Source organism: Dermochelys coriacea, chromosome 9 (genome assembly GCF_009764565.3).
Source record: "Dermochelys coriacea isolate rDerCor1 chromosome 9, rDerCor1.pri.v4, whole genome shotgun sequence".
Lineage (NCBI taxonomy): Eukaryota > Metazoa > Chordata > Testudines > Dermochelyidae > Dermochelys > Dermochelys coriacea.
The window spans coordinates 59,183,149-59,326,368 of NC_050076.1; the positions used below are offsets into that span (position 1 = coordinate 59,183,149).

The following is a 143,220-nucleotide window of genomic DNA, read 5'->3' on the forward strand; positions in this document are numbered from 1 at the left end:
GCAGCCTCTATCCTCTGCCAGACTCTCAAAATGTTTCACGCTCTGACCTGCCGGAATGCGGCAGATCCTGGGCCTCAAGCTGGATGGTATTTAAAAGGGGAGAAAAGTCTTTTTAGGCTTCTCGGTGAAACAGATATTTTCACCAAAAATGAAAGTCCCTTTTGTAAAAAATTGTTGGACTTTTGCAGGGGAGGGATAGCTCAGTGGCTTGAGCATTAGCTTGCTAAACCCAGGGTTGTGAGTTCAATCCTTGAGGGTGCCATTTAGGGATCCAGGCCAAAAATTGGGGATTGGTCCTGCTTTGAGCAGGGGGTTGGACTAGATGACCTCCTGAGGTCCCTTCCAACCCTGATATTCTATGAACTTGTTTCTGGTTTTGTGATTTCTCTCCTGCCTCTTCCCCCCCCCCCCCCCCACAGTTTTTAGTTTTTCAACAAAAATCTAAAAAATTGCAAAGAAAATTTTCAAACAAAACCCTACATTTTTGACATTTTTTGCAGCGGGGAAAAAATGATTTTCTGACTAGTTCTAGTGCAGCGCGCTCTGAATGCCCATTGGAGCTGAGGAGAAATGTACACTGTCTAACCCCTGAATCAACCGTGGTATGAGAAGAAATGGGGTCATCTGGGATCAGTCAATCAAGGACCCATGAAGCAAATTCGGAATCAGCATCCTCACCAGAGGAGCTCTCTGCTTCAATATTTCCACTCCAAGTAGATTGGTGACTAAAAATATTTTGCTGCTAAACTTTACTCGGGGGTGAGAGCTTTTATGTGGTCTGCATTGCTGGCATTGGCTTCCAGTAGCGAGTGCTTGGATTGGTCGCAAACCCTGAAAACAAGCACAGAGCCATCTGTCTGGAGTCTGGACTTTATTAGGATTACCTCAGTAAGATCGATTTTATTTTTGTTCAGTTCAATTTAAACAATGTCTGCACAGATTGGGGATTTGGTAGTTGTAACACCCAGAAAAAATGTGCCAGGGGAAGAAGTGAAAAGGTCATTGTAGGTGGGCACCCATCTGAAAACACCAGAACCTAACTATAACCACACCAGGACCATAATACTGAGGGGTCCATGCCTGCTCTTTGACTGGCTGTGCTCCCGAGGTGGGGTCAGTCCATCTCTGTGCCTGTCACAGGCTCGCAGTGTTTGCCTGAAATACTCCATCCACCCTGGTGAACCTGCTGGGAAATCGTTAATTGTGTTCTGCTGAGTCTCCAAGGCAGGTAACTCATTACCCCACTTGGATATAAGGGAGGTAGGACAGGCCCTCTGGGGACTGAGGATCTGGGGTGTAGGCTGAGTAGTCAAGAAAGAGGAGCCTTAGGCGCACCCAAGCCACGGGAGAAAGTTTGAGTTGAACATTATCTTATTGTGGCCTTGTTAATAAAGCCAACCCTCAGGAGGCAGCGAGTTTGGATTCTACACAGTGTGTGGCCAGTGTCTATAGTGCAGCCTGGGAAAGGGACTGGATCACAGCCTGGCAGTCTAGTCTAATCATAGCGCTCCAAGCACTGTTGTTTCTAATATGCTAGCAGCAGACACTAGCATAAGCCGAGATGGTCGCAAGTCACGCGGTTTGGATCCAGGCCCAGTCTACCTAAAGTTAATGGGAAAGCAGCCATTGGGTTCAGCCAAAGCAGAGAAAGAGCATAACAGCCAAATCCAGCTCCTACTCCAGATTCCCCTAACGTACGAGGCTCAGTGTGAAGATGCTATCTGGGCTAGATTGCCTTACTGTAAAATGTTCCCAACCTCCAATGGTCCCTGGCCTGACAGAGCATCTGGTGGGGGTGGGTACGTGTGTGTGACAGAAAGTATCCTTGTTTGTGACAATCTGAGAGCCTGCCTGGGCTGCACTCTACGTGCTATCAGCATGTCGGGCCAAAGTCCCATAGCAGGCTACCGAGAGCACAGAAAGGGAGAAAAGCCCCAGGAGAAGGAGTGTTTGCTCCAGGAGATGACTGCCAACAAGAGAGCAATTTGCTGAAGACAGAATGGTGGCACTGGGCCATGACAGTGCAGGAGCACTATTGACTCAGCAAAGGAAGGGAAACAAAAGGGCATGTGGGGCAAATCCCACAGCCTTGAGTCAGGCTGCATGGCTGCTGGCTTCAGGCATTGCACCTAGCTAGCACAGCTCCAGCCTGGACTCTGGCAGGGGCCACTGGGTGCGCTGAACCCCAACTGATTGCAAAACACGGCCCTTGGGCGATGTTCTTATCTCTCCCTCCAGACCACACCCTCCATCGCTTGTGCTGGGGCGAGGGCCAGGTCACTGAGAGTTTATGGAAAATAACGAAGCAGATCTCAGCTGCTAAATAATTATTAGCTGCTATGAATGCTGACTCTAAGCCCCATGGGGATTTCAAGGCTGGCTGAGCTGGGGAAGACAGGTGAGAGGGTGTGGGGGGGTGGCGGCAGATGTTTGCTGGAAAATTACTGTTTAATTATTTAGTGCTATGTTCCGACTATATGGCACACAGTATATGAGAAAAAGAAAGACAGGGGAAGGGCAGGCGACACATAAACCTTTGCAGGCCCCTTTCTTCCAACCACTTGGAGTGCTCTGTGCCACATTCCCAACCCAGCTAGTGTAAATACATGAAACTCCACGGAAGTGAATGATGCTGCTTCTGCTTAGACCTGCAGTGAATGTGGCCCTTCATAGGGGCTTTGGAAGATCTTCCTCTTTGGATCGCTCCAGGCTTGGTGATGGTTCTGTGTCCAGCCAAAGCTAGGTCCTTTAATCCAAAGCTATCAGCCCATCAGTATGTTTGCTGGGCGTCGCAGCCTAAGAACTCCATCCTCAGGGCAATGTGGTTTTGCCACCGGCGGGGGTGTATCCTTAGATACCGGGCAAAGAGTGGAGGATCCAGGGAGTTCACCACTGTGCTGAAGTGATTTTGGTTGCCCTTGAAGATCTGAAAGGAGGAAGAAATCGTTGGCACTTTCTCTGCTCTGCCATGTCAGGGCTGCTCACTCCCCCAGTGGGGAAAGATTCAGAGATTCATCCCAGGAACCAGCCCCTGGATGTCAGTGGAGTTACTCTAGGCAGGAATCTCATTCAGCTGGGGGTAGGACAATGCTAAGGAAGGCGATCCCTGTATCTGAAGGGCACAGGAGGGGAATTATTTCAGGTGGTGCAAGCAGACGATATACCTGGGAGGAGTGGGAAGAAAGGAAGCAAAGGAGGGGGAGGGTTCTAAACAACAGGGTCTATCAGATTGCAGCAGAGATTCCCAGGGAAAGGGGTAGAAGCTTCATCACTTGGGAAATTTAAAAATAAACAGGACAAAGATCTGGAGAATAAACTAGAGGAAGCAGTTCTGCACTGGCTTGGGTGTAGACAGCTAATTGCTCTAATAGGCTTTCTCTATCATTCTGTTACAGCCCGGGTCTACTATATGGGGGGGGAGCAGTGTATGGGGTGGTGTTTAACATCTTTATTAATGACCTGGATGTCGGTATGGAGAGCATACTGATGAAATGTGCAGATGACTCAAAGCTGGGGGACGGGTGCCAACACTTTTGAGGATAGAGCTAAAATTCAGAAGGATCTTGATAAATTGGAGAAATGGGCTATAGACAACAAAATGAAATTCAACAAAGACAAATGGAAGGTGCTGCACTTAGAGAAGAAAAGCCAAATGTACAGATACAGAATGGTGGATAACTGGCGTGGCAGCCACACTGCTGAAAAAGATCTGGGAGCTGTTGTGTATCACAACCTCAACATAAGTCAGCAATGCGATGCTGTTGCAAAAAAAGCAAATACAATTTTAGGTTGCATTAACAGAGGCATAGCATGCAAGTCACGGGAAGTGATAGTACTGCTCTAGTCGGCGCTGGTTAGGCCTCAGCTGGAGTACTGTGTCCAGTTTTGGTCACCAATGTATAGAAAGGATTTAGTGAAACTGGAAGGGATCCAGAGGTGAGCGACAAAGATAATCAAAGGGATGGAATGTAAGCTGTATGAGCACAGGCTGCAGGAACTGCATATGTTTAATTTGGAAGAGAAGAGATTGCGGGGGGGATGTGATAGCGGTCTTCAAATATTTGAAAACTGCCATTAAAAAGATGGAGAAAATTTGTTTTCTCTTGCCACAGAGGGCAGGACAAGAGGCAACGGGTTCAAACTACAGCACAGCAGATTTAGATTAAGTCTCAGGAGAAACTTCCTAGCCTTAAGAACAGTAAGACAATGGAACAGACTCCTCGGGAGATTGTGGAAGCTCTTTCACTGGAGGTTTTCAAAAGAAGGCTGGATAGCCACCTGTCTTGAATGGGTCAGACCCAATAAATCCTGCATCTTGGTAGGGTTAGTTCAGATGGCCCCTGCAGTCCCTTCTAACCCTCTGGGTCTATGATTCTTATACACAGAGGGAATACACATACTAATAGACTGTTGCTGTGTCATGAGTTCTTCCCATTACCCAAGTGCTGCAGTACACATGGTAATCAGTTCTCCTCCATTATCCCCATCCCCTTGGGCCATTGCACAGTCAGGATTTTACCAAGTCTCTTATTCTGGCCTGCAAGTTTCTAATTTGTGGGTGATGCGTGTTTTCAACAAGTCCCTGTACTTTGCTTTCTGACGGGCCAGGTGGCACAAGGGCTGATGCAGTTCCAAGCAGGGCTGATGGAATTCTGCACCATTGCAAGGCTTCATATCGGCACAAGCACCAATGGGCACAATGGCAGGAAACCATACCTTAGAGCTGGGTGAAATTTTTTGGACAAAACTCTTTCTCACCTCAAAACTCATGCATTTGTGTCAAATTCTCTGAATTGTTTTGGTCAAGAAAAAAATGCAAAAAAATGGAAAATAGATATTTCGATTCAAAATGACTTTTTGTTTCAAATTTTGCTTCAATTTTATTTTTAAAGGGTTAGAAAATCTTTGGAACAAACGGAAAAGTTTTGGTTTGGGCGAGGTATTTTCAAATGGGGAAAAATATGCACAGCCCTGCAACAAGGCTATCCTCCCTCTGCCTCCAGCTGCACTGTGCTATGCTATCCACATGCAGCAACCACCCCAGGCACTCCTAGCAAGTGCAACTCAGGAAATGTTTGTTTGCCAAGTGGGGTTGCTGCATCTCTCCTTGGCTAGTGCCCTGAAAAGACAGTTTTGTTTCAATGGTAGAACAGATGAATTACCTTAGTCCCATAGCACCCTGCAACACACTTAGGCTATGTTTACCCTTTAAAGCACCATAGTGCATCAGTGTAGACAGCACCTTCACTGACGGGAGGGGCTCTCCAATCACTGCAGTAAATCCACCTCCCCGAGAGGCTGTAGCTAGGTCGACAGAAGAATTCATCCATTGACTTAGGCCTGGTCTACGCTACAGAGTTAGGTCGACACACACAAGGCAGCCTGACCTAACTCAAAGCATCTACACTAAAATTTCGCTCCCATTGATGTAACTGCCCCATTACACTGACTCCGTGAGAGGCGTAGAGTCAATGTTGATGTAGTTAGGTTGACACAGGTCAGTGTGTCATTGACTGTTACTGGTTTTCAGAAGCCATCCTACAATGCCCCACACTGACAGTACAATTGGTACAACCGCTCCTGGGGAGGACATGCACCACTAACACAAGGAGCAAAAGTGATTTAATTACTGTGCAATTACTTGGTACATAACTAAGGCTTGGTCTACACTACATCAGAGATAAAAGTATGCCGGTACTTTCCAGTACGGCCTACCGGCAAGAGCTGGTGCACCGTACCAGGGTGGATCGGCTTCCCCAGGCGCAATTTAAAGGGCCTGCAGCTCCCAGCAGCAGCTGGAGCCCCCGGGCCTTTAAATTGCTGCCAGATCCCTGGGGTAGCGGCGGCGGGGCTGGGGCGGCAATTTAAAGGGCCCGGGGCAGTAGCGGCGGCCAAGCCCAGGGCCCTTTAAATCATCCCCGGAGCCATGCCGTCACTTCCCCAGAGCTCCGGCAGGCTCTGGGGACGATTTAAAGGGCCCGGGGCGGTAGTGGCGGCTGGAGCCCCGTCCCCGGAGCCCTGCTGCCGGAGCCCTGGAGAAGCGGTGGTGAGGCTCCAGGGATGATTTAAATGGCCTAGGGCTTGGTCGTCACTACCGCCCTGGGCCCTTTAAACCGCTGCCAGAGCCCCCGGCTGCCGCTGTTATCCCGGCGGGAGGAGGGGAGGGGGAAGGAGGCACTTACTGATACAGGGTGGTCCGGGGCTGGCTCTGACCCCCCAGCCCGCTCCTTCCGCCCAAGGCCCCATCCTTTCCAGGGGCCTGTGCTGGCCCGAGCCCTGTACTGGTAAGTCCCTAGACTTCTTTCACCCCTGCACTACATACTTACTTCAGTATAACTATGTGAAAAATACACCCACCCTGAGCAACGGAGTTCTACCAACCTGTGTAGATAGCGCTATGTCAAGGGGAGAGCTTCTCCCGCCAACACAGTGACCGCCTTTCACGGAGGTGGAGTTATTAAGCTGACAGGAGAGCTCTCTCCCATCGGCTTAGAGCATCTTCACCAGACAGGCTGCAGCTGTGCCAATGTAAATTTGTAATGTAGACCTGCTCTTAGGTCGACATAATTTTGTAGTGTAGACAAGCCTTAGCGCTGTCTACAAAGGGACTTTTAGGTTGGCTTAACTGGTCACTCAAGGATTTTTCACACCCCTGAGCAACGTTTGACTAATTTTCTAGTGTAGATCAGCCCTTTCCCTGGAATAGGGGTTTACAGCTGGCTGAGGGGGACTGAAAGCTACTAATGGCTCTGACTAATGAGTCTGATCCAAAGCAAATATAGACTCTGGTAAAGCCAATGGTTGTGCCAAGCACTGTTTTTTAGGCTCAATGGAAGGAGCAAACAACACCCTTTATGTAGCAGAGACAATGGAGGGCTTGCCCAAAGTACTTGGCAGTTCAATGGGCTGAGTACAAACTCAGGGGCTAGGAGACTGGTTTGGAAGCCTGTGTGTGTTAGCAGAAGAAAGCCAGCAGGATGACTGGAGAAGCTGTAAGTGTGATCCTGAGAGGAAGCTGAGCTCACTGGAGGATAAGAACCCAGTTGTCCAGTATTAAACCAGACAGTCCTGCTTTTCTAGGGTATGTCCCACTTCTGCACAGAAAAAAATGGACGTGGTTTTGTTCGGGTGGGGGATGCCCTTCTGAAGAGCAGTGTGCTCTTAACAATGACGTGTCCCCCGCTGCCCCATGCAGCATGACCTTGTATGCACTGTGCGTCCAAGTTCCGACCAGTGGGGGTAGGGTCACGCTGGCAGGGTCAGGGTCATGCCATTCTCAGAAGTACTGGAATGTCCAGTATTCAGGAATGAGTGACTGGCCCCCTACTGGAGGGGCAGACATGGGAATTTTATAGCCAAGAAACTGCCTGTGTTGTTTCTTCCTACCTTTTGAGAGAACCAGGACTTTGTGTGCATTCTTGTAGATAAACAGGATTGTTCCAAGAACAGACCTGACTCCTAGCACCAACTTCTCATCCTAGCAGAAAAAACCCTGCAAGGCTGCAAACACTGACTAATTGCTCCATCCAAAGAGACAACATCACAACCCTGGCAGCACATCACTGCCAAGTGGCCCTTGAATTGCCCATGACAAAAGCCCCAGGAGTTGCTGTTGGTTAAATAAAGGATACAGATGGGTTGCAAGCCCCTCTCCAAGTGTGAGCCAGCAGGGCCATCCTTAGGATTTATGGGGCTCTATGCAGTATTACTAAACTGGTGCCCCTATGCCCAATGGCAGCTCGGGCTTGCATGTATATTTTAGAAAAGGGTGGTCTTTTGAAGGTTTTATTAAAAAAATATATGCCTGAAGATCCAAGCATTTGAGGCTAAAGATGAATACCAGATTGTACATCTAAAAATCTATGCAAGGATTTTTTAGAGATGTGATTTTATAATCTTCAGCAACACACTAATGAAATATTTTTAAAGCAAATTTTAAACTAAGGTCCTGTAGACTAACATGTTCTGAGTAAATATTACAGTAATGCACAACTGTTTTTGTCAGTAAAATTCAGAAACTGACAGTATATACCTGGGGTTTGGCAAATGCCTGTTAAATTTGCTTCATTACCACTTGAATGGCTCTTTAAAAGTTTCAGTGTTATCCTAATAGGTCTGGCAGACTGGAAGGCTTTTCACAGAATCATAGATTTCAGAGTAACAGCCATGTTAGTCTGTATTCGCAAAAAGAAAAGGAGTACTTGTGGCACCTTAGAGACTAATTTCAGAGTAGCAGCCGTGTTAGTCTGTATTCGCAAAAAGAAAAGGAGTACTTGTGGCACCTTAGAGACTAACAATTTTATTTGAGCATAAGCTTTCGTGAACTACAGCTCACTTCATCGGATACCCGATGAAGTGAGCTGTAGCTCACGAAAGCTTATGCTCAAACAAATTTGTTAGTCTCTAAGGTGCCACAAGTACTCCTTTTCTTAGAGACTAACAAATTTATTTGAACATAAGCTTTCGTGAGCTACAGCTCACTTCATTGGATGCATTCGGTGGAAAATACAGTGGGGAGATTTATTTACACACACAGAGAACATGAAACAATGGGTGTTATCATACACACTGTAAGGACAGTGATCTCTTAAGATGAGCCATCATCGGCAGAAGTTGGAGGAAGGAGGAAAACCTTTCATGGTGACAAGCAAGGTGGGCCATTTCCAGCAGTTAACAAGAACATCTGAGGAACAGTGGGGGGTGGGGTGGGGGGGAGAAATAACATGGGGAAATAGTTTTACTTTGTGTAATGACTCATCCACTCCCAGTCTCTATTCAAGCCTAAGTTAATTGTATCCAGTTTGCAAATTAATTCCAATTCAGGAGTCTCTCGTTGGAGTCTGTTTTTGAAGTTTTTTTGTTGAAGGATAGCCAATCTTAGGTCTGTAATCGAGTGACCGGAGAGATTGAAGTGTTCTCTGACTGGTTTTTGAATGTTATAATTCTTGATGTCTGATTTGTGTCCATTTATTCTTTTACGTAGAGACTGTCCAATGTACATGGCAGAGGGGCATTGCTGGCACATGATGGCATATATCACATTGGTAGATGCGCAGGTGAACGAGCCTCTGATAGTGTGGCTGGTGTGATTAGGCCCTATGATGGTGTCCCCTGAATAGATATGTGGACAGAGTTGGCAACGGGCTTTGTTGCAAGAATAGGTTCCTGGGTTAGTGGTTCTGTTGTGTGGTGTGTGGTTGCTGGTGAGTATTTGCTTCAGGTTGGGGGGCTGTCTGTAAGCAAGGACTGGACTGTCTCCCAAGATGTGTGAGAGTGATGGGTCGTCCTTCAGGATAGGTTGTAGATCCTTGATGATGTGTTGGAGAGGTTTAAGTTGGGGGCTGAAGGTGATGGCTAGTGGCGTTCTGCTATTTTCTTTGTTGGGCCTGTCCAGTAGTAGGTGACTTCTGGGTACTCTTCTGGCTCTGTCAATCTGTTTCTTCACTTCATCAGGTGGGTATTGTAGTTGTAAGAATGCATGATAGAATGCATCCGATGAAGTGAGCTGTAGCTCACGAAAGTTTATGCTCAAATAAATTTGTTAGTCTCTAAGGTGCCACAAGTACTCCTTTTCTTCATAGAATCATAGAATGATAGAATATCAGGGTTGGAAGGAACCTCAGAAGGTCATCTAATCCAACCCCTGGCTCAAAGTAGGACCAATCCCCAACTAAATTATCTCAGCCAGGGCTTTGTCAAGCCAGATCTTTTTCACTTTTAAGTACTGGATCCCCTCCAGAGGAAGACTCAGCAGGCTGCAGCAGCCAGCTGTGGTCGGAGCCTGCAGGAAAGGTCAGAACAGGGATAGGAAGAGGTGGCGGGTGGAGACTAAGACCCAGCGGTGCCCCATATTTTTGGATGTCCTACACAGCATAGCTGGGTATGCCTAAGGACAGCCCTGAGTACCAGTATTTGTGATCCCTTGGGCTTTCCCTGGTATCCCAGGCACCAGCCTGGATCTGTTTACCTTCTCCTCGCCATCCTGGAGAACTGGAGTCCAACGCGAGCCGTCCTGACTGCTGGAGACAGCAAACTCCTTCACAAACATTTTACTGAAGATGGCTTTGGCGCCCTGGGTTACAATTCCAGTGACTCTCATGATCTTCTCAAAGTCCACCTGCAACCACTCATTGGGGCTGTTCACCTGGGGAATGACACACCAGCCTTCATGTCCCCTTCAGAAATACCCATCAGACATGGTGCAAACGGTCCCCTCAGCTCTCAACATGTCAGAACTTTTACTTAGCCATGTCCAGTCCCTCCCACTACTCTCAGAATGTCTTCAGCTCCAGGGAGCAGACAGGCCAAAGCCCTTTCTATGCCGTAACCTTGAACCAAGTTGGTAACCATCTCTGGACATGATTGGTGCTAAAACTTCAGAACAATTTCAGCTAACCAGGTGTTGCCCTGCTAGACTGGCACATAGCATGCTTCTGGAACCAAATGAGGACACTTATTTCCTTGTGTGAGTAGAATCTCCTGACAGAATCTGTGTCACCAGGTTGGCCAGCCCTCCTTCCCAGCCTCTTTGCAGTAGGGCATCCCAAAATGCATTGCTTCATGTACTCCGCTGAGGCATTGTGGGATAGCTACCCTGATTTTCCCACAGTGCCCTGATACAAACATGGCAGGGAGCATGATCGGTGCAGATGCACAAACCCATTGGAGACATGTGTGTTGCGAAAAAGGCTGCTGTGGGGACACAACTCAGCCTGGTGTGTTGTAAGCATGGCAGACAAGAGTGTCGCAGTCACAGTTTATTTGTATTGTGGATGGGGCCTAAATGTTCTACAAGGTGCTGCTGGATCCAAAGAGACTTTGAACTGAACTGGCCTCACTCTCAGAGGGGCTGAGCCACTGCAGGTCCCACTAATGTCAGTGGGAAGGAATGGTGAGTGCTCAACATTTCTGAACATCAGGCCAGGGATCACAGCTCATGCTAAGTGCACTCACTGTTCCTATTCTCATCTCTGTAACGCATCCTGCTGAGAGAGACCAGAACTGGTGTAGTTATGATCTGACCCACAGCCAGATCTCCTGCACCCTGCCATACAAAACCTCCTGCTCAGACTGGAGCAGCTATGATTGACCCACAGCTACTGCTCCTCTACCATTCTCCACAGGGTCTCCTGTCAGGAGAGGTGGGGAGTGTGGCGAGCCAGTGCTCTGTCACTAGCTCAGTGCTCCTGCGGGCTGGGAAACCCCCATTTAAAAGTGGGGCATGCCCCCTGGTTACCTTTGGCTTCCAGGCATTAGTCCTCTCCTGCAGGTTAAGTCGGGCTTGGGAGGGAGCCCAGCTGGAGAACATGTTCTCACTGTAGGAGGAGGCGGAGATCTGCTGGTTGGAAATACTTTTGTTCTCCATTCCTAAAGGCATGGAACAGCCTGGAAGAGAGTTGAAGCAATAGAAACCAAGATGCCTTCTGGTTGCCTATTACTCCCATTTGGTGGCCTACAGGCCAACATATAGGAGGCAGCATCTGTTATCACATCAAGAGCACCTGTCACAGTCCTGCTGTGCACGTACCTTACCTGGCTATATTTCAGCTTCTGCAATCCCCTGCCAGCCCAGCTCCCATGTCTCCAGAACAGTCCTGTGCATGGGACACACACCCAACACCCAAAGCAGCTCCTGCTCCCTCCAGCCTGCTCTCGCTGGGGGGAGAAGGGGGGATTGTTTTCCTTGAGTCACTCAGGAGGAAATAGAACAAGGAGTACTTGTGGCACCTTAGAGGGTACTCCTTGTTCTTTTTGCTGATACAGACTAACATGGCTACCACTCTGAAACCTGTCAGGAGGAAATGTCCTTCACTCCCCAACATGCCTCCACATATCCAGCCCCAGTGTGTGTGGGAGGAGGGGACTCCATCTACTCACCTGCTCCCCATCACTCCCCTAGACAGAAATAGCAGCTGACTAAAAACCAAAAGCAAACAGGGTTCTAAACACAGCCTTAAAACAGGTGAGGATCAGAAACTCTTTCTAGGAGGGCGCTCTCAGCGTGGCTAATACACCCACCCACAGCTTCAGCGTCAGCACCGAGAGCTAGCTCTGCGCTCTTCCCAGGATAGCCATAGCCATCAGCCAATAAGGAGATTTTCAAGCATCACTTACCTACCAGATGTCACTCCCTCTTCCTGTCCCCTGCAGCTAATCTTGGTGTGTCTGGTGTCAGCCCCACCACCAACCTGGTCTAACCTTGCCAGGCCCTGAGCACCCTCGTCTGTCACTGAAATCAGCGGGAGTTGAGAGTTTAGCGCCTCACAGGTGCAGGCCCCTGTCCCCCTCTGCTCCAGTGTTAGATTTTAGAGGGCATGAGGAGGAGCCAGGAGCAGAGGGCCTCATGGTGGGACTTACTGTTCAGATCACAGCCAATGAGTTCCATGCGCAGCGTGGTCCGAATGCTGTAGTGTGTGGGGTGGAGGCGGATATATCGGGCTATGATTGGGGGATTGAAACGATTATCTTTCACCCCTGTTGCATCCACATTCCCAAAGAACACCTGCAGGAAGGGAACAGATGGGGCCCTGTTTCTCCAGCGCATGCAGAAGGAAGAGGACAGAGGTCTACAAAATAATCATAGCATCATAGAATATCAGGGTTGGAAGGGACCTCAGGAGGTCATGTAGTCCAACCCCCTGCTCAAAGGAGGACCAATCCCCAACTAAATCATCCCAGACAGGGCTTTATCAAGCCTGACCTTAAAAACCTCAAAGGAAGGAGATTCCACCACCTCGCTAGGTAACGCATTCCAGTGCTTCACCACCCTCCTAGTGAAAAAGTTTTTCCTAATATCCAACCTAAACCTCCCCCACTGCTACTTGAGACCATTACCGATAATGAGTGTCAAGGGGATGGTCACTCCAGTCAGGCACTTATTAACCTTACCAGCTTCATAACCCAAGGATAAGGGCTCAGTGAAATAAATATGAAACACCATTCAAATGGATACTAATAAATACTATTATACACAACCCAAAATTAACCTCTGGAACTCACTGCCACATGATGTCACTGAAGAGTAGGTTTACAAATGGTCAGACACTTATATGGACAAAAAGATCTGCCCTGACATGAACTAGGATGCAATTACTGGAGCAATGAATCCTCATGCTTCAGGATAGAAATTTATCACCTGCTGGGATTAGGAAGATATTTACCCCCTGAGACAGCGTTGTATAATTATATGAATTGGAGGGGGTTCCGGCAGCTGCAGAAGACAGGATGCCTGCCTTCATCACATCCTGGCCTATCAGTCAGTTCTAGAAAGATGCAGCATCCTTTTCAGATCCTATCCTCTCTCCTTTACTCACCATCTGGGAGCTGGTGGCATTCCCTTTGTATCTCTTCCACCTCTCCCCATCAAGACCATAGAAGATGATGAACTGGGAGATGTAGAGGCTGGAGAGCTTTTGCCGGGCTCCCTGGGTCTTTATGCCATGAAGGATCATGGGACGCAGCAGATCCACCTACCGAGGGAATATAGAGATTCATTTCCCATAGGAAGATTGCCATTTGGTATCCATTGCCAACGATAGCGTGACTTGCGCACCGGGTTTGACTCTTCCCAGGTTTGGGGTTGGGGAGGAGCTTCCCTCCATGATATATTTTGGGAGGGTGTTGGAGAACCCTGGCTCATTGAGCAAGGATAATTTGTTAGGACCAGGCTGGGGTATCCCACACCATCAGTGTTTGCAGGGGCCACTGGGAGACCTCAGTCCACCCTCTCATCATCTTCCCCTCTGCTACTCAAACCCAAACAACCTTCTGCAATGGCACTGACAGCCCCTAAGAAATGTGCCAATCTACTTCTCTCCATTCACCCTGCAGCCCCAGTGGCCCCAGTCTCTCACAGCCAGCACGGATACTAACTGGCCTTAGGAAAATCACACCTACCAGTATGGGTTGAATGGACCAAAGATTACTACTGCCTTTGGGGAAAGAGGAGCCTCAAAAGGAGGGGACATGGTCTTCCGGTTTAAAAAAATGGGGTAGCGACTCAGGACTTATGCTCTACCAAACCTGCGAGTAACCATAGGCAAGTCACTTCAAGCTTCGGTTTCCCCATCCATACAATAGGGATAATATACAGGGTTGCTAAAAGGTTGAATGACTATTTGTGAAGCATTTTGAGATCCTTGGATGGAGCATGCTATAAGAGTATTATTATTGTGTGTGCATTGTCAGGAGATTATCACAGACACTGTGCTGGCACATTACAGTTTTATTTGCTTTGTTATAATTATCTTAACATGACAGTGACTTTTCTGGGTTTACATTTCCCTTCACATTTTCACAGCATAGTTTTGGGCATTCAATGCAACTGAAAAGGGATGAATTTAAAACTGGTAAAAGGAAACAGTCGATCATTAACCTTTGGAACTCATTGCCACAAGATATGATGGAGTCCAAGTGTGTAGCAGGATTGATAAAAGGTTCAGACATTTATATTAATAATAAGAATACCCAAAGTTATATTAGATGGGATAAAATAGTATAAGGAATATTAACTTTGAGACTTCAGGGCACAAGTCAACCCCTAACTGATAAGGGTCAGGAAGATTCTTCCCTTATGGCTAGGTTATTACAAAACTGTCTGGTAGGGGATTTTGCACCTTCCTCTGAAGCAGCTGGTACTGGTCACTGTTGGAGTCAGGATAGCGGGATGAGAGATAGCTCAGTGGTTTGAGCATTAACCTGCTAAAGCCATGGTTGTAAATTCAATTCCTGAGGGGACCATTTAGGGACCTGGGCAAAAAATTGGGGATTAGTCCTGCTTTAAGCAGGGGGTTGGACTAGATGACCTTCTGACCCCAATATTCTATGATTCCTGTTTACATGTGTGGGTTGACCTGGTGTTTATGTGAATCGGGGATGACTAGTGCTGGCTACAATACTTGTCAAGATTTTAACTATTAAAGCTGGGGGATTGCTCCCATTCTTAGGGCTAGCATCCTCACACACAGCAGTTTGAGCTAAGAATTCACTTTGAGGGTTGCAATGTTACAGTGCAGTGTTACTTAACCAATGTTATGCGTGTTACATCAATGCAGGAAAATCCACATTAAAAATAAACATGGAGGGCAGCTCATCTGTTCTGTTCATTAATAGGAAACTTCTCACCAAAAGGGAATCTGCTATTTTTCTCTCTATGCAACATGAAATATTCTTGTTTTCTCCATCAGAGGGAGGCAGATACTACTGACTTCACCAGCCTGTGGGTGAGATGCTAGGCACAAGGTGCAGGGAGGGGGTAGGCAGGCGGAGGGGACCCTTTCTGCGGCACTGGGAGTCGCGTGCTATTTCTCACTCCAGCAGCAGATCCATCTGGGGGCACTGAGGTTAGCTCCAGAGGATGCAGAACATGCGGCACCAGATGTTGAGGTCAGGATGGGAGCACAGAGTCTGGCAGGAGGGGACAAGTGGGGAAAAGGGTAACTTAAACCTGCAGGAAAAAGTGTGTATGTGTGTGTGTGTAGGGGGTTTGGAGGGGTGTGTGTGTGTGTGTGTGTAGGGGATTTGGAGGGGTGTGTGCATGTATGTGTGGAGGGGGCGTGTGTGTGTGTGTGTGTGTGTGTGTGTGTAGGGGGTTTGGATGGATGGATGTATATGCGTGTGTGTACGGGGTTTGGACGGGGGTGTGTGTATGTTTGGGGGCTAGAGGGGTGCATGTGTGTGTGTGTGTGTATGAGGGGGTTTGGAGGGGTGCGTGCATGTGTGTGTATGTGTGGAGGGGGCATGTGTGTGTGTGTGTAGGGGGTTTGGAGGGATGGGTGTATATGCTTGTGTATAGGAGGTTTGGAGGGGTGCGTGTGTGTGTATGTGTAGGATGTTCGGAGGGCTGCGTGCATGTGTATGTATGTGTGGAGGGGGCTTGGAAGGGGCATTTGTGTGTATGTGTGTAGGGGTTTGGAGGGGTGTGTGTGTCTGTGCATGTAGGGGGTTTGGAGGAGCGTGCTTATGTGTGTGTGTGTGTGTGTGTGTGTGTGTGTGTGTGTGTGTGTAAGGAGTTTGGAAGGGGGGGTGAAACATCCCAGTCTGGCAATGGCCTGAATAGCATGAGGGCACTGTAGATGTGGTGGTGGAGAAACTGAGGGGCTTTCCCAGACTGAATTGCTCACTGCCTCTTTCTGTAGCTCATCCACAGCACAAATGGCTGGTGCCTGCAGGCATCAGAGGCTACTATTAATTTCACTTAACAATGTCTCCTTCTTCCATAAGTGAAACCTACCTGAATCCAGGAGTTGCCGCTGTCAGTGCTCCAAGCATTGACAGACCCCGAATGATCTAACCGGGCCAGCCTAGGCGCCCATTGACCTGTGGAAGAACACAAGAGAGATGGGGAAGCCATTGCATGAGTTCAGTCACTGACATGGACAGACAGATGTGATGACTACAGAACCAGCAGCAGAGTCAGAGCACATCCCTCAGTGGGCCTGTCTGCTTGCCCCTCACTGTTCAGACACTGGTTCACTGTCAGATGGGAAGTGCAGGTATCAGAGAGCTCTTCACTGGTAAAATCTGGGCTCAGATTAAAAAGACAGAGAAACACAAAGTCTGGGTAACCCCACTCAGGCATCCTTGTGAAACAGAGACCTACTTCTCCCGTTTACCCTCTCTTTAACAGTAGAGGCTTAACAGGGTCTCCCCATGCATCATGTGCTGTCTGGATTGTACAGGGCCATATCTTCTTGTGAGGAGAAACAAGCATCTTGGCCACACTTCTGCTATAACAATGGCTAAAAAATGGATTCTCACTGGACTCCTTTGGGGGCTGGAGGAGGTTGCTCTCAGCTGACAGAAGAGTGCTCGCTGGCCACTGCAGGCAGGCAGAGCTGAACTTGAGATGAAGTAGTGAACTAAACAGCAAAGATGTTTTAAGGCACCTGTCTATTGCAGACGCCTCATCTAACTGTGGTTGCAATGGAATCATTCCAGGCATAGAAGGTAAGGGATAAAATCTCCAAGGCAAAGCAATGCAGCATGTTGAGGCCTCTAGGAATCAAGGAAGGGTTTGAAACCCAGTTGAATGGGCCCAGGGAAGAAGGCATTCTAGATGGTATGTATGGTATGGCTTTTGCCAGCCCCTGTCTGCTCCCTCCACAACTCCTTCAATACCGGGATGGTATCTGGTAGGAAGCAGGAACCACTCCATAAAAAAGGCTTTGTCTCGACTAGGAAAGTTGATTGAGTAGGTCAGGCCTTGCCAGCATGTGTTGGCTAAGCCTGATGAAAACTTGACGTTCCTCCTGGTCACAAGGCCAAAAAATCCAGCACTCACCGTACTGCCCTGAAGCTGTGATCTGAGCATCCGCAATATTACCGGAAGCCAGGCCAAGGGGGTTCTGGCACTCTGCAACAAAGGGGAAGAGAGAGGAAAGAAGATTTATGGGCTATTTCATTTGGCCTTTGAAGCTAAGGCCTAGGTGAGCCTTCAGTCTTGGACACTGAGTTAGGTTCCCAAGTCTGGTTTGGCACAGCAGCCAGGGAGCCCACACAGTACTGCTTTGGATCCTTCCCTGGGGCTGGTGGCCATTGTACTCAGGTGACATCACCTGCCATAAGGGCGCTCAGTTAGTGCTGGGCCAGTCTTTCAGAACAAATCCACAACCTAGGACAAGTGTGGCTTGTTACCAACCCAGAGGTCAGGCCAGGCTTGCTGAAAGGTGCACCAAGTTTTGTGGGGCTTCGTGTGAACCTGGGCCAAGTTTCCAGCCACAGCTAGGGTTCAGGGGTGGGCCGTTCAAGATTTGGAGAGTAAATCACATGATACCCAGTAGTTTCAACTAGGAACCAGGCCAACTTGGCAGATTCAGTTGAGCATCATTGAACTTCTTTCAGAGTAGCAGCTGTGTTAGTCTGTATTCGCAAAAAGAAAAGGAGTACTTGTGGCACCTTAGAGACTAACAAATTTATTAGAGCATAAGCTTTCGTGAGCTACAGCTCACTTCATCGGATGCATTTGGTGGAAAAAAACTTCTTGATTCACTGAAACCTGGATTCCAAATTGAAACTCAGGATGTGGGGACCCACATGAACCAAGACAGACAACGGCTTGTGCCAACACTAGAGAATTCAAATGGCCAAGTTCCCTGCCATCTCAGTTCTGACCAGGTCCTGCTATCTGTGACCTACCACCCTGTGCAGCCAGGGTATTGAAAGCATCCCAGGATGGCAATATGCTTAGAGCCAATGCCACTTCATTGTGCTACAATGTTGCCATGTGACGAAGCGATGCTACAGAGCAATAGTGTTAACAGTCACTGTGCAGTGCAGATGTCAAGAGGCATCACAGTGCAGTGACCTGACAAGTCTCTCCTTTAAGTTTTGACAGGTGTTGAATTTAAACATAGTGTCAGAGATCTTAAACTCGCTTTAAAGAGGAGATAGAACCATGAACCCTGTTTTTTTTGCTAGCACCATAGGGACATTCCCAAATACAGCAAGAGCTGCAAAATGAGAGAACACCTCAATCCAGCCTTAGGTGTTAGTGACCCTAACTGCTACAGCTATCACAGGAGGACCCCAAAAGCCTGAACTCAGGTCCTGGCATGTAAGTAAGGCAGGAGTTGATTTTCTAGCATTTTAAAAAATTCTTTGCAGATTTTTAAATCTGTCCTTACAGACCCTTGTTCCTAATTTTGACCCTTGCGGGTGATATCAGCTTTTATTATTGGTTTATAAGCCAATCTGGGATGGTATATATTACAATTCACAGCCGCCTCTCAGAGAGTCCTCTGATACATCTCCTCTCTTTGGGTCATTGGTGTGACAGCTGTGTTGACAAATTTCTCTTCTGTGTACTGATGTCTGGCTCCCAGACCTATTTGTTGCTAGGCAGTGTCTTTTAAACACAGATCTTCATATTTCTAAGAACATCTTGGCTGACAACTCCTATCTTTTAAAGTCCCTTTGCTGATCTGCGGAGCACTGGGCTGTTTATTTCCATTATAACTTAGACTCTTAAAAAATCATAGTACTTGACACAGTCTTTTCACATCAAGCCCTTTCTAGTAAAAAGTGGATTTTGAATTTTAAGTGGCTTTTAATTTATCTTTAAACAAAGTTTTTCTGGCTCACATTTAATGCTCCTTAAGAAGAGGAAAGAGACCTTTACTATGTAAAGCCAACTATTCTACATCTTGGCAGAGGGTTAGACTAGATGACCCTTGTGGTCCCTTCTAAGCCTATGATTCTATGATTCTCTTATGTATAACAAATCAATCCTTTCCTTCTGTTGTGAAATTAGTATTTAAAATGAGGTGGAAACTGATTTACACTCTTGAGCTGGCAAAGACTTTACTGCAATTCCCAACAGATTTTGCACCACTTTACATGGTAAAGAGTGTTGCTGAACATGACCATCTGTGGCCAGCCTCTGTGACCCTTGGCGAGTCACATTGCCTCTTTGTGCCTCAGTTTACCTATCTACAAATGGGTATTTCCCTATTCAGTTAGTCAGCTGGATTAGCGCATACAGTCGTGGTGATAAGTGTATGCACATTTTTATACGTGGCCCATAGCATCTTAGGGTTTGAAAATCAGGCTGCTGGGGGCAAATTTTTAACGGTGGTTCAAGCTGGCCTCCAGTTTTGCACCCATAGTCACATGCCCCTTATTAGATGGGGGTATAATTCACTGCAGGTGTGAATGATGGCATTTAGCTATCCTGCTGTCTCTTCTATAGGCTTGGTCAGGTGGTTAGATTATTCAGTGCTGTAACTCTCATTTGCCCAGAGCAGACTGAGGGTGAAAACTGGTGTGTCCAAGTTTGAGGGCCATGAGGGTAAAATTTTCAAAAGCACCTAAGTGACCGGAGGAGCCTGAGCCCTGTTCTCCAGAGTGCCTTAGGCGAGTACTTCTGCACCTGTGAAAATACTCTCCCCTGCTGTCTAACATGAAATTCTCGGGAGGTGAATGAAGAGTCAGTGAAGGCAAATGTAGAACAAGGAGAAGAGTCACTCACTCGGGTCATACACAAGGAACAGGGCGCTCATTCCAGCCTGCTGGTGCTCTCCAACCTCACATTCCACCCGCCAGATCCCTGCGTGGGAGGGGCGCATTTCCACCGTTCCAAAGACACCTGGGTGAGAAGAATGGGAGGGAGGGCAGAACAAAGGATTATTTATTTCTAGCGGCTAAAAGAGCAGCCAATGGTGGCTATGCCCACTCCTGCTTCACTCATGCTGAGGGCAGATTGTGCTGCCATGATGCCAATTGCACTGGACTACTCATAGAGTAAAGTACTGCCCAAGGTGGGTATGGGTGCCAGGCTGCTTCCTGAGCCTTAACAGCACATTAACTGGGTCAAATTGTTCCCTGGTGTAACCTCATCAAAGACAGTACAATTAGACAGGAATGAGTTTGGCCCAATAAATGCACTTGAATTTGATACTTAATAATAATTAACAAATATATTAATTGTTTGTATTACATTGCACTTAGGAGCAGGGGCACTGGAATGGGAGAGCCAGGGGGCCATGGCCCCATCACTTTTTACCAGCCATAAAGCTGAGCGACAGGGGCAAGGTGGTGGAGAGGAGTGAGTGGGGGCTAGGGTCTTGGGGGAAGAGGCAGTGCAGGGGCGGGAGCAGTGTGAGGGCGGGGGCTCATGGAGAAGGGACTGTGTGAGGATAGGCTTTGGGGGGAATGGATGGTGCGAGGGCAGAGCTTTGGGTGGGAAGGGCCAGTGCAGGGGCTGGGCCTGGGGGTATTGCAGCACTGGGATGGGGCCATGGTTTGGGCATCTGTAGCCCGCCCCACCTCTAGGGCGCTTCCACCACTCATTCCTAGGAGCCCTAGTCACGGACAAGGAGCTCATCGTGCGAAGTGCTGGACAAACAAAACAAGACTCTTCAAAGCCCGTAAGGCATCACTAGCTAACGACCATTTGGATCCACATATTTGAGGCAGTGTTGGTTCCAGGGCCTATTTCTCAGGCTGAGAGGCACTCGTCTATTTAGCTACCCCTTGATGTCAGGTTGGTGCCATGTCCACCCTAATCAGAGTGCATCAGTTGCACTAAGCTAGGTGGGCACTCTTTGGAGCTTAGCTGCTGGCATGCCTGCTTCTCCTGCATCAGTCCTCTCCAGAAGACAGGTTAGCTCCCAGCACCTGGGTCAACTCTTACCAGGATAGAGGTTGTAGACTCCCATTCGATATTCATGGTTCGTCCTAATGGCAAACAGTTGCCCGTGAAAATAGACCGAGTGGATGTCCTCAGTGCCGCCCACATTCAGCAGGTACCATCGCACCCTTTGGTGCTGAGCCATCACCAGCCCAGGCAGTGCGTCCATCACGTAGCCGTTGATAGCTGGAGGAGAAGAACACACTTGGGACGAGCTGTGGCAGGGGAGAGGTTCAAAGTCTGCAGACAGCAGCAGCCACACTGAAGTGGGCTGAGGTCACTCTTGCTGTTACCCAGGGGATGGGCAAGGAAGGGGATTCTGAAGCCCTTGATCTGACGTTCTGCTCTAACAGCAGACCCTGCAGAGTTTCCCTTCTATGTGGGATGGCTGGGTAGGGAGGGGAGAGGAGCCGGAGATCTTACCATGGAAGTAGCTGCTTCTTCTAAAGTCAGGATCGTCTGGCTGGATCTGGCAAAGGGGTGGGCAGTTCCTCTCCATGTTCTCAGCGAGGTACCAGCTTTTGGTCTCATCAAAGATAGTGAAGAGCAGAGAGAACTCCTGCACCGCCAGCTGCCTCCCGAAGGCAGGGCTCAAGATGCCGGGGCGGCAGATAAGCAGCGGCCCAACCAGGCCAGAGTGCAGATCCTTCTCCTAGGAGGGGAAAATAACCAGAATGTAATGGGAATGTAGAGTCCACTCCTAACTTCCACCCCATCCACAATGTGGCTACTCAGAACAACATTAACCATGTCAGGCAGGACTTTGGAAGTGTGTTCTTCATCCCAGGGCAGCTCTCTCTGTGCCTGCCAGACTCCAGCACCGACCTGTGAGTGCCAACCACAACTCCAGCAGCATATGTGGCCTCAGACTAGACAGACAGGGGAAGAGACCTTGGCTATGAATGCTCCCAGCTCACAGCTGAAAAGCCAAAAATGAGAGGAGCAAGACGTGTGCAGAGCCTGGCACTGGTGCTGGGAGTGGGAGAGGCATGCTGGGTTTCAGCAGCGGGCAGAAGCCCCCTTCCTCTCTGATCCCAATCTGACATGGGGGAGGAATGCACACTTAGAATTGCTCTGATTTGATTTGTAGTTCTGACTTGCTGGGTTCCCTTCCCAGCTCTGCTGCTGACGCAGTGCCTGACCTCGGGCAAGTCGCTTAATCCTGCTGTGCCTCAGTTGCCCCACCTGAAACACTTTGGACAACGGTACAGGATGTTGTGAGCATTAGTCAGTCTGTGGCTGAGAAGGACCAGATTTTTAAGTCTGATGGCTGCTCTATCCATAGCCTGCATGGGGCCAGTCACATCAGAGACTGCCAGGGCATAAGGATGCCCCAGACATCCCCCCCTGCGTGGCTCTGCACTGCCTAAGGAGTGGGAGGAGCCCCTAAGGCAGGGGGAGTTTTGTACCTCTGGGTCCACAAGCAGTCAGAGAGGGGCTGAGGATCTGGCCTATGAAATGTGACTTATCCAGGTGGTAGGAAAAGCTTTCTAACTCTCAGGGTGATTAAGCTCTGGAACAGGCCCCCATGGGAGGTTGTGGGATCCCCATCACTGGAGGTCTTTAAGACCAGGTTGAACTAACACCTGGTCTAGAGTTCCTTGGTCCTACAGGGGCCTGGACTTGATGACCTATCGAGGTCCCTTCCATCCCTACGTTTCTATTTCTATACACTCTCGGACCCATTCACGAATGGCCTGATGAAAGCCCCCATCAATGTGTCACAGAAATATCCTATGCAGTAGTGTCCCAGGCACCAATCCCATTGGATCTGCATGGAACAGGGGAGCTGGAATTCTGGTTGAGAGGCAGCTGAGGGCAGAGATGGCTAGCAGAGAGACCAACAGGTTTCTCATAAATGGTTCCCACCTACCAGGTTAACGCTGGAGAAGTAAGTCCAAGCCTTGCAGTCAAACTCATTGACAGTGGGTGCCATCTGGGGCAGCACCTTCCAGGAGTACTCGCGGAGCTCGCCAGGCTGCACCGCTTCCTGGCTGGGTGTGCTGTTTTCCCCCAGGCCACCTTGGTAGGGCAGGAGGTTGGAATGGAAGGAGTAAGGCCGGGAAGCTAGGTTCTTGAAGCTAACCTGCACCGTGGAGGGAAAGAAGCAAAGAGAAGGGTTACATTCCTTGCTGGGGGAAAACTTGGAGCTGGGGCCCTGCCTACACTCCTTCCCTGGGTGGGGCACTGGCTATGCCCCATACCCTTCCTGCTGTTGTTTTTTAGTGAAGCTCAGTGAGACAGATCCTAGCGTCAGTTCTGCTTGTGCTTCTCTCACTGGAGTTGCTGGGAAAGGTACATTTGTTTTTATGGGCAAGATGTGTGTTTTCTCCACAGTGTCAGTCAAACACAGGCCAGTCCTTGCCATTGCCTTTTCTGCCAGCTCCAGCCTTCTGGGTCCATATTATCTGGTCTTTTCTTCCTCCCCAGTTCAGGGTTGTGCCACCCCCTATTGTATGTGTAAGCAGAGTCTGAATGAACTCTCCCCTGACAATTAGTGGTGAGCTGTGGAAAAGGACTTCAGGAGCTGATCTCATTTGCATAGACACACCCACCCTGCCTAGATGCTCAGCATGATGTGATCATGGACTAGATGACCTCCTGAGGTCTCTTCCAACCCTAATCTTCTATGATTGCTTGTCCAAATGATCACTTGTGGCTGGTGTTGGATCCCCAGTCTCCTTGTTATTGGGGCAGGAGTAATAAAGGACTCACTCGCAACTCAACGGCACTTGCTAGGCAGGGAACATGGGTTCCAAAGCCCAAGGAGTTGAGAAAGGGTGGTGTGGGTTTTGTTTAAAGGTCCTAAGCACCCTTTGATCCTTTTTTCTCCTTGGTATAATAAGAGAGCTGATTTAGACTCAGTTGAGAGTTTTATTATGTGCTACAGAGCTGAAATCACTGATACCTAGGTCTAAGTATTAGACCTACTTTGGGACAGCATCTCTATTGCAAGAGACTGCCCAGTGTGCACCAGCAGTGATGCCTTCCTGCAGCTGAAATCACTGAGAGCTGTGTTAAGTGGTGGGCCCTGAAGATATCTTGGTGAGTGGCCAGCTGGGTGGCTGGTGGAGAGGCATGGAAAGCAGCCAGCAGGGCGGCTGGCAGAGAGGACCAGAGCAAAGCCCTGCAAAGAGGTGTGGCAATCGGCTGGCAGGGTGACAAGTGGAGCGTGTAAGGTGCCTACTTATCCCCCACCCCCTTCCACCCAGGGTGGGATGTGAACTCTGCAGATGAACCTCTGAACTCTGAGGCTGCACTGGCCAAAAGACAGCAACTGTGACTGGGGTGCAGAGAAGGGATGGGCATGTTAAAGGGACTTTTGGGTTGCTGGACTTGAGAACCTGAGGGGAAAAGGACACTGCCCAACTTACTTGGAGGTGGGCCTTTTGCTCATGGTTTATGTTTATGAACCCTAGTTGTGGGGTTTTCCCAAATTAAGGCTGAGTTACTTCCCTCCTTTTATTAAAAGTTTTTACTACACAGAGTCTGTGCTTATGAGACAGAAAGAATTTCCTCTTAAAGGTGTCCAGGGGGTGTTGTGTAATTGTCCCATGTCACTGGGTGGGGGCTCAAGATGGTTCTGTGTTGTATTGTTGAAAAGGAACCCCTAGATACTGAACCTGGCACTTGTTGCTGCTGGCTACACCTGGCAGAAGGGTTACATATGCTAAGAATTTCCCTCTTCCTTGATACATATGATGAGTACAGGAACAATCCACACTGGACTGAGGTGTGTCTTTGGACTCAGTTTCAGCCGGTCAGCAAGAATGGACTCCAGCCAGGGTCCCAGCTGTGCACACTGCCTAGCCAAACTCACACGATCACCCAGCTCAGCTGGAGCTGTGTGGGAAAAGATGCCTTGTCTGCATGAGCAAATTGCACCTGTTTAGCCTAAGGTGTGAACTGAAGCTGATCCAGTTTCAGACTCTTTTGTGGATGCTGTTATTTGGTTTTAGCTTGAGTCCAATTGGGACAAGGTGATACTAAACTGAAACAAGCCCCTCTCAAACCAAAATAAGAGAGTGTCCACACAGGAGTCTGCACTAAATAGAAAGGGTTAGCAATCTATTAAACCGATGCAGTTTGCCAGGAGGGGAGGGATAGCTTAGTGGTTTGAGCATTGGCCTGCTAAACCCAGAGTTGTGAGCTCAATCCTTGAGGGAGCCATTTAGGGATCTGGGGCAAAAATTGTGGATTGACCCTGCTTTGAGCAGGGAGTTGGACTAGATGACCTCCTGAGGTCCTTTCCAACCCTGATAATCTATGATTCTATAAGGCCTGAGTTTATACACAGTTCCTCAGTTTGGTCCCCTGTTCTTTAGGGAGGATGAAACAGAGCCTGATTGAACTTGGGGACTCGTGTGTCTCCCTTGGGAGCCATTCTGAATCCCAGTTAGCTTTCTTCCCTTCCCAGCTCCTTCTGCCTTTTCAGAGGCTCTTTCCCAGAAGTGCCATGTGGTATTTCTACAGAGACTGCTCTTGTGATCAGGAGACCCTCATCTGTGACTTGGACCTGCTATATGATCTTGGCTGAGCCACTTCCCTGCTATGTGCCTCAGTTTCCCCTCTCAGCCTTTGTCTGTCTATGTGCATTGTGAGCTCTTTGGAGCAGGGACCATCTCTCGCTCTCAGTCTCAGCAGCACAAAGGGGCCCTGATCTCAGTGGGGGCCTCTAGGTACCACAGCCCAGCTCCTCACAGCTATCTAGTGCTGATCAATGGGAGTTAGGTGCCTGAACACCTTAGGGAGCTGGGATGGTTTTAGCATAAATAATAATTCCCCACAGAATATCCTTGCATTGTCAGTGCAACGAGAGCCAACATACCCAAGGAACCACAAGGGAGTAAAGTGAATGTGACAGATCTCAGCCATGGCCCTTGGTTGGCAGTTTTCTAACTGCAGCCTATAATGCAAGACAGGCCTTTAGTGCTAATGGGTCCCAGTACAAGAGGTAGCAGGAAGACCCACCTAGAACTAAAGAGGGGCAGCTTTGCACTGGGAACGTCCTAACTGCTTTTAAGGAAATGGGAATTTTCCTTTTCAGTCTGACTTACCATTATGACATCATCAACTTCCGCCCTGATGTATGGCCCTAGGATTCCCAAGTGTTCATCCAGCTCCCCACGCACCAGCGGCTGGGTAAAAGAGTTGTCCAGGTACCCTCGGAAAACCACTTTCTTGTATGGCTGGAAGGGCTTCCTCCAGCCCCTACTTGGGCCTCTGCAAGAACAAGAAAGGACCACATCCTGTGGGAAAGCACCAGCCATGCTCACTCAGTGAAGGCTTGAGGCATGGACATTAGAGTCTGGGCTCTAATGCCTCTCTTCACCCCAACTCATATCACAGCTCTAGTCCCTCTGCTAACGTCCAAAATGAGCACCTCGGTTGGCATCGTGATCTCAAGCTACGTAGCTGCTCAGGCAGAGAGTCTGAATGTAGAGCCAAGCCAGGAGCCACCAAAGGGCTTTGACTGGCATTCAAGAGGCAAAGCATGAGCTGACTATGACAGAATGATCTATGTAGCTGCCAAGATATATTGGTAGAGTCCTGCAAATCTGTGGATATCCGCTTTATATCCATGGACTGTTTTGCGAATACAAATTGTATTAGCACGGGGCTCTACATATCAGCATAGTCTCTCAGGTGCAGCTCTTCTTTGACTGGACCCCATTCAGAAGCCCAGGGGCTGAGGTACAGCCAGGTACTTACAGAAGCTCCAGTCTTTGCTGTCTTGGACCCTCTCTAGATTCTTAGTGTTTAGTGCTCGTAGCCATGCTGGAGAGCAATCCAAGTGGGGTAGCACTCAGACTGAGAGCAGAGGAGGTAGCTGAGAGTGCCCCTATCTTCATGTCGCTGGCTCCTCCTCTGAGTTGATTGTTTTGGACATGGCTGTGGCCAGCTCAGCAGCCACACAGCGCTTCACAGAGGATGCTCCCTTTGGAGTCCCCCCAGCAGTGTGAACAAACTGTCAAGTAGGGGACTAACCATAGACCGATATGATGGTCATTCCTCTCCTACATCTCCTTAGCACTGCCAGGTCTATAGGAAGCCAATGACTAAGTCTGTGGCTCCATCTCCTGCCCCTCACCTGGTAAGGCAAACTGATACTGCAAACCACTGGGAGGACACATTAGAGCCAGAATCTTTGGGATTAAGCTAGGGAGGACCTGAACTCCTCAACAAAGTGGAGTAGCAGGTAGCAAGGCAGAGCTCAGTTGACTGCTGCCAGCTGGGATGCTACACTTAGAAGGAAGATCAAGGACTTGAGGAAGACAAGACTCTACTGGGATGGAGCGCTGTAAGTAGGACAGGCTGGGCTGGAACTCAATGTCTGTCTCGTGGTGGGGCCTGTACCCTGGATGGATCTAAGCCAGTGGTTCTCAAACTGGGGTAGGGACCCCTCAGGAGGTCTCAAGCTTATTACATGGGGGGGTCACAAGCTATCGGCTTCCCTCCCAAACCCGCTTTGCCTCCAGCATTTATAATGGTGTTAAATATACTAAAAAGTGTTTTTAATTTATAAGGGTGGTCACACTCAGAGGCTTGCTATGTGAAAGGGGTCACCAGTACAAAAGTGTTGAGAACCACTGATCTAAGCCTTGTCTGTTCATCCATGCTGCTCTGTAGAAGGGAAAGCAATCAGGGGGGTGGGAAAGATGCCTCATGCAAGGGGAAGGATGTGTCTGGTAAAACTTACTTCAATTTTAGAAAGTGTTGGGGTCTCTGACTCTCATATTCCCACAGCACCTCGACAGCTGCAATGAAATACTGCTGGACCCTCCCAGTGAAGGTGCGCAGATCTTGGTTCTCCTCCCCATAGATGTCAAACTCCTCAATGTCTCTCTCAGGTTTGCTGTAGTCGTCATAGTCTGATTTTTCCTTCTGGGGCACTGAGATGTTGGACTTGACCATATTATTTAGGGCATTGGGTTCTCCAGAGGTGTCAAAATATTCCTCGGATCCAGGAGAGGAGCTCCTGTTCTTTGCTTTGCTGGTGCTTTCCCCGCTGTTCTGTGTCCCATCTACCCCCTGCACCACCTCCTTCCATTCTGGTGTCTGTATTTTACTACCTGAGAGGGGAATGGCGTCTTCCCCTTTAAACACTTGATTTTCTTGCTGTCTGTAATTCAGCTTCCATTGGTCCCCTTTAAGAGTCTGGTTGAGAGCCATGCCATCTTGGGGAAGTGGATAGTTTTCTTTGGAGGCCCGTTTTGTCAGGATCTCTGAGACGTCTTTGCTTGCTGGAAAATCCTTAGATTCAGTTCCTAATACTTGGTCCTTAACAGCACTAGATTCGATATCCTGCTGCAGTTTACTGAAGATCCACATTTCCTTCAGCTCCAGCTGGTCCAAGGTGCTCACTTCCCCATCTGTCACATTTCCCTTGGGCTGCAAGCTCAAATGTGCCTCCCAATCAACACCCCTTTTACGCTGCATTGCAGTTACTGCAGGAGTCTTAATTCCACTCACTTGCCCCACAACCTGTGTTGAGATGGGGACCATACTTGTCGTTCGCTCTCCTGCTGATGCAGTGGGCTTTGTGTCTGCCTCAGTTCCTACCTCCTGTTCATCTTTGTTAGTTTTCTCACTTGAATAGGCAGAAGTAGCACTAGTTTTCTCCTCCTCTGACTCTTCCACCTTCAGAGAGGAGTTACCTCCTTTCTGAGCTGTATCACTTTCACCTTGGTTGTCATAGTGTCCTTCTACTGCTGGTGGCTCATGACTGCTGGCATGGTATGATAGTGCATCTGCCTGGCTAGGGCTTGATGGAAGAGAAGCTGACACATCCCTGAGGTATCCTGTGGGGTTATCAGTGCCAGTTGCTCCATGATCTCTTGCTGTTGTGTCAACCAAGAGTGGCCTAGCAGCAAGGTGGTTTGCTCTATCATTGTAGATTATCTTGATAGTGCCTCTAAGCATAGCTCCGATTCCTCCTGTATGTTTACCAGAGCTCTGCTTTCCCTTCAATGCTCTGGCTTTATCCTCCAGTCCTTGCTGCACCTCTGTTTCTTCCAGTGAAGTTCCATGTGATTCCAGGGACCTCTTTTTTACATGAGTGCTGCATCCCTGAGAGTTTTGATCACAGGGCTTGAAAGCTGTCCTTTGCACTAGCTTTCCAGGAGTCTGGCTGTCAGAGTCCAGCTCCATTCTCTTACTTTTATGGAGTGTTTCTTCTTTGTCTGATGAATTGGCCTCCAGGAGACCTGTTCCATTTATCAAGTCCACTAACTCTGCTGGAGTCACTTTCTCATTTAGATAAATTTCCTCATTATCTAATAAGCTGTTGTTTTCATTTGTTGGCCCATCTAAACTTAGCACAGTAACCTTGTGTTTCAGAAATGTGTCCTTGCTGCTTTGTAAAGGGGCCTTTTCGAGCTTCCTCTCGTTGGCCATAACATTTAATTTGAGTAAGTCAACGTTCTCCATTTCAGACATTTCCTCGTTTTCTGTAGCTTTTTGCAACTTTGTCCCCAATATTAATTCATCGCTTTCTTGTGTAGTAACATAGCTGGTGGCAAAAATGTCATTGCGGCCCAGAAATGTTGTTTCTAGAAAGCTTGTAACATTGATAAGTTTATCTGGGGCTAGCCTGATGCTACTTTCTGCAGACAAGGAATGTTCTACATTTGAAAGACCCAGGCCATCACCAGATTTATCCTGTCCTAGTGGTGTAACACTCCTTGTCTCATGGTCGAAGGGATGGTTTTCTGCAAGCCTCAGATCTGCTGTATCATAGATATCTAACAGCGATATGTTAGTCCTACCATGGAGAAGATCTTCCTGATGTGGTGCAGGGGTCCTTTGAATTCCTGTATCATTTGAAGACTTCTCTACAGTCTTTTCAAAGAATACGTCTCCATTTGTAGTGGATGTGTTCTCTTGAAGCATGGTATCATGTGCTGGGCTTTTTAACTTTCCTTCTTGAGAAGTTTCATAAAAGCCCAGCGAAGCCTCTTCTTGAAGCCTGGTGTCATTTTCTAACCTAGTGTCTAGTTGTATCGGTGCACCATTGCTTTTAAGAAATGCTTTCCCACTGTTCACATAGGTGATGACACGTATACTTGTGTTATCTGCTGACTTGTCTAATGATGCTGAAGTACTATTCCCTTTAAGGAAAGTGTTATCTGTAGTTATTGTATCATTCAGTGGTATGTGTGGCTTTAAAGATGTAATATTCAATTCTAGAGGCATTTCTTCATCTAATGGAATCCTTTCTTGAAACCTAGAATCATGTTTTGAGTCATTCAGTTGCAGTGAACTATCATTCCCTTGAAGACCAGTTTCTTCAACATTAAAGGAAGGTTCCTGATGGCCCATCACACGTGCTGACTCTTTTAATTGTGCCAAAGTAACATTCCCTTTAAGAAATTTTTTTAAGTTGGCTAATGGAGCAGTTGGTTGGAACATCACATTGTCTACTGACTTGTGCAGCTCTAAATTCTCTTTAACCATCTCTACAGCTTGAATTGGTCTACGCTTTCCAAAGAAGAGAGCATCTCCTTCTGGATATGAGCCAGCTGCTGCAGCGCTGGCTGAGTGTGTGTTATGATGGACCATGTCACTTAAGCGTGTTGAGTTTCCTTCAGGAGACGGGTATCCAAATCCTTGTTCAGGGCTGATCATTTCTGACAAACCTGCCTCTTCTGAGAAGGAATCATAAGATACTGGCTCAAAGTCTGCTTGAGAAGATAGTGAAAGGCCATGTAGATCAGACAGCACTGATGTGCTGTTGGAAGAGGGGTCCATGGAGTTATTCCTGCTGTTTTGAAGTCTGTTATTGAATTTGAGGGGCTGGCTGGGTTTTCTCAAGCAGAGTGTTAGCTGTGGGTTAAGCGTCTCCGTTTCCTTTTTGGGAGAGGTGACATTATGATGCTTTCTCAGACAAAGCCTGCGCCATCTCTTATTCTTGGGGAAGCCCCTAGGTTGAAGGCCATTGCCCTCATTTGTCAAGTAATCCGGTATCAAATCATAATATTCCCCATAGGAATACAGTTCTGGATCAGTGTTACATTCAGAGACTGTGAACTTTGCCCACATTCCTCTGTCTCTGAAGTCAGGATTCAGGCATGCCACCATCCATATGCCTATCCCAGGAAAGGACAAAAGAACAGCATTAGTTCAACATACCAGGAAATTTCAAGAGTTATCATCCAGCTGGTGCTTCCTCATTAGCAAGTTCTGTATTTTAAGAATGCTTCTGACATAAGCCAATGACATTCTTGTTTCCACTCTCACTGAAATCTATCACACTCTGGGTTCACCTGTCATGCATGTCTTCACGTGCTGCAACATTTCTGGCAGTGTTTAGAATTATCCCTGGCAAGGATTTTTAACTGCTTTAATGCTCCCTAACACACCTAATGAATTGAATGGTACCATCACCTTTACCTGGTATGTCCCCACAATGGCTTCAGTGGAGAGTAGCTATGAAGTGGTTAATAAAATGGTTGCAACTTTACATGTAAGTGCCAGTGGGATTCCAGAATCAACCCATCAAAGGTTTGGTTGATGCTGTCAGATACACTATACTGGTTCTATGGTATAATGGTCACCATTCTGGACTTTGAATCAAGTCATCTGAGTTCACAAATCTCAGAAGAGCTAATACTTGGTTTGTTGTCCATGGGTGGCAGTGGATTCTCCATCACTGGCAATTTTTAAATCAAGACGGTCAGTTTTTCTAAAAGATCTGCTCTAGTTCAAACAGGAATATTATGAGGCAGTTTTCTGGCCTATGTTCTGCAGGAGGGCCTTTGAATCTATGAACCTATGGTGCAGAATGTCTTCTGCACATGTTGATCTCTTGAGTCCCAGTCACCATTTCTCTCCTGCTCAAGGTAAAAGAAATCAAAGCGCCTCTATCATAACAGCCCTTTTTCCACCCCTGTGCTCTGACCAGCTCATTCCTGCCTGGTCAACTCTGAACAGTCAAGACTGGGTATAATAACAATAATCTAGGTTTAGATAATTCTCCCCATGAACTGTTAATTTCTGAGTTCCCCCTCCCCCCTTCACTAGAGAGGACAGGGCCTTCTCTTGCTTTAGGGGCCTGTGTTTGTCCTGGTCACCAAATAAGCTGGTGCCATTCACTCGTTCTAAATTCACTTACATAAATACAGTTATGCCACTTTCTTATTCTCCCCAGGGTGGATGAAGGGCCAAGGGTTAAAGCCAAAAGCACAACTCTGAGTTGCCAGTGCCCATGTGGCTGTTTCAAATCAGAAACAGGAAAAAGCTCAAGGGCAGCTGTCATTGATTGCACAGCACACTGGCATCATAAGAGGCCTAACTCAACTCCCATAAAACTCTGTGACTAGACTCCCTGTGCCGCTGGGAGTGTCTGAGCCAGTGAGTGTGACAGGCAGGTTAGGGATGAGGAAGAAGAAAGGCCAGCAGGTAAACTCTGAGATTAAACGATTGAGTTAAATATGTGGGCTGAGATCTGGCTAGTTGCCTACAGGATGCGGACACTGGATTGGCATTCATTCCAATGGAACCTTGGTGTGGTTTTGGCAATCTCAGCCATGATCCATGATGGGGATTATAGTTACTACATTCAAGCTGTTCAGTGACTTATTTTAACAGCTCAGCAGACATACTGACAGATGAAATGTATATGGAGGAAACTGGACTGCTGCGCTGAGATGCACCAGACAGAATTAGGCTCATTCCACAGAACTGTCTCCAGCAATGTTTCCATCCCTTGCTTCGAGTGATTTTCCTGACATCAGCAGAAAGCCACAGGCCCAGCACGTTGGGATTCACTATCATTTGGGAACTGGGTTGGGAGGCTGGAACAAACTTGACAGAGCGTATATGGAAGGATGTGCATGCATTATAACAGAACAAAAACACTTAAAATAATCTCATTAGGCACTAAAATATAGTCTGTTCTCCAGCCATACATATTGTCAGTAAGATTTGTTCTGAGTTTTTAAAAGGCTGCATGAATGTTGGGTGCTATTTAAAATTTAAATCTGTGGACATGTGCTATGCTGGGCTGATCTCACTGCAGTGTCATGCAATGGCATGACTCATATTGGTAAAAATGTGGTGGTAATCTACCCAGGCTCTGCTCACAACTACAGAAAAGATGAAATTATGCTAAAACTATCAGCTGTGAAACAGCTAATGATGCTGGCCTTGCAAAACCAGCAGAAACCATAGCTGACTTTAAAAAATTCAAGGCCTTATCTATAAATGATAAGAGGGAAAAAAAAAAAGCACAAGCCTAATTTTAAAAAGAATAATGTGCAGATCACTTTGACAAGAAACAAACAACAAATTATTGAATAGAAACAGCACCCTCTGATGGTGAAACCTTGTCTACCTTGACTCAGTCCAGATGTATTTTTTAAACCATTTTTAATACAGTTTTAAGTACATTTGATGGGGGTGAAAGGTGCCAGATTGACAGCCCTGGGGATTGAAGTTATGTATTTATTATAGACAAGATACAGTATAGGCAGAGGCAGCATATGCTTCTTCCACACTGTCCTTCTCGATGTAACCCAGAGAGGCACCCCTAGAAGAGAAAGGTGTGTTCATTCTTTCTGGCTCATTTAGGCCCTGATCTTGCCAGATCCATGCGGGCAGATTCTTACACCCTTGCATAGTCCCAGGGAAGTCAATGAGGCTGTGCACAGACAGAGCTCCTCCCTCGCGGATCAAGGCCTGAGTCATTTGTCTCTGTGCTCAGATGGCCACCAAGGAGGCCAGTGCTGAGAGTAGCTTTGTATTGCCACTAGAAATGGGACTCAAGCCATCTGGGCACTTCACATAGGACATCAGATCACCATTAGATGGTGTCATAAACATACAGCTAAGGGTAGCATAAAATCCCTTCTCCACCTGTAAGAAGAGGGATAGCTGAGTGGTTTGAGCATTGGCCTGCTAAACCCAGGGTTGTGAGCTCAATCCTTGAGGTGGCCATTTAGGGATCTGGGGCAAAAAATGGGGCTTGGTCCTGCTTTGAGCAGGGGGTTGACTAGGTGACCTGCGGAGGGTCCCTTCCAACCTGATATTCTATGATTAAGCTCAATCTTGGCACCTGACCAAAAGGACCAATAAAGGAAGAAGAGCCTTTCAAATCTGTGGGGGGAGGTTTTGTTGGGCTCTCTTTGTTGATCTCTCCAGGACAGAGAGGGATCAGGGCATGAAAAAAACATCTCCTAAAACCCTACCTGAAATAAGCATCTAAGATTACAAAATTGTAAGTAATAGCAAGGAAATGCGTTAGATTATCTTTTGGTTTAGCTTGTGAATTTTCCCTATGCTAAGAGGGAGGTATATTTCTGTTTTTTGTAACTTTAAAGTTTTGCCTAGAGGGGAATCCTCTGTGTTTTAAATCTAATTACCCTGTAAAATTACTTTCCATCCTGATTTTACAGAGGTGCTTCTTTTATTTTATTATAAAGAAAAAAGTTCTGTTTTTAAGAACCTGATTGGTTTTTAGTGTCCTAAAAACCCAACGGTCTGCTCTGTGCTCACCTTGTTTACCTATTTGGTTGGTATATTATTCTCAAGCCTCCCCAGAAAAGGGGGTGAAGGGGCTTACGGGGGATATTTTGGGGAAGCAGGAACTCCAAGTGGTCCTTTTCCTGAATCTTTGTCTAATTCACTTGGTGGTAGCAGCAATACCGTCTAAGGACAGGCAACAAATTGTGCCTTGGGGAAGTTTTTAACCTAAGCTGGTAGAAATAAGCTTCGGGGGTCTTTCATGCACGTCCCCCCACATCTGTACACTAGAGTTCAGAGTGGGGAGGGAAGCCTGACAGATAGTAACAGCATTTACCTTGTCAAACCAGTCCTCTTGAGGCAGAAGGCTCTGCGTCCCATCACCCATCCCACATGGGATTCTGTAGGAGTGGAACAGTCTAGTTTTGCAGTTCAAGGAGTAGTGATGCAAGTTAAGGGTTGTAATGATGCTGGTTCTGGTGGGACCCAACTGAGAGTGCCAATTCAGGACAAATTGCTTAAAATAGGGCAGTTACAGCCCAAGGATGGGTTTCTATGCACACCAAGGCAAACCAAACCAGCCAAACAGAGAAGACTTTGGTTTTACCCCACTGGCTAACCACAAGTCACACAAGCAATTCCCTTATACGCTCCAGTTTCCCAGTATCACCACCAGTGCTACTTGTTATAGGGACAAATGGTTATGAAAACCAATACCCCAGTAAAAGAAAAAAGGTTCTCTCGATCCCAAAGGACCAAGCCCCTGACCCAGGTCAATATGCAAATCAGATCTTACTCACAAATCGCACTGTTGCCAATCCTTTAGAATCTAAAATATAAAGGTTTTTTTATATAAGGAAAAAGATATAGATGAGAGCAAGAATTGGTTAAATAGAATCAACTACATACAGTAATGGCAAAGTTTTTGGTTCAGGCTTGCAGCAGTGATGGAATAACCTGCAGGTTCAAATCAAGTCTCTGGAAAACATCCACAGCTGGGATGGGTCTTTCAGTCCTTGGTTCAAAGCTTCAGTGTAGCAAAGTTCCTCCAGAGGTATGAAGCAGGATTGAAGAAAGATGGAGGAGCTGCAGCAGCTTTTTATATTCTCTTGCCATGTGGTCTTTCTTTCTTTGTTCCAAAGACAAGCTGTCCATCACATGGCCTGGAAAAACCTCAGAGTTCTCTCCACAGGCATGTCCCTGCATACCTTGCTGAGTCGCAAGGCGTGTCTGCCTTCTCTCAATGGGTCAATTGTATAGTTAATGGTCCTTAATGGGCCATCAAGCAGGCTAGGGAGAGCTGACACCAACTTATCTGGGGTGTCACCCAGAAGCATAGCACAAGTTTGAAATACAGACAGTATAGAGCCAATATTCATAACTTTAACTACAAAAATGATACACACATATAGACAGCATAATCATAACCAGCAAACCATAATCTTGTCTTAGACACCTCATTTGACCCCCTTTATATACGATTTGGTGCCACTACAGGACCTGGGTTGCAACCATGTTCTATATGGTCCCAGTTCAAGTCAATAACGTGACAAGGGTGCTTGTTGTATTCCATAAGGGGGGAATCAGAGTGGCCAAAAGAGAGGTTGTGGCTTTTCTAAAGTCTTTTGGGAATGACTAATCAGCTTCTGCCTATGGCACCTGAATAAAGTACTCTGGGAATTACTCTCAAAGTTCCTTGGTAAAAAAAAAAAAGTTTAAAAGTTTAACTATTTTTTAAATTTAGAGGTTTTTATAGGGGTAACTTCACAATAACATTACATATCTCAGCATTCTTCACATCATTCATTAGTGTCCAAAATAGGCACAAAATGTGAATGTGTCTTTTATTTCTCAGCTCTGCTCTGTTGTTTCTCTGGAACACGTCACACACAAGAAAGGTTTCAGAGACTGGAGATGAGGTCCTTCTCTGAATCTATAATGTGTAGGATTTGACTGTGGGTAGCACACACAATACCGAATATGATTTTTCTTCATCTATACACTGGGCACCAGGTCATGGTCAGCAGCAGGCCAGCAAGGCTGATTCTTCACAACCATGTTCAAACATGGCAAACTTCTGTAAGGTTGCCACACCTTAAGAGTTTGTTCTGATGATGTAACTTGATAGCTAGCTGGGGAGCTCTGTTGCAGGGGGAGTGTGAGTGGGGGTGAGGAACCAGATGCACCTGGAATTGCCATTTACTTACTCAAGCAGTTTCAGTTAAGTTTTGATTCACTTATCTCTTTTTCTCTTAATAAAGCTAGTTATTTTTCTAGCTGATCCCTACAGTTATGCACGTAAAATGCTCCTGATGGAACATGCTGACCTGTCTTTGTCAACATATTCTAAACAGCAGCTAGGCAAACTAATTTACAAAACAACTAAAGTTACTAACCTGGCTTTTCCATGCTCATGAAGACGGTTTCTCCAGAAAGTGGAAAGAGGGTGAGCGTGTCCTTAAAGACCATGTTGTGTTTGAAGGTGTTTCCAGAGAAGAAAACAGACAGGAAGTCTGTCTGGGCACCGACACTTAAGACATACCAGTACACCACTTGATGCAGGCAAAGTTTCAGGTGCAGGTTGTCAAAGATGTACCCATTAATACCTGGAAGAGGCATGGGGTGTGAGAAGTTTTATCAGTGCTTTGGTCTCACATGATGGCTAACCTTTTATATTTTAGTTGGGTGTGACAATACAGTTAAGACTTCTGTTCATTCCCTGACAACAAGCAGGTGTTGATCACATTTCTGCTCCAGAAGGAGCCCAGATCAGGACAGTCATGACCAGCTTACAATCAAGAAAGAACCCAAGATCATTCATTGCTAGCTAGTACCCTATAACACTGATCTACCATAACTGTGCTGAGCCAATAAGTAAGATAGGTCCTTATGTATGGATAATCCTGTTTTTTCCTTCAGTCCTCCACTTACAGCTCCCACCATGGGATACTCACTGTGCATAACATTTGAAGCATAGAATTCAGGATCCTGGGGGTTCACGGTAGCTGCATCTGTGCAGAACCGCTGTATATTTTCTGCCAGGTACCAGCTGTGGTTTTCATCAAAGACCGAAAACAGCATAAACCTCGTCTCATCCGACATCATCTGGGAATCACAGAGGAAGGGGGTTATTCATAATCTGGGATGGCTCTGGCCACAATGTAATATTACACTCAGAGGTCATAGTGTGCCTGCCAAATACCACCCAAGACTGGGCAGGATGTTGGTACTGCACCCAGACCCACCAGGTGGCAGCCTTAGCTGTTGTGCCCAGCAATGCACTTAATCCCTGCCCTGACCAACAGCCTGATTGCTAAAGGCCTACGGGCCCCTGATTGGAGGGACAGAAGCACTCTCAGTGGGTACCTGGACTATTGAAAGGCTCCAACAGGAAGAGGAAGCTGTCTGAGCAACATACCATTGTTTGCTGGTTGCTGCCTCTCCTAACCCTGCCTGTTGCCTTGCCTGACCTCACCTCCCCAGCCCACTGACCCAGCCCCTGGGCTTGGCTCTTTTGCCTACTGACCCCCAGAAAGCTCTGACCATTGTCCTGGCTGCCTCTGATGCAGACTGACCTGCCACTACCCCATCACAATGCACACATTTGACTCCTGCTCTGGCCTGCTCCCTCGCTGCCTCAGCCAGTGGGCATTACAGCGCTCTCAGCCAGCTAGCGGAGTCCTGTGGCTGCACGTCCTGTGCATGCATGTATCCGGCATATGGCTGCTGCCAAACTCCAACCTAGAGCCTCACGATATGTAGGCAGCATTTATATTAGGTGAGTTCAGAGATGGTAGATTCCAGAGTGAGCAACAGCAGCCAGGCTGGGCACGAAGCTGCTTTGTGTTCATGTTACAACCAGGGTTGGGAGAAGCTCTTTGCAGAAAGCACAACTCATGCCTCAACCCAAAGAGAACCACTGGAAATGCACCGTGAAAGCTTGTTCTTACAAGTCTCCTTGCCCAAGAGTGGGCTCTGGAGGAGCAGACATGTGCTAGATGCTAATCCAAAGCAAACATGAACCTTTGGGGCCAAATTCTACCTTCACTGACACCAATGCAACCCTGGCAGTAGCCAAAAGCCCTGTCACTGACCATATGTATTGGGGATTTAAGAAAACGTCAATAGATTTTGTTGTCAGAGCTCATTAATTTTAACTCCCAGTGACTTAAAAGGGCATTGAAGGGGTCAGCACTCTGTAGGATTGGGCCCTTGCTCAGGGCCACAGAGACAGGACCAGAACAAAAACAAATACTCTGTCTCATGAACAGGGTATGTGATACTCTGGGGAGATGGGGCCAGCCCCACCTATGCGATAAGAGATTTGCTGCTTCCCAGACTGAGGGGGCAGGACTCAGGGGGCTGGATGACAGTGGGCCTCATCAAAGGGTTGAAAGAGCTCAGTCTGGGATGTGCAATCCCAGGGCGTGGTATGGCCATGATCCAGGGTTTGCAGAAGGCCGGGTTCTCCAGGGGCACCAGCCTGGGTCCGAGCGCCCTGTGTTGGAGCAGGAAAGACACCAAAATAACCCAGAAAGGGGCTGGGACCAGGGCGCAAAGGGTGGGCTAAAAAGATTCCCATGGAGGGCAGAAGAACCTTTATGTTTGCTGGGACTTTTAGCTGGATTGTTGTTACGCTGGAAGGGGTCATATTCATTGTGACACGGCTGGAGGGCCAAGCCACATCTCCAGCATTGACCTATGTTGGAAAGTTGAGGAGATCCACCTCAGGGAAGGAAACTGAGGCAGGGAGTGCTGGCAATGCCATGTTTGGGCAAAAGGGAGTGCTATGGGGTGGCCATGCCTTATGACACACTCCCTCGCTCTTAATGTTGCTGTTACACTACTATGCACCTGGTGTCATGGATATGTTAGTGACCTGTGCACTTATGAGGCTGTTTCCTCTCAGGCAGTGCAGCCTAGTGGACAGAACACTAGACTGCAATTTAGGAGATCTGGGTTCTATTCCTAGCTCTGCCACTGGCCTGCTGGGTGACCTTGGGCAAGTCACTTCCCCTCCCTGTGCTTCAGTTTCCCCATCTGTGCAATGAGGATAATGATCCTGACTCTTTTGTAAAGTGCTTTGAGATCTATGGATGAAAAGAGCTAGGGATTATTATTATTATTATTTATTATTATTCCATAATCATTGAGATCCTTCAGTGGCAGGAGAGCAAAGGTGTGAGCTACAATATGAATCATTTCATATAACCCAGCTGCTGTGTTTCTGTAACCTCAGTTCTGATCTCAAATATAAGGGCATCCCTTATTAATGTAAGTTACCCATCATATGGATATATGATCAGGCACCTGACAGCAGAATCAACTGTCCAGAGCAGGTAGCCATATGTCTGCACTGAAATCCAGGGGACAGACACGTGTTTTGTCAGTTCTGATTAATATTTGTGTCATGGAAAGGAAAGACTAAATTCTGCAGCCCATGTGAGCCAATGGGAGATTTGCCTACATAAGGGCTTTGGGATCTGTCCCTAAGGATGAAAAATTAGCAAGCAATGATGCATTATCACCATGGGAAAATTCAAATGTTGGGAAGCTGTGGTGCAGTGTCACTATGTTGCACCGCAATGGCTCTGTCCTGCAGCTCAGACAGACAAGGAATGGGACTCCAGCACACTTTGGTCACACCTCCACCTCCGCAATGGCAGGTGGTTACGCTGAAAGGGAAGAGCTCACCTGATTTCCTCTCTGATCCATCGATTCTTTAGAGCAGATCAAGAGGGGGCCGATTAGCCCTGAGGCCGTGTCTCGGACTGGGTTGATGGAGCTGTAGTAGAAATGAGTCAGGCAACGAGGATCTGAGCCAGCTGGCCCATCCTCAGTTGTCACTTTCCAGCTGTACTTGAATGACTGGCCAGGCTCAATAGGTATATCCTTCACATCTTTATCTGGTAACAGACAATCCCCAAGAGCAATTCATTAGCATTCATTCAGTGGAGGGGGTAATCCTACTTATAAAATGGGATGCAGGAAGGAAGGGATTGAATGGGACAAGTAGGAATCAAAATCATACAAGCATCCTATAGAAGCAACAGAAGGTTAAGGACAAGCATCCAGGTCCAGAAGCAACAGTGCTTAGATTCCATGATTGGGGCTTCTTTTGTGGGGACTGCTGACCCAACCCCAATCAGAGCTCCTGAAATCTCATGAGAAAGCCTGATCCCACAACACTTTCAGCCCAAGGCCATTAGCCAACAAAGCATTCCCCTTCAGGAAGGGCACTGAGCCTTAAACATGTGCTTAAAGTTCAGCACACGCTTAGGTACTTTCCTGAATCAGGACCACATTTTCAAACCCAAAAGGCCTGTACAGTATGGAGAGAAGGTATGGAGACTTCTCTGGAGGTGCTAGTATTTGCCTGAGCCAAACAGAGCCAGGGATGAAAGGGAAGGTTTGTGCCTAATTTTGAAACCACTTATGAATATCATGGGCTGAGTCTGATCTGAACTCAAATTTATCTGGGTTGTGTCTTGCTGAGTGGGGATTATAGGTGAAATGGCAAGGGAATAGATAGGGTGAAGAGTGATGCAGAGAAGAGCAGAATGACAAACAAATGCAGAATAACTGTGAGAAAAGAAGTTTGGCTAGAAGACAGAAAACGCTAACATCAAATAAATAGAGTGATGATACCTCCTCAGGGCAATTGCTTATGCCCAATATGCTTCTGAAGGGGGCTCATCCATCCCTAATTAAGAGCCCAACTTGCTAGAAAAACTTGGATTTAATTGATCACACTTGAATTATAGCACAATAATCATTAGGCAGAGATCCCACAAAGATAGGTGAGTGTTCTGCCCAATTTATAGCTGGGGAAACGGAGCCACCAAGCATGGACGTGACTTGCCAACAGTCACACAGTGAGTCAGTGGCTGAGCCAGGAACAGAACCTAGCTGTCCTGGAGGAAAGCATTAGTTTAAATTAAATCATAGGGGGGCAAAAAAAAAGGGAGGGTTGCAAATCTGATCTAGTTTTATGAAACCTGAAACCACTGGTTCCTCTCCTTTTCTTGGAGGTTCCCATCCCAGCTAGAAGCAGCAGCAGAGGAGCTTGTTCATGCACTGCGATTGTTGCCCTAGATAGTTTTAATCCTTAAGGAAGAAAGAGGAGGGAGACAGAAGCTGCATGATGCCCACCCAGGAATCAGGATGGTTCCTAACTAATAGTGTCTCCCAAAGATTCCCACCAGGCAGCAGCCTAACAGTGCTTGGAAGACCAGGTGGTAACCTAGCAACTGCACAGAGGAAAACAAGAAGCAGTACCAGGAGGACAAACTGAACCAGAGGGAAACCCCAAACTAAAGCAGAGCAGGAGAGTGCTTGTGTGCCCAGCTCACCCATCTTGGCAGCATCAGAATGGAGGATTCCTGCCCAGGGAGTATTTCACTGATGCCACAAAGGGCCCAATTCTGCCACCCTCACACTAGTTTTACAACAGTGTTACTCTGCTGACTTCAATGCAATTACTCCTGATTTACACTGGTATAAATGAGATAAGATTCCAATCCATTGAGCCGCATCTGACTGTGAAGCAGTCCTTTGATTTCAGTACTGGTCACTGGGAAGGTGGCATAACTAGGTGGTTGTATTAAGTAAAATGGCAGGATGAGGAGGATTAGTGATTATCATTGTCCCCAGTTGATGGTCCAGCAGCTAGGGCACTAGCCAAGGGCTTGGGAGACCTTGGTTCAATTTTGCCACAGATTCCCTGTGTGACCTGGGGCAAGTTGCTCAGTGACTCAGTTTTCCATGAGTACAATGGGGATAATAGCATGGGCTGACTCACACAGCTGTGTGCGGCTAAATACATTAAAAACTGTGAAATGCTTTGAGATCTACTGCTGAAAAGAGGTAGGCATTGATTATATAATAAAAATATTGCATTACCCTACAGCAAAGGCTCAAAACACTGCAGCTGATAGCCATGTCACTACCATACTACACCACTGCTAATAGAGCAGTGTTTTATGTTAAGGAATGTTGTGATAAATGCCAATTGATCATTCAAAACACTTTTAGAACCACACAAGTTTATTTAGCTGACTTTGCTTTAAGCTACCATTTAAACCCCATTTTATAGCTGTGTGGTTCCAGGAAGGTTTTTGGAAGGGCCGGTCAGTATGAAATGCCCAGGGAATGAAGAGAAAGTGAAATATACAAGGCATATGCTGATCACTGTGCATGGGATGGGAACAAATACCCCCAGTGCACATGTACGGCATCGCTCACTGGAAGGTGCATTATGGCAGTGGGTATTTCCTTCCTATGAAGCATTGCTGGCCACAGCCAGAGGGGGATACTGACTTGGATGATCTGATATGCTAAAGAAATCCTATGTAAAGACAAGGATGTCTGAGGCTCAGTGATTCCTCTGTTACTGATGAAGAACTGCAGCAGAGGGATCAGTTCTGTTGTCTGGAAGCATCATGAGGGAACATGAGACCATAGAGTGACCCTACATTGCAGAACCTCTGCAGGAGGTTCCCCATGAGGTTCCCTTTGTACAGCCTCCTCTGAATTCTGCCATTGTGGGGCAGGGTTGGCCTCTCAGTGGAAGCAGCAGGAGATCTGGACTCCAGAACATGCAGATCTTCTCAGATCTTGGGGGCCCTAGAGAGGCCAGAGCTATCTGCATGAGGGAGGACTCCAAATTGCCTCCTGGACCCCTGTAGCTGACCCTCAGTTCCCTGATCAACAGGACCTCTCCTGTCAGCCCCTGTTCCCAAAACCTTCCTGAAAGAGAGGGTTCCACAGTGCAGAGGGATCTCTCCCCAAGAGTTAATACAGTCTGAGAGGACATCAGTACCCAAGTACTTCGAATAGGTAAAACAACCCATTTACTGCGGGCTTCACAAAACTCTCCTGTTCTGAGGTATGTGATCTTTGCCAACAGCTCTGCTAAATTCCAGTGTCCTTCCTCAGCCAATCTCACCTTCAGAAGACTTCACTGGGTGATAGGAACTTATGCTGGTGAGCCCATGAGGGTAGATATTGTAAGGCCGACTTGCTAGATTCTTGAACACAATCTGAAATGACAACACACAACAATAACACTTAGCCCTCTATAGCCCTGTGTCTTCAAAGCTTTCCTATGGTCATTCACAGGCTCTGGTTCTAATGGGGGACTTCAATCACCCTGACATCTGCTGGGAGAACAATACAGCAGTGCATAGACAATCCAGGAAGTTTTTGGAGAGTGCTGGGGACAACTTTCTGGTACAAGTGCTGGAGGAACTGACTAGGGACCATGTGTGACGGTCCCTAGAAATCCCTTTGGGACTGCCACCTGATGTGCTTAGACTACTTCTGAGCCTGTTTTCCCTGCCAGCTTGGGACTTCAGTGCCCTGCCTGGCTTGAGCTAGACATGCTAGCCTGCTACAAACACAGACCCAGGTCTGAACTACGTCCCCCAAAAGCTGCAGGCTTAACTGAAAATAGCTTAAGAAATGCTCCTGTCTCCAGCACTCAGATACCCAACTCCCAATGGGGTCCAAACTCCAAATAAATCCGTTTTATCCTGTATAAAGCTTATACAGGGTAAACTCATAAATTGTTCGCCCTCTATAACACTGATAGAGAGATATGCACAGCTGTTTGGGCCCCCCAGGTATTAATACATACTGTGGGATAATTAATAAGTAAAAAATGATTTTATTAAATACAAAAAGCAGGATTTAAGTGGTTCCAAGTAATAACAGACAGAACAAAGTGAATTACCAAACAAAATAAAATAAAACATGCAAGTCTAAGCCTAATACAGTAAGAAAGTGATTACAGATGAAATCTCACCCTCAGAGATGTTCCAATAAGCTTCTTTTACAGACTAGCTTCTAGTCTGGGTCCAGCAATCACTCACACCCCTGTGGTTACTGTCCTTTGTTCCAGTTTCTTTCAGATAGCCTTTCCACCCCCAAAGGATATCTCTTGAGCCAGCTGAAGACAAAATGGAGGGCCCTCCCAGGGCTTTATATAGTTTCTCTCTTGTGGGTGGAAACCCCTCCCTCTCCCTGTGTAGAATCCCCTCTACAAGATGGAATTTTGGAGTCACCTGGGCAAGTCACATGTCCATGCATGACTTAGTTCTCTACAGGAACGTTCCCAGTTCTCAGATGTGGATTGGCATCTATCAAAGTCTATTGTCAGCTTAAGTGTTTCTTGACTGGGCACTTACTCAAGAAGCTGAGCAAATGCTTCACTGAGGCTACTTAAAATCAAACAAGTACACAGCCAATATTCATAACTTTGAATACAAAAATGATACATTCATACAAATAGGATGAATATATTCAGTAGATCATGACCTTTGCAGAGATATGTTACATGGCATATGTAGCATAAAACATATTCCAGTTATGTTATGTTTACATTCATTCAGCATATTTCTATAAAGCATTATGGGGTGCAACGTCACACCGTGCTACTCTTGACCTGCTGCTTACATACAGGGAAGAATTGGTAGGGAAAGTAGAAGTGGGTGGCAACCTAGGCAGCAGTGACCATGAGATGGTGGAGTTCAGGATCCTGAAAAATGGAAGAAAGGAGAGTAGCAAAATACGGACTCTGGACTTCAGAAAAGCAGACTTTGACTCTCTTAGGGAGCTGATGGGCAGGATCCCCTACGAGGCTAATATGAGGGGGCAAGGAGTCCAGGAGAGCTGGCTATATTTTAAAGAAGCCTTATTGAGGATGCAGGAACAAACCATCCTGATGTGCAGAAAGAATAGCAAATATGGCACGCAACCAGATTGGCTTAACAGTGAAATCTTCGGTGAGCTTAAACTCAAAAAAGAAGCTTACAAGAAGTGGAAATTTGGACAGATGACTAGGGAAGAGTATAAAAATATTGCTCGAGCATGCAGGGGTGTAATCAGGAAGGCCAAGGCACAATTGGAATTGCAGCTAGCAAGGAATGTGAAGGGTAACAAGAAGGGTTTCTACAGGTATGTTAGCAACAAGAAGAAGGTCAGGGAAAGTGGAGACCCTTACTGAATGGGGGAGGCAACATAGTGACAGATGAGGTGGAAAAAGCTGAAGTACTCAACGATTTTTTGCCTCGGTCTTCACAGACAAGGCAGTTCCCAGACTGCTGCACTGTTCAACACAGCATGGGGAGTAGGTGAGCAGCCCTCAGTGTTGAAAGAACAAGTTAAGGACTATTTAGAAAAGCTGGACTTGCACAAATCCATGGGTCCAGATCTAATGCATCCAAGGGTGCTGAGGGAGTTGGCTGATGTGATTGCAGAGCCATTATCTCTGAAAGTTCATGGTGATCAGGGGAGATGCCAGATGATTGGAAAAAGGCAAATATAGTGCCCATATTTTAAAAAGAGAAAAAAGAGAACCCGGGGAACTACAGACCAGTCGGCCTCACTTCAGTCCCTGGCAAAATCATGGAGCAGGTCCTCAAGGAATCCATTTTGAAGCACTTGGAGGAGAGGAAGATGATCAGGAACAGTCAACATGGATTCACCAAGGGAAAGTCATGTCTCACCAAACTGATTGCCTTCTACGATGAGATAACTGGCTCTGTGGATATGAGAAAAGCAGTGGATGTGATATAGCTTGACTTTAGCCAAGCTTTTGATATGGTCTCCCACAGTATTCTTGCCAGCAAGTTAAAAAAGTGTGGATTGGATGAATGGACTATAATGTGGATAGAAAGCTGGCTAGATTGTCAGGCTCAACAGGTAGTGATCAACGGCTTGATGTCTAGCTGGCAGCCGGTATAAAGCAGAGTGCCCCAAGGGTCGGTCCTGGGGCAGTTTTGTTCAACATCTTTGTTAATGATCTGGATGATGGGATTAATTGCACCATCAGCAGGTTCGCAAATGACACTATGCTGGAGGGAGAGGTAGATATGCTGGAGGGTCGGGATAGGATCCAGAGTGACCTAGACAAATTGGAGGATTGCGCCAAAAGAAATCTGATGAGGTTCAACAAGGACAAGTGCAGAGTTCTGCTCTTAGGAAGGAAGAATCCCATGCACTGCTACAGGCTACTGGCTAAGCAGCAGTTCTGCAGAAAAGGACCTGGGGATTATAGTGGATGAGAAGCTGAAAATGAGTCAGCAGTGTGCCCTTGTTGCCAAGAAGGCCAATGGCATATTGGGCTGTATTAGTAGGAGCATTGCCAGCAGATTGAGAGAAGTGATTATTCCCCTCTATTCGGCACTGGTGAGGCCACACCTCAAGTATTGCGTCCAGTTTTGGTCCCCCCACTACAGAAGGGATGTGGACAAATTGGAGAGAGTCCAGCCAATGGCAACGAAAATGATTAGGTGGTTGGGACACATGATTTACGAGGAGAGGATGAGGGAACTGGGCTTGTTTAGTCTGCAGAAGAGAAGAGTGAGGGGGGATTTGATAGCAGCCTTCAATTACCTGAAGGGGGGTTCCAAAGAGGATGGAGCTAGGCTTTTCTCAGTGGTGGTAGGTGACAGAACAAGAAGCAATGGTCTCAGGTTGCAGTGGGAGAGGTCTAGGCTGACTATTAGGAAACACTATTTCACTAGGAGGGTGGTGAAGCACTGGAATGGGTTACCTAGGGAGGTGGTGGAATCTCCATCCTTAGAGGTTTTTAAGGCCTGGCTTGACAAAGCCTTGGCTGGGATGATTTAGTTGGTGTTGGTCCTGCTCTGAGCAGGGGATTGGGCTAGATGACCTCCTGAGATCTCTTCCAACCCTAATACTCTATGATTCTATGATCTTCAGCATTGTCTCCATCTTTTCTGGATTGGTCTTAGGCACACTTTGTCTTGCTATTGCAGGGGCCCTTGGTTAGTGGTGCACCTCAGTACCTCCTGTTCTCTGTCTGTGGCACATAACAGTCTAGTCTCCTGTGGACTGTGATACTTTGGTCTCATTTCAGTTGTCGGGTTTAGTGTGGGAGTGCTGGGTGGTGCTGGTGGCCTCTGATGGCTGAAGGTCAGACTTAGATGATCTAGTGGGTCTCTTCTGGCCTTAAACTCTATGATCCTGACTTTCTTCGAGGTCCCAGTTTCAGTCCATCCGTGGAAGAGCATGGAAATGGCAAAATTATTAGAGGGTAGGTAAATATTATTTAGACCCATTTTACAGATGGGAAAAATGAGCCCCAGAGTGGCTGAGACTGATTTTTTAAAACATGGGTGCCCATAATTGGACACTTTTGAATTCATAAGAGACTTGAGTAAGTGGCCTGATTCACAGAGGTGCTGAGCACCCACAACTGCCATCTACCTCAAACACAATCATGGGTGTGTAGCGTTTCTGAACATCTGCCCAATCAAATAAATATGGAGGTAAGTGCCACCCGAGTTTGAAGTCTTTGGCCTCAGTTCCTTGCGGTCAGCTACACAGCAAATCAAAGAGACTAGAACTAGAATCCACTGAATCATAATCTGATCTCACTAGAAACCCACTCTGCCTCTTGCTAATGATAAACAAGTCAAGCAGTTGGTTAATAAAAGGGTACAGTGAGATAGGCTGTGCATATAAAGCAGCCTCCCTCAGGTACTGTACATCCTAAATTACCCATGCAATCCACACATAGCTGGAGAAGACTCAAGGAAGGAAGTGGACAGATCTGTCTCAGAAGAATGTGTTGGGAGGCACGTACCATGTATGGGTTAGGAGGATTACTAAGCACAGCTGATTGCATTAAAGACAAGTCAAGAGCATTGGGCCAAATCTATCCCATGTATATTTCCACTGAAGTCAATGAGGCTTTTACCTCTAGATTTCAGTAGCAACTGAAAGAAAGTCCTCCTCTCTGGTGGACACTAGCCACTACAGGGGACTCAGTACAGAATCTGTGTCGGACCATAGGCATGAATAGGGAACCAGGAAGAAGAACTGTAATGAATCTTCAGAGTTTACCCTTCCCATCCCTTTTACCAGAAAGCTGTCTCTCTCTTTTTCTTACCATAAATTGATCCCCAACTTCTCCTTTAAGGACAGGTCCCAGAATTCCTGTGTCACGTTGATCTGATACTTTGCGCTTCTTAAAGGTCCCATCCCCATATTCCACAAACATCACCTTCTTATACTTTGAACCAATTCGCTGAGGACCAGCTTCAAGAAACTGACTTGTGTAACTTCTACAGGGGAGAAAGGGAAAGGAGAACTGAGTGAGCCCAGGCAGAATTGCCAGGGGTGGGCACAGGAGCTGATTTTTTACTATAATCACCATCATTATTATTAATAATAATTGTATAATAATAAATTTGTTATCATGGTAGTGCGCACAGGCCCCAATCATGGATCAGGGCCACATTGTGCTAGGCATTGTACAGAAACAGGATGAAAAGGAAGTCCCTGCCCTGAAAAACAATGCAACAAAATACAGCTTTTCCACAACCCTAAGATTGGATTCAAATGCAGGCTATCACTTCTATAAGAGAGGAAGCCTACACCAGATGGAGTTGTAGGACAGCGTTGACCACGGGGCCAATTAATATATATATATATCACATTATCAATATGCATTATTCACACCACGTGTATTAATATGCATTAAGCACACGATATCAATATAACATTATATTGTATATATATAGTTCTACTAGTTATATGGCCTAAATTCGCCTTTGTCTTTCTATAATCCTGTTCACTTATGCTAAGTATCCCATAACAGTTTGCAAAGCTGAAGTCAGCTTAGGAGTTAGAAAACCGGAAACTTGTCAAAGGCAAAATCCATTAATGTTTGCCCCGGTATAGATACCTTCTCGGATCAGTATCTGAAGTGCTAGTATCCACAACAAAGATAAAGAAGGTACCGAACAAGTTAAGGAATGGGGACAAAACGATGTTTGGGTTTTAGTGAAGTGTGAAGGGGTTTGTAACCTCTAAAATCATCCAAAATTACTACCAGCTGAAACGTGTAGCTCTAGGAGCATACCTTCTGTGTAAAGTGAATTTAACAACAATACGGCATCCCAGAAATTGGTATCGTATTGAACCATTTTTCCGGTATTGGCTTTTAGCAATAAACCTGGCTGATAATGGTTACTGGACTCCTGAATCTATTTCATAACAGACCCAAGTGTGGTCACACTATTGACTACACAATTTAACAACAAGAGGTTTGTTATCGGTGTCCGGTCCTGGCAGCAACTGGTTACTGTAGCAAAGCAGTGAGCCTGGCACTTGCCCATATGTGCTGGGGTCACTGCCAGATGTGCCGAAATCACATGGCCAAGTAAACAACTTCGTTTGTCCAAGGCAGCATCCTCTTACTGCCCTGACAGCAAGCCTTGACCCTGATCTGGAAGGACCTCCTCTATTAGCCCATTCAGCCCTCGGCTTCCCTGCAGACAAGGGGCCCAGTCAGTGCTAACTGGGAAAGTGAGTTTTGAGAGGTTGATACTTGTCCTTTGGGGGCTGGGCTGAGACTCTCCATGGGAAAGCAAAACCCTGTGACCCTGCTTAATACCCAAGCAAGCTTGTGTGAGTGGAGTGAGTGGGATGAATGGTGACAACTGTCACTACCAGGCAGTGCTGAGTAAGACACTGGTATGATATAATTCTCAGATTACTGCTACCCAGAAGGAAGTGGAGCATCATTAGGGGCTAATCTTGTCTTGTATCTGGTACAGATCCATCCTCTCAGGACAATGCAATCACATCTCTCATCTGCAAAAATATAGGGCCAAAGGGATCCCTGGTGTATCTCCATTGAAACCAGCAGAGTGGCAGCACAGGAGCACACATGGCCCACCATGGCACCCTCACAGATTAAGAGGGCAAGGTGGGCTGGGTATTTCAGCACCAACTACAGAACCCTCTGTTTGGAGGACTAGTACCTCACAGTTCCCTCCAGAACTCTACCTGTGCTACTGGTAAGTGGCTTGTGGAAAGCTAGTGACTACTGGTACAGTAGATCAAACAATTCCCTTTCTCCCAGGAGCTAACTGTGTTGTTTCCACACCCTTTCCAGCCTCTGGCAAGGGACCAAACAGAGCCCCATGCTCCAGTACTGTGCATGCTGCCTCGGGCTATATTAGATTGTTCACCCAGCCTTTATTCTGGGGTAGTCCTTTTTGCCATGATGTTGATGGTATTGTCTAATATAATACACCCTCAGATAGGATTCTTAATGACAACAGTTCCCTTTAGATCAGGTTCCATGGGCAGAAAGTAAACCACATTATGGCTTTGGTGACTTGTATGGCTCAGCCTACCATCTGCCAGCAGCAAGGAATATGACTTAAATATAAGGGCCAAACTCAGCTCTCATTCCCCTGAGGTTGAGCGGGTATACCTAAGAGCAGAACTTAGCCCACTCTCTTCTTGTCCTGAGTCTAATGAGGAAGAAGTAAGTGGCTATTTGAAAGGGTCTGGTTGAGGCTTCATGGTGGTTTGAGAAAGAGAAAGAAAACTCAGAAGGGGAAAAGGGAACAGCTGGCCATGCCTGTACTCGCCCCATTCCCTGGCCATGCTAACATGCTCTCACCTGTCCAAATAAGTGGGCATTATTGGGGCATAATCCCAATCCACCTCCTCAGCTGCAATGTAATGGATCCAGGTCACAGGTTCCTGCTTGGCGAAAGCACGTGCACCAATCGAGGGGGAAGAATCACTCTCATCAAACATAATCACTGTGTTGTCCAGATCATAGTTGTCATCATAATAGTCTTCCTCTGGTGCATCTATGGCTAGCCTCATCTTCATCTTGGGCTCTTCCAGGCAGACTTCCACACTGATGTATGCTTCCATGCCAGCTGGATTCAAATGGGCCAGGCAGAAACATCAATGTCTGTCTGTCTGTCTCACTCACTCACAGCTCTGGATATTGTTTCATTAATATCCCCAGTTTACCTGCCTCTACATCAGATGGACATACAGCTATCTAGCCCTAATATACCTGTCTTGCTAAGTAGGTTGATGTGGAGAGACAGATGAGGATAGTGGTTAGGAGAGGAATTAGATAGGTTAGTAGAGGAGGGCAGGGATTTATATGTATGTATCTGTAGATGACGTAAGACAAATGTACAGCCAACAAACTTCAGTGCAGCTAGATGGGAGAGGCATTACAGCCACTACAGCTGCAAAGACAGAATTAATTATACCAATGATCATTTAAGGAGCTCTATAACACAAACTCTGCATTGCGGCCTGGGTTAGCTTCCAATTAATTGCTGCAGATTTCTAGAGAAATTTGTGTTATTCTTTTTGCTTCTTGAAATAACACAGGAAAAAAAAAATCTGGGACAGGTTCTGGACCAAATTCAGAGATGACGCTAAATAATTCTAAGTGGGACTCAGTAATTCTCCTCCCTCTTACATTATACTGGTATAATACCACTGGCATTCATGGAATTACTCCTGATTTATCCAGTGAAAGGGAGAGGACACTGCTTTAATTTTACAGCAAATTAGACTTCTAAGATGTGCTTATTTCCTGACTTACACATCCACTCATCAATTTGTAACCAACAGCAGAAGTTCTGAGTTTCCCGCAGGCCTAAAGGAGTCGAAGATGGAAATCTCACAAGTCTAATGGATGGAAGAGAGGATGGTAGCAGGAAAAGCAGCAGGGAGGGGTAAGAAGGAGCAGAGGCGCCGACTTCCTGAGTTCCCAGAGGGTGCTCAACCCTGCTCCACTCCAGGCCCAGCCCCCACTCCACCTCTTCCCCCAAGCCCTGTCCCCACCCCGCCTCTTCTCCCCCTGTTCCGCCCCGCTTCTTCCTGCCCCCACTCTTTCCCCTCCTTCCCAGCGCCTCCTGCATGCCGCTGTCCCGATTTTTCATATTTGCTGTCTGGTCACCCTAGCTGAGCACCCATTTTCTTTTTTCCGTGGGTGCTCCAGCCCCAGAGCACCCACAGAGTTGGTGCCTACAAAAAGGTGTAAGTTAAATAGCCCCACTCCCACTTTCAGCTCCTCAGTATGCCAATTACATCAACCTTAGACCCCCTTGCAGATCAATAGAGGGGGTGTGACTGGGTCTAGGCAAATCTAACTGAGCATGAGGGAGCTGCGAGTCTTGTCACCTCACACATCTCTGATTCCAGCCCATCCTCTCTCTCCTGATCCCTCCCAGTCTGATGGTTGGTGGATGTTACCTTGCCGGTGGGCCGGGATTTGACAAAACATTAGGAACCTGCCGCTGGTGGTGGGCATGGTCTGAGCCGTGAGGAAGGTGGCCGGTGAGATTTCTAAGGTTGTATGCCGGTGGCTCCTCACCAAGAATGTGTGGCCCTCAAAGAAAATGGAGTGCACTTCCGGGGCAGTACCCAGCCCAATGACGTGCCAATAGACTGGTCTTTTCTGGCACAACTGGAGATCTGCCAGGAAGGGAAGGGAAATGCACCAATGAGAGAACAGCTCATAGAATCACACAGCTATAGCCTCCAGTCCACCCAAAGACACCAATAGGCCGACCCCTGACAGGTGCTAAGCTCTGGGAACCTGTCGTGCCAGGATCTCTGACTTCTGTTGGGAACTGCAGATGCTCAACACCTCTCAGGATCTGGCCCAGGGGAGTAAGGACTGAGCAAAAAAAGAGGGACCAATCCTGAAGTGAATGGGAGTTTTGCCATTGACTTCAATGGGAGATGGGTCAAGCCATGATTAGGGACTTCAAGTTCTGGCCTGTAGGAATTAGGGATGGAAAGGATTCTCCATCTGGAAACAGTTGCTGTTCCTCTTCACTTCTCCCCCTGCTTTTTCCTCAGGCAGACTTTTGGGGTACAATTCTTGACTTTGCATTAGTAAAGACACCTGGGCACTTTGCCGCTAACTACCATGGGAGTGTGACTGGGCCCTTCAAGATGGAATCGAGATAAAATATTGCTGTGTTGTCTACTCCATCCTTGGTCAGTGCTGGATTGTCCCCTGCTATATTTCCTCAATGCTCCCTCTACTCTAGTGTTAGAGATCCCCAGCGCTGAGACTGCCACCAGTTCATTAGTGTAGTACGGAAAGACTAAAAGCAGGGCCCAGTGTGCTACACTCAGTGCAAACATCTAGTAGGAGACAGTTCCTGCCCTGGAGAGCTCCAGGGTTAATAAACAAGACAGACAAAGGGATCCCTAGGGAGGCTAATCCACAGCATAGCAGATCATAGAATATCAGGGTTGGAAGGGACCTCAGGAGGTCATCTAGTCCAACCCCCTGCTCAAAGCAGGACCAATCCCCAATTTTTGCCCTGATCCCTAAATGATCCCCTTAAGGATTGAACTCACAACCCTGGGTTTAGCAGGCCGATGCTCAAACCACTGAGCTATCATTCCTCCTAATCTCACCCTCAGGAATTTTTTCCTGGCTTCCAGTCTAAATATCCTTTCTCTTCAGGTGACCCTATAATCCTGTTGTGCCATTCTAAACAATCTCCCTCCTGCACTGCTCCCAGACTCTCCTTCTCCCTCATCCTCCTTTCACTTCCCCCACTCCTCAGCATCCAGTACCGGGCAGAGAGCCGTTGATGTAGCCATTGATAGCATGCAGCTGAGCCAAGGGCCGAGGAGTTCCTGTGCTGTTGGGCTCTGGGTACCAGCTCTTCCCTGGGGAGAGAGACAAAGAAGTTCAGCTGGAGAGTTTTTAGCCAAATGCAATTCATGGTGTGTGATCTACTGCAAGAGCTGAGGCCTCAGAGTCTGGAGCCTTGTAATCCTGGAGTGGGCAGCGGTGTGCTCTTGGGTGAAAGCCCCTCACGCTGGCACTCAGTCCCCCAATTGTTCATTCTCCTGAAGTGGGGACGCCAAGTCATGCGGCCAGGCCTTTCCAGGCCACAATCAAGCTGCTGGTCAAACACTATTTTTTTATTCTGATTGATTTATCCTGTCTGGTTGGATGTGCTGGGCCCAGCGTGTTTCTGTGAAGGACAGGGCTCCTTCAGAGCTCTGCCTTCAGTATATTTGGAGTGACTGCAGCACATCACCTACACACTGTTGTTCTTGGTGCTAATCAGTGAGGCCTTGATGCAGCAAACCAACTCAACGACATGCATGACTTGCAGCATGTGATGTCAGCGGGACAAGTTAAAGTTAAGTATGTACCAAAGTGCTTTGCTGGATCAGAGCCTTAGCACTTGGATATTCTGATGATGTGTGGATTCCAATTCCCTGAGATAGCTAGCTACTTAGATTAGATAAAAAGAAAAGGAGTACTTGTGGCACTTAGAGACTAACAAATTTATTAGAGCATAAGCTTTCGTGAGCTACAGCTCACTTCATCGGATGCATTTGGTGGAAAAAACAGAGGGGAGATTGATATACACACACAGAGAACATGAAACAATGGGTTTATCATACACACTAATTAATTAATCCTCAGATATTCTTGTTAACTGCTGGAAATAGCCTACCTTGCTTGTCACAATGAAAGGTTTTCCTCCTTTCCCACCCCTGCTGCTGGTGATGGCTTATCTTAAGTAATCACTCTCCTTACAGTGTGTATGATAAACCCATTGTTTCATGTTCTCTGTGTGTGTATATCAATCTCCCCTCTGTTTTTTCCACCAAATGCATCCGAAGAAGTGAGCTGTAGCTCACGAAAGCTTATGCTCTAATAAATTTGTTAGTCTCTAAGGTGCCACAAGTACTCCTTTTCTTTTTGCAAATACAGACTAACACGGCTGCTACACTGAAACCTTAGATTAGATAGAGGCAGTGTGGGGGGGGAAGGGAGGGGTATGGCACTAGATAGATAGATAGATTCAATTCAATAGGGTTGTCAAGACTGATTCCCCACTCTGGCACTTCAAGTGCAGAAGGTGGGGGCCCACACGGACTCTAAAAATTAATACTTGCCACTCCAGGCTTGTATTAAACTTCCAAGGTTACATCTTTTTTCTGACCTTGGATTGGTAAATCACCCAAGTGCAAAACCACTCAGATAAACCAGGAAGGTGCACTTGGGAATTCCTTCCTGTGGGGTACCCTCAAGCCCCAGGGAAGAGCTGAGAAAGAAAAACAAAGAAAATTAGCTGTTGCCACCAGCTAATAAAAAAAAATGTGCACAAACCTCTTAAGACACAGAACTCTAAACCTGTTCTTAAAAAAGGTAAATGTTATTAAAAAAAAGAAAGAAAATACACCTGAAAGCTCCAGCTATTGCTAGATTTAAAAAAAACAAATACAAGAATTAAGCATTAAAAATAGCTCTCTTGAGGTCCAGCTTAAAGGTTACAAGCAAAACAAAAGCACTTGGGGTTAGCACAGAGGAATCCACAAGCCATAAAAAATAAAAGGGATAAACCTAATCACGTCTTTCTAGACATTTCCTAATCTACTTACATATCTGGGGTTTTAGATGAGTAGTTTCTAGGTATGATACTGATAATTTTTCATACCTGGCCCAAAGCTTCTTACAGCATCACTGCTCCCTCTCTGCTTCTCCCCAAGAACAACAACAGAGAGATAAAAGGGGAGTCTTGTTTCAATTTTAAAAAGTTCTAGCCTTCCCATTGGCTCTTTTGGCCAGGTGCCCACTCACTTCCTTTTACCTATGCATCACAGTGAGACTTTTAATCCTTTACAAGTAAAGCAAGTAGAGAACAGCAACTGAGAGGGATTTTATAGCTAACTGGTTGGCTGGGTCCATAAAAGGGAGCCCCCCCACCACTTCATTTATCACAAGGGTGTATGGCACTAGCTAGCTAGATAAGATAGATAGATAAAGGGGGTGTAGGGGATAGATACATACAGACATACATAGAGGGAGTGCATGGGGATAGATAGATAGATAGATAGATAGATAGAGGGGGTATACAGGGAGGGATAGATAGATAGATTAGATTAGATATGTGGGTGTGTATGGCGATGGATGGATGGATGGACAGACCGATCCATCCATCCATACATACAGAGAGGGTGTATATGCGGATAGATTAGATTAGATTAGATATGTGGGTGTGTATGGTGATAGATAGATCCATCCATCTATCCATACCTACATAGAGGGGTTGTATGGGGATAGATAGATTAGATTAGATAGATACGGGGGTGCCAGGGGTAGTAAGGGGCTGATCCTGAGAGGTGCTCAGTTTTCATTGCAAAGTGCTAAGTACTCTCTATTCCCACTGAAGTCAACAGAAGTTGAGGTTGCTCAGCACCAGTAAAGCTCATCACAATCTAGATTTCCTCTATGGGTTTGACTGTCTTGTTGTCTGAAGGCTGTTTTTTCCATATGCTAGTGGGAATGCAGGGGCTGGCAAAAATTCTTTGCACCTGGACATCGTAAAGTGATTTAGAGTCATGAGGGTCCAGCTCTGAGAATAAAACCAGTGGGCCCAGTACGCTGAACCTCATGGCCAGGTGGAGGTTATCTTCCAGAGTTGTGATGCAGGAGACCAGATTTCAAATACCAGTCCTGGTGTCTCACCTCTCTGGCAGACTGGGGAGTCTAGACTTCAGTCAGAGGTGGGACTGCAGCATAGGGATACAGACCCACACTAGCTTTGGTCTAACTAGCTCGGGTAACAATAGCAGTGAATCCACAACCACCAGGGTAGCAGCTTGGGCTGTACAACCTCACGCAGGACCCTGGGTATGTGCTCAAGCAGCAAGCCTGTGCTGCTGTGGATTCATTGCTTATTAGATCAAAGCTAACTCTGGTTTATCCCATGTGCTACAGTTACACCTCCGATTGCAGTGTGAACACACACAGTGTGTTCAGACTCAGCTCAGGAGGCAGCTCTGCAGCCAATCAAAAAAAGAGACTTTGTTCTCCAGGGCCGCCCACCCAGCACCTTCTGCCAGCCTAAAAGCAAATAAATACATCAAAGAAGCAAACACCCAGACCGTGAACTCCAGCTACTCTATGGTGCGTTCGGCCATGCTGGCTTTGTTTGTAATATTCCAGATGTGGCACAAATTCTCCCAACCAGCAGAATCTGACTACCCTAAGCCAGAATACAGGATATGGCCACCCTCATACCATGTACTTACCTTCATCAATCACCGAGAAGAGCAGCACGAATTCTTGCAATGTGCCCTGGGTTCCATTTTTGGTCAGGGCTCCTACAAGCAAGAGGAGAGAAAGAGATGACGCCACTGTTAAAGAAACAGCAAGGGTGGTGTTGTATCTTGCTCTTCCCCTGGAGACCTTTTGTTCAACCTGTTGGAGGTAGTGAAGCCATTGCCAGCGCTTGCATGGGTTTGTGCTGTCATGGCTGATCTGGGAGGGGTACTCAGGAGGGAGCCTAATTCTTGCCTGCCATTGCTCATGGTCTTTGTCCGGTGCATGGAGTGATAAGGAAGTCTCCTTCTCTGAGGAGCCAGTGCAGTGGCCTGGTGATCCTAAGGAGAAAGAAAAGGAGTACTCGTGGCACCTTAGAGACTAACAAATTTATTAGAGCATAAGCTTTCGTGAGCTACAGCTCACTTCATCGGATGCATGCATAAGCTTTTGTGAGCTACAGCTCACTTCATCGGATGCATTTATGCATCCAATGAAGTGAGCTGTAGCTCACGAAAGCTTATGCTCTAATAAATTTGTTAGTCTCTAAGGTGCCACCAGTACTCCTTTTCTTTTTGCGAATACAGACTAACACGGCTGCTACTCTGAAACCTAAGGAGAAAGACTCCTAGGGGAAAAGCAAAGGCTGTCACGAAGGCTCCCTGGACTAGGTACTGAAGGGATAGTTCAATATGTCCTATCCTGACTCCCTCTTGTACCATACAGGATTTTATTTAATCTCCTGAAACAGCCCATCTTATCTAGATCTGTGCTATGTTGGCATCACTTTTGCTTCTATGCACTTCAAGTACTACTGGGAACCAAGTTTTAGTCAATCTCCATTCTGGCAAAAGGATCATGCATAGAATAGGCAAGAGTATCCTAAATTTGGCTTGGTACTACACATCCTACATCATCTGTGTGTGATCTTTAAATCCATGCTGGCATGGCCTCATCTATATTTGGTCTTCCAAAATCAACTTATCTGTGTGAAAAAATACCTAGACTTACACTGAATAATCATGGCATCTAAAAAAGCATCTAAAAAGGTGGACACACATTCACACCCTGATACCATTGCCATAGTAACTGCTTAGGAGTCTCTGGAAAATACTAGAAATTCTTTGAGGGAAACAGACAACCAAGTTATTTCCAGCATGGCACTCAAAAAGGTGTTAACTTTCTGGATTGGGAATAGATGAAGGCACCCTTTGGAAAATATATCAACCAGAAAATCTGCCAGTCCACAACAGATGCTGTTCCTCCCAGGGGTCCTGCCTTTGCTTCATACCCAATTTAAGGAAGATTCCAGTTTTTTTTTCAGTCATGACCAAATACTAAATGGTTGATTGGATTAAACCACCCACTTACTTTTCCGATTCCCCATGGCCCTCACCTGGCCTGCAGACAAGCAGGGCTCCGATCAAGCCAGAGTTGATGTCCTTCACGCTGTCAGTGTAAGAGAAGTAGGAGTAGGTCAGACATGACGCGTCAGACTCTGTTGGTCCTTGGTCTTCTAGGATTTCCCAGACATATGTGTGGGTCTTACCAGGATCCACCTCATCATCTTCTTTCTCAGCCTGGCTGGTTTCATCCTTATACCCTGCCCCTAAAACCAAAAGAGCAGCCCATTCATCACTGATGACCTCATCTCCACTGCACAAATGACCTGTCACCACACAACTGCCCTTTGTTTTATTATTATCATTCTTAAAAACAGTCTGGGCAGCCCATAGCTCATCTCATTCTCTGTGCCTCTCTCCAGATTCAGCTGGTTACTATTTGATACCTCTCTCTGACAGCTAGTTTTAGTGCAAACAGAAGATCAGTGTTAAATAGCCAAGTAATGGGTTAGTTCATTATCTGAATACTTGTTTAATTTAAACCGGCTTGTTACTGGATGGACAGTTTCTGTTTGACATTTGCTGATTTCAAACTGGTGCCCTAGAAATCCTGTGATAATTTCCCTTAACCATCCAATCACCTATCCATATATCTACCCAACCCACCTGCCTCTGGTCCTAATCACCGTGGTCTCTGAACACCCACCAGGAGTTAAAAATATGACAATGCTCTCTCTCTTTCCCTCTTCCTGCCACCAGGAATCTGGCTGGGTGGTAAGGTGGGGTTTTGTTGTTGTTTGTTTTTAATGCACCCATGAGAATGAGGTTTATGACGGGAAAACCTGGGCAAAGAGGTTGCTTTTCCATTGAGCTCTGAATGCAGCACAATATTCTTCTGCTCCCTGCTCCCACATCTCTGCCCTCCTGCAAACAAGCACCGTGAAAGCTGTTACAGAGCCAGAGATAAGAGGATAGACTTACCCTCTGATGCTTTCCAGTATGTCACACCCACAGCATGGAGGCTGAAAGGGCGGGAAGCCAGATTCTTAAAGGTAACAACCACCATGTCATAGACTTCGGCTCGGATGGTGGGGCCCAGGAGACCTGAAAGAGCAAGAACACTGCAGGACAAGTGCTGTACACACAAGCTGCTGAGCTAAAAACAGAGACACAAGGGGAATAGATCATATCCTGGAGAGGGACAATAGAGGCCCAGGAGTGTGTGGTACCTGATAACTGGAGAAATAGCCAGAGGTGTGGGGGGCATCACACTGGGAGGCCTAGGAACTTAAGACTGGAGAAGGGACTGCTTGAATCATCAAGTCCAGTCCCTACTATCACAGGCAACCCGTCATAATCTTATCATGGAGGCATCATGGAGTCATCAGAGCTCTCCAGTCAGAATTAAACAGGCTACCCTCCTGCAGCCTCCGGTTCTGTACATTGTTTGGATGGACATTCTGTGTAGTGTGTGGGTACTGGGTGGATGGTGGCTTGCGCTATGCAGGAGGTCAGACGAGATGATCTAGTAGTCCCTTCTGGTCTTGGACTCTATGATGCTACTACAACGGCATAACATGCTGTTGAAGCAAAGCCAGGCAATCCCTGCTAGTACTCATGAGTCTATGAATGAACATGTCACGAGCAGAATGTGAGTTACTCTGCAGGTCCCAAGCCAAACTGTCCCAACAGGCAGGGGTCAGTTAGGATGATGTGGTATAAATCTTCCCTAGTTACTAAGGCGGTGTGAGGGGGAGGACGCTGGTAGGACGCCATGTGCAGCCTTCCAGAGCCAGAGCACATGTCACAGCATCCTGAGGTGTTTATGGAGACTGGAGAAATAAAAAGCAAATTCAGGGTGATCCCTGTGGCTCTGAGAGGGAATTGAAGGAGCTGTGCCCTTAAAAAGCATATAAAGCTCAGACGCAGGGGAAAATTTTCAAAAACACCTGACTTAGGAGCCTAAGTCCCATAGACTTTCAATCAGACTTTCAATCAGACAGTGTAGAGTCTATCTACACTGCAATTGGATGTGTGATTGCAGCATGTGTAGACATACCTGAGCTAGCTGTAATCGAGCCAGCTTGGATGCCAACAGCAGTGATGCTGCAGCAGTACCAACTAGTTGCCCGATACATACCCAGGGTTGCAGGATGGCTTTTACAGCCCGCACAACTGCGGCTTCACTGCTATTGGTGTCCGAGCTAGCTAGACCAAAGCTAGTTTGGATATGCCTACCCGTACTGCAGTCGCACCTCTGATTGCAGTGTGTACAGATTCTTAGACTCCTAAGTGCTTAACTCAGTTCTGAAAATGGGGCTGGAGCTTTTTGAAGATTTGACCCCCAAGTTCAAAGGAAACAAGATCCCACTTGTCCTCTAGAGCTAGAAAAAAATTATCTGAAAATAAACATTGAAGGGTTTTCTTTAAAGAAAAAACCCTTTAAAATAACAGTAATATCAGCACCGCTGTAAAGGGAATATAATTTAGCAATGTGCTTGAAGAGGCTTCAATTTATTGAACACTTTTAATAACCTTAAAGGCTACATGTCACTGACTTCAACCTATACTGTGTCAAAAAAGACCCCAAAAGACTCCAGCAAGATACGAGGGAGACAAAGTGGGTGACCAACACAGTTATAGTAACACTGCACCCAGCGAGACATGGCATGTGAATAGATTTCTTGCCAAGCTTGTCCATCATGCTAAGGATGAGCAAAAACCAGATCAGTTGAAGAGGAAGAAATGCATTTTTCCACTAAGAAATAAACATCTTAAGGTTTAAAATAATTGGGTTTTTTTTAAGCAACTGAAAGTTGTGAAAGTTCAGAAATGTTACTATGCAGGAATAAAACAGTAGAAATGTTGACTTGGACCAAGGAAAATTGAGTTGAGAAGATACTGCATCTCCTTGTACCAGGTTTGTGTTGTTCAGATGGTAGCTTGGTTCCTTGGGTAATTTCTTCCCCATTGCCTCACCACGCTAAACTTCCTGGTACGTTGCAAAACTAATGCTGCAGTGCATTGCAAGTCATTACTATATTTTGCAACAGAGATGGTTGCATTTTGATGGTGCGTGAAGTGATCGCTATGTATAATTTGTAAAGGGCTTTGGGATTCTTTGGGATGAAAGGTCATCTATCTATCTATCTATCTTCATCATTGTAGTATATGATATAGTATATCCCGAGTTAAAACTATATCTGTCTAGGTTCCTGTACCATTCTCCTCACCATACTATCTAGTATAAATAAAGACCATTAGATGTATTTCAAGCTATCGATCATTAGACTATAGATAACAATCATTCTCTTTACCCATCCAGGCTGGTTTGGGCTTAGTTTGCGTGAACGAGGAATCAGTATATTCCACAAACACCGCCTTCTTGTATCGAGTGGAAATGCCAGACATGGGTGACTTTTGACCTTGGACCCCTGAATCTCTGCATTAAAGAAGGAAAAAATTAGCACTGGTTGTACAGATCCATCTATAAGGTGTTTACAAATACCCCTTTCCTCCTTCATCCCCAAAATATCACACCCTTGTGTCGGTTCTAGTCAATACCTGCCCTAATATACCCTGTAAATTTCCTAATACCCGCTGCATGAGTTTTTAAACTGTTATTACTAAGTTATCTGTAATAACATAACATGATGTGTCATTCTGGATTAAGGTCCATCATAATGAGACTTCTTACCACTTTATACAATACACACATGCTGACAAGATCCACTGATGAGTATTATTGATCGATTGATTGTGAACATGTGAATCTATCTATCTGAGGTGGTAAGAGCTTGATAAGAAACATATATGATCCTTTATCCTGCATAATACAAGGACCCGATTTCCTCAGACATTTATGTTTACCTCTTTTCAACTGCAGGCACATCAGATATACTCTACCAACTCAGAGCATCTAGCTCATCTAATCTAGCACCCTTTTATCTGTAGGAGCCAGTCTCTCCTGCTTTACAGAAAAGTAAAGTTCATAATGCACCTGCTCAGCTGTGGAATGCTTTTCATAAGTACCCTATTCATCCAAAGAGAAAGAACCTCACAGTGACTGACGAGTATTAAATTAATGGATTTCCTTCATGCATTAGACTATAGCGTTGTGGGGACAGAGCCCTTGTCCTTCCCTGTTTGTACAGTGCCATGAGTTTGACTGGGAATTTACCACTGGGTTATAATTAGGGTTGGAAGGATTAGCTTTTCATCTAAATGTCAGTAAATGTCAAACCAACGCTGAAATATTTCCATTGATAATAATCAAAATGTACATATAAGCAAAGTAAAAAAAAATGCTGCTTGAGAATTTATTAGAGTTTCATTTAAGGCTATTTACTTTATATATTTTGACATGTGATGTTGACAATTTGTGTTCTAACATTTATAAATCTTTAACATTTTTTATTCTCAACATCTACCATCATTAAATAATTATTGTCAGACTCTCACCTCATAATTTCCTGTGAAAATGTAAATAGTTAAAAATAGAAAAAATGCATAAAAATAAACATTGATATTATTTGTCAAAATTATTTTTTGAAAGATCAATTTCTTTCAAGCCTAGTTATATGCAGCCCTTGCAAACCCCACATGCTAAGCCATGGAACTGCAGCCCCTGTGGCCAGTAGATGCACAGAAACAGGTTGATTTGCAATCAGGGGCTGTCAAGCACAGAATTTTTTGTTGCCGGTTCCACACGGTGAACTTTGCCAAAACACATGTATGTGGTTGTCTGCCCTCTACTGGTTGCAAAGTGTCAGACCTTCTCATGGGGAGGTGAGCTTTGGTGAGCTTCCCAATGAGCTTGCTCAGGAGAGGGGAGATTAGATGCTGAGTATTCAGATATCGAAGTCTGCTAATGATGCACGTCATTTCTGACCTGCAGCACCCTGTTATTGCAGTCTTTGGCACCCCAGATAGCCATGCCCTGTGTCCAGTGCCTTGGCAGTACAGTATTCCAGCTCTCATCCTCTCTGGCAGGGAGATTAGGATAGATTTTTGAATTCTGCTTAGGGATTAGAATGAGCTCCTGAAATTCATTTAATTTATACCCGAACTAGGATTTGCACCCTGGTCACTTAGCAATGAGATGCGATCTCATTGTGAGATGGAAGGCATCTTTAATGATTTAGCACACTGACTACGCCACCTAGACCTACTATTGATTTTTTTTAAGCTGCTTAATAAACTCATTATACAGAAGAAATCCAGTAAGTTTCTCAGGATAACAAAGCTTTGAATTTCTCCAGGGATTGTAGAGGATGCCTTATCAGTCTCAGACCACAGACCATTTCCAGTAATGAATGCTCTCACTGATTGCTGCAGCGTGTTTTCTTTGGAACACAAGCCAGTTGCTATTTTTCCCCTTGAAGAAATGGAAGAGATTTCTCTCCCTTATGACTAATACTTCATTTGTAATAACATTAGCTGGCTTAATTTTTCCTAAAGGGGAAATGAAGGGGGACTGAGTGACACAGAAAACTGGGAAGGGCCGGGATTATAGACACATTCAATGAACTATACATCTGAAAAATTTCCCTGAGCTCTACTGATGAGTGACTGTCTCCTGAATCCACAGAACAAGATAGCAGCCATGCAAGCATCTCCATGCCACCCAGCCAATATGCGTGTAACCAGGCCTGGACAGATTGGAGAAAATTAGATGAATTTAGTCTCCACAGTTTATTCAGTCAACGGCCTCTTTACTGAACTGGCCAGTTAGTTCCAGTTGTAGCTGTGATTTCTGTTGCTTCTTGCCCACTGGCAATTGAGACCACCAAACTCATTTCACATTAGCCACAGTACTGTCATTAGATTGTACCATTTTGCACTCACTGGGTGATGTGTCCCAGATTTGAGCTGGCACCCCGGAGATGAAAGGCTTTGGTCATTCCACTGAAATGAGTCAGACTATTTGAATCTTTATGCCAGGAAAATCTGGTTTTGATGGCAATTGAAAAAGCATTCAGCGCTGTAGGGCCTGATTCTGATCTCATGTATACTACACTGAAACATGTATACTACTGTAAGACAGCAGCCATTCCACTAGGCCAAAGGAATGGCATCAGCAGGAAACTAGCATAGATTCTGGTCCTTAAATACTGTGACCAAGGGGAGTCAGTTATGCACAGTGATGCTGCTGCTGCACAAATGCTCCTTTTGCATTCCCCACAAACATCATTAACAGGGCAGAATCCAGAAATTCAAAGGAGAGTCCGGTTGGCTCTGGATCAGAGGTGAAGTAAGAGTTTGGATGTCCAAGCATTTTTGCCAGGACTTCTTATCTGATCACAGTGGAATTCTTACCCTAAGAGCAGACTAAGTGAAGGCAGATAGTGCCTGGAACATTTCATCAGCATTGTTAGGCTTCCTTTTCTATTAATTTCTTCAGAGTTCTGAGGCAGCCAAGGTAAACACTCTGCACTGTTGTCATACTAAAGACCTAAATTACCACCCAGTCCTCCTTTGCCAAAAGGCTTGGAGGCTGAGAAGAGATTCTCAAGGCTTTGATAGGACACACAGAGACCCTGTTCCCCACTCCACTCAACCCCAGGAAAGGGGATGCCTGTCACCCACCAGGAGTCACCAAATAGATTTAGTCTCTTAGAATGCAGGAAAGAAATTAGAAACAAGGGAAATAGGTAACAGATAAGAAGTTCTGTGTGTTTCCATTAGATGAATTTAATTTAGATAGCAACAGGCTAGTGTATCTTAGCAGTTTCAGTCATCAAAGTCCTTTAGGCACATAACTGGGAGAAGACAGAGCACAGCCATCTTCAGGGACCCACTCAAACCGCCAAATGGGCCATGGAAGCTACCAGTGTAATTGGTGAACACTTCCACTCATCCTGCCTCCAGAAGGGGTAACGTCATCGGTTGCCAATCAGCACTCTCAGAAGCATAAACGAACTAGGGAAATACAACCTAGATGGAGCTACTATAAGTGGGTGCATAACTGGTTGGAAAACCATTCCCAGAGAATATTTATCAGTGATTCACAGTCATGCTGGAAGGACATAATGAGTGGGGTCCCGCAGGGATTGGTTCTGGGTCTGATTCTGTTCTATATCTTCATCAATAATTTAGATAATGGCATAGAGTCCTGCATTTAGGACTGAAGGATCCCATGCACTACTACATGCATTGCTACAGACTAGGGACCAAGTGGCTAGGCAGCAGTTCTGCAGAAAAGGACCTAGGGGTTACAGTGGATGAGAAGCTGGATATGAGTCAACAGTGTGCCCTTGTTGCCAAGAAAGCTAAAGGCATGTGGGGCTGTATAAGTAGGAGCATTGCCAGCAGATTGAGAGAAGTGATTATTCCCCTCTATTCGGCACTGATGAGGCTTCATCTGGAGTACTGTGTCCAGTTTTGAGCTCCACACTACAAGAAGGATGTGGAAAAACTGGAAAGAGTCCAGTGGAGGGCAACAAAAATGATTAGGGGGCTAGAGCACATGATTTACGAGGCGAGGCTGAGGGAACTGGGATTATTTAGTCTGCGGAAGAGAAGAATGAGGGGGGATTTGATAGCTACTTTCAACTACCTGAAAGGGGGTTCCAAAGAGGATGGATCTAGACTGTTCTCAGTGGTACCAGATGACAGAACAAGAAGTAATGGTCTCAAGTTGCAATGTGGGAGGTTTAGGTTGGATATTAGGGAAAACTTTTTCACTAGGAGGGTGGTGAAGCACTGGAATGGGTTACCTAGGGAGGTGGTGGAATCTCCTTCCTCAGAGGTTTTTAAGATCAAGCTTGACAAAGCCCTGACTGGGATGATTTAGTTGGGGATTAGTCCTGCTTTGAGCAGGGGGTTGGACTAGATAACCTCCTGAGGTCCCTTCCAACCCTGATATTCTATAATTCTATGATAGAGAGTACACTTATAAAATTAGCAGACAATACCAAGCTGGTAGGGGTTGCAAGTGCTTTGGAGGATAGGATTAAAATTCAAAATGATCTGGACAAACTGGAAAATGGTCTGAAGTAAATAAAATGAAATTAAATAAGGACAAATGCAAAGTACTCCACTTAGGAAGGAACAATCAATTGCACACATAGAATCATAGAATATCAGAGTTGGAATTGGATCAGAGTTCCAATTTTTCCACATCCTTTTTGTAGTGTGGGGCCCAAAACTGGACACAGTACTCCAGATGAGGCCTCATGAATGTCAAATAGAGGGGAATGATCACGTCCCTTGATCTGCTGGCAATGCCCCTACTTATACATCCCAAAATGCCATTGGCCTTCTTGGAAACAAGGGCACACTGTTGACTCATATCCAGCTTCTCGTTCACTGTAACCTCTATGTCCTTTTCTGCAGAACTGCTGCCTAGCCATTCGATCCCTAGTCTGTAGCGGTGCATGGGATTCTTCCGTCCTAAGTGCAGGACTCTGTACTTGTCCTTGTTGAACCTCATCAGATTTCTTTTGGCCCAATCCTCTAATTTGTCTAGAGCCCTCTGTATCCTATCCCTACCCTCCAGCGTATCTACCTCTCCTCCCACTTTAGTGTCATCTGCAAACTTGCTGAGGGTGCAATCCACACCATCCTCCAGATCATTAATGAAGATATTGAACAAAACCAGCCCCAGGACCGACCCTTGGGGCACTCCACTTTATACCGGCTGCTAACTAGACATGGAGCCATTGATCAGTACCTGTTGAGCCCGACAATCTAGCCAATTTCTATCCACTTTATAGTCCATTCATCCAGCCCGTACTTCTTTAACTTGCTGACAAGAATACTGTGGGAGACTGTGTCAAAAGCTTTGCTAAAGTCAAGGAACAACACGTCCACTGCTTTCCCCTCATCCACAAAGCCAGTTATCTCGTCATAGAAGGCAATTAGATTAAGTCAGGCATGACTTTCCCTTGGTGAATCCATGATGACTGTTCCTGATCACTTTCCTCTCCTTTAAGTGCTTCAGAATTGATTCCTTGAGGACCTGCTCCATGAATTTTCCAGGGACTGAGGTGAGGCTGACTGGCCTGTAGTTCCCAGGATCCTCCTTCTTCCCTTTTTTAAAGATGGGCACTACATTAGCCTTTTTCCAGTCGTCCGGGACGTTCTCTGATTGCCATGAGTTTTCAAAGATAATGGACAATGGCTCTGCAATCACATCCGCCAACTCCTTTAGCACTCTCGGATGCAGCGCATCCGGCCCCATGGACTTGGGCTCGTCCAGCTTTTCTAAATAGTCCCGAACCACTTCTTTCTCCACAGAGGGCTGGTCACCTCCTCCCCATGCTGTGCTGCCCAGTGCAGTAGTCTGGGAGCTGACCTTGTTCGTGAAGACAGAGGCAAAAAAAGCATTGAGTACATTAGCTTTTTTCACATTCTCTGTCACTAGGTTGCCTCCCTCATTCAGTAAGGAGCCCACACTTTCCTTGACTTTCTTCTTGTTGCTAACATACCTGAAGAAACCGTTCTTGTTACTCTTAACATCTCTTGCTAGCTGCAACTCCAAGTGTGATTTGGCCTTCTTGATTTCACTCCTGCATGCCCGAGCAATATTTTTATACTCTTCCCTGGTCATTTGTCCAATCTTTCACTTCTTGTAAGCTTCTTTTTTGTGTTTAAGATCAGCAAGGATTTCACTGTTAAGCCAAGCTGATCGCCTGCCATATTTACTATTCTTTCTACACATCGGGATGGTTTGTTCCTGTAACCTCAATAAGGATTCTTTAAAATACAACCAGCTATCCTGGATTTCTTTCCCCCTCATGTTATTCTCCCAGGGGATCCTGCCCACCAGTTCTTTGAGGGAGTCAAAGTCTGCTTTTCTGAGGTCCAGGGTCTGTATTCTGCTGCTCTCCTTTCTTCCCTGTGTCAGGATCCTGAACTCGACCGTCTCATGGTCACTGCCTTCCAGGTTCCCATCCACTTTTGCTTCCCCTACTAATTCTTCCCAGTTTGTGAGCAGCAGGTCAAGAAGAGCTCTGCCCCTACTTGGTTCTTCCAGCACTTGCACCAGGAAATTGTCCCCTACACTTTCCAAAAACTTCCTGGATTGTCTGTGCACTGCTGTATTGCTCTCCCAGCAGATATCAGGGTGATTGAAGTCTCCCCTGATAACCAGGGCCTGTGATCTAGTAAGTTCCATAAGTTGCCGGAAGAAAGCCTCATCCACCTCATCCCCCTAGTCCGGTGGTCTATAGCAGACTCCCACCATGATATCATCCTTGTTGCTCACACTTCTAAGACTTAGTCCAGAGACTCTCAGGTTTTTCTGCAGTTTCATACCAGAGCTCTGAGCAATCATACTGCTGTCTTACATACAATGCAACTCCCCCATCTTTTCTGCCCTGCCTGTCCTTCCTGAACAGTTTATATCCATCCATGACCGTACTCCAGTCATGTGAGTTATCCCACCAAGTCTCTGTTATTCCAATCACATCATAATTCCTTGACTATGCCAGGACTTCCAGTTCTCCCTGCTTGTTTCCCAGGCTTCTTGCATTTGTGAATAGGCACTTGAGATAACTCGCTGATCGTCCCTCTTTCTCAGTATGAGGCAGGAGCCCTCCCCTCTCGCGCGCTCCAGTTCGTGCTTCCTCCCAGTATCCCAGTTCCCCACTTACCTCAGGGCTTTGGTCTCCTTCCCCCGGTGAACCTAGTTTAAAGCCCTCCTCACTAGGTTAACTGGCCTGCTTGCGAAGATGCTCTGCCCTCTCTTTGTTAGGTGGAGCCCATCTCTGCCTAACACTCCTCCTTCTTGGAACACCATCCCATGGTCAAAGAATCCAAAGCCTTCTCTCCGACACCACCTGCATAGCCATTTGTTGACTTCCACGATTCGACGGTCTCTACCCAGGCCTTTTCCTTCCACGGGGAGGATGGACGAGAACACCACCTGCACCTCAAACTCCTTTATCATTCTTCCCAGAGCCACATCGTCTGCAGTGATCCGCTCAAGTTCATTCTTGGCAGTATCATTGGTGCCCACATGGAGAAGCAGGAAGGGGTAGCAATCCGAGGGCTTGATGAGTCTCGGCAGTCTCTCTGTCACATCCTGAATCCTAGCTCCTGGCAAGCAGCAGACTTCTCGGTTTTCCCGGTCAGGGCAGCAGATAGATGACTTAGTCCTCTGAGGGGAAATGGGAAATGACTGCCTAGAAAGGAGTACTGCAGAAAGGCATCTGGGGGTCAAAGTGGATCACAAGCTAAATATGAGTCAACAGTGTAATGCTGTTGCAAAAAAACCAAACATCATTCAGTGATTTATTAGCAGTATTGTAAGCAAGACATGAGAAGTAATTTTTCCATGCTACTTCATGCTGATTAGGCCTCAACTGGAGTATTGTGTCCAGTTCTGGGTGCCACATTTTAGGAAAGATGTGGACAAATTGGAGAAAGTCCAGAGAAGAGCAACAAAAAATGATTAAGGGTCTAGAAAACATGACCTATGAGGGAAATTTGAAAAAATTGGGTTTGTTTAGTCTGGAGAAGAGAAGTCTGAGAGGGGACATGATAATAGTTTTCAAGTACATAAAAGGTTGTCACTAGGAGGAGGGAGAAAAATTGTTGTAGTTAACTTCTGAGGATAGGACAAGAAGCAATGGGCTTAAATTGCAGCAAGGGCGGTTTAGGTTGGACATTAGGAAAAACAGAGTGGTTAAGCACTGGAATAAATTGCCTAGGGAGGTTGTGGAATCTCCATCATTGGGGATTTTTAAGAGCAGGATGGACAAACACCTGTCAGGGATGGTCTAGATAATACTTAGTCCTGCCTTGAGTGCAGGGGACTGGACCAGATGACTTCTCGAGGTCCCTTCCAGTTCTATGATTCTATGATAAGCTGTGATGTCATTCCCAGAAGGGCCTCTGCCATTTGCCTGGATAACCTTATAAAATGTCAGTGCCCCATGGGGACAGAGGCAAAGTATATGATACCCACACCTAAAACTAATCAAGAGCCTATGCACACATGGGACCTTTGCTTCTACCAGGCTTATTTGACTCACTTCTAACACCACCCATATTCTGAGCCTCACTATTTTGCTGCCAGGGAACCAAGGGGGCATGAAAGCAGGGTGGGTCATGGTGGAGCAGTCAGAGGGGAAGATGATTTTAGCAGTGTTTTTTTGGACAGGCTGGAAGAGGAGTGCAGAGGACAAAGAGAGGAAGTAACAGTAGTCCAGGAAAATGAGAAGCTAGGGTTTGGGCAGTGGGGAAAGAGAGGTATGGACAGACTATAGAGATGTTATAGAGGGAGAAGGAACAGGCTATGGTTACAGGATAGAAAACATTCTCAAGTGACATTCAAGTTGAGACAGTGGGAGAATAGACAAGGGAGGAAGGGGAGCTATAAAACAATTCAGGAGGCTGAACTCTCTTTTCCAAATACACAGTGATTCCAAAAACCTTCCTTGATTTTGCAGTCACTGTAGCGGACAGGATGAGTTTCCCCTTGTAATGTGGGGAATGAATTCCCATTTCATCATTGGAGCATCACTGAATAAACATGATAAGAGTTAGAGGGCCATATACTGTTCTCTTGCTCCAGCAAAAACCCAGAAGAATACAATGGAAGTCTGTGGTGTTATTCTGGATTTAACTGAGAACAGAATCTGGCCTATAGACTTAAAATCCCAGCAATGTGGCCTGGCTGCACTGAAGTCAATATATATTACATCCAACAAACTATGCTGAAAGACCATTAAGTTGCAAAGTCAAGCCCTCAAAAATGAGGAAAGGCCATACTTGAGGTTTCCTCTGCAACATTAATTTGTCTTCCTTGCAACATGATACAATCTATAAATTCATGATCATGTCCCATTTCCACAGAGCCTATGCCTCATTCAGTGAATGGGTAGATATTCAATATTTCTTTTTATTCTCCTCATTCAGTGTATGGCCCCATGCCTTACTATTAATTTCCTCCTGGGAGTTTCTAACGTGGTCTCACCATAGTATCAAATTGCTCCAAAAACATTAATGAATTTATCTTCCCAATACCCTGTCAGATTTGGTGCTATCATCCCCATTTTACAGTAGGGGAGCTGAGACACAGAGAAATTAAGGCCAATATTGTCAGAAGTGTCCACTAATTTTGAGTCCCTAACTTGAGACACCCAGACCCTGATTTTTCTGAGTACTTTGCATTTTGCAAGCACTTTATGTATTCGAAGCACAGTTCCCAGTGACCTCAGTTGCTGCTGTGAGTGCTCAGCACTTCTGCGAATCAGATCCCAGGGTCTCAAATCAGACATCCAGAAAATGAGGAACACACAATTAGTGACCACCTGTGAAAAATGAGGGTTAAGTGACTTGCCCAGCATCACATCAGAATTTGATGGCAGACGTAGGGATCCAGTTCTCCAGGGCAGCATTCAACTGCCTTCACCATGAGACCTTACTTTCTTTTCCTGCAATTTCCTGCCTCATTCATCACAAACCTTCCAACTTCTGCAACTAATGAAGCAGAGGTCCTACAGACAATAGCCTTCTTCTCTACACAGCCCTGAGTCATCCTCAGAGCTGGTCCATTCTGTGCACTGAATGAGGCAGGAGTCCCTAGAAAAAATACTGTGTGACCATGTAATCAAAGAGGTATCAGGCACAAAAGGGCTGAATTAAGGATTATAATAGGCAAGAAAAAGAACTAAAAAAGAGAAAGAAACTGTGGAAACAGCTTGAAAGCATATTGACCCCCAGTTTGGGTCAGCCTCAGTGTTTGGACCTTTAGCTCCTTGGCACAGACCTCTGCTACTTGAGCTAGTAGAGTAACCAACAGTAATAGCAGGCTGAGTATGTGGACCAGGCATCAGAGGGGGACGAGACCCACTCTGCCAGTGGGTTTTACAGACATTTGCTGACAGTGGAGGACTGGAGAGATTCAGGTCTCCTGGGTTCAGTTCCAGGTTCTGGAGGAAGTGTGCTCTAATGATGGGAGACTCTTCTGCCCCCTATCCTCCACACCCCCATCTGCTCCTATCTTCCTTGCCCCCACCCCTTCCTCTGCTCCTATTCAATCCAATCCCCCTCCCCTGTTCCTGTCTCCCACTACTTCTCCCCACTTTCTGGCTCCTGTAATCCCCCCTTCCTGTTTTCCCCCATTCTCCACCCCAATTCCTCAGCCCTCTGCATTCAGGCCACTCCCTCCTCCATGCTGCCTGGGCGCCAGCGGGGGGAACACTGAGGCAACAGGAGGCACAGCTTGGTACCAGGCCAACCTGGCATAGCAATTGCGGGGAGAGTCCTGCAACCCCCAGATGCAGCTTGCTCAGTCGCTCCGAGGGGGATGGCACATATGCAGTCCAGTCACATGTAGGAGTTGTGAGGGTTGGAATGTGCTCAGTGCAAATGGCATCTTCGGATAATTTAGCTGTCAAAGTCTAACAAATCTCTATAGAACATGTGAAAACTGCAATTTTTCAAAGACTCAGACTTGGCCAAATTTGGACAGATTTTCCCAGGAAAAGCAAAAGGCACATCCCTGAGTTCAGGGCAGCTCCCCCTGTCCTGCTGCAAAGTACCTGGGTGCTAGAACTTCTCAAAAAAATTCTTACAATCAATTCATTCACATGGGCAAAACAACATATTTTCCCCTAATCTCATTCTTGGAAATGGTCAAACCACTTCTGCTGAAACATTAAAAAATATTCCACTTGAGGCAGACACCAAGCATGGAAAACTTCAGTCCAAACAGTTACAGTTTGGCAAAATTATAAGCAACTGAAAACAGTTCTAATGGGAAATGTTGGCCAACCTTAACTAAAGGTGTCACGATGATATCATTTATAACCTTTGGGACATGGAAAGCACAGTCTACAGCTATTAACTCATCAAAAAGCAAATCAGAACCCTACTTAGGGAAGGGTGAGGGAAGGGGGTACTCATCTGGTACCAGCTGGAGAAGCAATTCTTATCTTATCATGCAAGGTCTCACTCAGTCAAAATAAATGAACTAGATTTGAGATGGAAAAATGCATAGGACAAGTCATAGTGAATAATAATTACCCTATATGACCGCAACCTAAAACTCCAACATCAAAGCAGTTCTCGCTGGCTACACGTGCAAATACAGAATTAACCCATATGTCTAATTACACTGTGTGTGTGCCTGGATGAATGTATGTGTATGTCTGAGTGTGTGCGAGAGTGAGTTTGTGGGCCTGATTCTCCCTGCCTTGAACCATGTGCAATGATTTACACCTGTGAAAGTGGAGTGCAAAGCAGGTGTGAGGATTCTAGTAAATCAAAATTCTCCACTCACCTGCACTGCTGGGAGCATTCTACATCCACTTTGCATAGACACCAGTGATAATGTAATGTGCAAGGCATTGGGAGAATCAGATTGTGTGTGCCCACATGTATACACGCATACACACAATATGATGCGCACACACAAAAATGCCCTCACACACATGCACACACTCAGATTAAATCACACACGCACAGATGCACTCATGCACATTCAAACAGATATACCCTCACAAAAAGATGCACACACACTCATGTACATACAGCTGCATTTACACACATATTTTATAGTTGCCATATTTCCCTGGGGGCCACCATCACCTCTGTGACGCAGGGTGCCACCTTCCTCAAAGCCAAGATGAGAGCTGCCTAAGGACATCACATCACAATCGGAACATTTACAGTACAAATGGCCTTACCTAGCTGGTGCCTGCAGCACAGAGAGCAGGCTGCTGTGCACATAGTCCCAGTATGTCTCCACAGCACCAATATAGTATCTTCTGGTGATTCCAAAGCTCTCCTGAAAGAAACAACCCAGCAGAAAGCAGCACAGGACTCCTCCCGGCATGGTGCCCCTCATGCTGGAGAGGCAGAAGAGTTTCTGATTAAAAAAATAAATTTCTGACAAGAAAAAGATTTATCTTCCATCCAGCAGCTTTAATCCACAGGAAAAAATGTGGGGAAGTCGGCACCCACTGGCTCAGTCAAACCTCTGGAAAGTTTTCTGAGGATATCAGGAGAGGGAGTCGTTGTGACTGGAGCAGTGCAGAGGGGAACATGCGTAAGTGACAGGATCTCCCTTCTGGGTAGTAGCAACAGGATGAGAGAAAAAAACAAAGGGAAAAGGGAGGCCAAACAAAGCTTAAACTTTTCCTGGTCTGCAGCACTCCAGGTGCAGGGTGTTTATTTGTATTCTGAGGCATCCACTGAGTCAAAATCTTGGAGTGAGTTGTGAAAGGGAGGGGTTTGTTGGCCAGGGGAATTTAGGTGTGGTCTCTGCCTACTCCCGCCTCCTCTCTCAGCTGCAAAGGAAAAAAGCAAGGCTTGGGTCAAGTTCAGTCTCCCACAGTCCATGGAGAGCAAGGTGCTTTACTTTCTCATAGCAATAAGCAGCCAGGATGCAGAGACTAGCCTGAGCTGCAAAATTACGATTCATCTAGATATGAAAACTGTTCAGATCCAGGGCTTGGGTCCAGCCCATTATAGATTCAGGGGCCAAGAAGGAAATTTGGACTCAAAGCCAAGTTCTGGTTCTGCAGCCTCTGAAAGTTCATGAAGTGCAGATTCAGGGGACAGTATATTCCCAACATTGCTCTTATGGTATTGATACATATGGCTTATTGCAGATAGGCAGGGCTGTCTAGCTCTAGTGATCAGCATAGCCTCACATGCTGACATCATACAGTGTAACCACACTAAAGATGGACCCAAAGCAAAACTCCAGATCCAACCACTTCCAGACTAGTCATTGCCATCAGATGACTCGTTTCAGAGTAGCAGCCGTGTTAGTCTGTATTCGCAAAAAGAAAAGGAGTACTTGTGGCACCTTAGAGACTAACAAATTTATTAGAGCATAAGCTTTCGTGAGCTACAGCTCACTCGATGAAGTGAGCTGTAGCTCACGAAAGCTTATGCTCTAATAAATTTGTTAGTCTCTAAGGTGCCACAAGTACTCCTTTTCTTTTTTCATCAGATGACTGTTAAGTAGCTTATACACAACAGCTACAGGTCTCTCATTCCAACACCTGCTATTCCAATAGGGAAGCAAAACAATGAATGGGCCATGGAGACCAACGCCACTGCTTATCGGGGAAATCCTTTGTTCATGGCAACAGCTGCTACTAGTGTGTGAGGGAGTGGGTGAAAGTTGGGGTATCTAAAATCCCAGATCATCTGTGACTTTTGATGACTGAAGTTTGTTGGATTCTCAGCAATCCCACACCAGTTTGATCCAATGCCAACTAGAAGTTTAACCTTGATACTTCCTGATGCCAAGGTGTGTGTGTGCCGGTGCACATGTGACAAGATCTGGACATCAACTCTGTCTGGCAATATCCTGAATAAAAATTGCTTCCCAGTACAACGTGCTTTGTTTATGCCTGATAATAGTGAGCCCAGTCCTGAAGACAACAGGAGTTTTGCTTTTTGTGGGAGCAGGACCAGGACCTACACAGAGGGTTATACATACTAATACAAGGCTAATCAAACTTCACATTTTTGGGCATCAGCTAATCACCATAAAGGACATTTCTGTCCATGGAATAAGGCTGCACTATTGAGTAAGTAGACTGTGGATTTATTTTCCACTTTCCTGTGGAGCATTAGCCAGATTGGATGCTGGTCTACATAGTCTGAACTGCTATAGCAGGGGTGGCCAACCTGTGGCTCCAGAGCCACATGCGGATCTGCAGAAGTTAATATGCGTCTCCTTGTATAGGCACCGACTCTGGGGCTGGAGCTACAGGGGCCAACTTTCCAATGTGCCGGGAGGTGCTCACTGCTCAACTCCTGGCTTTTCCACAGACTCTGCCCCCACTCCACCCCTTTCTGCCCCTTTCCCTGAGCCCGCTATGCCCTCGCTCCTCCCCCTCCAAGCCTCCAGCACCCCACAAAACAGCTGATTGGGAGGTGCTGGGAGGGAGGGGGAGGGGAGCTGATGCGGGGCTGCTGACGTATTACTGTGGCTCTTTAGCAATGTACATTGATAAATTCTGGCTCCTTCTCAGGCTCAGGTTGGCCACCCCTGTGCTATGGACTATCCTACATACTAACATGGGCAAAAATCACGTGGATTAGCCTCATACCACATCCACCCCAGTTACAGGCTCAAGGGAAATCCCTTTTCTGGGTGTTACAGAGGACCACAAGATGATCCACAAATGTCTCCTACGTGTATGCCACACAGTCATCTACCCCTTCTTAAACACTTCCATTCCACCACACACTTTCTTTAAAATCACCCCAATGGGGAATCCATTGTGAACACACCCACCTGGCTGGGCCCAAATGGAGTGACAGAATGGAAGAGAGTTGGAAACACCCCATACCACAATGCCTAGTGACCTTCTGCACGGCAAAAGCAAACAATCTTCCTCTCTCTGAGTCTAGGAGAGCAGCTCAGAAATGATTCACCAAAATGTTTTATGCAAATCTTTCACTATTTTTAAGTTCACATTTTTCTTTCTTGTTTTTAAGGACCAGAAAATTCTCCCCCCACTCTGAGTTCATTGATTTTTTTCTCTCTGTAAACAAATAATAAAAAGGCAGGAAGATGAGGAGTGAGGGTCCTGCCTTGCTTTGTCCTCTGCTATGCAAATGAGGTGATGCGGGAAATGCTCCATGAGTCATTCCCAGGAAGCCTCTTCTCTGAAATAATGCACGTGCAAGGTGAACAACTCCTTGGCTGCTTCTTGAGGCACCTAAGGGAGTGGGAGGGGTGCAGGAAAGAGGCCAGTGCACCTTGACTGCTCAGCTGAACCCCAGTTAGGCTTAAGAGAGGCCACCTGGGACCTAGAGGGAAGGAGCTCAGGTCATGGTTGCTTGGAACAATTTTGATAGTGTGCTGAGAACCATTGAACAAAACTGTAAACCCTGTATATAATGGAAACCACTTCAAGCCAGGGGTGCTGCAGCACCCCCCGCATCCCTAGTTCCAGCATCTATTGCTGGGGTGAGTCACAGCATGAGAGGAGCCAGAAGGAGGAGGTGTCTGAGACTCAGAGACAGGATGCAGCAAGGAAGAGCTGGCAGCAGTTGCTTGGGAGAGAGCAGTAGGAGACCCAGTAGAGAGAGCTGATTTCCCACAAGAGCTGGAACGGGAGTATTGGTGAGAACTGGCCACAGCTTGGGGAGCTGATGAGCAGCCCCCAGGAAAAGGGGAAGAGCCATCTTGGTCAAGGGAAACCGAGCCTGGAAGCAAGAGGATGGCTGCTGAAGGGTGGATCCCTGAGCCAGGGTAGGACGCACAGGCAAGGAGGTGTGGGGAGGGAAATGCTGTGGGGAGCCCTCTTGCAGGAGACCTGACTTGGGGACTGTGTAGTAAAGGAGTTGTGAGACTGATTCCTCAGTCAGGGAAGCCTCAAGAGTGGGGCCCTGCATGAGGAGCAAAAGGATCTGGGAACACAATGCTGCGATTGACTCTTGGGTAGGTGACGTCAGGTGATCTCCCCAGAGAGGGGAATGGAAAACCTGTTGTATCTTGGTATGTTTACGATGGGAATTGGAGAATGGTTTTACTACAAGGGTTTTTGAGAATCACTGCTGTGGTGTAGTTGAATAAATTAAGGCCGGAGGCAGGCTTTGTGACAGACACTGAGAGATATGATCCATTTGTGGGTGGAAGAAAGGGAAAACTGAGGCAGGCCCATCTGTTGTGCTGCAGCCTGACACTGGAGGTTGCCCCACACGGGGCTAGCCTGCCACAGGGGGAATTTGTATTCACAAGGCACAACAGATTTAATCAGGACAGATCTCTGCTTTCTTCTCCCTCATAGAAAGACATCTCATTGTCCTCTAATGATCACCAGCGCTACAGGCTCAGTTCTGAACAATGCCACACACAGGAGCCAGGCTGGGAATCTCTGGCGAGCAGTGTGTGGGGGAGCTGACCTCTCCTGTGCTGTTCCTCTGAAGGCCACCGACCTTGTCCTCCATGACAGGAGTGCAGGCTCTTCCTGGATTGGAGCCCAGTTGTGGGGTTCACTGGTTCACACTTACACACTCTATGTCCTGGCAATGGCATCGAGGTGCACAAAATGTCCCCACTTGATAGGTCCAACACTCAGGGCTCACTTACCACTTACCACCCCTCCACCCCAAATAAATTAGAGCAGCCCTGAGAGATACCTTTGTCCCTCAGATCCTGTGTCAATCACAGCTTGGCTGGCACTGGGGACACTGGGAGCCAGGGAGAGCATTTATCCCACGGTCCGTGGTAACTGTGGGCTTTATGCTCAGTCACACACATATTTATTCGTTAAGGCCCTGCTCATGGGTACTGAGCCAATAGAAGCCACTGGATGGAGCTCCTCCCGGGAGCTGAGCCCCATGGCAGCACTCACAGCACTGAGCCCCAGCTCCTTGAGTGGAAGGAACAGGAATCCAGCCCAGCCCTTGTCTCCCCACCAGACACCAAGAACCTGCCCTTTTCCCCAATGGAAAATATTTTCTTCCTCTTTCTTTCCATTTTCTGTTCCCCTTCATGTCACCCTTTGAATCTCCTTGGCACTGATGCAAATTCTAGAAGTGAAATGCCAGGAATAAAAAACTGAAAGAAGAAAAGAAAGAGGTAAATCTAGGGAGAGAGGGGAAGGAGGAAATTAACATGAGTCTCTGACCAGCAGTGGTGGATTAGCCACTGGTCCGATGGGGCCTGTGCCCAGGAGCCCCGGACAACTGGGGGGCCCTGGCAAAAATCTGCCACCAGGCACCGGAAGCGCGGAGTCCAAGCCACCAGACGGGCGAGGCAGAGGAAGCCCCTGCGCTCCAACTCCACTCCCTGTCAGAAACCACGGGATGGGAGAAGCCCCCCTCAGTGACCCCCAACCCTGTCCCCAGCAGGGGAAGCCCCCGTGCCTGTTTCCACTCTCCGGAAGAAGCGTTGAGCAGGTGGGGTAGAAGAAGCCCCAGTGCTCCCTCCCTGGTCCCCCACAGAAGTGCAGAGGGTGGAGGGGGAAGCCCCAGCACCCAAATCACTGCTGCCACCCTGGGACTGGAGGAGCTGTCACTCCACACTGCAGCCCCAGGGCCATGGCGTGGGGACAGAGCTCCAGTCTTGGGGCCGCATGGGGTGGGGTGGGGTGGGGTGGGATGGGGAGGCAGAAAGGAGCAAAGGGAGTTGTGGGGCTGCAGAGGGGGTCAGAATGTGGGGGGGACACTAGCTGGAACAGGGGCTGCCCGTGGAAGGGGCAGAAAGGGGTGGGGCCATTGGTAGGGCTGCAGGCAAAAGGGGAGGGGCAGGGCTGCAGGTGGAAAGGGTGGGGAGGGACCCTCCACTTATTCTGACTCAGGGCCCCAGGAAACCTTAATCCGCCTCTGCTGACCAGACCTGGGAATTTACCTCTTGGGCTCTAGGAACAGGAATGCATCCAGCCTTGCAGCCCCTCAGAGAGGCAGAGCAGCATTATCCCCCTTTTACAGCTGGGGAAGCTGAGGCACAGAGTGGGGAAGTGACTTGCCCAAGGCCACACAGTGATTAAACAGCAAAGCTGACATCAGAGCCAGGATTTCAGACTCCAGGTGCTGCTATGATTGTTCCCCAGGTCTGAGCTGCTTCTGGAACTGCTGGGTAGGGCTCAATCTTGCTTTACCATTTCCCCCATTCAGCTATCCTGTCCTCTGCAATATAGAGCAGTTTGATGTCATTTGGCTTCCTTCCCCCATCCTTGTGTGCTCCCATCATGATGTGCTCTAGGCCAGATCCTCAGCTTAAGCGACTCGGCAGAGCCCCATCTGTAGTCAATGCAGCAATGTCAATTTACCCCAGCTGCTCTGTCCCTCTGTGGTTTTGCATCACTGTTGACACTGTGGGAGTGAAGAAGCCACCCAAGGCATCCCGGGGACAAGAGGGGGGAAGGAAGGAGGGGCAGAGAACCCCTTCTCTTCCCAGCACAACTCCTTCCCATTGTGAGTACATTGAGTTTGGCCACTTTAGGGGAAAACCTTCCAAGCAATGATACTATCTAGCAGGGCTCCTACTACGGATGCAAAATTTTCTAGGGACTCTCCCCTTTAACAAGTGAAAAAACCCAGCTCTCTGGGGGACTGCCCACTCCTTCCTTCTCGTTATCTAAGGGGATGGCTGACACAGCAGCAAGCTCACAACCTGGGCGGAAAACACTCTCCCCACAGCTCAAAGCATAGAAATTAAAAACTAGCAATTCCTCAAGTTCAAGTAAAAGCTGCAGCAGCTTCTCGCCTTGCGTCCAAGGGTTTGCTTTCTTAAAAAAACATGTTTTGCAGCAAACATCTGACTAGGGCAAAAGCATTTAGTGGGCATTCCCACACATCCTGTCAACTCCGCATCTGTCTTGGTGAGGCTGTATATTCTCCAGGGCAAGGGCTGTCTGTGTTATATCTCTTGTAAAGCGTTTTTAACAACTAAGAATAATACCCACCTGTCTGACACTTTTCATTCATAGATCTCTCAGCACTTTACACAGGTGGGCAGAATCATTATTCCCATTTCACATATGGGGAAACTGAGGCACGGAGCAAGAAAGTGACTTTGCCACTGGCCTGCTGGGTGATGTTGGATAAGCCAGAAATAGAATCAAATGGAAAAATCTGGAAAAATATTTGTTTTGGTTCGACTCAACATGAAATGTTTTCATTTTTCTTGACCACAATGAAAAAAAAATTGTTTGACCCAAAACATTTTGCCCCTTTTTTCATTTCATTTAGTTTCTTTGTCTATTCTTTTTAAATAAATCTAGCAAAGTTTCAAAACAAGTGATCATTTTGTAACAAACAGTCAAAACAGATCATTTTGAAAATGTTTAAACAAAAGGTTTTGATTTTTTTTCTTCTTTTTCCCCTCAGCTGAAACTCTTGGCTGAATTTGACTTGGATATGTGAATAGTTGCACTCACCCTGTAACTAATAGTTAATTTGCCAAAAAAATGCAATCTGCAAAACTTTTCCCAGCTCCACTCCTGATCTCTGATTGGTGCCCTTCCACACAAATAAATAAAACAATAATAATAATAGCAACTAAAGGCTGGAAGGTGAAGGGGTCATCTTGTGGTTAAGGGAGAGACTTTGGAGTTGGGAGAACAGTGAGCTGTTCCTGCCTTCTCCACTGACTCAGTTTCTGGCCTTCGTCAAGTCACTTAACATCTCTATGCCTCTGTTTCCCCATCTGTGACACTGAGGTGATCTTAATCCTTAGCTGCTAGCTTGTAAAACATTTTGAGATCCTTGGACAGAAGGTGCCTCAGCAAGGAACATATGGATTTCCTTAAAGTGGGGCAGAGCTGGTAGTTTTGCACAACTCTAGCCAAGATCCATTATGTGTATATCAATACTACCTGGGGAGCCCAACCAAGGACCAGGGCCCCATTGTGCTAGATGTTGGTCAGGCAAGCAACAGAAAGAAGGCTAGTATGGGAGGCTAGTTAGACCATACTCATTCAACTGTGCTGGCTTGTGCTGGAGCTGAACCTCTGCCTCTGCACAGAGCTGAGTAGCAGGATGGGGTGGAATCAATGGGACTCCTCATGGGAGTAAGGGGACCAGGGATTTAGCCCTGAATTTGCAACCTAATGAGCACCTAATGAGCTGGAAAATTCTAATTCACCTAATTTGCAACCTTTCCAGCACCTAATGAGCTGGAAAATTCTAGCAATTCACAGCCACTTAAAGCAAGCCTCACTGGGAAGTGCTAGACAGTGGAAGAACTTTGCTGTCTGAATAGGAGTAGAGCTCCTGCTCTCTCGCCTTCCTCCTCCTATAAGCTGGGTCTGAACCAAGCCCTGCTCCAGCCTCAGTGTTTGGGGTGATTGAAATCTGTGTCCGGATGGTGCACACAGGCTCATCACCACTAATTTCTGATGGTGATCAACACTGCGGGGTCCTGCAGCACTGGGCCTGCTCAGAGTTCCAAGCGAGCAGAAAGGGTTCCGGTGGGTCTGGACCCAGAACATCCAATTGGTCTGGGGGAGGGAAGTTCCCCTCTTCTCTTCACACCCCCCTGGCCACTTTCAGGCTCAGCTTGCTGTGTTCAGCGACCAGCTCAGCAGCAATGTCTCTTGGTGATCGCAAAGGAGGAATGAACTGGCCAGAGGCTCCATACCCCTCACCTGATTTTTGCCCTCTTAATTAAACACATTTAAGGACAACATTGAAAAGATGCCCATTGAAACTGTGCCTTTAACAAGGTGCCAGTCCTCCCAGCACAACGTTCTGGAAGCATTTTGTCTGAGTCAGTGGCACTCAGTCACCAATGTCAAAGAGGGCGACATTAACCCTAGACACAGACCCCAGTACCCACGTATGCACAGAAAGCCCGGCTCGTTTCCCTGCAGAGTGTGTTCTCAGTTACACAGAGGGTTTGTAGGGTAAACATTATTCAGAAAAAAGTGGACCACGTCTAATCTCTTCTATGTAAGTGACTCAGGGGCTGCCCGTTTCTACCACCTTCTATCTGTATAGACTGTGAACAATTTGAGTCAGGGCCTGTCTCTAATAATGATTATGAACAGTGCCTAGCACAATGGGGCCCTGAAATTGGATGCAAGCTATTGTGCTACTGTAATAGTGCACTCCGTTTATAAGAATCATTGATATAAGAATCAACCACACATAGTGATTGAAACCACTGAGACAAAATTATTCCTACACCTAAAATACTCTGCTTATAAGAATCAAATCATGCAGGATGGATGTGATTCCTATAAAAGGAGTGCACTGTAATAGCAAAGCTTCAAAGGTTTTGCCCTGACTCATTTTCCTTTATTCCACTGTGTTCCAGTCTCTACCTCGTGCTTCATTTCAACCCAGATACCTTCCAACAATGTAACTAAGGATCTTGTCAGCCCTGACCCCTCCCCAGCCTTGTCCAAAGGGGGATTTTATTCATGCAGCTGATATTTATCACACAGAGGGTCAGATCCTCAGCTTGCTGTATGCCAGCATTGCTTCATTGACGTGAATGGACATATGCCAATTTACATTACCTGAGGCTCTAACCCTTACTGCCTACCTTAGAGGAGTCACTTTTGGATCCTGCTGACTAATTCTGAGCTGAGCAATAAAGAAAGAAATGAGATTTTGCAAATGGATGCTCACTAGTTAGTGAGCACAGAATCATTACAAGGGAATTCTCCCTTGTGATGTTAGCCAAAAAGTTGTTTTCAATTTTGGAAATTAATAAAAAAGTTTTGTCTTTTGTTTCTTTTCTCTCTCACTTTGACATGAAAAGTAAATCCATTTGGGGTGCTACAATGTAAAGGAAGTAAACCCAGAAGATTTCAGAGAGAGAGAGCCTGTTCTCTTTCAGCTGAGATACATGATCATACCATGAGGAAATTTGCTGGGAGAGCCTTTCCCAATGGAAAGTATTGTTAATTATCACTGTAGTGCCTAGCAGGGACTCATATAACCAGGGCCCCATGATGCTAGATGTTGTACAAATACAGAACAACAGAAGGTTCTGCCCCAAAAAGCTTATGATCTTAGTCATAGAATCATAGAATATCAGGGTTGGAAGGGACCTCAGGAGGTCATCTAGTCCAACCCCCTGCTCAAAGCAGGCCCTAATCCCCAACTAAATCATCCCAGCTAGGACTTTGTCAAGCCTGACCTTAAAAACCTCTGAGGAAGGAGATTCCACCACCTCCCTAGGAAACCCATTCCAGTGCTTCACCACCCTCCTAGTGAAAAAGTTTTCCCTAATATCCAACCTAAACCTGCCCCACTGCAACTTGAGATCATTACTTCTTGTTCTGTCATCTGGTACCACTGAGAACAGTCTAGATCCATCCTCTTTGGAACCCCCTTTCAGGTAGTTGAAAGTAGCTATCAAATCCCCCCTCATTCTTCCCTTCTGCAGATTAAACAATCCCAGTTCCCTCAGCCTCTCCTCATAAGTCATGTGCTCCAGCCCCCTAATCATTTTTGTTGCCCTATGCTGGACTCTTTCCAATTTTTCCACATCCTTCTTGTAGTGTGGGGCCCAAAACTGGACACAGTACTCCAGATGAGGCCTCACCAGTGCCGAATAGAGGGGAATGATCAAGTCCCTCAATCTGCTGGCAATGCTCCCACTTATACAGCCCAAAATGCTGTTAGTCTTTGTGGCAATAAGGGCACACTGATGACTCATATCCAGCTTCTCATCCACTGTAACCCCTAGGTCCTTTTCTGCAGAACTGCTGCCTAGCCACTCGGTCCCTAGTCTGTAGCAGTGCATGGGATTCTTCCTTCCTAAGTGCAGGACTCTGCACTTGTCCTTGTTGAACTTTATCAGATTTCTTTTGGCCCAATCCTCTAATTTCTTTAGTTCCCTCTGTATCCTATCCCTACCCTTCAGCATATCTACCACTCCTCCCAGTTTGGTGTCATCTGCAAACTTGCTGAGGGTGCAATCAACACCATCCTCCAGATCATTAATGAAGATATTGAACAAAACCAGCCCCAGGACCAATCCTTGGGGCACTCCGCTTGATACTGGCTGCCAACTAGACATGGAGCCATTGATCACTACCCATTGAGCCCGACGATCTAGCCAGCTTTATATCCACCTTGTAGTCCATTCATCCAGTCCATACTTCTTTAACTTGCTGGCAAGAATACTGTGGGAGACTGTATCAAAAGCTTTGCTAAAGTCAAGGAATAACACATCCACTGCTTTCCCCTCATTCACAGAGCCAGTTATCTCATCATAGAAGGCAATTAGGTTAGTCAGGCATGACTTTCCCTTGGTGAATCCATGATGACTGTTCCTGATCACTTTCCTCTCCTTTAAGTGCTTCAGAATTGATTCCTTGAGGACCTGCTCCATGATATTTCTAGGAACAAAGGTGAGACTGATTGGCCTCAGTGTAATCCAAGACACAACAGATGGATGCCCCACACTGATGGGGGACCAAAAGGAAACAGTAAGACAATAATCATGACGATGCCATTAGTTCATTAGTATTCTATCACCCTAATCAAGATCACCCTAATCAAGTCAAAAATACATTCTCTGCCAGATATGGGTTACCTCCCCCCTTCCACATGAAAGATCCCCAGATCAGACCATGCTGGCTAATACCCACTTATCATTGTTAAAGCCTTCTACAGGAGCCCCAGACTGGGATCTTCCTTGCCAACTCACAGGAGGTTTCATACAACAAGCCAGATCTTCAGGTGCTTCAGTGTTTTCAATGGAGCTACACTGATTTTGACTAGCTGAGAATCTGGCCCAATGTTCTAACCTCAGGACCTTCTTCAACACCCAATGAAGTTAATAGTACTCTCCCTGACTTCTTTGAGTATTGGCTTGAACCCTGAATGAGCCACTTAATCAAGTGTTATCTTTTACTAAAACCCCCTAAAACTTGCCATGTCCCTTTTCTGTGCTTTCTTCTGAATCACTGCAGTTATTGGGTCAGAGTATTTCTCCTTTCTAGTTTTTTTTCTCACATCTGTGGCATTTCTGAATGAATCAGGCAGATAGATACCTAGGATGACATAGGTGGAGAACAAAGACAAAACTCAAGACAAAATACTTTCTAACCCACAGAAGTGTATTGTGCAGTAGAAGCAAGATGGGACATGCATTCTGGGAAGAGAAGATGGTGTGGTGTATTGCTTTATTTTAGAAGGACCCTATTAATTGGGACTTGTCCCATAAAATGTAAGATTAATGCAGATAACTTTTATATGGGAGTGCAGATCATCAATGGCTCTCCAGTGTTGCCGACCCATTAGTAAAATTTTCCCACAATCACCTTGATGCTTTTTCCCACACTGCCCCCTATGTCTGGAAGGAGTTCCCTGTAATAATCCACAATGACACTGCATCCTCCTCCTTCAAGTCTCTCCTTAAAACTCACCTCTGCCAGGATGCCTACAAAAGACTCAGCTGGTGCTCTGTGACCAGTGCTTATTACACTAATCATACTCTTCTCACCTTTACCTTGTGCTTTTCTGGCCTGTTTCATTGTATCAACCTGATTTCTCCCATCATACACTTAAATTGTAAGCTCTTTGGGGGCAGGGACTATCTTTTTGTTCTGTGTTTGTACAGCACCTAGCACAGTGAGTCCTGACCCATGATTGGTGCTTCTGTGTTCTACTGCAATACAAAATAATAATCTTTAAATTCATGAGGCTACTCTAATATATGCCAGGGCCCAGGAAGAAGCCTGCACAGCTTCACAATACAGTAAGTACAAAAATAGCTTTGCTCTCCGCATTTGCTTCCCCCATCTCCGCTTTTGGCAGAGTGCTGAGAGCTAACAATTGTCCCAGCACTCTGGTCACTTAAGCTCTGGTTAGTTTCCCCAGTCCAGAGAAAACTTGATTGAGGAATGGATTATTTAATTACCTGACAGGTTTCAGAGTAGCAGCCGTGTTAGTCTGTATTCGCAAAGAGAAAAGGAGTACTTGTGGCACCTTAGAGACTAACAAATTTATTTGAGCATAAGCTTTCGTGAGCTACAGCTCACTTCATCGGATGCATCCGATGAAGTGAGCTGTAGCTCACGAAAGCTTATGCTCAAATAAATTTGTTAGTCTCTAAGGTGCCACAAGTACTCTTTTTCTTTTTAATTACCTGACCTGATTGTGGATTAGGGACTCTAAGGAGCTAATTGTCCCATCAGCTGGGAATGGTAGTTAAAAAAGCACAGGAAGCAAATGTAGAGGGAGAAGGGCATCGCAGGAGGATGAGAGCTCTCCTGTTCCTTGAAGAAAGGGCTGATAGTGTTGCAGATAGAAAGGCTGGATGGGATTGTGATGGTGGTGATAATATAAATACATCACATAAAGGCATTAACAAATGAGGAATTCAAGACTGTGTTGTTATCTATCAGCTCTGTGTTCCTGGGAACCAGGGTGCAGTACCCAGCCTGTCTGACTCACAAAAGACCTTCCCTCTCCCCACAACAGCCTCTGCTTGAACCAAAGCTAATCAGAAGAAAGAAGTACAAAAAGCAATGAAAAGGCAAGGAGAGACACACCTAAACCCCTTGGACAAGGGTGACAGGATTAAGGAAACTCCCCTAGCCTCATTTGCATTGGAGATGGGACAGGGAAGCATCCCCATTAGCATATAGAATGGAGAACAGAGATTCCAAGGCAAGAACCACACTGAACTATGGGACCAGAAAAGCAGGAAAGCACTGCATGATGGGGGATCTCTGCTCCAGATGTTAATGAACCCAAGCCTGCACACACCCAGCTCAATAGTTATCAGACCAATTCTAGTAATAAATCCTTTACTGGTATCCAAAATACTTAAGTTGCCTAATTGCATTGTGAGCTCCCTCGAAGAAACACCACCCATAGCCAGGAATGGTCAGCTCCTATTGTCTAGCCTGAACAAAACACCTTTGGTATACTCCCTTAAACCATCACTTTACCTATAAACAAATCTAGTGTTCTCCCTTGAGCCATTGTTCTTTTCCTACAAAAATCTCTGCCCATGCTCAAGTAAGTGCTCTGATGCCTGGATCCAAAATCTGCATCAGTTTCATCGAGACTTCATCGTCTCCTGACTGATCGTGCTGGAGGCTCTGCCTGTCTCCAGCACTCTGGACCCTCTGCTATCACCACCACCTGGGACCCCCGATCGATTCAAGATTCACGGAGTGGTAAGAACCCAACTCTCTCTCTCTCTCTCTCTCTCGCTCTCTAAGTATAGCCTTCTGACCCTGATTTGTGTGATCAGGTTACAGTTTTCTAAATCTGACTTTTATAATAAAATGCAAGTTAGATTTAATATTATCACTGTTTTGTTTGTTTGCTCCCCTTGTATGGTTATTACCTGGCAATAAATAACTTTCATGGTTAAGCTCGTTGCCTCTCTCTCTCTCTCTCTCTCTCTCTCCCCCTCCCCTCCACACCCATCATGAGTGTTTTTTGGCTTCCCCATTCACTCTGCAGCAATGCTCCTCGTACCTAAGCTTAAAATCCCTGTAGAGCACAAAAATCCTGTGAACTTGCTCATCAAGTGGGTTACTACCAGAACAATTGTAATGTGAAAGTGGGGATAGTGATGTGCTGAACCTGGGACATATAAGGGTGGCAGCTTGAAAGTGCTGCTTGACCCATTCTGCTGAGTCCAGGGGCATATGAGGGTGGCAGATTAAAAGTGGTGTTCGACCCAGCCTGCACAGGTATGCTCTATTCCGGTGCGGTGCCCATAGCTCATGAGGGTGAAAGCTTGGAGGTGCTGTTTGACCCAGCCTGCTGAGTTCAAGGGCCTCTGAGGGTGACAGCTTGAAAATGCTGCTTGACCCAGCCTGCTGAGTCCAGGGACATATAAGGGGTCAGCTTGCGAGTGCTGATTAACCTGGTCCTCTCAGATGTGTTAATGTGTGTGTGCATCTGATTCTGGGGCTGGAAGAACCCAGCCCTGGGGAACCTAGGTCCTGCAGGATAGCTCCATTGTGAGGGAACTTGCAGAAGGGGAAAGTAGAGATCCATATGAGAACTTAAGTGACACAAGCAGTACATTGAATTATAGAACACCCCCTCCCAGAAGAGTAACCTAATAAATGAGCATACCTCAAAGTAACAGAAAAATCTGGTAACAATTTTGGATGGCAGGACAGTAACCATGAGATGGTTGAGTTCAGGATCCTCACAAAAGGAAGAAAGAAAAGTAGCAAAATACGGACCCTGGACTTCAGAAAAGCAGACTTTGACTCCCTTAGGGAGTCGATGGGCAGGATCCCCTGCGAGGCTAATATGAAGGAGAAAGAAGTCCAGGGGAAAGATGGCTGTATTTTAAAAAAGCCTTATTGAGGGCGCAGGAACAAAATCCTGATGTGCAGAAAGAATAGCAAATATGGCAGGCCACCAGCTTGGCTAAACAGTGAAATCTTCGGTGAGCTTAAACACAAAAAGAAAGCTTACAAGAAGTGGAAACTTGGTCAGATGACTAGGGAGGAGTATAAAAATATTGCTAGAGCATGCAGGGGTGTAATCCGGAAGGCCAAAACACAACTGGAGTTGCAGCTAGCAAGGGATATGAAGGGAAACAAGAAGGGTTTCTACAGGTATGTTAGCAACAAGAAAAAGGTCAGGGAAAGCGTGGGACCCTTAATGAATGGGGGAGGCAACCTAGTGACAGATGATATGGAAAAAGCTGAAGTACTGAATGTTTTTTTTGCCTCAGTCTCCACAGACAAGGTCAGCTCCCACACTGCTGTCCCGGGCAACACAGTATGAGGAGGAGGTGAGCAGCCCTCTGTGGTGAAAGAACAGATTAAGGACTATTTAGAAAAGCTGGACATGCACAAATCCATGGGTCCAGATCTAATGCATTTAAGTGTGCTGAGGGAATTGGCTGATATGATTGCAGAGCCATTGGCCATTATCTTTGAAAACTCTTGGCCATTGGGGGAGGTCCCAGACGATTGGAAAAAGGTAAATATAGTGCCCATCTTTAAAAAAGGGAAGGAGAACGTGGGGAACTACAGATTGGTCAGCCTCACCTCAGTCCCTGGAAAAATCATGGAGCAGGTCCTCAAGGAAACCATTTTGAAGCACTTGGAGGAGAGGAAGGTGATCAGGAACAGTCAACATGGATTCACCAAGGGAAAGTCATGCCTGACTAACCTGATTGCCTTCTACGATGAGATAACTGGCTCTGTGGATATGAGGAAAGCAGTGGATGTGATATAGCTTGACTTTAGCCAAGCTTTTGATATGATCTCCCACAGTATTCTTGCCAGCAAGTTAAAAAAAGTATTGATTGGATGAAGGGACTATAAGGAATAAGGATAGAAAACTGGGTAGATTGCCAGGCTCAATGGGTAGCAATCAACGGCTCGATGTCTATTTGGCAGCCAGTATCAAGTGGAGTGCCCCAGGGACTGGTTTTGTTCAACATCTTTATTAATGATCTGGACGATGGGATAGATTGCACCCTCAGCAAGTTTGCGGATGACACTAAGCTGTGGGGAGAGGTACGTATGCTGGAGGCTAGAGATAGGGTCCAGAGGGACCTGGACAAATTGGAGTATTGGACCAAAAGAAATCTGTTGAGCTTCAACAAGGACAAGTGCAGAGTCCTGCACTTAGGAAGGAAGAACCCCATGCACGGCTACAGGCTGGGGACCGACTGGCTAAGCAGCAGTTCTGCAGAAAAGGACCTGGAGATTACAGTGGATGAGAAGCTGGATATGAGTCAGCAGTGTGCCCTTGTTGCCCAGAAGGCTAATGGCATATTGGGTTGCATTAGTAGGAGCATTGCCAGCAGATCAAGGGAAGTGATTATTCCTCTCTATTCAGCACTGGTGAGGCCACATCTGGAGCATTGCATCCAGTTTTGGGCCCCCCACTACAGAAAGAGATGTGGACAAATTGGAGAGAGTCCAGCGGAGGGCAACAAAAATGATATGGAGGCTGGGGCACATGACTTACGAGGAGAGGCTGAGGGAACTGGGCTTTAGTCTGCAGAAGAGATGAGTGAGGGAGGATTTGATAGCAGCCTTCAACTACCTGAAGGGGGGGTTCCAAAGAGGATGGAGCTAGGCTGTTCTCAGTGGTACCAGATGACAGAACAAGGAGCAGTGGTCTCAAGTTGCAGTGCGGGAGGTCTAGATTGGATATTAGAAAACACTATTTCACTAGGAGGATGGTGAAGCACTGGAATGGGTTACCTAGGGATGTGGTAGAATCTCCATCCTTAGAGGTTTTTAAGGCCTGGCTTGACAAAGCCTTGGCTGGGATGATTTAGTTGGTGTTGGTCCTGCTTTGAGCAGGGGGTTGGACTAGATGACCTCCTGAGGTCTCTTCCAACCCTGATATTCTATGATTCTATGACCGATAATGGAGCCTGCTCTGTTAGACAGCCCCAGGCTTAGGGATGGAGTAACTGAGAACTAGGCCCTTTATCTTTAATCCTGGCGTCTAGCACATACTGAAAGGAGAATTAATTTACCCTTTGCAAAAGGTGAAATCTGCTCTTTGCATTATTAGCACCACCCAAGCACCTGGGGAGCCAAGCAGTCATCTCACCAACTTAGTTTTCAGCAAGCCAAAAAAGGGCTGTATTTAACATCAGGTTTTTAATGTGATTCCACAGGGAAAGAAGCTCCAAAGATACTTGGATGGCCCAGAAAAAAAATATTCCCAACCAATATTTAAGGAGAATAAAGGAGGTTGAGTGAGTGAGAGAGAGAGTGTGTGTGTTTATGAGAGAAAGACGGAAACGCTCCCGTCTGGTGTTATCCGGACCGATGATCTGCTAAGCCATTCCAATCCTTGACTCTGGGAGCCAGCCTTACCCTGCTCTGCTGTGAGGACCCCCACTCCTGGGCTGTTCAGGCACAGCCTCTGGCATGTAAGCTGCTCCCAGCTATTTGCAAGAGAATGACACTAGCCAATGTCTCTGGTCCCAGACACAACCCTAGGAACCTCCATCTTGCAGTGTCCAGTTATGCTCAATGGACACTGCAAGCTTATATGAGTTTGTCAATTAAACAAAGAAATTGAAATGTACCAGGCTTGTTCTTCCAAGGGGAGCCTCTGACACGGTTCAAACCAAATGCATTGTTTCAGGTAGAATAAACAAACAGATTTATTAACTATAAAGATAGATTCTAAGTGATTATAAATCAAAGCATAACAAGTCAGATTTGGTCAAATGAAATAAAAGCAAAACGCATTCTAAGCTGCTCTTAACACTTTTAATGTCCTTACAAACTTAGATGCCTCTCACCACAGGCTGGCTGGTTGCTCTTCAGCCAGGCTCTCCCCTTTGATCAGTGCTTCAGTCGCTTGGTGGTAGTGGTGTCTGTAGATGTAAGTGGAAGAGAGAGCGAGAGCATGGCAAACTTTTCTCCCTTTTTTTCATGTCTTTTCTTCCCTCTTGGCTTTGCCCCCCGCTTCAGAGTCAGGTGAGCATTACCTCATTGCAGTTCCAAACTGACCAAAGGAAGGGGCGGGGGGTGACTGCCTCAAGAGTCTAACAGATTCTTTTGTTGCTGCCTAGGCCAGCGTCTTTTGTTCCTGTGAGGCTGGGCTGAGTTTGTCCCATACCTGCCCCGATGAACTGCCTCTCTGCTCTTGGAGAGTTTTTGTCTGGGCTTGCTTTAAGCCATGAGGATACATTTTCAGTCTCATAACTATATACATGAAATTATAACCTATAACATTACTATAACAATGCTCAGTACATCATGAGCCTTCCGAAGACACTCGACATGACAAACTTTGCATTGGATACCACGCAATCATTTTACAAGGATGAACATGGGGGTGCTGGGTGTTCCCTCAAGGTACAGAGCGTCACTGTGTGCACACGCACACGCACTAATAGCTATTGGGATTCATGATTTTAAGCTGATAAGCTGGAACCTACCAGAACTAGACATTAAAAGGGGGATCCCAGTCGCTTTCCAGTGTGATTAAACACCTGTTGCCAGCCTGATCTGTTCATGAGATATTCAGTTTTTAAATCTGTCGCTGGTTGTCAAGGATCTACAGGATTGGTGCTATGCCCCCAGCTATGGAACAGTCTCTAGGAAGAACCCTGTTAGTGTGCCAGACCCCCAAGGGGTCTCTCTCTTCCTTCAGGGTAGGCCATATTGATTCACCACCTCCTTAGACTTTGCTTCTGGGCCTTCAGGTCCCTGCTTCACACTGTGAGCTATGTTCAGTGAGTCCAACAGAGATAGACTCTTTTACACTCTGCAGGGATTAATGCACCTCACCCAGCATTTTCAGTGATGTTATAGCATTGCCAAAAGTCAGGTTTATTAGGAACTGGAACACAGCACAGGAAGTCCTTAGGTTAGGACAGAGGAATGAAGCTTAATGCACAGTCCACTCTGGGGAGCCCAGCCAAGCTGTAGTGAACCCCATTGTTCTAGCTTTGGTCCCTCCTTGGTCAGGCTCCCGGTGAGAGCCCTGACTCCTTCCAGCAGCCAACTCTTATCCCTCACCTCACACCTCTGTTCTTTGTTCTCCAGCTGGGGATGTTGCTCAGCTTCCCTGCTGAGAGGTGAGGAAAATCAATATCCCTCTGGTCATTGGTTACTAAGTGTCAAATGTCCTGGTTATTGGGTTTGTCTTTGTCTTCTCAGGTGCTCCACTGATATGGCGACTAAGGCCAGGCAGCTAGGAGACATCCATACCCATGTCTCCTAGCATGCCCTGAGAGCAAACAAAAAAAAGTGCCCTTTCCCCACTTGGTAACAATGCAGCATTTAGGGGAAACTGAGGCACATATAGGCTTCATAAAAATATTACAGAAAATTCCCACTTCATCACATCAATCCAGGGCTGGATTTTGTGGCAAGTTTTTTTATTTTTGCATTTAGCAACTGTTTGAAATAATTCCAGTGGGCAAAGTGCAGGTGAAACTGGTCAAAGATGCAGGGTGCAGATACAAAGTATCACATGACTCAGCAATTTTGTCATAGATTTTTAAGGCCAGAAGGGGTCATTGTGATCTTCTAGTCTGACCTCCTGAATAACACAGACCACAGAATTTTCCTGTATCAATTTCTGCTTCAGGTCCATTAGCTATACATGAACTACAGAATATCTTTTAGAAAAATATTGACTATAACATGGATATCTCTTGCACATATATAGTACATGTAAATATAATTATACTTAATTAATAATGCACTTTTCAACTCTAGATCTCAAAATGCTTGGCAAAAGAGATTATAATTATCCCCGTTTTACAGATAGGGAAACTGAGGTACAAAGAGGCCTTGCCCAAGGTCACCTAGCAGGCCAAGAGTAGAGCGAGGAACAGAACTCAGGTCTGCCTCTATTAATAATAAGTGATTATTATTATTTACTATTTGTAATGCCTGAGGGCCACTTTGCAGGAATCCTTTACTCATTTGGATGAGCAGCTACGCATTCTAGTACACCCATTGAAATCCCCAGGGTTCCTCGCATGAGTAACTGCTCACTAAGAGCATATGGGAGACATGATCAGGCTCTATATGAAAACAAATACCCTTTATATGGATTTGCCAAGGTTAGAGTGACCAGATAGCAAGTGTGCAAAATTGGGATGGCGGTGGAGGTGGGGGTAATAGCTGCCTATACAAGACAAAGCCCCTAATATCAGGACATCTGGTCACCCCAGCGGAGGTACAGTGAGGAGCAGGGGAGAAGCCTGACTGGGAAATGGCCGTGAAGCTTTCACTAAACCAGATCATCAGAAATTCCAGCTGTCAGTGCAAGAGGAGAAGAAAGTCCCTTTATTTGCTGAGTGGAAGTCGGGAAAGAGACAAACTAGGCTGTAAAGTCCCTACAGCCTATCTGAAAGTGGTCAGGGCTAAAAAGACGAGCCCTCACGCCCACAAAGCAGTGAAACACGCCAAATGGCATGAAAAACTGGAGACTGAGTGTGCTTCGTTTCCAGAAAATTAGAAGAAAGAGAGGGGGGAGGGGAGAAAACCCAGTAAAAATCCCCAGTTTCTTGTTTGATCTCAGAGGAGCCCTCGTCATTGCCCCAAACCTGTGGCACAGGGACTGTCCCTGATGGAGGTGAGTAAGAAGAGTATGAATGTCCCATCCTGGGGGAAGGGGAATTCAGAAGCTGCTTGCTGCAGTACTGATAAAAGCGGCAGCACCTCTGCCTCCATCCTGGCTCAACAGAGAGCAGCTTCGATGGCTAGAGGTTCACGAAGAGGGGAGCAAAATAATGACCCAAACTGGGATTCAGACCATGGGTTGTGCCCAGGCCTCCTCCCCACTTCATCAGCTGCCCTGCTACCTTTGGATTTTACTCTGAGGAAGAAGCTGTAAGCCCAGGGGAAGAAAATGAAGCTCTACAAAGCCTTGTTGTCTCTTTTCCTTTTTTTTTTCTTCACTTCTGTTTAACTCTTTTCTTCTGTTAAAAATGCTGAGTCTGGAGTTGGGCTGGAGACACGTGGTTAGAAAAAAGTGTGTTTCATTTTCTAAGAAAGCATCCCGGAGCAGCATGTCTGGTGGACAAAGGGTAACCCTCACCTAGCTGAGCCCCATCTGGAAAAAGCATTTTGTTTCCTGCTTTTGTAAAAGAGCAAACTTTTTTTATGATTCGCTGAGAGAAATGACAAGGTATGGTGACCATGTCTGACGGTGCACTGATTGCTCCATGGGGACAACCCTGTAAGATGCTAAGTGTTGGGACCCCGATCCAGCATATCACTTAAGCACATTCTTAACTTTAATTTTAACTTAACTTTAAGTAGTCCCATTTGAAGTCAATGGGACTCACTTGCTTAAAGCTAAACACGTACTTAAGTGCTTTGCTGGATCAGAGCCATAAGGTGCAGGTTCAAAGCCTATTTTGTTAATAGGAGCTAATGGCTCCCTCATGCTGAGCTGTAGCCCAACTGAGCAAAACACTTAAGCACATGCTTAACTTTAAGGAACTTGGTAGTCCTATTGATTTCAATGGGAGTACTAATGTGCTTACGGTTAAGCACGTGCTAAAGTGGAGGTTGAGGGGTCAGTGACTTTGCTAAGGGAACAAGTAGTTTTTGAGGTTTTATTTCTTTTTTAAAAATCAGATTTTTTCATCTTTCAAAGTTTTGCATTTTGCAAACCATTGTTTTCTGAATGAAAATTTAATCCAAAAGGGAGAGAAATCCTTGTGCAGTATTTCTAATCTATGCTATGAAAATGTTTCTTGTTTGAAAGTCTTGCTATGCTTTGAGGGTGATTGTGGAATAACCTATAAAAAAAACAGCAGCAGCAGCTTAGAGATGGCTTTTTGCCATGCCTGAGTTCTACTGTAAATCTAGAATCCACTATTTCTAAGTGGCTTCTGCATTTGGCAAAAATAAAATCTCCCATTCCCAATCTGTGTGTGCATATGTGTACCTAAGCGTGTGTTTGGGTTCCATCTGAATGCCTTAAATGCTATATTGTCCCTATCTGAGTGTGCCTGTGTGCTCAGTTAATATGTATCTCCCTTTTATTGCACATAAGTCACAAACATCTGCAGTGATGAGCCACCATCCCTGCAATAACAATCATGCTACAGTGCTCTGCAGTCATGCCTCAAGCATAGCAGTAAGCTGGAGCATTCCAGTGTGTTGCTGGAGAACACTGTAGCCTTTCTGTTAGAGCAATGCTGCACACCTCTGTATGGCTCTGTGTGTATTCAAAGCATTTCACCCCCTGTTTTTCCCAGAGAAGGAAGTTGCGTGATCACCTTGTGCTCATCTCTCACAGCGATCGTACACATTTCACTCATCGGCTCGGTGCGGCAGGAAGGATGGGGTAGCCACATCGCCTGGGAGGATGTGTAGCTGAGCACTCGTGCAAACAGGTGCAGTATGAGCCCCATCCAGCTCTGGGTGGGTCCCTCTCCTAAACGCTGCCTCTGCTATGCAGCTGAGGAAGACCCTCAACGGAGTGGAACCACTCCATTGTGGCCAGGCTGGAGAGGCTGCACAGCAGGACATTTCACCCAGCACTCCAGAGCCTCTCTCTCTAGTAGCACAGGAGGAAGAGTGGGGGGCAGGAGCATGCCACAATGCAGACCCATAGGGATAAACTCCCCCCACAGGGCTCCAACTGCAACTACAGTGGCATTAGCAATATGGCTGCATAGCTGCTGAGGGCTATGCCAGGGGCATGGAAAAGGTACCTTCCCACGCTGATCCCTGGTTACATCTCCTACTTATCTGAGCTTTGCATGAAGGCTGGGAGAGACACAGGTGTTCCCAGGCTTGTTTATTTCACAGAACAACTTTGCTCTAAGTGGAAGGTGGCTGGCCCTGAATTTAAAGTGGGTATTGGAACAATTGGGAATGTTCAATCAGTTTCTCTATGGAGAGTTTCACAGGATCCCAGCTCATTAGAGGCATGTTCAGCTTGGAAAAGAGATTTCTTGCTGTTACTTACAAAAATGACAAAAGAAATAGTAAGGCTGAGAGCCAGGGGATGATTGCAGCTGCTGGTGAGAGACATGATAGGAAGAGCAGGAAGAGAAAATGCAGCAGTGAGAGAAAGCAGGTGTCCATGAGAGACAGGGAGGTGTAGGTGGGTTGATGGGAAGCCAAAGGTAAGTTGATGAGGCCAAGAACCAATGCAGAACAGCCCAGGTTTCTCTGTGGCTCGTCCTCAGTCACTTCTGTCCTAAAAGAGAAAAGCAAGTTCTGAAAAAGCAAGCTGAGCATGCCGCATAGCCTGTCATTGGCCCCACTTCCTGCTGGGTTTGTACCAGTTTGCCACAATGGTGGAGCAGGGTGCGGTGTGGCAACACCCTCTACTATGTGAAGGCTGCAGAGAGTCAGTAGTGTGCAAAATATGCAGGCTGGTCAGCAAGAGGGCATGGTGAGGGCCACACTGATCTAGTGCTTCCTCTCAGTGGTTTTCTTATGGGACTCCTGGCTGTATTTAAAGAGGCCCTGCTAGAAAACCCAAGGAAGGGCAGTGACCATCCAGGCTGACCTGCATGTCCCCAGAGGCCTAGAGGAATTCTTGCTGTGTTAGCTAGGATTGCTCCAGGGACTTTGGCTGTTGTGTGCCCCCCCCTTTCCAGTCCTTCCGTTCCCCTTCTTTCTTGATAATGTGGTCCAATCTGGTCCCAAAACCATGTCAAGCCCCCAACACAAACCTTCCCCAAGTGCTGTGGCACAGTCTGAAAAGCAATGGCCAAAGTAACTTGTGCCCTTTTCCTGGGGCAGAAGGGGAGTAAGTTAGTTCTACCACAGGATTAAATACCAAGGTTGACATACATGGCTGGACCAAAACCTACCAAAGCCAAGAAATTCAGACCTCGCTCCTTAGCCCACTGAGGTAAACAAAGGGTGGTGGTCAAGTCTGGCTTTGGTCTCTCCCTTCTCAGGAGAGGCTGGGAGCAGCTCATGTGACTCAGCTAGGCACTCCCCACTAGGCCAATAACAAGAGTTGTCAGCAGGGTCCAAAGAGAGCCTGACTCGTCCTCCTTGGCCAGGAGAGCAGCTATAATGTGGGTGGCAGCATAAATCAGTGACGAATTGGGAGGGAGGTGTAGGTGTGAGCTGGGGATTCTCAAGACCCTGGCTGATCCCCTTGTAGAAGAGAGATATGAAACTCCTGAATGTGTGGGCTTCACGCAGACCTCTTTGCACTGCAACACTGGTATTTTTACACAGAGACGGGTGCATTTCAGGAACATAGGTGCCTGTATAGCTGCTTTTCATCCGGCGTCCTGCTTTGCATGCGGTCACCACCCTCCTGGGACCATGTTTTGTTTTCACAGGGTGAAGATACTATGTTAACAGTAAGCCCCACTTGGAGTCATCTCTTTCCCTTGAAGAGATATGAAGAAGCAGGTGAACTTAGATGCAATTGGCTGCTCAGTAATCGGTGTAGGATCTGTCTGACATTATTACCAACAGCTACATCTGATTACTGGGTCACCGATAGCATCATCAAACTGCAGCCAACTGGAGCTCTTCGACAGAGAAAGCCAGCAAGGGGGGAAAAAGAACAAGGATGAGAACATTTGTTCATGTGAGTTTGACCAGAGGGCATTTGTAGCTTACCCCAAGCCTCTGTTGATTCTAAAGGGCAGCATATCCCATATCCTCACAGGTATTTAGGCGCCAAACTCCCATTTAAATCAATGGGAGTTAGTTGCCTAAATATTTTTAAGGACCTGGGCTAGTGTCTCTAAACGCCACAGTGTATCTAAACATACAGTGCCTGGTGGGAATTTTCACGAGTAGCTTTCTAAGCTGAAAAGGAGTTAATAAATTTCCCATAGCACATTTTGGGTTATTTAGGTTGATCTCATTTTGCAGTTAGCCCTCTGGTCAGAACAGAATCCTGTTAATGGTTAGACATACTTGTTTCATTTGTTTTCACATGTTCGTTTGATCCAATGACAACCTGAACTGTCTTGGTTGGATCTCCCTCTCTTTGGTGTGAACAGCAAGGGTAGAGCACTAGGTGCTGGCTCCCTGGGGATGTGGTTTACTCCTCTACTTCATCCTAATGGTGTATACTTAGCACATGTTATTCCTGGCTGTACCATGTCAGGGGCACCTGATATTCTGACAGGGTTTTCTGCAACCAGCATGCCCCACCTGTTAGTCCCCAAGAGATGCAGCTATGGTACACCAGCTATACCTAACCCAGTGCATCCGATTCTAGGGAGCTGTGCAAGAACAACTGTGGAATTTTACCAGGGGAAAAAAAATAAAGTACTACGCCCTGCATACATCCTCCTCCTTCCAGTGCACACACTGTTGCAATCCCTTCTCACTTTTCCATCTTCACAAACATTTTTAGCCTCTCCATATTTTTACCTATATTGCTCCTGGACTAAACAGCTTCACTGTTGTTTCTGCAAAAAGAAAAGGAGTACTTGTGGCACCTTAGAGACTAACAAATTTATTAGAGCATAAGCTATGAAGTGAGCTGTAGCTCACAAAAGCTTATGCTCTAATAAATTTGTTAGTCTCTAAGGTGCCACAAGTACTCCTTTTCTTTTTGCGAATACAGACTAACACGGCTGCTACTCTGAAAACTGTTGTTTCTGTGTATATGAATGGGCCCCGTTATTGGGGCTCCATTGACATTAACAGATTATTTCAACCCAATGTATCCCAGAGACATGTGCAAGGCAGGTCTAACTAAACACAGGTTATGTTTAGGTATACTAAAAACTTTAATAAAAAAAACCCCAACAACCTGGTTCATGAAGAAAAGGCAGGAGGGCAGTGGGTCTCCAATGGAACCTGTTCTTTGCTAATTAAATTACCAGTTATGCCTGAGGATACTTGCCTCATGATAAAGCTGAATCCAACCAGACGTCGCCTCTGAGCTAGAGGGGAGTTGGCTCTGTACTTGAACTTTATAGTTCTGACCCATTTGTACTTCTTCAGCCCAGAGCTGGTATAGCCTTGTACTTCCTATTGATACATGCATTTGAAAGGAAAAATAGTAAATATGAAACACTATTCATTACCATTGTAAGGATCAAGCCAATCAGATTGCAGCATTGTTCTTTTGATCATTCATAAGGCAAGACAGGATGGAGGTCCCACATTGCTCATGATCCTTCATCTAGCCTCAAAGATTTTGTTTGGGGCACAAGAAGTCTCATATAGAGTCCTGCCTTCTCTCTAATCTAATTGAGATGTTAATATTGAGACAGAAATATCTTGGGTCAGATGATAGAACAGGAGTCAGGAGACCTAGTTTCTATTCTTGGCTCTGTCCTTGGCCTGCTAGCTAACCTCAGGTAACTGATGTCAGCTGTCTGTGAGCCAGATTCATCTGTGAAATAGAAATAATGATACTTGTCTTGCAGTAGAAACTGCTCTGGAATGGAAGGAAGAAGAGTTAACTTTTTTGTAGTAGATAGATTTACCTGGCACATTTTGTGCCAGGAGTATAGAATCAAGTCTAACCCAGAGCCCAATGTGGGAAGGAGCCTAACGGAAGCAGTATTTGTCTTACCCTTCCCTCCTCCCCCCCCAACAAGATCCAGCCTATGGGTTGAGGAGGGTAGGTTACTGTTCAGTACTTGCAGCAAAAATATCATCTTTTGTCATTTGATCCTTCCAATACATTCATTAGTGCAAGCCAGGTTACATGGGCGTCAGCTCCCTCTCCCTGCATCCCTAACATGGACTTATGTTTTGGAAATCTCCAGGTTTGTTACATGAAATCCATCTGTACAAGAGAAGAGCAGTTACACCCAGAAGCAGCTTGCAAATGCTGGCATCTCTGCATATCAGCCAGCTGGGAGAGCGGTTAGGTCCCTAAGACTCACTCTTTAACTAAAAGAAAAGGAGTACTTGTGGCACCTTAGAGACTAACAAATTTATTAGAGCATAAGCTTTCGTGAGCTACAGCTCACTTCATCGGATGCATGTAGCTCACGAAAGCTTATGCTCTAATAAATTTGTTAGTCTCTAAGGTGCCACAAGTACTCCTTTTCTTTTTGCGAATACAGACTAACACGGCTGCTACTCTGAAACTCTTTAACTAAGAATGCTCATGGTTAACAGTCACAATCTCCCACTCCCCCAGCAACAGTCCCCCAGGCCCCAGTCACACCTGCCACTGTGCAGGCAGCACAGGCCTCCTCTTGCTTTCCAGAGTTTTGGTTTCACAAAACTCGCCCCATGTGCAGATTATTTTGGTTTCCCTTAATCAGTATCACAGGAAACACATGTGTTTGTGCACAACAGCCTAAATGACCTGCTACTTCTCTGAACACGTCCCTGTGCTTGCCTGGGAGGGGCAACATGATGTTAAATTGTTCATTAGCAGGATTTCTTGGGCCAAAACTCCTGCATACGTGCTTTGGTTTAATTTGTTTTCAGAACAAATTGCAATACACAGGCTCTTTTCAATCCCTGTTGTTTTCTTGAGGGTTTAATCCAAGAGTCTTTACTCTTCTGTGAAATGTGCTGGATTTTATTTCTCAGAGCCCAGTAGAGCAAGGCTGCAAGAACTCAAGTAAGGAATTTCTTGTTTGCTGAACTATCTAAAATGGGCTGCTAGGGCTCGGATCGATTTCTAGGAGACAAAAATGGTCATCCTATGTGGATTGTCTCAGTAAGGGCATGTCTACTCTACGAAATTAAGTTGATTTTATAGAAGTTGATCTTTAGAAAGAGATTTTATATGTCCCCAAAAAGAAAAGGAGTACTTGTGGCACCTTAGAGACTAACAAATTTATTAGAGCATAAGCTTTCGTGAGCTACAGCTCACTTCATCGGATGCATTTGGTGGAAAAAACAGAGGAGAGATTTATATACACACACACAGAGAACATGAAACAATGGGTTTATCATACACACTGTAAGGAGAGTGATCACTTAAGATAAGCCATCACCCACAGCAGGGGGGGGAAAGGAGGAAAACCTTCCATGGTGACAAGCAGGTAGGCTAATTCCAGCAGTTAACAAGAATATCAGAGGAACAGTGGGGGGTGGGGTGGGGGGGAGAAATACCATGGGGAAATAGTTTTACTTTGTGTAATGACTCATCCATTCCCAGTCTCTATTCAAGCCTAAGTTAATTGTATCCAGTTTGCAAATTAATTCCAATTCAGCAGTCTCTCGTTGGAGTCTGTTTTTGAAGCTTTTTTGTTGAAGTATAGCCACTCTTAGGTCTGTGATCAAGTGACCAGAGAGATTGAAGTGTTCTCCAACTGGTTTTTGAATGTTATAATTCTTGACGTCTGATTTGTGTCCATTCATTCTTTTACGTAGAGACTGTCCAGTTTGGCCAATGTACATGGCAGAGGGGCATTGCTGGCACATGATGGCATATATCACATTGGTAGATGCGCAGGTGAACGAGCCTCTGATAGTGTGGCTGATGTGATTAGGCCCTATGATGGTATCCCCTGAATAGATATGTGGACAGAGTTGGCAACGGGCTTTGTTGCAAGGATAGGTTCCTGGGTTAGTGGTTCTGTTGTGTGGTGTGTGGTTGCTGGTGAGTATTTACTTCAGATTGGGGGGCTGTCTGTAAGCAAGGACTGGTCTATCTCCCAAGATCTGAGAGAGCGATGGCTCGTCCTTCAGGATAGGTTGTAGATCCTTGATGATGCGTTGGAGAGGTTTTAGTTGGGGGCTGAAGGTGATGGCTAGTGGCGTTCTGTTGTTTTCTTTGTTGGGCCTGTCCTGTAGTAGGTGACTTCTGGGTACTCTTCTGGCTCTGTCAATCTGTTTCTTCACTTCAGCAGGTGGGTATTGTAGTTGTAGGAATGCATGATAGAGATCTTGTAGGTGTTTGTCTCTGTCTGAGGGGTTGGAGCAAATGCGGTTATATCGTAGCGCTTGGCTGTAGACAATGGATCGAGTGGTATGATCTGGATGAAAGCTAGAGGCATGTAGGTAGGAATAGCGGTCAGTAGGTTTCCGATATAGGGTGGTGTTTATGTGACCATCGCTTATTAGCACCGTAGTGTCCAGGAAGTGGATCTCTTGTGTGGACTGGTCCAGGCTGAGGTTGATGGTGGGATGGAAATTGTTGAAATCATGGTGGAATTCCTCAAGAGCTTCTTTTCCATGGGTCCAGATGATGAAGATGTCATCAATGTAGCGCAAGTAGAGTAGGGGCATTAGGGGACGAGAGCTGAGGAAGCGTTGTTCTAAGTCAGCCATAAAAATGTTGGCATACTGTGGGGCCATGCGGGTACCCATCGCAGTGCCGCTGATTTGAAGGTATACATTGTCACCAAATGTGAAATAGTTATGGGTCAGGACAAAGTCACAAAGTTCTGCCACCAGATTAGCCGTGACAGTATCGGGGATACTGTTCCTGACGGCTTGTAGTCCATCTTTGTGTGGAATGTTGGTGTAGAGGGCTTCTACATCCATAGTGGCTAGGATGGTGTTTTTAGGAAGATCACCAATGGACTGTAGTTTCCTCAGGAAATCGGTGGTGTCTCGAAGATAGCTGGGAGTGCTGGTAACGAAGGGCCTGAGGAGGGAGTCTACATAGCCAGACAATCCTGCTGTCAGGGTGCCAATGCCTGAGATGATGGGGCGTCCAGGATTTCCAGGTTTATGGATCTTGGGTAGCAGATAGAATACCCCAGGTCGGGGCTCCAGGGGTGTGTCTGTGCGGATTTGTTCTTGTGCTTTTTCAGGGAGTTTCTTGAGCAAATGCTGTAGTTTCTTTTGGTAACTCTCAGTGGGATCAGAGGGTAATGGCTTGTAGAAAGTGGTGTTGGACACAAAGCCCATTGCCAACTCTGTCCACATATCTATTCAGGGGATACCATCATAGGGCCTAATCACATCAGCCACACTATCAGAGGCTCGTTCACCTGCGCATCTACCAATGTGATATATGCCATCATGTGCCAGCAATGCCCCTCTGCCATGTACATTGGCCAAACTGGACAGTCTCTACGTAAAAGAATGAATGGACACAAATCAGACGTCAAGAATTATAACATTCAAAAACCAGTTGGAGAACACTTCAATCTCTCTGGTCACTCGATCACAAACCTAAGAGTGGCTATACTTCAACAAAAAAGCTTCAAAAACAGACTCCAACGAGAGACTGCTGAATTGGAATTAATTTGCAAACTGGATACAATTAACTTAGGCTTGAATAGAGACTGGGAATGGATGAGTCATTACACAAAGTAAAACTATTTCCCCATGTTTCAGAGTAGCAGCCGTGTTAGTCTGTATTCTCAAAAAGAAAAGGAGTACTTGTGGCACCTTAGAGACTAACAAATTTATTAGAGCATAAGCTTTCGTGAAGTGAGCTGTAGCTCACGAAAGCTTATGCTCTAATAAATTTGTTAGTCTCTAAGGTGCCACAAGTACTCCTTTTCTATTTCCCCATGGTATTTCTCCCCCCCACCCCACCCCCCACTGTTCCTCTGATATTCTTGTTAACTGCTGGAATTAGCCTACCTGCTTGTCACCATGGAAGGTTTTCCTCCTTTCCCCCCCCTGCTGTGGGTGATGGCTTATCTTAAGTGATCACTCTCCTTACAGTGTGTATGATAAACCCATTGTTTCATGTTCTCTGTGTGTGTGTATATAAATCTCTCCTCTGTTTTTTCCACCAAATGCATCCGATGAAGTGAGCTGTAGCTCACGAAAGCTTACGCTCTAATAAATTTGTTAGTCTCTAGGGTGCCACAAGTACTCCTTTTCTTTTTGCGAATACAGACTAACACGGCTGCTACTCTGAAATATATGTCCCCAGTAAGCATGGTAGGTCGGCCGAGTGCATCCTCAATACTGTGGCTAGCATCGACTCACGGAGTGGTGCACTGGGGGTAGCTAACCCACAGTCCCCGCTGCCCATTGGAATTCTGGGTTAAGCTCCCAATGCCTGATGGGGCAAAAACATTGTCGCGGAAGGTTTTGGGTACATGTCGTCAGTCTCCCCTCCCTTCCTCGCTCCTTGAAAGCAAAGGCAAACAATCGTTTTGAGCCTTTTTTCCTAGGTTACCCATGCAGACACCATAGCACGGCAAGCATGGAGCCTGCTCAGTCAGCGCTGTCATTGTGAGCATTGTAAACACCTCGCACATTATCCTGCAGTATGTGCGGAACCTGGCTAGCAGACGCCAGCACAAGGACGATTGTGAGGAGGACATGGACACAGATGTTCCTGAAAGCACAAAATGTATCAGTTGGGAGATAATGGTGGCAGTGGGGCAGGTTGATACAGTGAAACGCTGATTCTGGGTGCGGCAAACAAGCACAGACCGGTAGGACCACATAGCGTTGTGGGTATGGGATAATTCCCAGTGGCTGCAAAACTTTCGCATGTATAAGGCCACTTTCCTGGAACTTTGTGAGTTGCTTTCCCCTGCCCTGAAGTGCAGGAATACCAAGATGAGAGCTGCCCTGACAGTTGAGAAGTGAGTGGTGATAGCCCTGTGGAAGCTTGCAATACCTGACTGCTACCGGTCAGTCGGGAATCAATTCGGAGTGCGCAAATCTACCGTGGGGGCTGCTGTGATCCAAGTAGCCAAGGCAATCAGTGACCTTCTGCTACCAAGGGCAGTGACTCTGGGAATTGTGCAGGTCATAGTGGATGGTTTTTCTGCAATATGGTTCCCTAACTGTGGTGAGGCGATAGACGGAACCACTCAGGACACTTACCAGTTCGGGGACGGTACCGGGCCTCAGGCAGAAGGGGCGGGGCTGGGGGGGGTCAGCATCCCCCAGTCAGCCCTTCCAGGCCGCCTGGCCCATGCTGCGTGGGGCTCCCGTGGCAATTTAAAGGAACCCCCACCCATCGGCGGCTGGGGGGGCAAAAGGGGCAGGGGTGTTAAAGTGCTGCAGGGTCCTTTGCTGCAGCAGTGCTTTAATGTTGCCGCCTCCCCTCCCACATCGGTGGCGGCCCGGGATGGGGAGCGCAGCAACGTCAAAGCACTGCCACGGCAGAGGACCGTCCCTAAAGCGCTGCTGCAGCAACGCTTTAATGACCCTGCCCCTTTTGCCTCCCGTCAGCGGCCCTGCCAGGACGGACCCTACCAGCAGAGCCGCTGACAGGAGGGAAGGGGCAGCAATGTTAAAGTGCTGCTGCGGCAGCGCTTTAAGGACGCTCCTTTGCCACAGTCCTTTGCCTACCCGTATGGTGATACATCACACATGGCTGGGCAACAGAATTCAGTTTCCAGGCAGCCATGGTAAGCCAAAAGGTATGTGGGGTTGGCTTCTTCTGCCTTCATAACATGTGGGAATGGTTTCAAACTGCAGCATCTTCCTTTCCCATAGCAAGCAATGCCGGTTGGGTTTGCTGTTTAAAAAGAGGGGCTGCGGTTTTGGGTTGGATGTGCAGCACACTCCTCCCCCCACTACATGGCTATTCTCCGGGATGATCCCTTTTAGCTAAGCGCAAAGTAGCCCAGCGTGAACGGGGTCCTTTTACTGTTCCCTTACAAAAATTCCCCTGTTTCAACCAGGTGACTGTGAATATCACTCTTCTGATGCATCCGATGAAGTGAGCTGTAGCTCACGAAAGCTTATGCTCTAATAAATTTGTTAGTCTCTAAGGTGCCACAAGTACTCCTTTTCTTTTTGCGAATACAGACTAACACGACTGCTACTCTGAAACTCTTCTGATGCTGACACAGAAAGATAAAGACTGAATGTTGCATGAATGTGACCAAAAATCAGGACCATTCACTGCCATGCTTTGTGCTGCAATGATACCAGACTACTTGCTACTGGCTTGGCGTGGTAAAAGTGTCATACCACGGAGGACAAAAAAAGGCAGCCCTCCCCAGAAACAGTCTGCAAAGGCTTTTACATCCAGGAGAGCTTCATGGAGATGTCTCTGGATGATTCCTGCTCCATCCTCAGACACATTAACAGACTTTTCCAGTAGCTGTACTGTCCACGAATGCATCCCAATTCTTCAGGGCAAATCAAAACATTAAACACAATTGCTTTTAACCCCTGTAGCGTACTTTCAATTGTGCACTCACCAGAGGTGCCTTCTCCGCCTTCAGGGTCCGGGAACTCACCTTGGGAAGGTATTGGCTCCAGGCTGAAAAAAAGGTTCTGGCTACTGGGGAGAACGGATTCTCCGCTTGCCTGCTGCACATTCTCTTCCTCATCCACAAACTCCTCCTCAGTATTGCGTGAGACTCCCCACTTGCAGGTGTCCACAGACAGTGGTGGGGTACTAGTAGAGTCTCCCCCTAGAATGGCATGCAGCTGATCATAGAAGCGGCATATATGGGGCTCTGACCTGGAGTGACCGTTTGCCTCCTTTGTCTTGTAGTAGGCTTGCCTGAGCTCCTTAACTTTCACACGGCACTGCTGTGTGTCCCTGGTGTAGCCTCTGTCCACCATGCCCTGTGCAATTTTGGCATATATATTAGCATTTCTTCCTTTTGATTGGAGTTCTGCCTGCACAGATTCTTGTCCCCATACCCTGGATCTGATTGCAGTATCCCGTTCGCTCCACGCTGGAGCTCGTTTGTGATTCTGGAACTGTGTGGTCACCTGTGGTGCTGAGCTTGCCACGCTGACCAAACAGGAAATGAAATTCAAAAGTTCCCAGGGCTTTTCCTGTGTACCTGGCTAGTATATCGGAGTTGAAAGTGCTGTCCAGAGTGGTCACAGTGACGCACTCTGGGATACCTTCCAGAGGCCAATACCATCGAATTTCACAGTGCTACATCTACAGTACCCCAAATTCGACCCAGGAAGGTGAATTTCAGCGCTATTCCCCTCATCGGGGAGAAGTACAGCAGTCAATTTTAAGAGCCCTTTAGGTCGATGGAATGGGTTGGTTGTGTCACCGCATTGCTTATAAAAATCAACCTAACGTGGCTAAATTCGACCTAACCTTGTAGTGTAGACCAGGGCTAAGAGAGGGAAGGTGATAGACTAGGCAAGCTCACCCCTATTGATGACCCTTTCAAGTTAGGGTGGATGCAAATTACTGGACAGAATAGAGCTGCTTGCCACACTGAAATAGAGGACTGTGTTCTAGGTCCAGGTCTAAATCCAGGACCTTTCACCAATACTAAATTCATTTTAAATTAACAACATAAAATAAGATATGTAGAAGCATGAGTCATCAACTGATATAGATTGCTGTAGCTCCACTGATTTCAGTGCCCAGCAAGAATATGATCAGAGTCATAATCCCCTCTTCAACCATTGCCCGAGAGTGCACCCCATTAATTCCAGTCCTACAGCTTTCCCCTCAAAGACAAAGAGCAATGGTCTTTGGGGATGTTAATCTAATGCAAAATTTCCTCATTTTTTTTCCATGCCTACCTTTGCACTGCTAAGAAAAAATAGTTATAATTTTGATTGGGCCCACCAAAAATAAAATGCAGGATCTGTGAAAAGCATTTAAAACCACTTCCCAGGAATGGCATACGTTCCTGCACGCACGCACTCACATAGAGAGAGAGCACATGCGCAATTGACCACGTCCTCCCTTGAAACACAGCTCTTAGCACAAATGAGGAGCCAGACACAAAATACATATCCCTTAAAATTTGTGCAAATAAACTGGTGGCTGCTCTTTCTGTTTTAACTTTTTCTTCTAAAAGTCAAACTATAAACTTGTTTGTTATGGATGTCTTCTGGGTCTGTAGGCACCAATTGTGATAAGTAACAAACAAGACAACGGGATAAATCAGCTGATGAGTGCCTGTTCTGTTCATTCCCTCTGAAGCACCTGGCTTTGGCCACTGTCGGAAGACAGGGTACTGGGCTTGATGAACCATTGGTCTGACCCCGTATGGCTGTTCTTTTGTTCTTTGAAGAAAGAACATTAGCAAGCGGAAAATGATCTTCTGTAAAAATAAGGAATCAGTAAACTCACACAGAAATGCTGGAGGACTTCTACAAGGTTAAAATCTTTGAGCAAATTAGCAAAATAGATCAAAAACCTGACAATTGTCACTGTGCCCTGACCACACTAAAACCTACAGGACAACCAGAGAAAGGATGACACCCTGTAACAACTCACAGAAGCTATCTATAAGTAGGGCCCTACCAATTTCACCGAGGTGATAATGTGTCATGGACTGTGAAATAAGCCCTTTCCTGTGAAATCTGATCTCCCCCTTGCTTCTGGGAGCACCCCAGTCAGGGGGCTCCTAGCTGCAAGTCCTGGCTGGGCTGGGGAGAGAGAGGAGGACTTTTCCTTCCCCGCTCTGGCTCTCAGCGGGAGATCAGACCCATCTCCAAGTGCTGCCCCCGCTGCAGGAAGCTCCACATGAGGAGGTTCCTGGCTCTGGAGGAGACTTGGGGAAGCGAGTCTGATATCCCCTGCTCTTGGAAGCGCCCTAGCCAGGGAGCTCCTAGCTGTGAGTCCCTGTGGGGCTGGGGAGAGACAGGACTTGTCCTTCCCTTGCATGGCAGGGTGGGGGGTGAAATTTCAGATGTAAACAGCTGAAAACCATGAAATTTACCAAAACTCTATAACTGTGAAACTGATCAAAATGGACTCTGAATTTGGTAGGGCCCTACTATCTATAAGCAATAATGAAAAGGAGTACTTGTGGCACCTTAGAGACTAACAAATTTATTTGAGCATAAGCTTTCGTGAGCTACAGCTCACTTCATCAGATGCATTAAGCAATAATGTGCCTCTTAACATAGCAGTTAGGCGCCACCTAGGTGCAGAGTGAGCCGCTGCATATTAGTTTTCAAAGCACTTCTGCTTAGTTTTTAAGAAATACTCACTTTGGAGTGACTGACGAATACAAAAAAACATGTTTAAAATGTTAGCCATGCAAAAAATTATTTCCAGAGCTTCAGTATGGCCAAGTGAATCACACACTGGCCTGAATTCAGAAGAGGTAGATTCTATTCCCAACTCAACCACTAGCCTAGCAGGTACCCCAGGGCAAGTCACTTCCCCTTTCTGTGCCTCGGTTTCCCCATCTGTAAAATGCGGATAATGATACTAACCTCCTGTGTAAACCACTTGAAGATCTAGCTCTAATATAGCATTTTTCATCAGTAGGTGTTATTTTCTCCTTCCCACTTTATGCAGCCATCCAGTTGGTGGTGCTGCTCCTACACTATTTATTAGTTAAGTACCATCAGTGTGCTTGGCTCTATACAAAAGACAAAACACCCAGCCTGCCCCCGAGACAGTACAATTTAGACAGGCTACACTGGGAGGCCCAGTAGCAGGAGTCACATTACTTCACTGGAATTATTATTAATAATCTGATTATTTTATTTTTCTCCATGTTGTGCCCTGGCAGAACGAATGGGTCTTGGGCATATGCACAGCCAAGGAAGGAGTGCAAGGAGCAGGGGTTGGGCATCAGTCTACACGGGCAGAAAATACCAGGTGGGTGCAATCAAGAGAGGCATTAAGAGCCTGCATCTCCCGCTGTCTTATGTCAGCCATTCTATGGATCAAGTTGTGACGAAGCGGGACTGTTCTTAATGTTTCCTCTGAATATTGTGGGGGTGCCTCAGTTTTCCCTATGCAGTTCTTAAATATCTAGGTGGTGGGATAAGGGTGTATGATCGTTGCAGAGCCCTAGAGGGCAGGTGTGTGCAGAGGTCTGGACACAGAGAATGGTGAACACCCTGTTTCCTGGCAATTGATGGCCTGGCCCTTCCCCCCTGCAAGGTAAGAGCTAAAGGGTTGAAGACAAAGAGATCGGGTGACCTCCTGGCCCTGGAAAGGGACAAAGCTCAGAGGAGGAGGGGCTGGAGAGAGTTTTCAGTTTGGGGCAGGCTGGGGACATAGAGTGAAGTGCAGATGTGGTTGTCTGGCTCACTGCCCCCCAAAATGGACCCGGCTGAGGGGTCCTGTTCTCTGCACCTACAAGCTCTGTTTTAGACCGTGTTCCTGTCGTCTAATAAACCTTCTGTTTTACTGGCTGGCTGAGAGTCACGTCTGACTGCAAAGTTGGGGGGCAGGACCCTCTGGCTTCTGGGAAGCACACGGAGGGGCAGAGGATGCTAAATGCTCCAAGGTCAGACCCAAAAAGGTGGAAGTTGTGTGAGCTGTGTGTCCTGAAGACAGTCTGCTCACAGAAAGGAGACTTCCCCAGAGTCCTGACTGGCTTCGTAGGGAACAGTTCCAGAGCATCGCCCAGGGACTCCGTGACAACTGGTGGAAGCAGTGGGATGTACTGCACCCCATGGATGGCAAGAACAGGACCCCTCTGCCGGGTCCATTTTGGGTGGCCCTGGGAGAGAGAAGGACTTTTGCAGTAACAGGGTTCCCCTAGGGATTGCAGTGAGTGGTCCCAGGGGCAGAGGAGTTTGCAGCTCGACCCTGGTAAAGAGGTGGTGACATCGAAAAGGGCTGGAACACTAGGGGTTCTCCCTGGAAACCATGGGGAGCTGAGAGCGTACAGGCCTGTGAGTTCACAACAACTTGGGAAAAGCGGAGTGATGGCCTATCACTGTCTCCTTAAGAAGGACATTGTAACCCTGTGCAAAAAGAGAGGGTTGCGCATTGGAAAGTTCACCAAAGCACAGTTAATCGTGCAGCTGGAGGACGATGACTGCTCTAAGGAACAGATTCCTGACCCAAATGGGGCTCTAGCAGGATCTGGGAGCAGCTGGAGTGGTAGCCAGGCATCCCCAAGACTCCTGTCCCCGACCAGACGGGGGTCTCACGATCGGGTTCCCCATCAGGGGATTGGAGATGGATGGGATTGGAGCTGAGTCTGAGAGAGCAAGAGGACTGTGAGAGTTCAAGAAAGAGCTGCAGAAGCAGCAGCAGATTAACTGGCGATGGTGGAGCGGAGAGGCATAGGGGACCTCTGAGGGGTGAGTGGGGATAGACCCCAGGGTGCCAGTTCTGCAGGGAACCTCGAGACTAAATTATTGCCCCTGGTTAAGGGGGGGGGATGTGGATGCCCACCTCACTGCCTTTGAGCAGGCTGGCGATTTGAAGCAGGGGGACCCTGTGGAAAAGCCCTGGTGTCTAGCTCCCTTGCTGGGTCCCAAGGCTGTAGACTCCATCAGCCAGATGGGTGGGGAGGTGAACAGGCTCCCACTCCTGTTCCCAACCTATATGTCTATGTGGCGTTTCCTGAGGTCAGGCCCCTCGGACCTCCAGTGGTAGCGGAAAGTGATGGTCAATGGGGAGACATTCCTGGGGTGGCAAGATCCTGGGACAGAGAGAACAGGACCCCTCAACCGGATCCATTTTGGTGGGCAGTGAGCCAGACAACGAGGTCTGCACTTCACTCCATGTCCCCAGCCAGCCCCAAACTGAAACTCTCTCCAGCCCCTCCTTCTCTGGGCTTTGTCCCTTTCCCGGGCCAGGAGGTCACCCAATCTCTTTGTCTTCAACCCTTTAGCTCTCACGTTGCAGGGGGGAAGGGCCAGGCCATCAGTTGCCAGGAAACAGGGTGTTGGCCATTCTCTGTGTCCAGACCCCTGCACACACCTGCCCTCTAGGGCTCTGCAACGATCATACACCCCGATGAAGTGAGCTGTAGCTCACGAAAGCTTATGCTCTAATAAATGTGTTAGTCTCTAAGGTGCCACAAGTACTCCTTTTCTTTTTGCGAATACAGACTAACACGGCTGCTACTCTGAAACCGATCATACACCCTTATCCCACCACCTAGATACTTAAGAACTGCATAGGAGAAACTGAGGCACCCCCACAATATTCAGAGGAAACATTAAGAACAGTCCTGCTTCATCACACAAGTCTCATGAGAAAAAAAAGTGGCACTGCCTTTCAAAATAAGCCCATTTCAAAGGGAGGAGAGCGGTGGTGTTTATTCAAATTCTATTATTTTTTAGTAGTTCTAGTTTTGCCGCATTCAACATTGTTATACATAAAAATATTAAAATAATAAATTTGTGTGTACTTACATTATTAAAAATCCTATCTCTCTCCATTCTCAATGTGATATATTCTCTTGCTGAACTACTGAAACATATCCCAAGGTCAAACAAAAAACTGGAACATAGGATGTGTCATGTGGGCAGGGTAGAAGATTCACCAATTTGGGTGTGTTTTCTTAATTGAATCGGAGTGGGAATAGGAGGATTCTAAAATTCTAATGAGGGGCACATTGACATCAGTCAGTCAATCACCAAACCCCCTCATAACTTTGTGTTGAAGTCACCAATTACAAAAAGGCCAAATAAGTAGCTTCCAAATAAAACAAGCCCCAAACCCCACGGCTCTTAGAGTCCAGAACATTAAAGCCACTTTTAACAAAACAAACTCCATTCCGTGGCTAGGAAGCAGACTTAGGCAGAGGCTGTGGAGCTGAGGCAGGCCCTAGCCTTGCCCGATCCCCGCCTGCTCAGCTCCAACCCAACCCAGAGGCCAGGCGGGTGCGAAGGCCTGATGGCCAGTTCCCACAGTAGGCACCATCCACCCTGCCTAGGGCCCTGGAACTAGGGGTGGGGCCCACCCTAGAGAGCTGAGCCTACCAAGTGGTGAGCTGGAACCGGTTTGCTGGAACCGGTTGTTAAATTTAGAAGCCCATTTAGAACCGGTTGTCCCTTGCGGGGGACAACAGGTTCCAAAAGGGCTTCTAAATTTAACAACCGGCCAAAAGTGGTGCCTTGGGCTGGAGCACCCACAGGGAAAATTTGGTGGGTGCAGAGCACTCACCGGCAGCTCCCTGCCCCGCCCCAGCTCACCTCCACTCCGCCTCTTCCCCTGAATGTGCTGCCCCTCTTTGCTTCTTCCCCCCCCCCCCCCCGGCTTCCCACGAATCAGCTGTTTGCAGGGGAAGCCAGGGAGCGCTGAGAAGCAGGCGGCGGCTTCACACTCAGACCCAGGGAGGTGGAGCAGAGGTGAGCTGGGGCGGAGGGGCGCGAGGAAGGCCTCCTGCGCCACAGCAGGTAACTCGGGGGGCACACAAGGGAACCGCTCCCCGCCCCAGCTCACCTCTGCCTCCCTGGGCCTGAGCGCGAAGCTGACGCCTGCTTCTCAGCCCTCTGCGGCTTCCCACGCGACAGCTGATTCACAGGAAGCTGGGGTCAGGGGGCGGAGAAGCAGGGTGGGGTGGCACGTTCATGGGAGGAGGCAGAGGCAGTGTGGAGGTGAGTTGGGGCTGGGCTGGGAGCTGCCGGTGGGGGCTCTGCACCCACCAAATTTTCCCCGTGGAGGCTCCAGCCCCGAAGCACCCACGGAGTTGGTGCCTAAGATGCCACTTTTGATGTGATCAGTGGGGGAAGTGGCCAACACCTGCTCCCCCCCAGCTACGCTCCCCTGCCCCTAGGAGCCAGAGGGACCTGCCGGATGCTTCCCAGGAGCTGCCCCAAATAAACACCGCCAGGACTCCCCACCTCGCCAGGTCCCTCTGGCTCCTAGGGGCAGGGCGGGCACCCACTACGGTGGCCCACAAGACCCTCCTGTCCGGTTCTGGGGGCAGTCAGGGGACAGGGTGGATGGGGTAGCAGTCCTGGTCTTATTGGGATCCGGGAAGTGGGCGGGCGAAGCCCGTCCACTGCTAAAGGATCCCCCCCAGCCTAAAAGGGGGATCCACAGGACCTAGATGCCCAAATAATTCCGGGGGACAACTAATAAAATAACAGGGACAGGAGTGCGGTCAAAGGGTCAAAAGAAGGGAACCGGACGGGGACACCGAGCAGAGAACCCCGGACAGAGCCCACTGCTCCTCAAAGGCGTCAAGGGAGTCAGAGGACGCCGCCCAGAGGAACTCTGCCCGGATACGTGAACGGACCGAGGATCGGAAATAGGCCCCACAGTCACAGGAGACTCCATCGGCCAACCTCCTCACTCTGGTTTTGTAGATGGCCATTTTAGCTAGGGCCAGAAGGAGGTTGACCAGGAGATCCCGGGACTTTGTGGGGCCACGGATAGGGAGTGCATAAATGAGAAGGTGAGGGGAGAAGTGCAACCAAAAACGTAATAAGATATTGGTGAGGAGCCGGAATAGGGGCTGCAGCCTGGCACACTCCAGGTAGACATGTGCCAGGGTATCCCTCATGCCGCAAAAGGGGCAGGTGTCTGGGATTGTGGTGAACCGCGCCAAGTACACGCCCGTGCTCACGGCTCCGTGAAGGAGCCGCCAACTGACATCCCCGGCGGGCTTTGGGACTAAGATGGAATATAGGCTGCTCCACCGGGGCTCTGCACCCTCCCAAGGTGGCAGGAGGTCCCGCCATTTTGTATCGGGGCGGGACACGAGGGTGCGGGCGTGAAGGGTGTGGAACACGAGCGTGTAGGTAGCAGTCCTGGTGGGGGGGACATCAAGGAACAGAGGGGGTTGGATGGGACAGGAGTCCCAGGTTGTGGGGCAGGACCCCCTTGTGGGGTGACGAGGGAACCAGTTGTTAAGATTTTGACAGCTCATCACTGAGCCTACCCCCACCCACAGTGGCTGGGCAGAAGCCAAGGGCACCCTCCAGCAAGGGGCGGAGGCAGGAACGCGGGGGACTCCCGGTTAGAACCCATTGAGGTGGGGCCTCCCACAGAGCCTGGGTCACATGCCGCGTTGTAGCTGTGTGTGTGTGGTGGGGTGGTTCTGACCAAGAGCTGAGTGTACATGGGCGGGAAGGAATCACGATCACATGACAAAGGTGGCTGAGGGGCGGGATCACGAATACATGCCGAGGGTACGTCGGTGGGGAATCACGGTCACATGACCAGGGTATCTGTGTGACGTGTCTCAGCTCAGATGTCACGTGGCGGGGGCCTGGTGGTCCGCCACGGGTGAGATGGGGAGGAGCTTGTATCACGTGTCCAGCTCCGCTCCTGCGCCTCGCTCATCCGGCAGCAGCAGGAGGCGAAGCGCTGGCGGTAGGCGCGGCAGCGAGCGCGCGGGATGGCGGCGGGCGGAGGTGAGAGCCCTGCTGGGGTCTCGCGCTTGCGGCCTGCGCCCAGCTCGCGGGCCTGCCCCGGGGGGCCTCTGCTGGAGGCCGCTGCTCCCCACCACACTGGGCCGGGTTCGGGTCCCTCGTCCCCGTCCTAGTGCCTGGCTGGACTCAGCACCCTCTCAGCCCCCAACCGTGGGTGTTAGGCGCTCCCAGCCCGAGGCCAGCGCCACTGCTAGCGGGCGAGCTTTCTCTGTTCTGGGTCTGTGCAGGGCCGGGTCCGCGACTGGGGCTCCCGGCGCTGGGGTCAGGCCGCAATCCGCTGCCCGGGCCTGCTCGGCATGGGGGCACGTATGCAGCCTGCGGTGTGTCCGAGCGTCCCTTTTTACGGGCGCTGCTGCTGCTGTCAGCCGCTCTCTGCCACGCCCATGCCGCCCACAGCCTGCTCACACTGGAGGCTTGGGAGCCCGCCCTCTGCCCACACTGTGGCCCAAAGCACTCTTCTAGTGTGTGGCTTGTTGCCCCATCGTGTTGCCCTCCTCTGTATCTCGCTTCTGTGGCGACTGTAAGTTCTCTGGGCCATTAATCGTGTCTCCGTATCTGTACATGCTCTTAGTGCTCTGTAAAACAGCTTGTAAGCAACAAAACGTGTTGTGTAAACTAGCAGATAGGCTCTCTCTCCCAGTGAAAGATAATAGCGTTTAAAAATGAATGTGATAGTCGCTACGGTTAACTGGGTCTAATTCTGCTGCTGTTAGCCTGTTTTCTGTGGTTTTCATTTTTTAAAACCTGATAATGTAGATTGTGCTGCTTTGACAATGGCAAATATAGCCTTGTACATTTAGTGAAATCCTTTTTTTTCAGACAAATGGTTGGTGTCAATGGACCATCCTTACCTATATGAAAACATTTCCCCATCAGTGAGAACAGTAAACTCTGAGTGTGGTTTCAAAACACAGCTAAAGTTACCTTAGTTTGTAAGTTTTAGAATGTTTTAAAGCATCATTTTAATTGGCTCTTGATCACTGCTTGATTGTGAATTTTTAATGTTGATTAGGTAGTATGGTATCTTTAATATAAAATCAGACTCAAATTTCTAGTCTGAGTCCATTCAAAATAAATATTTTTTATGGGAAATTCCATATTCTGGCAGTATATGAGCAGATGCCCTTCTGTCTTATCTGTACATCCTTACTTGTGATCCACAGAGAATTTGACTTCTGTGCAGTCTTCCTTTTACCCATTTTCATCGTCATTCCAAGTCCTGTAATGAGGAATATTTAGGGGGAGGGAATGGGACAATTAGTGGACATCATGGTGATAGCAGTTTCCCCCCCGACACCCACCCTTTTAAAAAAAAAAAAAAAAAAAAAAAAGCAACTGTTATAGCTGCCTGGACATCTGAGATACTGATCTAACATAGCATACCTGGCATCTGAACTCGCCAAGTAACTACTTCCGCAGGGCATGTATTCCCCAGCTGCCAAAGACACGAGTCCACTGTGATCTTTTCAGCTTTTGCCTCTTGTGTGTAGTATTTCATCTCCATGTTATAGGTTAGCAAACTCTGTGTGTATCTGAGACTGTCTGTCTGACTCGGCATGTTATATTGCAATCATATGGCTTCCAGTGCTTTCAGTTATCAGTTAAGGAGTCAACATTTTCATTATAAATCCCCTCAGCTGTAAAAGTTTTTTGCTTCAGGCTAAAACTTGGTGTATGTCCATCTGCCAATAGATTTAATTTTTAAAAGTTTGGCATCTTTTGGTCCCTGTCTCTAGGCTTTTGAACTAGCATATTTGAACTCTTAGGATGCATCCTGCAAACGAGCCATCTATTAACATCTCCAGAATATCCAGGGACGCAGGGTTATGTCAACTGTATGTTGCAGTGCTAAGATGTGCAGTAGACCATCTCTGCTGGAGAAGGATAAGAAAGACAAAAATAGGATCTCTAGAAATGGTGCAACTGGCATTTTTGGGCCTCTTATTCTTGGGAGGCTGTTGTATACGAAAAATCAGAAATACAAAAACATTCAGAAAGCCAGAACATGAAAGCTATGGCAAAACTAGTAAGCGTGGGGTGAACGTCTATTTTGACTATATCACAGCTAGGCATTACAGCAGTGCACTGAGTGCAACTCCTAGGAACAATGGAAAGTGATGGTTGAGGCTGAATTCTTTGGATTTTTTGTTTGTTTTTTTTGTTACATGGGATGGGGGGCAGGTTTTTTTTCTTGGTAGCAATTTATGAAAGACCCATACCTTTTCTCTTCTCCATAGAATTTAATTTAAATAATTCAGAGATAGGAAGGATGGCTTCAGCACTTTAGCTACAAACTGGGAATTAGAAGACGTGTGTTCTGTTCCTGCCATTGATATACTGAGTGATCTTGGGCAAGTCACTTACCTCTTTCTTTTTCCCTGACTGGGAAGATGGAATGGGAGATTTGCTTAACCCCATAGAGAGGGATATGAAATTTTGTTTATGAATGTTTGCCCAGTGCTTTGAGATCTCAGGCAGACATTATGTAAGTATAAAATGTTGTTAGGAATTTCTAAGAGTGTATTTGAGCTGAGAACAGGTGACTAAAGCCACCTGTTCTCTTTAAGGAGGTTCTGTTCCTGCTTCTTAAATTTCATCAGGACAGTACCATTTACCATGCTCAAAGGCTCCTCATCTGAATGCTACTGGCTAAGAACAGTGGGTTGAAGTATGCTTGACTAGAGAATAAACCTAGTCTCTGCCCTTTCAGTGTCATATTGCCACACTAGATACACCTATGCTTACATGTATTTTCATATTCACAGCAAAGAAGGAGGACTCATGCGAGGTGCTGGACCTGGCAGAGTACACCAAGAATCAGCCCTGGTGGCACAAGCTCTTTGGGCAGAGCTCTGGCTCAAGTGCTGAAAAATACAATGTGACAACTCAGCTGCTGATTGGAGGAGTCACTGGATGGTAAGGTGATGTAATAAGTCATGGTGGGGTGGTTGGTTTTTTTTTTTTTTTTTAATCCCATTGGCAGGCATAGGGTTTCTCTAACGTCTAGCACTCCAACCCCATTCATACATCAAAAGATCGCATCTGTTTGGTGAGAGATCCCATGAAGCATATGCATGTGGGTGGCAAACAGCATTTCAGAGGTGAAGGGAGATTAGACTGAGCTCTGTGTCTTCAGGCATATCCTGATCAGTCACATGAGCTTTTCATAGAATTTAAGGCCAGAAAGGATCATTATAGAATCATAGAAATGTAGGTTTCATAGAATCAGAATCATAGAATATCAAGGTTGGAAGGGACCTCAGGAGGTCATCTAGTCCAACCCCCTGCTCAAAGCAGGACCAATCCCCAATTTTTGCCCCAGATCCCTAAATGGCCCCCTTAAGGATTGAACTCGCAACCCTGGGTTTAGCATGCTAATGCTCAAACCACTGAGCTATCCCTCCCCTCCAAGGGACCTCAACAGATCATCTAGTCCATCCCTCAGCACGGAGGCAGGACCAAGTAAACCTAGACCATCCCTGACAGGTGTTTGTCCAATGCTGCCAATGTTGGGGATTCCACAACCTCCCTTGAAAGCCTGTTCCAGAGCTCAACTATCCTTAACTATCCTAAGTTAGAAATGTTTTCCTAATATCTAACCCAAGTCTCCCTTGCTGTAGATTAAGGCCATTACTTCTTGTCCTACCTTCAGTGGACATGGAGAACAATTGATCAATGTGCTCTTTATAACAGCCCTTAAGACAGTGGTGCCAAATTTTTTCCTGTCGCGCCTCCGCTCCCCCTTACCAATAATGGAATCTGTCCATGCTGTGTCCCCTCCCTCCCATTACTGCACAATGCTGAAGGTGGAACTGGGGCAGAGCTGTGGCCAGTGGCAGAGCAGAGCTCCCTCCTTGCCCTGCCTGGGGGCTGGCCCAGGCCCTGCTGCCTGCCTACTGAATGTTCCTTTGCAGCCCTGCCCCCTCCCCATCCTCTTTTTCTGAAGACTAAATATGTACAGTTTTTTAACCTTTCCTTGTAGGTCAGGTTTTATAAACCTTTTAATCATTTTTGTTGCTGTCCTCTGGATGCTCTCCAATTTGTCCATTTCTTTCTTAAAATGTGTGTTGCCCAGAACTGACCACAGTACTTCAGCTGAGACCTCAACAGTGTTGAGTAGAGCAGGACAGTTACTTCCCGTGTCTTGCATATGAAACGCCTCTTAATACAGAATTATGGTCATCCGGTCTGACCACCTGCATAATACAGGCCATAGAACTTCATGCAGTGATTCGTGCATCAAATCCAATAGCCTGTAATTGAAGTAAGGTGTATATTTTTAGAAAGATATCCAATCTTGATTTTAAAGGCTCTTAAGTTATAGAGCATCCATTACATCCGTAGGTCAGCTGTTCCAGTGGTTAATTATCTTTTGGGACAGATGCTTCTGAGTCTTCTAGGATGACCAAAACCTTGGGGCTATGCACTGGGCCTATGCATTGTCCCTTGGGAGTCAGGCTACAGTATTTTCCCACAGAACTTTCTTGTCTCATCTTCTGAGAAGAGTTCGACCTAAAGGGTTCAGTGTACTCAGAAGCAAATCTTCTGCTGTTGAGAGGAAGAATTGGCTTGCTGGTGGCTAGTGACTCTGAGGCCACTTCTAGATCTTCCTGTTGGAATATTCCACTATCCACAGTGCCACTGGGGTGTGTTCTCTTCTAATTAAGATATAGTATAAATTGGAAAGTACAATCAGGACTGTTTTTCCAGTACATTCTTGCTTTTTGCCATAGTTCTCCCCATTCTACTCCAAAGATAAGCCACTTAAAGCATAAGATGTACCCCTACAACATGCATCTATTCGCAGAATGAGCCTGTAACTTCTGTCTTGTGTCCTGGCCGTTTGCACCTTTTGGAAAAGGATTGCTCTTCTGTTTTATCACAGATGCACTATTCAGGTATCACCTGAAATAATACTTGATGTGAGTGATGTCAGACAATATATATAGGGCCCTACCAACTTCATGGCTGTGGAAAAACGTGTCCCAGACCGTGAAATAAGCCCTTCCTCATGAAATCTGATCTCCCCCATGCTGGAAGTGCCCCAGCTGGGGGGCTCCTAGCTGCAAGTCCTGGCTGGGCTGGGGAGGGACAGGACTTGTCCTTTCCCTGCACTGCCTCTCTTGGGGGGAGATCATACCTCTCTGGGGCTTGGCTCTGACTGTGAAATTGATCAAAATGGACCATGAATTTGGTAGGGCCCTAATTATATGTCTCCTTACTGCTTACTCAAGTAGTGAGAGCTGTGTTCATCTATGACTTGATGGTGGGGATGTTCATGGGGGTAGAGGGGAAAAATTCCACAACACCCAGGTGGAGGCATAAAGGGACACAGTCCAAATAGTCTTGAGTAGATGTAGGTCTAGACTATCAGTCTTTAAACTTTTATCTTTACAAACTATCTTCTTCTCTCTTTTTGAGAAACTAAAACAACTGTCCTGGAATGTGCAGGATCCGCTTCACATGTGATGCGCTCTGCTCCAGAAGCGACCAGAAAAAATACCAATCCAGTTAGTTTTATCCTGTCAGTTGATAGGATGTTATCCAAGATTCTTGTTCAGAAATGACCATCAAAAAAAAAAAATCCCATGTTAATGTCATTTGAAAAATTGGCAGAAAATCGGTGGTAAAGGGATAAAAATCTATAGATGGAGTGAGGATATGCATGTGAAAATTTAAAGGGACTCAGTTTTACAGTCTATTGTGGGGTTCCACAGAGCTGGCTGCTTTGCCCTTCCTTTCCCTAATCCCAAATTGGCTCTCTTTATTCCTCTATCTTCCTTGGTTAGTGAGGTTGTTTCTGGAGTTTGACTGGTGTTTGCAGAAAGATGGAGTATCTATAGAAAGCCAAAGTGTGTGTGTGTGGTATTTGGTTGAACTCACTTTCTGGCCTGTCCTCCTTTGATTGTAGGTGTACGGGCTTCATCTTTCAGAAGGTTGGAAAGCTGGCAGCAACAGCAGTTGGTGGTGGCTTTTTCCTACTTCAGGTGCGTATGGTTAGTCTAGGCTTTGTGAAAACTGCTCCTGGGGATGGTTCTGAGCTGCACAGAGAGGTAGGCTGGTCCAGTGGTTAGGGCACTAGCCTTGGTATCAGGAGACCTACATTCCATTTCTTGCTCTGCTAGAGACTTCCTGTGTGACTGGGGGCAAGTCACTTTAGATGTGTCTGTTATGTAGTCCAGGTCTGCAGCTTGGGCAGACGTACCTGCACTAGCATGGCTAAAAATAGCAGTGCAGATGTGGTGGCAAAGGCTTCACACTGTATCTACAGTGCTATTTTTAGCTGTGCTAGTGTGACTAGAGCTAATGTGGGTATGTGTCTGCCCAAGCTGCCATCACACCTGGGATTGCAGTATAGACTACTTTTCTGGGCCTCAGGTCCCTCTCTGTGAAATGGGGATAATAACACTGCCCTGCCTCTGAGGTGCTGCGAGGGTAAATACATTGCAAATTGTGAGGTGGTCATATACTATGATAGTGAAGTTACATAAGTACCTTTATACAAGCATGCTGCATCACAATGGGTGGCGCTTCTTCACTTTTAATAGCTGCAACTGAGTCAGATTTGCATTGCTCTGAAGCTGCTGACTTTTTGAAGTTAAGGCCTGTTTTCAAATCCCAGACTGGGCCTCTTCCTCTCTGGACTAGCAGCACCACAGAAACTGTGTGCTCTTGACTGAGCATTGGAGGGAAGCCATGCGCTCAGTAGCGACTACTGGCCAAGGCAAGGGGCAGCACTGAACTTCACAGGGCACTATCCATGTCTGCTGAGCCAGGCTGAGTTTAGCTTTAATGTAAGGCCTCAGAGGGCACCACCCTCCAGAGCCTGGTTAGGGACAAGACACCCTCTGTTAATGTATTCTTTGGGGGTAGTGTAGCAATAGAAATTACTCATTCTCTCAACTATATTTTCTTTGGCTTTAAAAATCCTGCCCACCTGGAGCAGGGCAGAGTTTCCTGTGCTGGCTTGCTGGGCCAGGAGGGCAGGAAACTGAAGTCTGGATTTCACTGTTGTATGTGAGACAGAATGCAACCACTGGACCCTACCCAGTGATCCCCTTCTTTGATTGTTCCAGCATTTAAATCGTGTATAACTGCTTTCCCTCACCCCACTAGTTCTCCTTGTTCCGTTGAAGGTGGATGTCTCTTTAAAGCATTGCTCAGGCAGTGTTTCACTGTTGGCCCACCATGACAAGACAAAATACTTATACGGAGACAACCTATTAATAAACCATGCCTTCCCATAGCAGCAGGAGATCTGGAATGTAACAGCTGCATGTAGGCTTTGAATGATACCAATATAACAAACTTGGGGGTTAATAAATGCAGTTGGTGCCAGCTCTGTATTGCAAAGCAGAGAGGCTGACATAGATTAATGTTAAACAATATGTAAAAATCTCTGCATATGAACTTCCATTGGAGGATCCTATAGATAGAGGTAAGCTGAGGGGTCCTTTGTAACTGAACTACTAAGTTAATTTCTCTATGCCTCTAGCCCATTTATATTCCCTTTCCATTAATTTAGTTAGAATAGTTCTCTCATTAACCAAGATGAGATGATACCTTTTAGAGTTGAGTGTGTTATTTGGGTTAGCAATGGGGCAGGAGGGAAAGGAAGGTCTTGCTAGCTAAGGGTTGTGCAGGATTTACTTCATATTTCTTACCACACCTCAAATGTAGATTGCGAACCACACCGGATACATCAAAGTGGACTGGAAGCTAGTAGAGCAGGATGTGAGCAAAGCCAAGGAGCAGCTGAAATTTCACAGCAGTGGCAGCAAACTGACCCCAGAAGTTAAAAGCAGAGTTGATGAGGTGAGACCACTTCTCCTTCTCAGATCTTTGCCTGGATGTATCCAGATGCTGGAGAGAAGGGTTGGGAACTACTTCTGGGGCTCTTTAAGGATAGCTTCACAGTAGCAAGATAAGGTAGTGGGCAAATCTGCTAGATGTCCTGTGAGATCACGAAGATGGCTTCCAGATGGTGTTTCACCATACAATGCCCTGTGGGAAATCCCCTGGAATCCAGAGAAGGACCTCCTCAGAGCAATTAAGACAGCTAAGCAGATAGCACAACATAAGAGTGGATCAGTCACTCTAGATTCCCTCTACACTCTAGGTCAGTGTGTGCAGGAGGCATATGTCCCCATGCCTCCTGTCTTCTAGATCCTTGACTGCTAATTGTGGTACAGCTATAAATGTTTGAAGCCCTTAATGCACGTTCAGCAGCTGGTCAGAATGTCTGCAGCACGTTGTGATGCCATAGTGTGCAAGCAATGAATGAAGTAGGGAGGGCCACGTCTTTGCCTTCCCTCCCATGGAAGGGGGGGCGGAATAGCACTAGCTCTCTTGCTATTAATTTTGGCCATTAGTTGAATTAGGTAGGGATAGCAGCAAGCTGGGTGCAGTGGGTGGGAGGGCTCAGTGCTCATCTGACCTGAGTGACTGGTTCTAGAGTGTTTTGACTGTCCTCTTCCCCCCTGCCCAGGTGATAACATTTCTGAAGAAGAACGTTATCCTGACTGGAGGGTTTGCTGGGGGATTCCTGCTTGGAATGTCTTCATAGAAACTACACAGAACTGACTACTATGTCCTTTCTCACCCCCTCCCACTTAGTAAACAGTGGGTTGTGCTGACAGACTCTGCTTCCTCAGGTCCTCCTGGGTTCAAGCCCCCCACTCCCTGCAACACTGCCATTAACTTTCCTCCTTTTCCTTTCTCTGTACCTGAGTTCTGTTGATGCTGTAATCAATCTAGAGGGTCATGACCCTCAGTGTCTGCTTGTCGATCTGACTCCCTATCCCACTCAAAATGCCTCACTGCAGTTTTCAGGATCAGTTGCAACCCCATGAACAGCCTGCAAGAGAGAGAGATCTGAGAACAGGCCCACTGCTGTGCTGCACAAGACTGACTGATATAAACTCTCCTCTTCCAGTGCACACAAGGTTCGTCAAGCTCCTAGTTGTCTTGTATTCTTCTCTGGTAATAGGAAAGCCCATACTTCCTCCAGGAAAATGGTATTTTCATGGCTATCAATGGATGGAGGCAGAATTGTCGGAGGCTGTCTTAGAACATGCTCGGAAATGGACACAGGTGTTTGGGGAAAACAACTAATTCCGCAGTAGGTGGTGGCAGAGTGAGTACATGGCAGAAATACTGTTGTAGATCTGTTCTTCTGCCTTCACTCCTCCCTAGACTCTTGCCATTATGTTATACCCAGATGATCACTTATCCGTGTTGTTTATATATCCCCTTAATGGAATTGCAGCATTGGCACTGGCAATAGTGACATGCAACATTCACAATTTCTATCCCAGATCCTTTCTTACATAGGTTTTGAAAGTCGGTGGGCATCCCACCATTTAGAAGGTATTCTCCTCTCACTCTCTCTAGCTGGTGTCTCAGCTAGTGAACTTTAAAATGCACTGAAGCTGTATGTCTGGCAGAAAGGCTGCCTGAAATGTCTGTACATATGACTGAAACCTGCACTACCAGCCCATCCAGTCCGGGATGCATTTCCATAGTGACAATAACTGTAACTTATCCCTGGCATCATATCAGCATTTCTGATACCAAAGCCTTTCTCTGGCTAGCATGGAATTTGCAGCTATCTGTAGGTATCTGGTGCACATGGGGCAGGCTTTCTGGAAAGTAGTGCCCTGGGCAGATGGAAGTGGGTGGGTTTCTTCTCTGTGTAGTACAACCTGGGATGTGGTGTCCTGGAGCAGGATTCCAGTTTGAGTGCAGACAGCAGCTGTTCGGGATTCACAGTTTACTTTGAATCCTGAAAGCCATTTCTCTCCCTTTGCAGAGCAGATTCCATCCATCCTCAGCGAAAGCTGAATCTTCCAGGCAATCCCCCATCCAGCTGCACCTTAAAATCTCTGGTGATTACCTTCCTGTCTGGCATATGTGCCTTTACTGGGCAGTAGGTGACACATGCTCTTATAATCATGAGATCCTGTATTTAAAGAGCTACTGGGCATGTGAGGGGAGCCATTCCCATACATTCCTTCTCCAAACAGAAACTGGCACTTTAATGCCATAGACAGAGGAGCAGGCATCCCAGAACAGCTCAGTCTGCCTGCCCTTCTCTGCAAAAAATGATAGCATGCTTATCTTCTCTTTGGAAGCTAGACAGTGGGTGATGGGAAATGCAAGAGCACGCTCTATGCTGCTGTCGGTCTAGGTTAACTCTTTCCCCTTCCTCAGCTTCATTGACTTCTCCCATTCATGCAAAAATAAGCATGTGTGTCCAGTTGTCCTTCAGTTTGTTTAATTCCTACACCTGCAGACCCATCACTGGGCTATAACATGGAGATGGGTTTTGCCTAGCTTGGAAAGGCAGGTTAACTATTTTTACATTTTTCTTGAATTGGATAACAGAGATCAATTCAGTATTGCCTAGTACTGGGCTTTGCTGATCTCCCTGCTCAGATGTAGTTTGAAGAAGGAGCTCTAGCTGGTGATAAGCACATTCTTGCTGAAGGTTGGTTCTGTTCCCTTCTGAAATCATGCCCTAGAATTGTGTTGAACTCCAGGAGCTAGTTGTGTGCATGGCTGGACACTGTTCAGAATGTAGTGCCCATGGCACAAGGATGCACTTTATCTATTATGCTGCAGTAATTCCATGTTTACAGTGTTTTGCGCTTGACCTGACTGGAAGCAAGAGATGTCCCCAAAAGAATGCGAGGAGCCTGAGTACTGGTCCTGTTAGAGCTGTGGCAGCTTGGCAACTGCAGCTGTTTTCAGGAGAGCCCGTGACATTTCATCTGTGCTAACTTTATTTTGCCCTTAGTCTGTCCCCTAACATACAGAGTTTAGAAAGTCTGTCACATCAGTTCAGCTTTTCTTTCCTCTCTGATCCCATAGGTAGACAGTAGAATACACCTTTACACAGTCAGAATCTTTGCTGTCTTGCATTCTCTGGCTGTCTACAGCAGGGCAGGAGAAATTGGGCTTATAGCATGTCTAATGATATACAGTCAAGTGCTACAGGAATTGTGCAGTGATGTAGGTACACAATAACTGTTGATTAGGGAGTGGGGTGCCTAGCTGCTGTGTAGGAAGAAATTCTGTACAGTGGAATGATCTTGATGAATTTATAAGAACATATCTTGCTGGAACTCTCCTGTTCAAATAGGAAAATAGCATACCTACACCTCTGCCTGGTGTACTAGCTAACAAAGACTTTTATTCAGACTTCACTCTTCCAGCCTCCCTCCAAAGACAATGCTGAGTGGAAATGGCCCTCCTGCTTTTCCCTTGGGAGCGACAGTTTTGGGATAACAGCTGTAACTTGACCCATACCTTTGGCCTGGTACCTCTCTCTCCCATTAGCCTGACAATCTGCTGGAAATTTAGCAGTGAGTTCTGTTCATGTGGGTATAAAAACCTGGCCACAGTCTCTTGACTTCAGTATCCTCCTTTCCAGCTGCCTTTATATCCTTCTTGATGCACTGAGAGACTGCTGTGCATGCAAAGGCACAGCTGGTGCTATCTTGCTGTAGCCTGAGAAGCAAGCAACTTGCCACCAGACCTCAGGGTTCCTACAACTTCCTGCTAACTGATGCCAGTTAATCAGCCCAAATCCTGGGCATAAGGCTCATTAGTCTAACAAGGAATATATTGGGAGCCCACTCTGACCCTGAGATATTTAAAAATAGCTGCTATTTGTCTGGAATATTATAAATTGGTGCCATGGAGCTAAGCACCTGCAAGAAGGAGCTAAAAACTTACTTCTCAAAGCTGTTGCTGGAAGGGTGATCAAACAAGCAGTTTAAGTACAGCCACAGTAGTTTCTGATATGAAGACGTAGAGGGAAAGCATGGGGCATCCATGTGTTACCACCAAAAGTGTAAAACTGCCAAACTGGAGCTTCCTTGGTACCTCTCATGAAATTCTGTATGCAGCTAAGATAGTTTGTCCTGGCAAATGTGATTTTTGTACATGGCATGAAATCAAATACAATTTTTGGTCATGTGATGGGTGCCAAGATGAAATCTTAATCCCCCTTCTGTTTTGTTTCAACAGTCTCTAACACCTATGCCAGGAAGTTGTGGTTTTAAAAATACACTAGGCTTTTAAGATATTTTTGTACAATCTATGTAGATGCTTGTTGAAGTGATGTATTATTAAACTGTTGCTCTAATCACATCTTGTGGGGGTCTGTTTTGGGAACAAGCATCGCTTTGCCACTTCCTGCACTGCAAACGCTCTGTATAGCCTAGAGGAGCAGTATCCAGTACTGTAACTGAAGGAGCAGTCCCTGTAATTCTGGGGAAGACACAACTGGGAATAAGACCAAGATCATTAGAGGTATTTAGGAGCCTACCTCCTGTTGAAATCCAATGAATAAGCTCCTAAATACCTGTAGGAGCTGGGCCTTGATATCCATGAGAGGGGGTTAACTGGTAGTGTCTCAGCTGTGTGCTCCATGTAACCATAGTTCAGTCAGATCTTGCATAGGATACTTGCCTATTGTGCAGGTGCCAGTCCCAAGGAAGATGTGTGGGTGAAGTGGGCCCTACCTGAGAGCTTTTAATTCATGTTGGTTGTGAATGGAAATTTTTCCAAATATCTCCTCTATTTCTGGGTTGTTAACAAGCTCTAATAAGCTGCCTTTTGTGCAGTCAGGCTGAGTGTCTTATGTGAGCATGTTGGGGGCAGTCATATGAATTCATGCATTTCTCTGGGGCTGGATAAATGTGGACCTCAAAGGTAACTGTTTCCTTAACTAACCCTGGCTTATCTTTGTTTGTGTTGACCCTTTCCCCAATGGGGCAGTTGGTGCAATCTCATTCAGCATATGCCTAAGGGGCCTTAGGTTTCCCTCACTATTTTGCCCTCCAGAGTAAGAAATCAATGACACCGCTGCAAGCTCATGCTATAAGAACCTCCCTGCTAAACAAATGTCAAACTCCATCCAGTCAAGGAAGCAGAAAGGAACACAAAAGTAACTCTTGTCCTAAGGCTTCTGCATTGGATATAATGAAAGGAAACTAAGCAGTCATGGGATAAGAGAGAAGGTCCTTTGGTGGATCATTAACTGTTTGAATGATAGAAATGGTCAGTTTTTACAAGGGAGAGGTGAACAGCAGGATTCACCAACAATGGGTGCTGTTCAACATATTCATTAATGATCTAGAAAGGGGAGCAAACAGTGAGATGGCAGGGTTTGCAGATGATACAAAATTACTCAGGATAGCTAAGGCCAAAGCAGATGGCAAGGAGTTGCAAAGGAATCTCACAAAACTGGCTGATGAATTTCTATATTAATACAAAATAATGCACAGTGGGGAAAAAATAATCCCACCTATGGATACACAGTGGGTTCTAAATTAGCTATTCCCATCCAAAAAAAGAGATCTAGGTGTCATCATTAATAGTCCTCTGAAAACATTTACTCAATTTGCAGCAGCAGTCAAAAAAATCAGGCAACATTAGGAAAGGGCTAGAAAAGACAGAAAATGTCACTATCTAAATCCATGATGCATCCATACCCTCTGTACTACGTCCAGTTCTGGTTGCCCTATTGCAAAAATATAGGAGAATGGAAAGGGTTCAGAGAAGGGCAACAATGATGATCAAAGATATAGAACAGCTTCCATAGGAGGAGAGACTAAAATGTTTAGCTTAGAGATGACTAAGGGTAGATATGATAGAGGGCTATGCAAAAAAGTGAACAGATAAGTGTTGTTTACTCTTACACAGAATACAAAGACCTAGGGTCAGCTGACAAAATTAACATGCAGTAAATTTAATACAAACTAGAAGTACTTTTTCACACAGTGCACAGTTAATCTGTAGAACTCATCACTATAGGATGTTGTAATGGCCAAAAGTATAACTTGGTTCACAAAAGAACTGGATAAGTCTATCAATGGCTATTAGCCAAAATGATCAGGGCCAGAACTCCATGCTTGGAACAAAGCTGGGAGCGGAAGACACTCTTACTGACCTGTTATACACCCACTCCTCCAAAAGTTCTGGTACCAGCCACCGTCAAGAAACAGGATATTGGGTAAGAGGGACTACAGTCTGACGCTGTAGGGAAGTTTTATGTCCTTAAGGCAAAGTCATGGCTGTAAAAAAGCTTCTAGCCAGCCCTTTGTGCATTGCTGCAGCTTCTCTTTGAATGGGAAATGAGGTAAATATGAACTTGCTGTAAAGAACTTAAAATCCACTTCATTACTTTCCTAGCTCTTAATCAAAACAAGATGCTAGGTTATTCCTATGACAAATTGTTAATTTATTATTACAGGCTCAGGATATAAAAACACCAAAACAGCTTTCAAAAATTTGTGGGTGGGGGCCTGAATCATGAAATCAGCCAAGCTGCCTGACCACATGAGAGAAAAAATTATGCTCTAACCAGACAACAGAATAAATACCCCTAGTGAGAACTCAGATTATTCCAGTCATTTATTTTGTATCAAGGTATTTAGAATGCAAAACATAAATGGATCTATCATGTGTGCTTTGATGCATCTGCCTATTATGTCCAGTAACTGCAGTGGTCTGTTATTGTTCATAAAAACCTATATTTCTTAACTAAGTTGTGCTTGATAGTGTAATGATCACCCTGAAGTGCACAAAGTCGCTTAGGCTTTGTATGATAGAACTATGTGTAAAGGGGCATTGTCATCTCTCACATTCATTGCATGTCATATTGCTTAGAGATGTTCAGTCATACAAGATGACTGAACATCATAAAAATCCATTTCATACCAACACCTCGGTTTTCCATAAATATTACTTAAAAGAATCTATTCCTTTATCAGTCCCTGAAATAAAATGCTTCTACAACATCTTTAAGATCATATAACTACTATTGTGCAATGTGGTCCAACTATTCATTAGTCCAATATCCCATTGCACAACTGAGGAAACAGGCACCTCGGTGAAGTGACTTATGGGCACAGACAAATTGTGGCAGAGCTGGGAATAAAGCCCAGAGCTGAATCCCATTCTTGCTTTAAGCACTAGAAAAGCAGATCATGTCTTTGGGAAACTATGGCTCAATGATAGGAATATTTCTGCTACTCAAAGATGGTCTTGCTTAATGCATCACATTCAATAGACTCTCCTTGAACTTATTTCCTGTACGTCCTATGCCAGAAGGCTGAAAAAGTTTTATATTTCACCCTCAAATTCTTATTCTGAGAATGGATTACTGAGTACATTAAGCATCAGAAACAAACTGTATTTAGAGAGATATAATGTACTGTAAGTCACAAGTTTGGGATAGAAAACAGAATCCTTTGAACAGCCCATCTGTTGTATTGCATTTTACATTTGGTGCACAGGATGTTTTATTCTATGATGGATTCTTCTCTGGCTTCCTTATCAGTGTGGATAATGCATTATTTTAACTGTTTTTTTCTTATTTGCCACTTGCATGCTACTTTGTCTGTAGGAGAGGCCCACACTCCATAACCTCCTGGAGCTGGAGCTGCAGCCTGTTACTGTGGTGCTGCATGAATCCCATTTGAAGCTGCCTTAAGCTTCTCCCTCTCTCTTTCCTCTTTCTCAAACCCCGAACAACAGATGGATCTGCCCTTAGGGCATAGGGCGCAGCATCTTCTCATCTCTTGGAGCACAGCCTCACATCTAGCCTCCAGATAGTTGTTGGCTGTAAAATAAAAGAATGGAGATGCTAATCCTGCACTAGAGAGCAAATTGCATGAAAAAGGGGGTTCATCTAACCCAGTTAAATTCTTTCACATTGTGGATTGAGCTTGATCCTCTTGTGGCTACTTCCCCATCCCATCCACATCCCTGCTCTGCAATAGCTATGCTGCTTAGTTCTGGGGAAATGGTGTTAAGGAGATGAGGTGCAAACAACTTGCTTTAATGGCAGGAGTACAGCTAATGGGTTGCATGACCCACCTCCCACTTGTGCATCTACTACTGCTAGGTGGAAAACTTCACATTTATTAACAAATCTTCACTAATTCCCTGCCCTGCAACCCCTATTCTCTCTGGCTGGGTTTGGACTTTGGTTCTGTTCTCCCACAGATTTATTCCCCATCCAATTTTGAGGTCACCCATAAATGATTACAGTTGAATTTAAACCTTAGACACCAAATGAAGAACACAGTACAAATGCAGAGAGATGCATGGTTTGTTTTTTTCACTCAAGTTAGTCAAAGAGGCCTTTGGGCACCATAAGAGGGGCTAGAGATGGGTTGCAATCAGCAAGAAGAATCATTCCTTGGGGGCAGGCAGACAGCTCTGCAGAGCAGTGTGAGGCCCTCTGCACCCTTTCCTGTGTGAAATACCGCTTCTCACAGTGCCATCAATTAGCTCAAAAGTGCTGAGACTAGGACCAAGCAACCTTCTAGTGGATGTCAACCCACATATGCACACAGCTCTCTCCTTCCCTTCCCAGTGCCTACAGTACCCCAGGTTCTAAGAAGCAGCAATAGCTGTGGCACTCATTGAGGCTATAGTGCCCCAGGGTGCTAAGTGTTCTTAAACACTGCAGAACATAGGTTACTTGTCCAACACCACCCTTAATCTTTACTTTCTGAAACTGACAGTCGGCTTGGCAGCATAGCTTGTTTAATGCTGTAATGTCCCAGAATGCTTTACAGGTTCACCATCTTCAAAGAATGTGAGAATTTTGAGGGAGGTAGCCCCTAGCATGACTGAGCAGCTATTGCTGCAGGTGGAACAGTGGTGCTAGCTAATAAAGTCTCTGTCTGCAGGCAGCTTTCCTGGCCAGAGGGTTACCTACCTCCCCCTATAAAGCAGGCTTGAAAGGACTAGATTTTTATTGGTAAATGTCAATTTCACCCTACACACACAAACTGAGGCATCCATCAATAATCATCAAAATTTCCAGATCGGGAAAGGAAGAAAAATGCTGCTTGAGAACTTAGAGTTTGATTTAAGGATATTTACTTTGTATATATTGCCAATTTATCTTTTTGAATTTCAGTACTTAATGACAGTCAATCACTGATCCCCCACCCCCGATTTCCTGTAATTGTGAAAATTTAAGTGGATAAAAATAAAAAATGTTTAAACCCCATAATTGTGCAATTTTGAAAATACAGTTACAAATTGAAAAAAAATGAAAATTATTTGTGAAATTATAAAAAGAATGACAGGTTTCAGAGTAGCAGCTGTGTTAGTCTGTGTCCGCAAAAAGAACAGGAGTACTTGTGGCACCTTAGAGACTAACCAATTTATTTGAGCATAAGCTTTCGTGGGCTTATGCTCAAATAAATTTGTTAGTCTCTAAGATGCCACAAGTACTCCTTTTTATAAAAAGAATAAACTCGAATTCTGCCAAGCCTAGTTAAGAGAGATGGAGATTGCGCTGCTATAATCATTCTCCCAAGCTTTTTGAAGACTAAGAGGGAGCAAACAGTGACCCAATGAGAGACTAATAAAGAGCAGCTTGGGGATTCCAGAAAAAGCATTAGAATCTTTCCAAGGGAAGAGCAACTCTCTCTGGCTTACATCCTTCCAGGGTAACCCCAACTAGAGCCCACAGTAGTGATCTAGCCTAGGAGCAACACAGGCCTCCTGTCATCTCACCTGTACATCTCGCTGTGTGCAAACATGAGCTGAAGACCAAAAGGAGGATACATTGTTCTGGTGCTTTCCCTGACCAATGAGCATCCCTTTCAAGTTAGCTGGAATGAGCCTTGGCCAATTAGCTCTCATTCACATCCCAGCTTAGGGGGGGCGGGATAGCTCAGTGGTTTGAGCATTGGCCTGCTAAACCCAGGGTTGTAAATTCAATCCTTGAGGGTGCCATTTAGGGAACTAGGGCAAAAATTGGGGCTTGGTCCTGCTTTGAGCAGGGGGTTGGACCAGATGACCTCCCAAGGTCCCTTCCAACCCTGATATTCTATGATTCTATGATTCTCTCAGCCATTGGGAAATCAAGGAGGCTGATGAATCTAGGCTTAATGAGGAGGACACCTACAGCTCAACATCATCTCTCTGCAGAGAGCCTCTTGTGGTTTCCCCTACTGGCTGCAGACATATATGGAACAGGGGAGGGATGACAGAGCGAAACCCTGGCCTTGGCAAAAATAATTTATGGGAGAGAACCCGCACACCCACCTGGGATTTTCCAAGATGAGTGACCTGTGGCTCATTTTACCATGTGTGAGTAACGTGATCATCCCAAATTCAGGTTAATGCAAATTTTACCCCATACTACAACACTACTGCATCTCCTATATATCTATCTCCAGACACACAAATAAGTACTGTCCTTTATTGTAACAAACTCTTTGTCGTACAATAGTGGAGTTTAGTTACATCAAATCAAATGCAATGTGGTGATATTAAAATCTGATTCTACAACTACATTACATTTGCAACTAAGTCATTTTTTGTCCTTGCCTTATTCCTCTTGCTAGGGAGAAAGGAGGATGGGGTTAAATTTAAAAACAAACCAAAAACAAAAACAAAAAGACACCAAAAAGAAAACATTGCACATGGTACCTTGCAAGCATTTCTGTATTTCACAGGCTTGTTTCTGGCAGGGATCCTTCTGGGACATATCCACAGAACTAGAATGATAGGAAAACGTTACTATACAAACAGTGGGGTTTGGGTTTTCTCTAGGGGCTGGGCAAGGCACTGCCTAAGGCTTAGACCTGAGGGAGCTCACATTTTCCCTGCTCATACACCCTCCTCCCAATGGACAATTGGATGGGTCCCCATTCAAAGCCAGTCTCACGTTGCTTTAGGGTCACTGTGAGACACACAAGGAATCCCTTATCCCCACAAGCTAACCACAGAGCCTTGCCCACTTTCCTGTCCTCCACTGGCCCAGGAAGCAACAATGCTTTAAGCACCCTAGGATATCATTGGGGCCAGCTAGAGTTAGGCAAGGAATGAAAAGTGGATGATGGGTATCTTGAAGGGTTCATCTTGTAAAACCTGAAAATCTCTTCCTGGTCAAATCTAGTTCTTTTTCCACTTGGTAATTGGTGAACTCTCACCCACGCTGAATCTGAATGATGCTTAAATGAACATGGTTGTTTTAGTTTAACAGCTCAACTCAGAGCTTATTATGCTCAAAATATCTTTTGATGTACTACCCATTGCTGGGGGGAGCGGCGCTTCTAGGGAAACAGCATTTGTCATAGAACTGCCTCTGGAGAAGGAATTTATAAATAAAAGCATACTTTTTGTTGTCCTAAAAAAGGATTACTTTTTTAAAGAAAATGTCATGGCAATCGGTAGATTAAAACAACCTAGCAAAAAATGCAGCAGATGATCTTATCAGACTCAAACCTTTTTTAAGATACGGTTTTTGACACCCAGTTTGACCTCTCTATCGTCATGACACTTTGAGATCAAAAGGAAAGCAGAGGTGGATGGGATTAGCAGTTGGATGGAAGACTCCAAAGAAAATGCAGATGCTGCAGGAAGTGGTGTTGGGGCATCACTCTTCCCTCTGAGCCACCATTAAGCCAAAGTCCCCACACACAGTGCTAGGAGATGCTGATGTACTGTCTTGTGGATAGGATATGAAAGACATTCTGACCATTCATGGTCATTAACAATCCCATGGCACTTTACAAAACAAATGGGGCATTAGCCCCAGTATCCTGGCCAAACTCCAGTCAGGGAAATTACATTCTGCCTACCTAAAACTGCCCCTTGTAGTTTCAATTGGACATGATACTCTTCTTCACTGCCTGTCCTAAACTCTTGTGTGGTGCTGCTGTGTGCTGTTAAACAGCTGCCACCTCCCACCTCTGAGGTGAGAGAATCATATATTGTACAAAACAAACAGGGACATCTTCCTAGAGGCACCGCTCCTGAAAGACAAAAATTCATATTAAAGGACCACTACAAATAGTTAACGAACAGTAAGAAAGAGAGGAAATGGCAACACTTACCAGGTTAATCACCGGGCATGAGTCTAAGCAGCAGCTCCTCAACTCCCCTGATCTGTATGTAACAAGGAAAAGTTCAGTACACCTAAACCACTGTGGCAAAGAGCTAATATACCTCAATAATAATATTTCTTTGCCATCTACAGCACCTTTCCTCAAGGATCTCAAATCACTTCACAAACATGAATGACTCAGGTTTGCCACCAGCCTTACCATTAGATGGTGCTGTATCTCCCAAATGCGAGAGTTACTATCCCTGTACTGCTCGCCCTCAGAAAGCTGCCACATGTGAGGCAGTTGTGATGGGGGAAGTTGGCTGGGTCGCAGTGCCTCACCCAGGGGGACCCGAACTCGTTGAATTCGGGCCCTCAGGGTACCTGCCTCCTAGGGGAAAGTACACAAGAGAAGAATAAGTCAATTATTAGCAATGCAGTAAAGACATCCACAATATCAGAACTATGATCACTGAGAAGCTTGAAAGTCACTTGCCTCTTCTACAGCCACGAGCCATGTTTTACGGCGTTCATCACAGTAGACGCCTACCCGTCGCACCCACAGATGGATGGGCGGAGCACCGGCGTCCCCTCCTTCTGCCATTCCCTCAACCATTTGTTATGACACTCCCACTAGGCATGCAGCATCAACACAGAGGACACACTCATGTTTCCCCTCAGCTCTGAACAAATTCATGGAGCAAACTGTTAGGCCTGAAAACTACCTGGTTTCAACGGTGCCATTGTGTGCTCACAAAAAAAGAGTTACTAGCAATATACCCAAAAGTCAATTTAGAAAACTAACAAGATACCCAAACGTCATGAGATGCTCATAGTTTGGAGCATATATGGCTGTATATAGCTTGTAAGGCATTTTGGGATCCTTTGGGATGAAAGCTCTATATAACCATCATTACAACCCTTTACGATCAGCGTTACTTATTCCATTAACAGTTCTAATTAAGAAACAGGTTTTGTGCAACAATACCTTATTTTACAAAGTGCCTTTAAACAAGAGTCCAGAGCCAATGATGCTCATACTCCCAAAGGCAGGACTGGCAACCAACAATAGGTGAAAGTAGCTTAGAAAGAACCAAAGTCATTCCAGAAACAATCCTGCCTATGCAGCATACGGCTCTGCAGGTCTGATTATCTCATACTTGGCACTTGCAGTGCTGCCACTCTGAATCATCAGATCCCTTTGAAAGGCTAGGAGAACTACCCATTCATTTACAAGCTTCTTGTCAATAGCCATTACTAATTTGTGCATTTCAGATCTTAGCTGCTAATTGAAGGGTCTATGATACCAGTGAGGGCAACAGAATATTAGTCACTGAGGTGGCTTTTTCTATTGGGATTCTTGTTTAACAGCAAGTTTATCAGCCCTCTTATGACTGGCATAAGCTGACCTGTTAGCATAATGAAGGTCAAGAAAACTACTCCCCTTAGAACTACATGAGGCAACCAAAACAGTGTATTATTTTTCGAGTGCTTGTTCATGTCCATTCCAATCAGGTGTGTGCGCACACACATGCACGGTAACCAGAAGATTTTCCCATAGCAGCATCCATTGGGTCGGTCTGGGTGCCCCCTGGAGTTGCACCTCTATGGTGGTCAATACAGAGCCCTGCCGACTCGCCACCCCCTCAGTTCCTTCTTACCACCAGTGACAATTAGCTGGAACTTCCCTGTGCTCTTGTCTTGGCAAGTGTGTTTAGCAGTCTATATACATAGTTTTCATTAGCTCTGTAGTGTTAATGAAATAGTTAGGAGCCCTTATTGTTAGATTAAGTTTTCTTGGGGGGGGGGGGGGTTCCTCTCCCCACTCTCTTGACGCCAGGGCATGCCGGGGTCTACGGGCTTCAAAGCCTGTGAAGTCTGCAGCAAGTGTATGCCCAGAAGCAATCCTCACACTTCATGTTTGAAGTGTTTAGGAGAGAACCATCAGAAGGATCGTTGTACTATCTGCAAGACCTGTTGGCCCAGGACATTAAAGGACAGAGATCAGTGCCTGAAGGTCCTTTAAAGGGAGGCTGCACTCCACCCCCAGTCTGACCCCGGGTCGACTGACCTGCACCGCGTTCCTCTTCCTCGATGCAGAGCGCTCCAGCACCATCAGCACAAGCACCGGTGCCGAGTAAGGACAAGTACTCATGGCACTGGCTCCATTCATGGCTCACATGCCACATGGAGTCACGGGTACCACAGAAGAAGAAGAGGTCGGAGAGGGGTCGCTCTCCCCATTAGGCCTAAGGAGCTAGCCATCGTGAGACCCAAGTTGGGCCACACTACTTCCACTCCACCACCGGTGACAGTCGTGTAGACTCCTGCCCACGTGGAAGGGCAGTTGAGTTCAGACCCTCCTCATTTGCTGAGGCCAATCTGGGAGCTGCACCTCCCTTCAACTCCAGAGGCATTCGAGGCAACCCAAGAATTGCCCCATCTCATGGCACCGTTCTCCCCTCCTAGACAGGACAGGTCACCAGTACTGGTTCCTCGCAGAGTGCCTTCAAGGGGGAAAGCCCGCCATGATGCCCTGTTAATCTCCAACTCCAACGCGCCACTCCCAGGCACTGGAACAGATCCAGCAGTTGTGACGATCCCCGAGCCCTCGGCACGAATGGTCAGCACCCTGAAATACTGCTCCTCTGTGGTCCTCTTTTTCAGACACCTCAGAGTCGGACTCCTATCGGTCCTGTAGGAGTAGGAGCAGATGGTCCATGCCAACACAGGACCAGCACCCTTACCTGGCACCATGGCCCACGCAATGGCCCTTTTGGACTCCCTGGGCTTTTCATCAAAGCTAAGGTCGGAGCCAAGGGTCACATCCTAGGGCAATGTCAGTGGCCTCAGCCATGTTTGTACCCCCGCCAGCACCATTGGCATCAGCAGAATCGCAGGTAGCTGCATTGCGACCCAGTGCCATCATCCCATCGCCTCTGGCACCGTGGCACCAGCATGGCCTGCACCAGCCCCAGTTGTTTTGGCTCCAACGTCTCCAACACCGAGAACGGCTCCGGCACCAGCGACGGCCTCCGCACCGATTACACTTTGCATACACCGACACCGGTGCAGAGTCCTGACACCGATGGGCACAACACCATTTGAGTGGGCACTGGCCCAAGAAATCCAGGTGCCGCAGAACCCTTTGGGTGCAGAAGGAAGGGAGCAGCCACCCCTTACGGGGGTCTCTTCCTCATCCTCACCAGACGAGGTGCTGGTGGGCCTGGCTACAGCCCCAGCCCTGGAGGACAGCAGGGTTCTACAGCAATTGCTGCGACAGTTGCCCAGGTCCTGGGCATTCAGGTGAAGGAGATAGTGGAGGACGCAGATCCAATGGTAGACATCCTTAATCCCTCCAGACCTGCACATATTGCCCTGCCTCTTACAAAGGCCGTCTCCGACGCCACAAAAAACTTTGTGCCAGACCCCAGCTTCATTGCCCCGTACAACTAAGCACAACGAAAGGCACTACTTTCTGCTGTTCAGGAGCTATGAGCATTTGTATGCCCATCCTCCACCTGACTCTCTTGCTGTTGATGCTGCCAACCAATGTTGAACACCAGGGCTTCCAGGGACCCTCCCCGAAGAATCGTGAGGCAAAATGATTCTACTTTTATGGGAGAGAGGTCTATTCCACTGGTGGATTGCAGCTCCACATCTCTAATCAGCAGGCCATTGTCAGCAAGTACTGCTACAATACATGCGGGACAATGGCAAAATTTGCAGAGCTGAAGGACTCCTGCGCCAAGTTTTTGGCTCTGGTGGAGGAGGGGAAGCTCATTTCACGAGCTTCGCTGCAAGCCATCCTGGATGGAGCGGATGCGGCTACCCGCATGATGGCTATGGACATAGCCATGATTCAGGGGTTCCAGGTCTCGGGCCTGCCATGTGAGGTCTAACAGACTGTTCAAGACCTCCCATTCGAGGGTTCGGCTCTCTTTTCCCAGAAAACAGATAAAAGGCTGCATAGCCTAAAGGACTCGAGAACCGCTCTCAAATCATTGGCTGTCCATACTCCAACTATGCAGCAGAAGCATTTTAGACCACAACTTTCCCCACGCTTCTACCAGTAGAACCATCAGGACGGTTCCCATAGGAGGAACAGGAGTGGCAGGAAAAGCCACACCAATCATCAGGCCAGGGCTCTGTCCAATCCAAGCCACCTTCCGGCCCGAAACAGGCCTTTTGAAGGTGCAGTCAAGGACGGTGCACCAGAACAAAAACTGGATCTACCCCGCCTTACCTTTTCGTCCCGACTGTCCCCTTTCTACTGTGCTTGGTCCTGTATCACTTCAGACTGCTGGTTGCTCCGTACAGTAGAGAGGGGATACTCCATCAAATTCTGTGCCCTCCCACCATCCTTCACTGTCCCTCTTCTGGAATCCCTCTCACGAGCAACTCCTTATACAGGAGGTGCACTCACTCCTTTTGCTGGGGGCAGGGGAAGAGGTTTCTCAGAAGCAGAAGGGCAATGGTTTCTATTCTCGATATTTCCTAATACCGAAAGCCAAAGGCAGGCTCAGGCCCATCCTAGACCTGCGAGAAATCAAAAAGTTTGTGAAGAAGCTTGAGTTCACATGGTATCTTTGGCCTCCATCATCCCCTCATTAGATCCAGGAAATTGATATGTCGCCTTCAACTTGAAGGATGCACACTTTCACATAATAATAACTCCGTCCAACAGAAAATACCTTAGGTTTGTGGTGATCACTACCCGATACCAGTTCACAGTCCTCCCATTCGGCCTGTCAGCCGCACCTCAAGTATTCACCAAGTGCATGGCAGTCATGTCCGTGTTTCTCTGCTGGCGACAGGTACAGGTGTTCCTGTACCTCGACAACTGGCTGATCCAGGGCTGAACCAGGACTCAAGTAGAAACACAGTTCACCTTCATAAGAGCTTCTTTCGACAAACTGGGCCTGCTACTGAAGAGGGGAAATCAACGCTGTCCCCGGTTCAGAGGATAGAATTTGTAGGGATGCTACTGGACTCAACACACACCAGGGCATTCCTCCCAGAAGCGAGATTTCAAGCCCTACGTGACATTACTCAAGGTCTCCGACAGTTCCCACCACAGCACAGAACTGCCTGAAACTTCTAGGACACAGGGCAGCTTGTACCTACTTACTACAGCATGCCAGACTTTGACCTCTTCAGTCATGGCTGGCATCAGTGTACCGGCCAGCCCGGGACAGTTTAGACAGGACTGTAACCCTGCCTCACCCGGTACTCAGACACCCTCCTATGATGGCTCGACCCACAGGTAGTACATGCAGGGGTCCCTTTCACCAGCCCTCAGCCATCCCTCTTGCTAGTGACGGACACATCAGACTTGGGCTGAGGGGCACATTTGGGAGACCTCAGAACACAAGGCCTCTGGTCTCAGGCGGAGTTCACTCTCCACATCAATGTCAGAGAGCTGTACGCCTGGCATACCAGACTTTCTGAGCACACCTAGCAGAGAGATGTGTATCAGTCATGACAGACAACACCACGGCTATGTTTTATATCAACAAACGGGGGTGCATGTTCCTCTCCCTTGCACCAGGAAGCCTTCATACTGTGGGACTTCTGTGTAGAACACTTGATACACCTGCAAGCATCGTACCTCCCTGGAGTACAGAATGAATTGGTGGACCATCTCAGCAGGTCGTTCCACGACCATGAGCGGTCCCTTCGCCTGGACATTGTGAACTCATTCTCCAGATAGACCTGTTCGCCACGCGACACAACAGGAAGTGTCAGCAGTTTTGCTCCTTCCTGAATCACAGCCTGGGATCCATCATGGACATGTTCCTCCTCCTATGGGGAGGCCACCTCCTATACATGTTCCCGCCCATCCCTCTCGTTCACAAGGTGCTCCTCAAAATATGGAGGGAAGAAGCTTTGGTGACTGTGATAGCTCCAGCTTGGCCCCCGCCAAGACTGGTACACATCACCCCTGGAAATGTCGTCGAAGCTCCAGTCACCTTGCCACTCTTCCCAGACTTACTAACTCAGGATCATGGCTGTCTCCAACATCCAAACCTAGAGTCGCTGCACTTCACAGTGTGGAAGCTCCATGGCTGAACCCAATGGAGCTCTCCTGCTCAGACTCAGTTAGGCAAGCCCTCCACCAGGGCTACCTACCTTGCTAAGTGGAAGAGATTTTCAATCTGGTCGGTGCAGCATCATTCACCCAACGCTTGCCTCTGTGCCACTTATATTAGACTATCTCCTCCATCTCCATCCAGGGGCTGTCCATGTCGTCAATAAGGGTTCACTTGGTCATTATCTCTGCCTTTCATCCAGATGCAGAGGGCCACACGGTCTTTGCCAAATCTATGGTCAGCCGTTTCCTTAAAGGGCTCGACAGGCTATAGAATCATAGAATCATAGAATATCAGGGTTGGAAGGGACCCCAGAAGGTCATCTAGTCCAACCCCCTGCTCAAAGCAGGACCAAGTCCCAGTTAAATCATCCTAGCCAGGGCTTTGTCAAGCCTGACCTTAAAAACCTCTAAGGAAGGAGATTCTACCACCTCCCTAGGTAACGCATTCCAGTGTTTCACCACCCTCTTAGTGAAAAAGTTTTTCCTAATATCCAATCTAAACCTCCCCCATTGCAACTTGAGACCATTACTCCTCGTTCTGTCATCTGCTACCATTGAGAACAGTCTAGAGCCATCCTCTTTGAAACCCCCTTTCAGGTAGTTGAAAGCAGCTATCAAATCCCCCCTCATTCTTCTCTTCTGCAGACTAAACAATCCCAGCTCCCTCAGCCTCTCCTCATAAGTCATGTGCTCTAGACCCCTAATCATTTTTGTTGCCCTTCGCTGTACTCTTTCCAATTTATCCACATCCTTCTTGTAGTGTGGGGCCCAAAACTGGACACAGTACTCCAGATGAGGCCTCACCAGTGTCGAATAGAGGGGAACGATCACGTCCCTCGAT

General features: G+C 46.6%; 4 protein-coding genes across 12 annotated transcripts in view; 1 reads left to right on the top strand and 3 right to left on the bottom strand.

The window, feature by feature from the left end:
* Positions 1 to 858: 858 nt before the first annotated feature.
* Positions 859 to 75,061, bottom strand: F8 (coagulation factor VIII). Its single transcript, XM_038416083.2, has 26 exons — positions 74,467 to 75,061; positions 62,143 to 62,267; positions 59,807 to 59,929; positions 58,879 to 59,091; positions 57,473 to 57,544; positions 53,990 to 54,085; positions 52,646 to 52,867; positions 51,036 to 51,303; positions 48,507 to 48,681; positions 43,536 to 43,629; positions 40,283 to 40,494; positions 37,543 to 37,693; positions 36,985 to 37,194; positions 27,828 to 31,215; positions 26,185 to 26,350; positions 23,001 to 23,213; positions 21,551 to 21,779; positions 21,131 to 21,313; positions 19,967 to 20,083; positions 17,282 to 17,353; positions 16,232 to 16,317; positions 13,314 to 13,469; positions 12,358 to 12,502; positions 11,237 to 11,385; positions 9,968 to 10,144; positions 859 to 2,926 (listed from the first exon to the last, which is right to left on the bottom strand). Exons 1-26 carry the CDS (start codon positions 74,625 to 74,627, stop codon positions 2,771 to 2,773), a joined length of 7,359 nt encoding a protein of 2,452 aa, XP_038272011.1. The 5' UTR covers positions 74,628 to 75,061; the 3' UTR covers positions 859 to 2,770.
* Positions 75,062 to 116,159: 41,098 nt separating this feature from the next.
* FUNDC2 (FUN14 domain containing 2) overlaps positions 116,160 to 143,220 on the top strand; it is a 32,702-nt gene continuing 5,641 nt past the window's right edge. Inside the window, exons 1-5 of one of the 3 annotated variants that reach the window (XM_038417790.1) lie at positions 116,160 to 116,397; positions 119,181 to 119,331; positions 122,327 to 122,402; positions 124,096 to 124,230; positions 124,904 to 128,571. In XM_038417790.1, coding sequence (XP_038273718.1) covers positions 116,382 to 116,397; positions 119,181 to 119,331; positions 122,327 to 122,402; positions 124,096 to 124,230; positions 124,904 to 124,981 — 456 coding nt within the window. In that variant the 5' untranslated portion in view covers positions 116,160 to 116,381 and the 3' untranslated portion in view covers positions 124,982 to 128,571. Of the gene's footprint in view, positions 116,398 to 119,180; positions 119,332 to 122,326; positions 122,403 to 124,095; positions 124,231 to 124,903; positions 128,572 to 143,220 lie in introns of those variants that run through there. The other 2 variants (XM_038417789.2, XR_006274482.1) reach the window with 2 other exon arrangements.
* CMC4 (C-X9-C motif containing 4) overlaps positions 130,822 to 143,220 on the bottom strand; it is a 19,908-nt gene continuing 7,509 nt past the window's right edge. For 4 of the 6 annotated variants that reach the window (XM_038417793.2, XM_043492998.1, XM_038417792.2 and 1 more), the window contains exons 2-3: positions 134,887 to 134,954; positions 130,822 to 132,049 (exon numbers count right to left, since the gene is read on the bottom strand). In XM_038417793.2, the coding sequence (XP_038273721.1) occupies positions 131,880 to 132,049; positions 134,887 to 134,944 (228 nt within the window). In that variant the 5' untranslated portion in view covers positions 134,945 to 134,954 and the 3' untranslated portion in view covers positions 130,822 to 131,879. Of the gene's footprint in view, positions 132,050 to 134,886; positions 134,955 to 136,040; positions 136,195 to 136,295; positions 136,348 to 143,220 lie in introns of those variants that run through there. The other 2 variants (XM_043492999.1, XM_038417794.2) reach the window with 2 other exon arrangements.
* On the bottom strand, positions 134,887 to 142,585 carry MTCP1 (mature T cell proliferation 1). Of its 2 annotated transcripts, none has more exons than XM_038417799.2 (4): positions 136,782 to 142,585; positions 136,506 to 136,676; positions 136,296 to 136,347; positions 134,887 to 134,954 (listed from the first exon to the last, which is right to left on the bottom strand). In XM_038417799.2, exons 1-3 carry the CDS (start codon positions 136,899 to 136,901, stop codon positions 136,300 to 136,302), a joined length of 339 nt encoding a protein of 112 aa, XP_038273727.1. In that variant the 5' UTR covers positions 136,902 to 142,585; the 3' UTR covers positions 134,887 to 134,954; positions 136,296 to 136,299. The 2 variants fall into 2 exon arrangements, with proteins under 2 accessions (XP_038273727.1, XP_038273726.1); XM_038417798.2 differs by lacking the exon at positions 134,887 to 134,954 and adding an exon at positions 136,072 to 136,214 and having other exon boundaries at positions 136,782 to 136,968.

Coding starts and splice junctions, on each gene's coding strand:
- F8 (XM_038416083.2), bottom strand. CDS start 74,627: ATGAGGGGCACCATGCCGGGAGGAGTCCTGTGCTGCTTTCTGCTGGGT. Junction 37,195..37,542: donor TGCTTCAAATGTTATGCACA/GTGAGTATCCCA, acceptor TGCCTCTTCCAG/GTATTAATGGGTACATCTTT. Junction 12,503..13,313: donor ATGCCACCAGCTCCCAGATG/GTGAGTAAAGGA, acceptor CCCTTCCTGCAG/GTGTTCTTTGGGAATGTGGA.
- MTCP1 (XM_038417799.2), bottom strand. CDS start 136,901: ATGGTTGAGGGAATGGCAGAAGGAGGGGACGCCGGTGCTCCGCCCATC. Junction 136,677..136,781: donor GGCTCGTGGCTGTAGAAGAG/GCAAGTGACTTT, acceptor ACTTTCCCCTAG/GAGGCAGGTACCCTGAGGGC. Junction 136,348..136,505: donor AGATACAGCACCATCTAATG/GTAAGGCTGGTG, acceptor TGTTACATACAG/ATCAGGGGAGTTGAGGAGCT.